Below are 124,481 nucleotides of genomic sequence, written 5' to 3'. Positions count from 1 at the left end.
TAACAACTAAGTCCCTGCGGAAAGTTTGATCAAGTATAAACAGCACAAAATAATTGTTCCACATTTATTTCTAAATAACCGGGATAGCTCCCTCTTGGTTACCTTTAATTCACTACTGGGCTGGGTACTCAAGCAGGTTCCTTAAGACTTCACTCCTCAATAATATATACACACATACATACATATATAACATATATATGCATACTTACATACAAACATATAACATATATATGCATACTTGCATACAAACATATATATGTATGTATATATATTTGTATATATGTGTGTGTATGTTTGTATCTGTATATATAGATACACACATAAACACTTATGTTCATGCATGCTATTCCCCCCAATAAAATATTAGTTGTTTGAGGGAAAGAATGCTTTAATTTTTTTCCAGGGTTAATTGTTCCTTTGTTGTTGTGTTTGTCTTTTGTTCTCAAAGATGACCATGACATCAAGATGATGCCATGACTTCCTGTTGACTTTGATTTGAGTGAGAAAGAGCTGTACAAGGTCACCAACCTCACTTTCTTCTCCAGAGTCATCTGGGTCTAGTGGGCTGATATTCATCAGGATGGCTGGAGATGGCCTAGGATGCAACGGGAGTCCCTTCCTCTTTCAAGCTAAGGTCTTATAGCATTCTCACTTTATGTTTCCAAGGAAGGAAGGAGTTCTGTCTTCCAAGCAAACAATGGTGGCAATAGGGTCGTACAATCTGTGTTCCCTGCATGGGTTGTTAAGGGTAGTCTTGGCTGGTCAGAACAACATTAGCCCACTGAGGTTACAGCACATTGCCCATGATCCTCGTTGGTGCCAGGTCTTCCTTCCTTCCCTCTGGCCTTCTCTTTGTGGCACCAAGGAAGTCCCGAGAGCCTCCCTCAGGCTGCCACCCTGGAAGGGGCTTTCCACCCCACCTGCTGATTGCCCTTGACCAACAGAAGCTAATTTCCAAAATTAGTGAGCAAGTGGCTTCTTTGGTTCATTTTTTAGTGTCTTCAATAATATGTTTAGATTGGTGGAGAAGTAGGTGCCTTTGCAGGGGAGGGACGAGGCCACATTGATAAAGCAAGTCCCCAAAGTGATCAAGGAGGCCTCGGGCCTGGGTGATCCACATACTGTATTTGTTAGGCCAAAAGAAAGCTCTCTCTGGGCAGAAGTCTGGGTGGGAGGCGGGAGAAGTAGATGAGACTCCTCACATCCACCAGCAGGGGGATGACAAGCAGAATGGCACCCTCTGTCGTCTTCCCCAGGTATCGCAGGAAGAAGCTGGGGAGGTAGGCCTGGGGGCCAGGTGGAAGAAGAAATTCCCCCAGGTGGAAGAGGAAGTTCATGGCCTGGTTCATGGACTTATTGACTGGGTAGACAAAGCCCCCCTCACTGTTGCTGAGCCTCATCATCATTTTCGTTGTAAGGGAGATATTACTTCTTTCCGTGAATAGAGTCATGACCCCACGTGACTCCAAGTGCCTTTAATGATTCCCGAGTAAAAGATGGCAAGGGTCAAGACATGGTCCTCAAATGTTCCCAGGCTTGCCTTCTGGCCTCCAGGTGTGCTGGGTCTTGGAGCAGAAAGGCAGAGTGGGGTCAAGCTTCAGCAGCACCTCTGGGGTCAGCCCAGCCCAGAGCAGTGCCCAGAGGCTGGACTGGACACGGTGTAGGGGACAAAGGAGACGAGCAGGGTGTGCCAGCACCGGGTGCGCAGTGGGTCAGAGCAGGCTTCCCAGCAGCACAGGAGGGGTGGGGCACAGGCATTGGGTCTTGGGGGTGCCTCTGCTGCAGCTTCTCCAGGTGCACCGAGGCTGCCCACCTCTGGGAGTAGGGTAGCCTTGTGCTTAGGCCAAGGGTGGCTACAGGCACCTGGGGATGGAGCATGCAGTAGTGGGAGCCAGAACTGCTGCCGTCTGCAGTGGAAAACTTGTGAACGTGCGGAGGGGATAGCCTGGGATTCTTCTGGTTTACATCCCCCCTGTCTGAATGCTTCAATTTTTGTCTCCTCCCCATCATTTAACAAATTTAACTTGAAAAATTAAACAAAAACAAAGAAGGAAAAATGAATCTGTGACTGCACCAACACCTTCTCTACAACTGAATTTGAGTGTTAGAACTGTATAGAGCATTTGTATGTGAATAGACTTGGCTCCAATCACAGCTGAAATGTGTGAGAAGTGACATTTAAACCTATGGCTAGGGCGAACTCTCTATTCATTACACCCTGGTTCTTCATCTTGAAATGTCAGATAATTTTGGAGGGGAGCACTAGAAGCTGAGATTGAGGACATATGGCCTTACGTAAGATGTGGAAAAATGATTCAAACTTATCTAATACCAAAAAGAAGGGAAAAAAGAAAAAGATAAAGGAAATATTTATTTTCATTCATTTATATTCCTTACTTAGAAATGCCAACCAAATGTTCTAATATGCTTATACTAATGTAATACCAGATAATCTCTTCAGATTAACTACTGATATTTGTCAATACCATAAAAGGCTTCTGTAAAATAGCCTTATTTACATTTCTCTACATGCTATTCCAGTAACTTTAAATATCCTGGCTGCCAATGACCTGTTCATTGTTGTTCTAGACTCAGAGGTCTTTTCTCCTATAAATAGTCTCACATTTTGGCAGAGCCAAGATGGCAGACCAAAGACAGGGACTTGCCCCAACTCTTCCCCAAACCCCTCTGAAAACCTTTAAATAATGCCCTAAAACAAATTCTGGAGAGGTAGATCCCACAGAAGGATGGAGTGACACAATTATCTAGCCCAGAAAAAACATAGAGGGTTGGCCTTTCATTCCAGTAACAAGTAGTATTAAACTTTAAAAGTTAATAAAACTATTCTTAGTAATTCCATTTTCTACTTTTCTATAGACCCCCTCAGGGAAAATAAAAACTTATTTTAATGTACTCAAATGTTTATGATGGATGCATTGCTTTTCATGTTTTTGAAATTCTGTAACAAATTAGCTGTTCAAGAGACTATAATCGTGAGCCTGCAGCTGTCATTTGGTGCAACTTTGAAGAAACTACACAAAGACTATTAGCAGGGCCAGCTTTCTCATGAAATAGTAATTTCTCTTGAAAATATCTCTACTACTTTCTCCTTTGGACTCATTTTTTTTCTTGACTCTACAATTAGTTATTAACTCTGAGACAGCTCTAGAGACATTGAACTTTAGGACCATGTGGACTGTTCCTGCTCTCTGGGCAGATCCCTCAAAGGATGTAATTAGAGAAGAAATTTTTAAGAACACAGTATTAGAATGACTCAGACATGAGTTTCGGTTTTTATTGAATATAGATAAAATCCTCCTTTGTCCACAAAATGCTCATGGACTTATATGAAATCAACTTTACAATCTACGGAAGTGCAATTGTTTGGAAAAATACTGATGTGAGGGTATTGGACGAAAAATTGGAAATAATAAGATCCATATAGACCTTTTAAATTGAAATGAATTACCATGGACTTTTCTGTCTCCGTGGTGATACCAAAGTAAATGGTACTCAGTAGCATTTTCATTGACCTTAGCTTCTGTCTTTCAACACAAGGAAAATATATCAGAATCAAGGACTCGGAGCAATTCACTTTATGGAGAGGTAATTTATTTATAAAAGTAATTCACATTTCTGATTCTATCCCAAACTGTGTTGTGCCTTAAGATTATCATTGCTAACCTAAGTTGAATGAGTGGTTTTTTTTCACCTGTTTCAGTGAGAAATGAAAAAGAGTCTTTATTATCAAAATAAAGAATTAAATCACTTAAAAAATCCCTGGAGATCATCTTCTCATATGACCAATTTTTATTCTTTTCATGAAATTAATCATGAAATTGAATGATTCAGCTGATTATTTTGAGATGTAAAATACATGGGATATATTATACCATTATCCATTTTGAATTAATATCTCTACAGAGGCTAGAAAAATATGAAGTTCAAGCTTAGGAAAATGTTCAGAAAATGGCATATGCTATTAATTTCCAGAGAATATTTTAGTGATCCAATTTTGACTATTAAGAAGACAAAAAGTTCAGACAAAGTCAAAAGCAGGAAAAAATGCATGGTATCTTTTATTTCTTCCCTCCTCGTAGATATATCTAATGAACATGAGGTGATGATGATAATATAACAATGATAATTATTTATGACATTTACATTGTACTTGATGTTTTTTAGTTCTATAACAGGTCCCTTTATTTTAAAAAGAAATTATGCATTTATTTAGTATACTTTCAATCTTATAATATGATAAACATATTTGGAAAAGTTTAAATAGTAGTTTAAAATGACATCTTTTGATGGATTATTTCCACTATAATAAGGGTATTATAGAGAAAAATATCCTTATTTTTACAATGGGACAAACCCCAATTGATTGAATAAAACAAGTGATGGAGTGTCATTTGGATAGCCCTCAGATTACTTAAAGAAAGTACTTAAGTATGTAAAAAGTACAAATCTTGTCATATAAGTGATGAGGGGACCTTGAATCAGTCTCACATTTCTGTGCCTTAGCTTCTTTTCACCACAATCACTACCATTTTACTTGTTATGTGAGAAAAAATATTGTTATTGAAGTGGGAGTGTCTTTGAAATTTTAGAACAACACTGACAGGTCAATTTAAAAAGTTTTGTTTCCAAAAATAAACTAAAATACTCATGCCATTAGAAATGGGGAAACTCATCGCCAGTACGTCACTCCAGAAGACAACAGCAAAAGTACCTTTGTATAATGAAATTATCATTAAATTAATTTTTGAAGGAACAAAAAGTAAAAACAACATAGGTGTCCATTTATTGAGGAATACTCAAATATGACAGAACATGTTTGTATTATCAGAACATTTGAATACCTGGAACTTAGAGAAATAATAGATTTTTAATGAATCAAAGCATAGTCAAATAGCTAGAAAACAGGAAACAATCTCCACAAAATAAACAATAACATAAATAGAAAGGACAATTGAAATGTAATGCAATTATTGTGTTCAAACTCGTCACAGGAAATACTTGAGAAACAATGCCTTATTCCTTTTGTTACAAAGAAGTGAAGCTATGAGTAAGGTTCATTTCATGTACTTTCAGATGTACAGGGACATACTGAAAAACGAAAGTGATGTAAAAAGGGCATCAATAAAATGCTTATTTTCTATAATTACATTTATAGGTAAAAATTTCACTGCTGAAACCACGAAAGAAAAGCCAAATTTTATGGACAATATTAAAATTTGCAGACAATATCCATCATTTCTTTTTTACCCTCTGCCCTAGAAAAGCTCTGTGAAGCAGGGAGTGCTATGTTATGACCAGTTTTCTGGTGAGGAAACTGATGCCCATAAATGTTAAGTGGATTATCTGTAAGAAAGGGCACACATGAGAACTGAACGCAAGGCTCCCCTAACTACAAGTCTGATGCTATATCTGATAAACAGCTACTCTCACTTTCCTCTTCCCCCTAAAAAGCATGGTAAATAGCAACAATGTCACTGAGTTTGTCCTCCTGGGCCTTACCCAGAATCTTGAGGTACAAAAAATACTATTTACTGTATTCTTAATTATCTACACATCAACTATGGTGGGCAACATCCTGACTATCATAACTGTCATTGGAAGTAAGAGCTTGAGGTCCCCTATGTACTTCTTTCTTACCTTCTTATCTTTCATGGATGCTATCTATTCCACTATCCTTGTCCCTAAAATGACCCTAGACATACTCTATGAAAAGGTAACCATTTCTTTCCAAGCTTGCATGGTGCAGCTCTTCTTGGCACACCTATTTGGTGGAGCTGAAGTTTTCCTCCTCATTTTTATGGCCTATGATCGCTATGTAGCCATCTGCAAACCTTTGTATTACTTAGTTATTATGAGATGGCGTATATGTGTTCTGCTGTTGTTGGTATCCTCGATTGGAGGTTTCATGCATTCAATAGTTCAGGTGCTTTTCATTTTTATTCTCCCATTCTGTGGACCCAATGTTATTGATCACTTTGCTTGTGACATGTACCCTTTACTGGAACTTTCCTGTATCTACCTATATAATTGGCATCTCAGTGGTTGCCAATGGGGGAGCCATATGCACAGTTGTCTTTGTACTCTTGCTTGTCTCCTATGGGGTCATTCTACACTCTTTGAAAGCCCAAAGTTCAGAAGGTCGACAAAAAGCCCTCTCTACTTGCATCTCCCACATTACAGTTGTTGTCTTCTTCTTTGTCCCTTGTATTTTCATGTAGGATAGGCCTGTCTGTACCTTCCCCATTGATAAATCTCTAACTGTCTTTTATACTGTCATCACTCCTATGCTGAACCCTTTGATCTACACTCTGAGAAACACAGAAATGAAAAATGCCATGAGGAAGATTTGCAACAGAAAAATGATGTCCAGCTGTAAGGTAATGGATTTCCTGACCAAGCAATGAGGTTTCGCCAGGGAAATGATAGAAGACTGTTACATTCCTAGAATGTAATGGTTTTTGAGGCTGAGAAAGCAGAACATGAATAAATCAAGAAAAAATGTAAACTTTCTGCCATTAGTATTAAAAGTCACATTTTTGTTGTCATTGGAACTATTTCTGTAAGATCATGGTGGTTCGATTCTATCCAGATAGTGAGATTGATGTATATTTTTTCTCTTTGTTTTCTTTTTTCCTGTAATGTGACATGTAGAAATGTTTTACACAGTTTCATATGTATAATAAACTTTATGTTCCTTGTCTTCTCAATGGCTGGGGGAGAGTATATATGCATGAAGGGAGATAATTTGCAACTAAAAATAAAATTTTTGAAAGCATCATGGTTCAACAGGGTGAACCATTCTTTTTGACATTTTAAGAGCAATAAATTCTTCTAACAAAGGTGCAGAGATCATCCTAAGAAAAATATTGTTCAAATATGTTTAAAGATGGCAATTGATATGTCATATGATGTGTTTGTAGTGTTGGGTGGATATTCCAGACAAAGGGGGAAAAGTAATTAATTCATCTCTTAATTTGAAGTTATTATTGGTCCAAGTTTCTAATATAAATCTCTGCTGCTAGGTTTTGTGTGACTGTAATTGTGGCTCCATCATATTTAAACTGTTTTAATCTTAACACTTTTAGTATTTTATCGTTGAACTGGGGATTTCTGATTTTGACTATGATATTCCTATTAGTTTTCCTCGTAGGATCTCTTTTAAGTGGTGACCAATGTATATTTTTTCCTTTCTACTCTTCTCCAACCCCCCTTACTCTAATGCTTCATGACTCTTTTCTTTAATTATTTCTAGTGTTACTGTATCAAGGTTCTTTTTCTGATCATAAAATTCAGTCTGATTATTTTTATATTTTTTCTTCTTGATCAATTCTGCAAATCTGTTATTTTCCTTATAAAATGTTTTACCTTCTCTTATATTTTTTCATTATTCATATTTTGTTTAACTATTTCTTGATCTCTTAAAATTTTTTTTGGCTTCACTTTGACCAAATCTGCTTTTAAAAGTGTCATTTTCTTCCTTAAGATTCTGGATCTCCTTTTCTAATAGATTGACTTTCCTTTCATAACCTTGTTGGTTTTTTTTTTATTCTTAATTTTTAAATTTTTCCTTCCATCTCTGTCATTTGGCTTTTAAACTCTTTTAAAAAATCTTTTAAAGCTCTTTTTCTTCGGGTGACCATTTGACATTACTCTTTGGAGGTTTCTTTCAGCATCTTCCTTTCAAGATGTTCCCCAGTCATCTCCATTCCCATAATATGGTTGGATTCTCTCTCCTTTCCCTGTACATTTTTTTTGTGGTAATAGCTTAATTTTTGTAATCACCTCCAGCCCTAGAGTATGGGGAATGATGCCTCTAGTCCCAAATCTTCAGTTCTCCCCTCCTGCCTGGAAACAAAGCCAAAACTCCAATCTCCTGTAAGTGCCCACAGTCAGAGGCTTTCTGTCCCACAACTTCTCTATTCACTGGGGATGTGCTGCTTCCATCTAGCCCCGCAGCTCTTTCCAGCACAGCTGGATCTGGCCTTATTTATCAGCAGAGCTTCCCTCAGTCTCCCAGGGCTCAAATGCCCAACTCCCATCACATTCTGGAGTAAAAGTTCCTGTGGCTGGGGCCAATGCAGCCTCAAAAACCATATAACCCCAGGACATGCCACTTGTTTAAGTCTCTTGCCTTTTTTTCTTAAAAGAGAACTTGGCCTGGAGGTGTTTCCTGTTCGCAGGGACCAAACTTTGTCCTGGGATTTTTCTTCTGATCTTCTCAAATTGTCCCAGGAAGACCTTGATTTTGCCCCTGTTCTTATTTATCTCTGTCCATATTTTCTTCGCCCTAAGGTACTATTTTAACTCAGTTGTGGGGAGAAAATCTTGAGAACTTGGAATTTCTGACCTCCTCTTCCATCTTCCTAGAATCCTCTCTCTGAATGAGTTGTTTCATTTTATTTTTCTTAATTTTTGCAATGAAAATTCATCAAAATCATCAAGGTCATTATAATCTTCATCATCTTATCCACAAAGTGGAAGAAAAAAAGTATCTTTCTCATATGTCTTCACTTGATCCAAGTTATCTCTTAAAGTAATATTTTCAGCTTCTTGTAAGGAAAAAAGTTCAAAAGGTGAGGGAAAGGGGAAGTTGTGGATTGGATAATAAATGTAACCTTACAGGAGTTAAGTTTGGCATGCGCTGATTCCTGGCCAGAATCTTTTAGATTTGGCTCATTTTTTCTGCTACAGGGCAAGATAGGTGGATTAATGAATAGAGCACTGGTCCTAGCATCAAGAAGACTCATCCTTATAAGTACAGCCTCAGACACTTACTAGCTATGTGATCCTGTGCAAGTCACTTAACCCTGTCTGCCTTAGTTCCTCATCTTTAAAATGAGAAAGAAATGGCAAATAACTCTAATATCTTTACTAAGAAAACCCCAGAATGGGGTCACAGAGAGTTGGCCACAACTGAAATGAGTAAAAAAATGCTTAAATATCTATGGGGCTAGTTGAAATATTTGAAATCATTCATAGTATGGTGGAAAGAATGCTGACTTCTGAATTAGAAGATTTGGGTTCAGATTCTACACATAATAGTCAATATATGATTTTTGTGAAGTGAATTCAAGTTCACGAGTTTTAATTCCTTTCTCTTTAATTTTACGGCTTTGGACAATATGGTTTTCCTAGTCTAGTTCTTTCTTGCTCCCCCAATTCTGCGAGATTTTTTCCCCTGTACGTTTTATACAGGCATGATCTAACACAAATCTATACACATAAGCTCTTGTTCTGTTTTCTGGGTATTCAAGTACAAATGCCCACATAACTTAGAAATATTCAAGCAGAAACTCTAAGAGAGTGGTAGGGAACCTGTGGCCTGGAGGTTACATGTGGCCCTCTAGGTCTTCAAGTGCGACCCAAATCATTTAAAAGTCACATTTGAGAACCTAGAAGGCTTACTGTAGCCTTCAGGATGCAGGTTCCTCACCACTGCTCTAAGATGTGGTGCCAAAAAGGGATTCCCAGACATGTCGAGTTCCCACAGTAAAGCTGTCATTTGAGACTACATCTAGGCCTTGTGTGAAGTGTCTTTATGATAAATGAGGAGAAATTTCAGGTAACAAAGCAATATTGAGATCATTTACCTTGAATAGGCAAGGTTTTGTCAGGCTTTGGCTGGTGTTCAATGCAACAATATGTCAGAGGTAGAAATGCAAATACATTTCTATACCATCTATATCTATCTATATCATAACATTATATATATATATATATATGTATACATATGTATATATATGGATGATAAAGACAAATAGACAGAGATGATAGAAATAGAAATTTAACTCATGTTGAAACAAGCCAAATCTTAATACATACACATATTCACACACATATGTGTATATGAATGTTGTTGATCATTCATTTTCTTGCGTGTGTGTGTGTGGGTGTATGTGTGTGTGTGCCTGAATATGTTTGCCGTTTTAAAACTATTTCTTTGGTATTTTTAAGCGTGTCAAAGCCTGGCCTCTTCTTACCTTTCCCATCTATTTACAGCTAACTTGCCTTCAGTTTCTCCTTGATTTATCTATAATGTACTCCTTCCTATTTCTCACATACCAGGCTCCATATCTCTCATCTCTAGACCTGATCACTGACTCTCCCCCGTCCTGATATTCTCTCCCACTAGACTTCTTTTTTCAGGATTCCTTAGTTTATTTCAAGAGTGAACTTAAGGACATCTACTTAGGGAGACTTTTTCTGATATAAGCCCCTTCTCATCCCCATTCTTTTAACTTCTTCCCTTCAAAGGTCACCGTGTATTTGACTTATATATGTCATATATATCCCTATTTGTGAGTGAATACACACATCCACACATGCACATCCACACGTATATAAATGTATTTGAATGGAAACTTTGCTGTGATGTTGGAATTTTTTATTTGGATAAAGATTTGCAATAATTGGATAAATTTAAGACAGATACAGACTTTAATCTCACACTGCATTAAGTTGATTTAAAACAGGAATAAATAATAATACTTTCTCTCACAAATTTGTGATGGGAAATGGTACATAAATTTCACAAGGTCTCTGAGAGGTGGAAATTCTCATGAATGATCAATGCAACTTAATCACTAGTTATGATATATAAGATTTACTTTTTAGCAGCTAATGACAAACACCATATTAAGTTTCATTTTTAACAATATATATGCACATATTCATATGTATATACACACATGTGTGTATGTGTGTTTGTGTATGTACACTAGCTTTTTGTAGGGTAAGGATCTCTCAATACATGATTTTCTCCTACCACTGGCACACAGCCTTAAAGAAACTATACTGACTGACTGACTAGTGCTGTCAAACAGTTTATTTGAAAATCTTGTAGGTAAAAGAATAGTAGCATAAGTGGAGGATGAATTTAAATTAGTAAACAACCTTAATATTGTAATGAAAGGCAATATAAGGTTTATTTCTGTACAACATATTTTGATACTCCCTGATGGTTCTAAGATGACTTCTGACACTAATGCCAAGATACCATGTTTTTCAAAAAATCCTCTATTTGTGCTACAGATTTTTAAAAATATACTATTATATTTATTGTAATGCTTAAACACAATAAGACGAAGTTTTAAAGTCAGTCTTTCCTGGAGCACTTTGATTTCTTTTTTGCCTCTTTCATTTTGTACTTTGAAGTAAACTTTTTCACAAATTTTATTTATTTTTTGTTTTCAACTGACACTTCCACAAGATTTTGAGTTAGAAATTTTCTCCCCGTCTTTTTCCTCCACCCACCCCAAGACAGCATGCATTTTGATTGCCAGTCTGCCCTCCTTTCTATCACAACCCTCCCCTCTCTCATCCTTATCCCTTCTACTTTCTTGTGGGGCAAGATAGATTTCTGTACCCCATTTCCTGTATATCATATTTCCCATTTGTTTTTAAAACTTTTGAGTTCCCACTACTCTCCCTTCCTCCCTCCTTACTCATCCCCACTGAGAAGGCAAGCAATTCAAGAGGTTGCATATATGTAGTTATGCAAAACCCTTCCATAACAGTCATATTGTGAAAGACTAACTATATTTCCCTCCATCGTATCCTGCCCCCCACTTATTCTGTTCTTTCTTTTGAACCTATCTCTCCTCAAAAGTGTTTACTTCTAATTAACCCTCCTGCCGTTTGCCTCCCTTCTCTCCCCCGCACCCCCTGATTATCTGCTTCTCCCCTACTTTCCTGTAGTTTAAGATAGATTTTCATACCAAATTGAGTGTGCATGTTATTGCATTCTTAAGCCAAATACGATGAAAGTGAGGCTCACTCTTTCCCTCTCACCTACTCCCTCTTCACATCCACTGAAAATCTTTTTCTTCCTTCTTTTATGTGAGATACATTGCCCCATTCTATTTCTTCCTTCCTCCTCCCAGTATATTCCTCTCTCACCCCTTAATTTTATTTTTTAGATATCATCCATATCTATTCAACTTACCTTGTTCCTTCTGTCTGTATGTAATAGCTCCACCTACCCTAATACTGAGAAAAGTCTCAAGAGTTGCAAATATGGAGAATAGCTAAAAAAACAAAATTTACTATTAAGTGGAATATACTAGGAGTAAGAGAAAGGGAGAGGTAGAATGTAGCAAATCATCTCACATAAAAGAGGCAAGAAAGAGCTTTCACAATGAATGGGAAGAGGAGGGAGAAGAAAGGAGATGAGTGCACCTTACTCTCAAGGAATTTGACTTAAGGAGGGAAAAACACACACTCAGTTGAATATGGAAATCTATTTTACCCTGGAGGAAAGCAGTGGAGAAGGGGATAGGAGAGAGAAGTTAATAGAAGGGACAGCAAATTGGGGAAAGGGGTAATCAGAAGCAATTATTATTGTGGTAAGAAAGGTCAAGGGAAGGAATGGAATAAATGGAGGATAGAGTAGGACAGTGGAAATGTGGTTAGTCTTACACAACATAAATATTATGGAAAGGCTGTGCATGGCTACACATGTATGACCTATTTTGAATTGCTTGCTTTCCCAATGAGGATGGGTGGGGAGGGAGGAAGGGAGAGAATATGGAACTCACATCTTTAGTTAGGTTTGTACTTCCTTTTCCATTTGTCCAATTTTCCTTTTAAATTTTTCTGTGATTGCTTTTTTTCATATTTTTAATATCATTAGCCAGTTTTCCTTCTATTCCCAATTTGGCTTTTAAAATCCTTCCTGAGCTCTTCCAGCAATGCTCTTTGGTCTTGAGACCAGTTCATAATTCCTTCTGAAGTTTCAGATGGAGTACAGTCTCAATGCTGACCTCTTTGGTATTCATGTTTTGGTCCTTGTCCCCATACAAAGATTCTATTGTCTTTTCTGTTTTGCTTCTTACAGTGATGAAACTTTTCCTTGTTTTTAAAGCATATCTCTGCTTCTGAGGCATCAGAGTCTCTGCCCCACAGTTCTTGTGCTTAGAACTTGAGGCTTTGTGTGTTGTGGCCTCTGATTCTTTCAACTAGAAGCTAAAATGCCGCAGCTTTCTTGGTGCTGAACTGGCTAGTGTTGGGAAGCAGAGGCCAGGTGAAGTCTTTCTTGGTTTCCCCAGAGTTGCTCTGGAGTCAGCTGTGTTAAATGTGGGGGACAGGTGGTCTGGCCACGGGAGGTCTCCTGTGCTGAACTATAGCATAGGTAAGGTATAGCATAGGTTGGTGATCTGATCTGCTCTAATGTCTTCCCGACTCCCCTGGGGTGCTGAGGCATGCCTGGGGCCCTGGTGTTGGCAGTTGTGGTTTCCACCCATCTGGGGCTCAGGATCTCCTCCCGGGTTGCAGAGGTGGAGCTATCTGGGACAACTCTGGTCCTGCACTAGTCCTCTTCAGGCACAGAAAGAGGGAACCTCCTTAGTGATTTTCCTAGCCTCAAGGGCTAAGAGACTATTTACTCTTTTGGCTGACCACACTTTTCTAGGATTTTTCCTAGGGAAATATTCTCTGGACTCTTCAAGGTTCACAAGGGGAGGGAGATAACAATTATCAATTGTTCCACCATCTTGGCTCTCAAAACTGCATGTAGGTGGCTTACAGACATTTAATCTGCTGGCTGATAGTCTCAGGAGTGGCTGCTGCAATTACCTGGGGTTTTGCGCTTCTCTCTCCCTCGGTTCCACTGAACTCCAGTCCTGTGCTGATATGTTTAAGAATCTGTAGTACGTCTGCAGATTCAAATAGCATGGGGCTTCCTGCTCTGCCTTACCACAGAATTGACTGCGCTGGTACAGCCTGTATATTCTGTGCTCCTCCAGCCCTGGGCAACAGATCTTCCCCATGGACCTTCCAGTATGTTCTGGGCTGAAAATCTGCCACTCAAAAATCTGTTCAGATTATCTTTTTAGAGGTATCTGAAGGAGTTTATCTTAGAGGTTAGATGACTCGTTGCACTCACTCTGCTATTTTGGCTCCATCCTGTCAAAGTTTTAATAATGTATGTTACAAATTATTTTAGCATTCAATTGGGAAAAAATGTACAGGCAATGGGATATAGAAATCAATTTTGCCCTACAGGAAAATAGAGGGGAGGAGGATGGAAGAAGTGGGGGGTGGGGGGTAATAGAAGGGAGGACATGCCAGAGGAAGGGGTGCAGGAGGTGCATGCTGTCTTGAGGTGGAGGGTGGGGAGAGATGAGAAGAAAATTTTGAATTCAAATATTTTGTGGAAGTGAATGTGGAGAAGAAAAAACTAAATTTTATATTAAAAAAAGTTACAAATATGTTCTTTCCATGTAGGAATGTAAACTGTTCAACTTTAGTGAGTTCTGTATGTTTTCTCTTTCCTGTTTACCTTTTCATGCTTCTCTTCATTCTTGTGTTTGAAAGTCAAATTTTCTTTTCAGCTCTGCTCTTTTCATCAATAATGCTTGAAAGTCCTCTGTTTCACTGAAAGACAATTTTTCCCCTGAAGTATTATACTCAGTTTTGCTGGGTAGGTAATGCTTGGTTTTAATCCTACCTCCTTTGCCCTCTGAAATACCATATTCCAAGCAGTGCAATCCCTTAATGTAAAAGCTTCTAGATCTCGTGCTATCCTAATTTTATTTCCACAATACTCAAGCGGTTTCTTTCTGACTGCTTGTAATATTTTCTCCTTGACTTGTGGATTCTGGAATTTGACTGCAATATTCCTAGGAGTTTCACTTTGGGTATCTCTTTCAGGAGGCACTCATTGGATTCTTTCAATATCTGCTTTACCATCTAATTCTACAGTATCAGGGCAGCTTACTTCAATAATATCTAGAGAGATAATTTCTAAGTTCTCTTTTTGATCATAGCTTTCAGGTAGTCCCACAATTTATAAATTGTCTCTCCTGGACTTATTTTCTTGGTCAGTTGTTTTTCAAATAAAATGTTTCACATTGTCTGCTATTTTTCATTCTTTTGGTTTTGTTTTATGATTTCTTGATTTTTCATAAAGTCATTAGCTTCCATATGCTCCATTCTATTTTCCTCAGGGAGCTTTTGGACCTCATTCTATCAAGCCATTTCTGTTTTTTAGGGCATTGTTCTCCTCGTTGACATTTTGGATCTCTTTTGCCATTTGGGTTAGTCTGTTCTTTAAAGTGTTATTTTCTTCAGCACTTTTGGGGTCTCCTTTAACAAGCAGTTGACTCATTTTTCATTATTTTTTTGCATCACTCTCATTTCTCTTTCCACTTTTTGCTTTACTTCAATTAATTGATTTTCAAAATTCTTTTTGAGCTCTTCCATGGCCTCAGATCAATTCATATTTTTCTTGGAAGCTTTGGATGGAGGAACTTTGACTTTGTTGAGTTCTGTTTGCATACATTGGTCTTTCTTGTCACCACAGTAAGATTCTACAGTCTGATTCTTTTTCTGGTTTTTGCTCATTTCCCCATCTATTTACTTGACTTTCGCACTCTTTGTCAAGTAGTTCTCTGCTTCCAGTGAGGTTGAGGGTGTACAGTCACCTGCTTCCCCCCAAAATCTCCCGGCTGAGAGTTCCAGAAACAGTCGCTGCTGCTGCCCTCACTGCTACTGCCATGGGATGCTCCCCCAGGGCTCCTTCATTATCCCTTCAATGTCATGGGGCTGGGGCCCGACCACTCTACTCTCTCACACAGGTCCCATAGGTTTTTTCCACTAACTTAACAATTTGTCCTCATTGCTTTGAGGTTATCAAGTCTAGAAACTTCCACAGGTGCCTGAGATTCAGTCCCCCCAAAGACTGCTCAAGTCCCATCTGTGCTGGAATAGTCCACACTGGACTGTGGTCTGCTCCTAATGCAGCATGATAGATAGTTCCCAGCAATCTTCCATGCTGTCTTGGGCTAGAGATTTGCTTCACTCCATCATTCTGTGGATCCTCCAGCTCCAGAATTTGTTTAAAGTCATTTTTTACAGGTATTTAACAGGTATGGGGGAAAGCGCTAGCAAGTCCATGCTGTTATTCTGCCATCTTGGCTAGGTCCCTGGTCCTTCATTTTCAAAGAGAACTGATGTCTTCTTGGAGTGTTTTCTTGAGTAGCGTGTGAACTAGACTTTAGTGAGGAATTGCACAAAGTTATCAACCTCACTCTCCCTTCCTGAGTCATCAAAATCCAGTGCCAAGATAAAAGTCAGGCTGACTGGTGATGGACAAGGATACAAAGGCTCACTTTGGCATCTTCAATGTCTCACCAAGCTCTTAACATTCTACATTGCCAGCTTCAGCTGCCTTCATTGCTGTTGGAACAAATTGCTCTTATTCACCCACTCCCCTGGGAAAAGTCTTCATATCCTTAGAGTACATAGCCCCCTAACTTCACGACATGTTTGAAACTTATCAGTTCCCTTCAAACCAATATAATCCCTGTATTGAGATGATTTACCAAGGTGTGGGCGCTGCCCATAATATAGCTTCTTGAAACTACAAATGGGAGTTGGGTGACAGATGGACACCAAAGGTGCAGGAGAAACTCTGAAAAGAACTTGGCAAGCATTCATGTCAGAGATGCTAGTTCTTTTTGAACACCCCATATATACATGTATAAATATATGTGTATATATGCATTTGCAAACATACATATGTATAAACACATATGTGCACGTTATGCTTGTGTGTGAATACATGGACATAAGGATATATACAAAGATATATATATATATATATATATGTATATATATATATGTGTATATATATATACATCTTATGCATATACACATTTTCATATATAACATCTAGAGAGAGAGAAGAGATTTATATATAGATATAGATATAGATATATATAGATATATATATAGATATATATAGATATATACACATATATACATGAACATATATTAGAATCTGTAATTCATAGATATAAGTCATTGTGATGAACCAAGCCAAAATCTCTCTCTCTCCCTCCCGCTGTCTCTCACTCACTCATGCACACACACATGCACATGGATGTGCACATACACTCTTATAATCAACTAGGTGGGTCAGCAGAGAAAGGGCTAGAGATTCGTATCAAGTAAACCTGAGTTAAAATCCATCCTCAAACATTTACTAGCATTTTGGCTACGGGCTAGACTCTGCCTTAATTCATTGGAGTAGAAAATTAACAAACCATTCCAGTATCTTTACCAAGAAAACTCCATGAATACTATGGTCCGTGGGGTCAAGGAACATCAAATACGACTGAATGATTGAACAATACATACAAACATACACCCATAAATAATACACATATACATATGTGTGTATGTAAAATTGAAGGTTAGTTTTAATTCTGTTTTGCTAAAAACAAGCTAGATTTAGTATTCCTTTTCCAGGTTTCTTCTCCTTGTAAACTTCACTCACCACCCATATTCCAGAGAACCTAGCCTACAAGGTCAAGTTTTTCTCTTCAAATTACCCTCCACTTTTGTGACCCCACTTTCCATTGCGCATTCTTCAGAGATATTTAATTGACTTAGAAAAATCAGATCGCATCCATTTAAATCATTGTAGCAATTCCCATTGACTGATGATTAATCTCATCATTTGAGAATCTTTGTCTAGTGACTCAAATCACAGTTTGGCCATGGTTATGCCGATTCAGAGAGTTTCAAATGATGTGATCTTAATTCTCTCAATGTCATCCATATACAATTGGAAGATGACACATCTATGTTGTTTGAAATTTTGCTCTGATAATTGTTATAAAAGGTACTTTCAGTCTTCATTGACCGTTTTGGTCATCCAGAGAGACTATTGAACAAATTTGCTGTTAGTCTTAATAAATTGTGTTTAGAATTTTGCACCTCATTTTACCCTAATTTCTATTGTAACAGCTTACATAGACATACACATATGTTAAACATTTCTTCACTAATAACTTTAACTTAGAATTATCTTTCCCAAATTTCAGGGTTATATACTTCGCTCCCTCAAAAGTTTGGCACTTTATGCCATGAAAAAGATTGATCAGCTCAGTTTCCTTTTCAACGGAAATCTGTGAAGACATTTAGATAGAGAGCATTAGTTTCTTCATATTGTACAGATGTTGACTTCAAGGCAAGTGATCCATGAATCGGAATCCAACAATCAATCTGATCCCAGCATCCATGCATACTGAAAGTGATATTCAACCTGCCTTCCTGACTTCGCAAAGTTTAAACAATTGAAGATTATGCTCAATCCTTTTAGAATATATTAAGAAAATGATGAAACTAAATGCCTATCAAAAAGGCAAGTGTGCTTTTGTCAGTTCAATTTAGCAGACCATAGTGTCATGTCTTTTCATCCTTTGATCTGCCTTGACAGGACAGATAATATCAAAAATATTTTTTTCTTTCCTGTCATTATTAGATACTAAAGGAGAGAATTAAAGAATTAAAAATAACCTCCTGAATCATTTCCAGTTGTACACTTCATTCTTGGTAAAAAATTTCCTTATCTCAACAATTTTGCCCCAATCCAATCCTTGACTCCTGTTAAAACCATGACTTTGACACTAGTTAGCAGTTCATCTCTTAACATTATTCTGAGAAGGAAGCTATCTAAAGATTATAGGACAACCCTCACTTTAGGCATAGGTGAACTACTAATGTGAGACACTACTGTACCATAATACACCTCCACCTCTACCACTGCATTACATTAGTTCCACTCAACACACAATCTGAAAGCAAAAACTAGCCTAGTCATGTTGGATCTCCAAGGTGCTTAAGTCGTTATACAAAAGCTAACCACTGATTTAATTCAAGAGTACATTTCAGTTCAGTTCAATTTATTTCAATTCTATGAACATTTAACAAATTCTTTCAAGAGATAATGTTGGTCTTGGTTTCAATTATATAAAAGCAAACCAAACAAACACCAAGTAAATTATTCTTGACCTTGAAAATTCTATATTTCTTTGGAGAAAATTAAATGTAGACACATATATATCTGTATATTTACATATACACAAACATGTGTATTTGTGCATATATGTAAATATATGTGTATATGTTGCGTGTGTGTCCATAGATAGGCAGATAGTGTAATATATGGGCAGGAGAACATTAACACCATGGAGCCATTCTGATAGACTTTGTGTGGGAATAAGCACTTAATCTTAGTCTTTCAAGAACCATCATAAGAATTCCTCAAGGCAGAGACAAAAGGAAAAGTATTAACGATAGTGGGCAGCTAGGTGGGGAAGGAGCGAGAATGTTGGGCCTGGAGTCAGGAAGACTCATTTTTGTGAGTCTGAATCTGACCTCAGAAACTTACTAACTGTGTGATCCTAGTCAAGTCATATAACTCTGTTTGACTCACCTGCTTTATGTGTAAAGTGAGCTGCAGAAGGAAATGGCAAACCACTTAAATATCTTTGCCAAGAAAATGCTAAATAGGGTCAGGGAGAGTTGGACAGCACTGAAATAAATGAATAACAACAACATTAATGACAGTGGGAAGGCTGTTCAAAGTTAAGGAGCAGGAGAGAGAGTCTAGTGCATAAGAAAAAGCAAGTAGTGCAGCAAAGATGGAATATAGTATCAGTCAGTCAATAAACATTCATGAAATACCTAGATTTTTACCAAGCACGGTATTAACACTGGGAATATAAAAACAATGCAAAATATTCTTCTCAAGGAGCTCACATCCTAATACGTGAGACAATATGCAAACAACCTTTCTGATCAAGGCATGTATAGGACAGAGGGGAGTAATCAATGAAAGAAAGATGTCAAAATTAAAGGGGGTTCATTACAAGCTTCTTCTAGGAAGGAATTTTAGTTGAGATTTGAAGGAAACCAAGATACAGAGATGAAGAAGAAAAACAAATTCCAGGAATTAGGGTCGGCAGGTGAAAATATATGAAGTAGGAACACATAATGTTTTATATGAGAAACGGCAAGGAAGTGAGTGTCACTGGATCATAGAATATGTGTATTCGGGGAAGGGAGAAATATAAGGTATATAAATCTTAGAAAGTTGAAGGAGGAGCAGGATTTTAAGAACTTTGAACACCAAGCTTAGTATTTATATTAAATTCTACAAGTTAGGAATCCACCGAAGTTTATTGAGCAAGCGTAGGGGTGACTTGGTCAGACCTGTACTATAGGAATATCAATTTCACAGGTGACTGAAGGTAGACTGTACTTAGGAGACATTTGTGGCAAGGATGCCAACCAGTAAACTATTGTAATAGTTCAGGCATGAAGGGTGAGGGCCTCTGATATAGATATAAATATCATTCAATCAAAGTAAAATCAACAAAACTTCATAAGCGGTTGGATATAAGGGGTGAGAGAGGAAGGATTCCATTATAATACATGCGTTACGAGTTTAAGTGACTGGGAGGATGATTCCGACTTCTCAATACTAGTAGAAGAGTTCAGAAGAAAGAAGAGTTTAGGTGGAAAGATGAGTTTACTTTTGCATCAATGTCAAATGTTACTTCAATCTGAGGAACATTTCTGGGTGCTGGAGGGATTCCTGTGAGCTCAAATTTGCCAGGCAGTTTATTATGCTTTGTCATTGCCCTCTCACCTTTGTAAACCTGAATAAGCATAGCAGGTTGGTTGTTTGAATAGGTGGCAAAGGTCTGTGTCTGCTTGGTGGGGATGGTGGCATTACGCTTGATTAGAACAGTCAAAACTCCACCATGAGTTTCAATTCCAAGAGAAAGAGGGGTGACATCCAGTAGCAACAAGTCCTGCACATTCTCAGATTTATCTCCAGACAAAATGGCAGCCTGGACAGCTGCACCATAACCAACAGCCTCATCAGAATTGATACTCGTGTTGAGCTACTTGCCACTGAAGAAATCTGGCAGAAGCTTCTGGATTTTGGGAATTCGAGTGGAACTACTCACTAGGACGATGTCATCAGTCTGTGATTTGTCTATCTTGGCAACTCTTAAGGCCTTTTCCACAGGGTCCAGTGTGCCACGGAAGAGATCAGCATTCAGCTCTTCGAAACGGGCTCGAGTGATTCATGTATAGAAGTCGATACCTTCATAGAGGGAGTCAATCTCAATACTGGCCTGGGTACTAGAAGAGAGGGTGCGTTTTGCACGTTCACAAGCGGCGAACAGCCCTCTTGTTCTCACTGATGTCCTTCTTGTGCTTTCGCTTGAACTTGGAAATGAAATGGCTGGCCATTCGGTTGTCAAAGTCCTCTCCAACCAAGTGGGTGTCCCCAGCTGTGTACTTGACCTCAAAGACGCCATCTTCAATGGTAAGAATGGAGACATCAAAAATACCACCTCCAAGATCAAAGATCAACATATTTCTCTGCACAAAACTTTTTGTCCAAGCCATAAGTAATAGTAGCAGCAGTTGACTCACTGATGATTTGGAGCACATTGAGACCAGAGATGGTTCCAGAGTCTTCAGTGGCCTGACGTTGGGAATTGTTGAAATAGGCTGGTACTGTGACTATGGCATTTGTGACAGTCTTCCCAAGGTAAGCTTCAGCAATTTCTTTCATCTTGATCAAGACTATAGAAGATACTTTTTCTGCATATAAACTTTTGGTCTCCCCTTTGTACTCCACTTTGACCTTAGGCCTGCTTGCGTCATTCACCATCATAAAAGGCCAGTACTTCATGTCTGACTGTACAACTGCATCATCAAATCTGCGACCAGTCAGACGTTTGACATCAAAAACTGTATTAGTGGGGTTCATTGCAACTTGATTCTTTGCAGCATCACCGATTAAAAGTTCTGTGTCAGTGAAGGTAACGTAACTAGGGGTGGTCCTGTTTCCTTGGTCATTAGCGTTGATCTCCACTTTCCCATGTTGGAAGACTCCCACACAGGAGTAAGTGATGCCAAGATCAATGCCAACTGTGGGTACCTTCGAAATGGTGGCTGGGGAGTCAGGGTTCGTAGCTGACCGCTGTAGAGAAAGAAGGGCTGCTGCTGTGCTAAGTAGACCTGATGAGTTTACTTTTGGATAAGTTATCTTTCAGCTAATGATTTTTTAGATAAAGGATTTACATGCAAGAGAAGTTCATATTTTACCCTAAGGGTAAAGAGAGTCACTGAAACTTCCTTAAGAGCAAGGCATAAAATCTATTCCTTATGAATATTAGTGTTTGAAGGAGGATGAAACAATTTTGCTACAACTTTGGCAAAATTCCTAAGAGCAATTATGCATTCTGTGAGGTTCTCTGTGGTCATTGCATCACCAACTCCTTGTACTGCCTAAAGAGCACGTTAAATATATCTGCATTTAGAGGAGAAAGGTATGAAAGAGACACTGGGAGAGTTTACAAAAAGAATTATACATAAAGGAAGTATATCTCCCTCAATAATTTCAGAACTTTCTCCTTTTCTTAACTCTGATTCTGCCTACAGAGAAAGAAGAGAAAGGAGAGCTAAAGCCCTAGGACTAAAACAATATCTCCAACCTGAGCATTGATGTTCTGAAGAAAGGATTTGGGAATGCTGAATTCAGGAGATTTAAAATCCAGGAAATTACGACCCACTGTTAAGTTCAAGATACCAATTACATTTATTTTTCCTGCTTTAAAAACACATCCTGTATCCTCTAGTATCAAATCATGTGGATCCTCTAGCTTGATAGGATTTTTTATTTGATTGTTTTGTAAGTTATCCACTTTATCAGTGGTCCCAGAAAAGGACAAGTCTTGACAGAGGATAATTTGGAGTAACTGGATAAGAAGACAATTAAATCTCAGACATGAGGTAGCGTCTTGTTTTCTCTTAAAGCTAAGAAATTCTTTTTGGGGTTATAGATACAATCTGAATAAATATTTCCGTAAATCTACAGGATGTTAATTGTTGAAGTAAATAGAGCATTAAATCTGGTGTCATGAAGAGCTGAGTTCAAATCTAGACTCATTCACTGCCTAGCTGTGTGGCCCTGGGACAGTAAGATAACCACTATTTGCCTCAGTTTCTCCATCTGTACAATAGAGATAATGTTAGCACCCAACTTCAAGGGTTGTTGTCAGAATCAGAGGAGATAATATCCTTAAATTACTTCTAAACCTTAAAACTATATGTAAATGCTACCTAGTGATGATGATGATGTATTTTTGTTATTTTGAACAAACAGAGTCTAAAATAGATTTTTTCACATCTGCATTTGAATCTAGCCCTCTCTTTAAAGATAATTCACCATCATTGAATTGGTTTTGATCTTTTCTGAAGTTTCAATTTCTACCCTGCATCAATAAAAGAATAACCAATCTCAGGATTGTTTCTTTTGGTTAAAGTCACTTGTGACTACTGGCAGCCAGTTTGTTCGTTGTTTCTGGGAATTTCCCCACTCCACCCCTCTGCCCAAAACAGCATTTTGCTATATATGTAGTTTAAACACATTGAGCAGAATTCTTTGACTCCTCTGTTGACATCTTCTATATACAAATGTATGTTTGTTAAAAATGTCTCCTTATCGTATTCCGTTTGAAAGGCCTATATGCACTACTTTATCTACTCAATCTTTCTCTTCTTCATGCATCAGCATTGGGATAAAGTCAAGCTTTGTCAAAAGTATGAATAGTCTAGCACAATTTTACATTATAAGGGTCTGAAATGCTTAGGAAAGCATTACTGAGTAGTAAAGGCTGATTTTAAGGAAATTTTCATCAGGAAGTTGGTCACCAGATGAGGAAATAATTTAGACAATAACTTATAGGTATTTCTACTAAACTATGAAAAACTTGCAGACTTTCTAGACTAGGAAATATCTAAATACACAATAAAATAAAAGGACATTTGAGACATAAATGCACATATATTTGGGGACCACAAACACATCGGGAGCATTTGAAACTGATTTTGCTTTACTGGAATTAACATTGGTTTAAGAAATAGATTAAAAAAATTTATGCCCAATCATCACTTCCCTTGGGAAGATATTTTTTTAAATACTCACATTGGTATGAGAAGGCACCAAATTCTTGTTGATTTTAATTTTTTCCTTTTATTCCTTTTCTAGGAGCTCCTTTATGATGATGTTTTTCTTCTTCTTTTTCTGAAGTGATTAAATATTTATTTTTTTATCTTTTTAATTTTAAATTAATTTATTTAACTTTTAATATTCATTTTCACAAAATTTTGGGTTCTTCATCCCTCCCTCCCCACCCATTCCCTTTGGGAAGGCAAGCAATTCAATATAGGCCATAGCTGTGTAGTTTTGAAAATGACTTCCATAATAGTCATGTTGTGTAAGACTAACTATATTTCCCTCCATCCTATCCTGCCCCCCATTTCATCTATCTCTCTTTTGATCCTGACCCTCCCCAAGAGTGTTGACTTCACATTGCTCCCTCCTCCCATTGCCCTTCCTTCCATAATCCCCCTACCCTGCTTATCACCTTTCCCCCCCTTTTCTGTACTGTAAGATATGTTTTCATATCAAAATGAGAGTGTATTTTATTCCTTCTTTGAGCCAAGTGTGATGAGAGTAAATTTCATGTTTTTCTCTCACCTCCCCTCTTTTTCCCTCCACTAAAAAGTCTTTTGTCTGCCTCTTATATGAGAGATAATTTGCCCCATTCCATTTCTCCCTTTCTCCTCTCTGTATATTTCTCTCTCACCACTTAATTTCATTTTTAAAGATGTGCCTATTCCTATTCAATTCACTCTGTGCTCTCTGTCTCTCTGTGTGTGTGTGCACGCGTGCGCATATGTGTGTGTATGTAATCCCACCAACTACCCAGATACTGAAAAGTTTCAAGAGTTACAAACATTCTCTTTCCATGTAGGAATGTGAACAGTTCAACTGTAGGAAGTCCTTCTCTTTCTGGTTTGCCTTTTAATGCTTCTCTTCATTCCTTTGTTTGAAAGTCAAATTTTCTTTCCAGCTCTGGTCTTTTCATCAAGAATTCTTGAAAGTCCTCTATTTCATTGAAAGACCACTTTTTCCCCTGAAGTATTATACTCAGTTTTGCTGGGTAGGTGATTCTTGGTTTTAGTCTTAGTTCCTTTGACTTCTGGAATATGACATTCCACGCCCTTTGATCCCTTAATGTAGAAGCTGCTAGATCTTGTGTTATCCTGATTGTATTTCCACAATACTTGAATTGTTTCTTTCTAGCTGCTTGCAATATTTTCTCCTTGATCTGGGAACTCTGGAATTTGGCCACAATGTTCCTAAGAGTTTCTCTTTTTGGATCTCTTTCAGTCGGTGTTCGGTGGATTCCTTGAATACTTATTTTGCCCTCTGGTTCTAGAATCTCAGGGCAGTTTTCCTGAATAATTTCATGAAAGATGATGTCTAGGCTCTTTTTTTGATCATGGCTTTCAGGTAGTCCCATAATTTTTAAATTGTCTCTCCTGGATCTATTTTCCAGGTCAGTTGTTTTTCCAATGAGATATTTCACATTATCTTCCATTTGTTCATTCTTTTGGTTTTGTTCTGTGATTTCTTGGTTTCTCATAAAGTCATTAGCCTCCATCTGTTCCATTCTAATTTTGAAAGAACTATTTTCTTCATTGAGCTTTTTAACCTCCTTTTCCATTCGGCTAATTCTGCTTTTGAAAGCATTCTTCTCCTCACTGGCTTTTTGAACCTCTTTTGCCAATTGAGATAGCCTATTTTTCAAGGTGATACTTTCTTCAGCATTTTTTTGGGTCTCCTTTAGCAAGCTGTTGACCTGCTTCTCATGCTTTTCTTTCATCTCTCTCATTTCTCTTCCCAGTTTTTCCTCCACCTCTCTAACTTGATTTTCAAAATCCTTTTTGAGCTCTTCCATGGCCTGAACCCATGGAATATTTATTCTGGATGTTTGGGATACAGAAGCCTTGACTTCTGTGTCTTTCCCTGATGGTAAGCATTGTTCTTCCTCATCAGAAAGGAAGGGAGGAGATACCTGTTCACCAAGATAGTAGCCTTCTATGGTCTTATTTTTTTCCCTTTTCTGGGCATTTTCCCAGCCAGTGACTTAACTTCTGAGTTCCCTCTCCACCCCAACCTAGCCTCCAGATCTGCCCAGCCAGCACTTGGAGTCTAAGATTCAAATACTGCTTCCTAGGCTCAGGGCTTTTGGCGGGGGCAGGGCTGCTATTCAGTGTGAGATTAAGTTCAGGGGTTCGGGTGGGGGCAAGACTGCCACACGGGGCTCAGTTCCCTCAGGCGGTTTATGTGGATACCTTCAAGAATGGATCCGAGCTCCTGCCTGCTTTGGGAGCCCCTGTGTGTTGCTGCCCCCACTGCTGCCTCCTGAGGGGGCCTGAGTTATGGGGACACCCCACTCCCCTCTCGACCAGCCAAAGAGACCCTCTCACCAACCTACAGCACCTTTGGGTGCAGTGACCTGCGCGGGTGCTGGAGATTCTGTCTCTGAAGCCTGCTCCAATCTGCTCCTCTCGGTGTTGCGAGGCCAAGGCAGGGCTGGGCTCTGCTCTGGGTCCAGCACGTGATGGACCATTCGCGTTCGTTTTTCAGGGCTCTCTGGAACAGAAATCTCCTCCACTCCTTTGTTCTGTGGCTTCTGCTGCTCCAGAATTTGTTGGGAGTTCTTCTTTACAGGTATATTTTGGGCTGTGGGTTTCGGAGCTAGTATATGTGTCTTTCTACTCTGCCATCTTGGCTCCTCCCCCATGTTTTTCTTATAATTTTGATTGTATGCGTTTCTTTGTGCAAGAGGAGATGATAATATATCATTCTGCGAAATGTGTTGACCTTGATATTGCGTATATAAATTTAAAACTGGGAAATATAACAAACAGAAATATATGCTGCATAATCATAGTAACTAAGCTTATCTCCAAAGAAAAGATAAGAACAAGTATCTATCCCATTTCTTTGCAAAGGGTGAGGAACATGGTATGAGGACTCATTTTATTAGATAATTATTTTTATTGTTTTCACCCTTGTTTTTTTATTGCAATGTATGAGTCACTGGGTGGACTGGAAGAAAGATAACATTAAAAAGGAAATTAATACAAATTCAAAATACGTCAGTGATTTTTTTAAAAAAAATGAGTAGAAAAATAAGATGCATATAATTGTCTTTTAAATGAATTATGAGAGATTGAAATGGTATGCTGGATTTTAGGGCAGGTGACTTGGTTACAAATTTTGAGGTCTTATCAACACCAGTGTGACTTGTGAATAGTCATGCTGTTTATTGAACTCTCAATTTTCTCCTTTGCACACTGAGGGGATAAGGCTCAGTGATGACACAGTGTCCCTCCACTTCAGCACTTATGTTCCTTTGAGTTCAAAGTTCATTTGATTGATGAGTATTTTCTTCAGTTAGCCAATCAGAATGGTAAATTTTGATGTAATTTATTCCCTGGAATGAAAGTCAAGGAATTTGCATAATTTAAGTCATAAAAGTAAAGGTGTATAATGAACTGAAATTGAAACTTTGATCTACAAGTAATATTCTTCCACTGCCCACTTATCCAGCAAAGGAAGTCTGAGAGCAACTTTTTTTTCTTGTATATGCTTTCTATTTGAAAAAAACAATATGCCTAGAAACAAAGACAGGAAGCCAGAAAAAGAGACTATATAATCGCCATTTGAAATGTGATGCTTCCTGAGGAAACAGATTTCCATTCACTGGAGATCATTAAATGAACAAAAAATTTAAATGACCCTGTTTAATAAGGGTATAGGAGGGAGTCTTTTGCGGTATAGATTTTACTTAATGAGAACTTGATTTGATTAAATTCTATGATTTGGATTCTGTCTTACCTGTGGATGGAATTCAAAATCTGTCTAAATATATATATATTTCTTCTCAGGTGGACCCATTTTCGTCCTTGTCATCATTGCTAAAAATGTAAAGATAGATGGTGAAAACAATGTGATTGAATTCATTCTTCTGGGTCTCACATAGGATCCAGAAACACAAAAAAATTTGTCGTGATATTTTTACTCATTTATTTCTTTTTTCATCTCTCTCTCTCTCTCTCTCTCTCTCTCTCTCTCTCTCTCTCTCTCTCTCTATTTATTTATTCTACTGCTTTTTCCTGTATTTAAACTAGGACAACATACAACATATTGCACTCCCTATCAGTGGGTTAAGTAGTATACATAAAGTGACTGGTTGCATCTTCACGTTTCCACATGGAATGTCTTTCTCGAGAAAGGAGGAATGAAAAAGGGTGCATAAAAGACAGGACTAAATAGCCAAGAGATTTTATATGTGAGGGGAATTCCCCAAAGACCTACCAAGTTCACTTACGCTTTTATAGTGCTTTAAGATTTACAAAATGTTTTCTTCATAACTTGCACAATAACAATAGCTACTATTTATATAATACTTACGGTGTGCCAAGGACAGTACTAAATGTCCTGTGATTATCATCTTATTTAATTGTTCCAGCATCCCTGGGAGGTAGGTGTTATTATTATCCTCATTTTCTAGATAAAGAAACTGAAACAAACAATGTTAAGTGTCTTGCCCAGGGTCACAGAACTAATAATTGTCTGAGGCTGGATGTGAACTTGTGAATATGAGTCTTCCAGATTCGAAGCTTAGTGCCTTATCCACTTTGGCATCAAGTTGTGCCTAATGTGACGTGATAGAAAGATCGCTGTATTTAGAATCAAAAGACTGAGGCTCAAATTTGTCACTACTTGGGTGACCTTGGTCTAGTCAGGAAACCTCTTTAGGCCTCAGTTTCCTCATTTGGAAAAGGAGGATTAGTTTAGATAATTCTGAGGCCTCTCTTGGTTATAAACCTAAGATTCGATGATCATTACTTTTAAATTATTTATTTAACTTTAACATTCATTTTCACAAAATTTTGGTTTCCAAATTTTCTCCCCATTTGTCCCCTCCCCCCACCCCAAAACACCGAGCATTCTAATTGCCCCTATCACCAATCTGCCCTCTCTTCTATCATCCCTCCCTTCCCTTGTCCCCATCTTCTCTTTTGTCTTGTAGGGCCAGATAACTTTCTATACCCCATTACCTGTATTTCTTATTTCCTAGTAACAAGAACAGTACTCTAGAGTTGTTCCTAAAACTTCGACTTCCAACTTCTCTTCATCCCTCCCTCCCCACCCATTCCCTTTGGGAAGGCAAGCAATTCAATATAGGCCATATCTGTGTAGTTTTGCAAATGACTTCCATAATAGTCATGTTGTGTAAGACTAACTATATTTCCCTCCATCCTATCCTGTCCCCAATTACTTCTATTCTCTTTTGATCCTGTCCCTCTCCATGAGTGTCGACCTCAAATTGCTCCCTCCTCCCCATACCGTCCCTTCCATCATCCCCCCCACCCTGCTTATCCCCTTATCCCCCACTTTCCTGTATTGTAAGATAGGTTTTCATACCAAAATGAGTGTGCATTTTATTCCTTCCCTTAGTAGAACGTGATGACAGTAAACTTCATGTTTTTCTCTCACCTCTCCTCTTTATCCCTCCTCTAATACGTCTTTTGCTTGCCTCTTTTATGAGAGAAAATTTGCCCCATTCCATTTCTCCCTTTCTCCTCCCGTTATATTTCTCTCTCACTGCTTGATTTCATTTTTTAAGTTATGATCCCATCCTCTTCAATTCACTCTGTGCACTCTGTCTCTATGTGTGTGTGCGTGTGCATGTGCGTGTGTGTATGTGTGTAATCCCACCCAGTACCCAGATACTGAATAGTTTCAAGCGTTACAAATATTGTCTTTCCATGTAGGAATGTAAACAGCTCAACTTTTATAAGTCCCTTATGGCTTCTCTTTGCTGTTTACCTTTTCATGCTTCTCTTCATTCTTGTGTTTGAAAGTCAAATTTTCTTTTCAGCTCTGGTCTTTTCATCAAGAATTCTTGATAGTCCTCTATTTCATTGAAAGACCATTTTTCCCCCTGAAGTATTATACTCAGTTTTGCTGGGTAGATGATTCTTGGTTTTAGTCCTAGTTCCTTTGACTTCTGGAATATGACATTCCACCCCCTTCGATCCCTTAATGTAGAAGCTGCTAGATCTTGTGTTATCCTAATTGTGTTTCCACAAAACTTGAATTGCTTTTTTCTAGCTGCTTGCAATATTTTCTCCTTGACCAGTGAACTCTGGAATTTGGCCACAATGTTCCTAAGAGTTTCTCTTTTTGGATCTCTTTCAGTTGGTGTTCTGCGGATTCCTTGAATATTTATTTTGCCTTCTGGTTCTAGAATCTCAGGGCAGTTTTCCTGGATAATTTCATGAAAGATGATGTCTAGGCTCTTTTTTTGATCATGGCTTTCAGGTAGTCCCATAATTTTTAAATTGTCTCTCCTGGATCTATTTTCCAGGTCAGTTGTTTTTCCAGTGACATATTTCACATTATCTTCCATTTGTTCATTCTTTTGGTTTTGTTTTGTGATTTCTTGGTTTCTCATAAAGTCATTAGCCTCCATCTGTTCCATTCTAATTTTGAAAGAACTATTTTCTTCAATGAGCTTTTGAACTTCCTTTTCCATTTGGCTCATTCTGCTTTTGAAAGCATTCTTCTCCTCATTGCCTTTTGAACCTCTTTTGCCAATTGAGTTAGCCTATTTTTCAGGGTATTATTTTCTTCAGCATTTTTTTGGGTCTCCTTTAGCAAGGTGTTTACTTGTTTTGCATGCTTCGCTTGCATGTCTCTCATTGCTCTTCCCAGTTTTTCCTCCACCTCTCTAACTTGATTTTCAAAATCCTTTTTGAGCACTTCCATGGCCTGAGCCCATGGAATATTTATTTTGAATGTGTGGGATACAGAAGCCTTGAGTTCTGTGTCTTTCCCTGATGGTAAGGATTGTTATTCCTCATCAGAAAGGAAGGGAGGAAATACCTGTTCACCAAGAAAGTAGCCTTCTATAGTCTTATTTTTTTCCCTTTTCTGGGCATTTTCCCAGCCAGTGACTTGACTTCTGAATATTTTCTTCACACCCATTTGGCCTCCAGATCCTGCCAGCCAGCGCTTGGGGTCTGAGATTCAAATGCTGCTTCCCAGCCTCAGGGCTTTGGAAGGGGAGGGGCTGCTATTCATTGTGAGATCACGTTTGGTTGCTCAGGTGGGGACAGGGCTGCCACACGGGTCTCAGTTCCCTCAGGGGGTTTATGCAGAGAAGTTCAACAATGTATCTGGGCTCTGCCTGCTTAGGGAGCCCCAGTCTATTCACGCCTGTTCTCCTGCCTCCCGAGGGGGCCTGAGTTATGGGGGCACCCCCCTCCCCTCTAGACCCACCAAAGAGACCATCTCAACAATGCTTGTCACCTGTGGGTGGAGGGAGCCGCACGGCCACTGTAAATTCCGTCCCTGAAGCCTGCTCGGATCCGCTCCTCTCTGTGTCACACAGCTGAGGCAGGGCTGTGCTCAGTTCCTGGTCCGCAGCATGAAGGACCTTTTGCGAGAGGTTTTCAGGCTCTCTGGAACAGAAATCTCTTCCGCTCCCTTGTTCTGTGGCTTCTGCTGCTTCAGAATTTGTTGACAGTTCTTTCTTACAGATAGATGTTTTATGGGCTGTGCATTCGGAGCTAGCGTATGTGGGTCTTTCTACTCCGCCATCTTGGCTCTGCCCCCTTAATTCCATTTTTTTAAGATATGATCCCATCCTATTCAATTCACCCTGTGCTTTCTGTCTCAGTGTGCATGTGTATGTGTGTGTGTATGTTTGTGTGTGTGTTTAATCCCACCAACTACCCAGATACTGAAAAGTTTCAAGAGTTGCCAATATTGACTTTCCACGTGGGAATGTAGACAGTTCAACTTTAGTAACGTCCCTTATGACTTCTCTTTGTTGTTTACCTTTTCATGCTTCTTTTCATTCTTGTGTCTGAAAGTAAAGTTTTCTTTTCAGCTCTGGTCTTTTCGTCGAGAATGGTTGAAAGTCCTTGATTTCGTTGAAAGACCATTTTTCCCCCTGAAGTATTATACTCAGTTTTGCTGGGTAGGTGATTCTTGGTTTTAGTCCTACTTCCTTTTATTTCTGCAATATCCTATTCCACTCCCTTCTATCCCTTAATGTAGAAGCTGCTAGATCTTGTGTTATCCTGATTGTATTTCCACAATACTTAAATTGTTTCAGCTAGAGCTGCTTACAATATTTTCTCCTTGACCAGGGAACTCTTGAATTTGGCCACAAGCTCATTACCTCTCATCATATTTTTTTCTATGTCTACTTCTCCCTTGTTCTAATGCTTCAGGAAAATTTTCTTTAATTATTCCTTGTAGTATTGTACCAAGATTATTTTTTTATCACAGTTTTGAAGTAGTCTGATTATTCGTATGCTTTCTCTTTTTGATCTGTTCTCTAGATCAGTTGTTTTTTCCTATAAGATGCTTTACTTTAGTTTTTATTTTTTTCATTCTTCACATTTTCTTTAATTAATTCTTGATCTCTTAAACTTTGCTGGCTTTTTTTTTGCTTAATTCAAGGCATCATTTTCTCCCTTAAGATTCTGGGTCTCCTTTTCTAATTAGTAGATTCTCTTTCCATGATCATCTTGTTTCTCTTGGGTTATTTTTATCTTTTAAAAGTTTTCTTTCTTCTCACTCAATTAATTTTTAAGTCTTTTTTACATTCTCCTAAGAATTATGTTTGGGCAGGTGAACATTTAATGTTACTGTTTGGAGCAGATGAGAGTTTCATTCCTTCAGTATTCTCCTTTGAAGATGAACCTCAGTCTTCTCTATTCTCATAATGACTTTCTATAGTTGGATTCTTTCTCTTTTGTCTTTGCATTATTTTTTTGTAGTAATAGTTTAATTTTTGCAATCAACTCTAACCCTAGGGTTTGGTGCTTCTTGTCCCAGATCTTCAGTTCTCCCCTCTAGTCTGGAGCCAAAAGTCCACTTCCAGTATCCATCTCAGAGCCAGGGGCATTCTACCACACTACTTTCACATTCACCTGGTGGTGTGCTCCTTCCTTCTCACCTCCCACCACTCTTCACAGCATAGCTGGTTTGGGCATTCCTTATCAGCAGAGGTTTCCTCAGTTTTCTCTGATTCAGATATCCAGTTCCCTTCAGTATTCCAGGTCTAAAAGTTTTGTTGACTGTGGCCAAGATGGCCTCCCAACCCAGGTATCCCCAGGGCTTTCCACTAGTTGTTAACTTGTTCACACAGACCCTACCCTGGAACTTAACCTACTGTAAAGGAGCCCTGGGCTCCTTAGGAAAATATCTCTTCATTTTGTGGTTGGGGCATTTTTTTCATGATAAATGACCCTGTTGATTCCATGGAGAAAAGAAATGTAATCCATAACTGATATTGCTTAAAGATGTTTTAGAGAATTGATTATGGATAGGAGAGCTTGTACAGGAATATATTTCCTTACTAAGCAAATGAAATAATTTCTCCATTGATATTAACGTGTCATTGTTCCAAGTTTTAAGTGCATATTAACTGAAGTCAGTAGGAATATGTGGTTATATTTTTATCTAGAATATTGTGAGAGGCATCATCGTGTTATGAGTAGAAAAACTTGCCTCAGAATGAGGAAGATATGGCTTCAAGTGCTTTCTTTGATCCATAAACTCTGTGTGACATTGAGTCACTAAATTTTGAGTTACACAGGTAATTCTCTAATATTATAGAGTAGGATATTTACCAGTCCCTTGGGTAAAAAGATTTGTTAAGTAGCAGTTTCGATAGTACTGAAATCTCTGGTGTAATATGCTACTCCCAAAAATTTCAATAAAAAAACAAACATAATCAAAAACTACAAAAAGGTGGTGAACCTCAAGGCGAGTTAGTATAACACAAACACTAGATTCATGCATATTTTGCTTTGCATAATGGATGTATTTATACAAACAACACATGCATTAGGATACAGCACAGGGAACACTGGCTTCCAATGTTCAGGTCCTACGTTTAAATCACGTGAGTGATGCTCCCCACAATCCTGGCAAACATTTCCATCTTTTATTCACTTTTGCCAATTTGATCGTTGAAATGACTCTTCAGTTACGAATTTGAATTTTATAGTGATCTAGAGTGTACCTGTTTCTTTCAATCTGGTACTATTTGGATGAAATCCCTCTGAAAGTTCTACTAGGCAGTCATTTTATGACCATTTGACTATTGGGATAAGTAATGAAATGTTCTAATGGCTTTTCCAGCAATTTTCATTGTGAAGCTATAATTTAATTATACAGATTAAATACCACTTTACCTTTGAATTCAAAGCAATAAAATATGAATATAACATTACCAACATGGATAGCTATCCATTACCATCTGTTAGGCATCCCTTGGAAAGATACATAATGAGGAAACTGCTGCCTTAAAAGAGGGAACACATAGGTCATGGAAAGACAAAAGTGTATCAGGGAAATTTAAAGGATATTTAGCCACATTCAGAACTGCAGCAAGGCCTGCACTAAACACCCCAAACAATATTCATATAACCACCAAGGACCAGATTTAATAGGGACCAGCAAAGACAGAAACACTTGGAGGGATTGCATCTTCATGACTATCCAGTTGGAGGAACCCATATGTGATAGAAATGCTTGACCAGTTGCTTTTATGTTCATCCTTCGTTTTAGAAAAAGACCAAACATCAGAGAAATGATGACATGACTTGCACTTGACTTTGTTTTGAGTGAAGAAGGGCTGCGCAAGGTCACCAGCCTCACTTTCTCCTCCTGAGCCATCTGGGTCCAGTGATCAGATATTCATAAGAATGACAGGAGATGGCCCAGGATTCAATGGGAGACTTGTCTTTTTTAGGCTAGGACTTTTGACATAATTCATGGGAGGTAAAGCTCAATGAGTGAATAGGCCTCTTTAAGAAGTATTCAGAGAATAGCCCTTTTAATAAGCAAAAGAAAAAAAACATAACTAAATCAAGCGGGAGGGAAGGAGAAACTGTTACTATTGATAATGACTCTAAGGCAGCCACTAAATGGAGTTTGGGAAAGGATCTATTATTGTCCAACCTATTACAGAATAACATAAGACTCAAGGAAGAGAAAGATCTATGCAGTTGAAAAAGAAAAAAAACAGAGCCAAAACCAAAAGAAAAAAACTTACGAACTGTAAGGTACAGAACCTGAAGGAATAAACCTCAACCTTGACACGAGTAATATGAAATTAATATACTGTGAGAGTGTGACGGAGGAAGATTGAATCTTTAGTAAATCCAAACCATGTAGGGAAGAATTAAAGTTCAAAAGGTCTTTAGTAAGTCCTTATAGAAAGTGGGTGACAGATTCATTACATTTGGGTACAATTATTTTCCATATATTAGTTATATAAAAAAACTTCATAAATGAAGTGATTTTTAAGGTTAATGGTCTTTTGAGCTTGAGTCCTTCTACTAGGAACATTGAAGGTCTTTACAGGAAATAAAATGGGTTTTATCTTGCATTTCCCAGTGTAATGAACTAGAAACTTCCATGGGGAAACTTCACCCAAATTTTACCCAGGTCCTAGTGTCTGGAAGGTTTGTAACAGCAAGTAAGAATTTTTGCTGTTTTGTCTGGACTGAGTTTTAGCCACCTAAGTACCTTTGATTGAGTGTTGCCTTTGATTGAATCAAAAGACTTTGAATGAAGTACCTTTGATTTAATCAAGAGTCTTTCTTTGGACTCTCCCTCCAAGCAATATAACACACACAGGCGCACACACACATGCACACACATTTGTGTGCGTGTGTTATATTGCTTGGAGGGAGAGGATAGAGTAGAGAGAGAAGCAGAGCTGAGAGAGTAGAAAGAGAAACAGAGTTGAGAGAGAAGTGAGCATAAGTAGGCTAGGGGAACTTGCTAGTAGGGAAGCTTAACAGAAAGAATATTTGTGATGTCAGGATCCCTGTCAGTTGATCTGTACTGATATCTCAAACAGAAGTCCTGTCTGTTTGTCTATGTTAACTTCCGAGAAAAAGCTCTGTCATTTAGTCTTTATGATTGAATTGGGATGATGGCACTGTTAATGTGTATAAACATGATTATTGCCTTGTTAAGCTTTGTTTTTCTAGAAACAGAAGGTGGAGACAAGAGCCCCAGGACCTGCTGTGAGGCAAAAGCAGGAAGAGTTTAACATGAAACACTCCTGGTAAACTGACATAAGGAGCAGGAGCAGAGAGCTGCCTGCTTGTGAACCCAGGCAAGAGCTGAGAGTGGTTGACCCACTGAGGAGGACACTTGGGATTTGGAAGTCAGCCTCCAGTCAAGATGAGAGAGGACTTTACTTGGACACCGTGAAATGATTTTTAACATTTTATTTTTTCTTATTATTATTAAATTAATTTATTTGTTTTCATTGTTCTACAATCACTTCCACATATGTTATATTTTTCCCCTCCCTCCCTCTGTTTGCCCCTCCCTCCGCATTCATTCCCTGAGAAGGCATGCAATCTTCTAAAGGTTCTACACATACATTCCCTATTAAATACATTTTCACATTAGTCATGTTGCATAGAAGAATTAAAATGAATGAGATAAACCATAAAACAAAGCAAAACGTAATACAAAAGAAAATATCTGCGTCATTCTATGATCCAGTTTCATAGTTCTTTCTCTGATGTGGAAGGTGTTTTGCTTCAAGAGTTCATAGGGAATTTCTTAAATCCTTGCATAGCAATGAAGTACGAAGCCCACCAGAAAAATTCCTTGCACAATGTGGTTGTTACTGTGTACAAAATTCTCCTGGTTCTGCACATCACACCTATCAGATTGGCTAACATGACACAGCAGAAAGATAATAAATGCTGCAGAAGATGTGGGAGAGTAGGAACACTAGTTAATTGTCAATGGAGCTGTGAGCTGATCCGACCATTCTGGAGAGGAACTTGGAACCATGGCCAAAGAGTTTCAAAATGTGGATACACGTGGGTGGAGCCAAGATGGCAGAGTAGAAAGATGCATATACTCTAGTGCTTCCCCCACATCCCACAAAATACCTGTAAAAAATGACTCTCAATAAATTTTAGAGCAGCAGAAGCTACAGAATAAAAGAGTGAAAGAGGTTTTCAAACAAAAGTAACCTGGAAGGTCAGTAGGAAAAGTCTATCTCACAGGATGCTGAACAGAGCAGAGCCCAGCCCTGGCCATGCAGCACTGGGAGGAACAGGACCTGAACAGACTTCCAGGGCAGAGTTCCCAGTAGGGAGGGTCCCAGATACCTCAACCCACAAGTCACAAAGAAAGCTCCAAAGGTCAGTGAGGGAGGACTTTTCCGGCTAGAAGGGAGTTGAACAGGATTCCCCCAGCACTAGTCCCAGGCAGCAGCAGTGGGTGGCTGGCAGTTTCGTGTAAGCAACCTGGGCCCATTGTCCAGGCAGCTCAGCTTAAAGGTTCTGGTGGAATCGAGCAGCTGTTCTGAACCTCAACCCTCAGTGGAGGCCCTGTTCCCATCCAAAACCCCTGGGGGAGTTGAGCAGTTTATGTGAATCTCAGCTTTGAGCACGGTACTGTGGAGAAGAGGAGCACTACGATCCTCCTCTTGACAAAAGATTCAGAAGTCAAGGAACTGCCTGGAAAAATGATCAAAAAAGGAAAAAAAATAAGACCAAAGAAGATTACTTTCTTGGTGAAGAAGTGTCTCCTTCAATTTTTTTGGATGAGGAAGAACAAGGCATACTGCCAGAGGAAGTCAAGGACTCTGATTCAAATGTCTCCAAAATGATATGAACTCGCTTAGGCCACAGAAGAACTTGAAAATCGTGTCAGCTGCATGCTAAAGGAGAATCAAAAAAATGCTGAGGAAAATAACACCTTTAAAAAGAAGGTAACAATTGTAAAAAGAGGTCCAAAAAGCCAATGAGGAGAAGGAGGTTTTACAAGCAGAATTACCCAAATGGAAAAGGAGGTTCAAAAGCTCACTGAACAAAATACTTCTTTAAAAGAGAGAATCGAGTTCACCAAAGCTAATGACTATGAGATAAACCAAGAAGTTACAAAACAAAATCAAAAGACTGAAAAAATAGAAGACAATGTGAAATATCTCAGTGGAAAAACAACTCACATGGAAAATAGATCCGGGAGAGACAACTTAAAGATTATGTGACTACTCGAAAGCCATGATTAAAAAAAAGAGCCCAGACATTACCTTTCATGAAATTATCAAGGAAAACTCTCTTGATATTCTAAAAGCAGAGGGTAAAATAAATATTGAAAGAATCCACCTTTCACCTCCTGAAAGAGACCCAAAAAGCGAAACTCCTAGGAATATTGTAGCAAAATTTCAGAGTTCCCAGGTCAAGGAGAAAATATTGCAAGCAGTAAGAAATAAACAATTCAAGTATTGTGGGAACACAATCAGGATAACACAGAATCTGGCAACTTCTACATTAAGGGATCAAAGGGCTTGGAACAGGATATTCCAGAAGTCAAAGGAACTGGGATAAAAACGAAGAATCACCTATTCAGCAAAACGGAGTATAATGCTTCAAGGGAATAAATGGTCATTCAATAATATAGAGGACTTTCAAGCATTCTTGATGAAAAGACCAAAACTGAAGGGAAAATTTGACAAGAATCAAGAGAAGTATGAAAACATAAATAGGAAAGAGAAATCATAAAGGATTTTCTAAAGCGCTACTGTTTATATTCCTATATAGAAAGGTAATATTTGTGACTCTAGACTTTTCTCAGTATTTGGATAGGTGGATGGATTATACACACACACACACACACACACACACACGCACACACAGAGAGTGCAGGTTGTGTTGAATCAGAAGAGTTGATATACACAAAACAGTAAAATAAAAATTAAGGGGTGAGAGAGGATAATACTGGGAGGAGAAAGTGAGAAATGGAATGGAGCAGGCTATAACTCATAAAAGAGATAAGAAAATCTTTATCAACGAAGTAGAAAAGGGAAAAGGTGAGAGGGGAAACGTGAAGCTTACTCTCTTCACATTTGGTTTAAGGAGGGAATAGCATGCTAACTAAATTTGGTATGAAAATCTATCTTACACTACAGGAAAACAGGGGAGGAGAGGACAAGTGAGGCAACGGGAATGATAGAAAGGAAGGCAAATGGGAGAAGGGAGTAACTAGAAGTAAACACTTTTGGGAAGGGGCAAGGTCAAATGAGAATAGAAAAGGTGGGACAGGGTACAATAGAGGGCAATATAGTTAGTATTACACAACTCGAATAGTATGGAAATATTTTGCAAAACGACACATATACCTTGTATTGAATTGCCTGCCTTCTCAGTGGGGATGGGTAGAGAGGGAGGGAGGAAGAGAAGTTGGAATTCAAAGTATTAGAAATGAATGTTGAGAATTATTATTGCATATAACTGGGAAATAAGAAGCACAGGTAATAGGGTATAGAAATTTATCTTGTCCTACCAGAAAATAAAAAAAAAATATGGGAATAAGGGAAGGGTGGTGTGTGATAGAAGGGAGGTTACGTTAAGGGAAGGGGTAATTAGAATGCAAGGTATTATGGGTGGGAGGAGGGGAGAGATGGGGAGAAAAATTGGAAATGAAAATGTTGTGAAAATGAATGTCAAAATCTAAAAATAAATAAATTAAAAAACAAAAATAAAAAAAAAAGAATAAAATGTGGACACCCTTTGACTCAGCAATATCTCTGCTAGGACTGTATCCCCAAGAGATCATAAAAATGTTAAAGGGTTCCACATGCACAAAAATATTTATAGCAGCTCTCTTTGTGGTGGTCAAAAACTGAAAATCAAGGGGATAACCATCAACTGGGGCATGACTAAATAAATTGTGGTGTATAAATGCAATGCAATACTCTTGTGAGTTAAGAAATGATGGGCAGGGGGAGGGAGCCAAGATGGTGGAGTAGAAAGACACACATATGCTAGCACTTACCCCACAGCACATAAAATACCTGTAAAGAAGAACTCTCAACAAATTCTAGAGCAGCAGAATCCACAGAACAATGGAGTGAAAGAGATTTCTATCCCAGAGAGACCTGAAAGACCGATGGGAAAGGTCTGTCACAAACCAGACCCGGAGCAGAGCCCAGCCCAGCATTGGCCACTCAGCACTGATGAGAAGCAGATCCAAACAGGCTTCAGGGACAGAATCTACAACAGCAGGGCAGATCCGTCAACCCACAGGTGACAATGGTCAGTGAGAGGGACTTTTCAGTTGGCTGAGAAGGGATCAGGGTGTCCCCATAACTCAGACCTCCTCAGGAGGCAGCAGTAGAGGCAGCAGTAGATGGGGCTCCCATAGCAGGGTAAAATTTGGCATTGGTGGAAAAGTTAAGGTTTTAATGGTAAATTTGATTTTATGATTACTATTTAGTCAAGAACTATAACATGTATAGAAAGGCACGAAAGTCACTTCAGACTTGCCTCAAAAGATGTTCCTTAGCCAAAGTGAAATTACAATCATATTTGAAACCTGATTACTTGAACTTGCCACTTTTAGATGCTATGGGACTATTAAGGGACTGTTCTTCTGAGTCTAACTCCAGGTATGGATAGCAAGAAAGGAGATCTGAGCCTCCAATCCATGATGCCAGTAAGCTGGTGAGATGCTGGTATGAACTGCAAAAGATGATCTCATGGAAAGGGCGGGAGAAGGGCTGTTCAGCCTGGGCTGAGATAGGATTCTCCTGAGTCAATTTCCCCACTGACACCTGGCAGACTTTAAGCCTGACTGAATGCAAGTGGACAATTTAATCCTGGCTGGAAATGACATGAAGCTGGGGACATACTGTGTCCCTGGAATGTTCCGACTCTTGGTGGCAATTTCCTATACTCAAAATGTTTATAAGCTTAATACCAGATCTATTCAACTATAGATTGTTGGTAGGGGAACATCCGAGGTTAAGTACAAAATTAAGCTATTAGGCATAGGACTTTAGATCAACAACAATAAGTTAGGGTCCTTAAATTATTGGTACTACTGTGGAGACAATTAGGTCAAGAGCTTGTGAAGTTAGCAACATAAATATTATATGTGTCTCAATTGGTTAATATTTTAAAAAAATTCTTTTGTGGTCCATATTGTAAATGCTTTAAAAAGAAGTATCACCTGATCAAAAGTTTGAATTGTTTATCTCTTATAAACTGTGTTAAAAATGAAAATAAAATTAAAAAACAATGCAATAGATATCAAAAAGAATATATTTAAAAATTAAAAAAAAGAAATTATGGACAGAGAGATTTCAGAGAAGCCTGAAAAGACTTACATGAATGTATGTGGAGTTAAAGGAGAAAAACCTGTAGAACTTTGTACACAGCAACCACCACAGTGTGTGAGGAATTTTTCTAGTAGAATTAGTACTTCATTGCAATTCAAGTTAGTTTACCCTTTTTCTTTTTGATATTGACAGTTTTATTGTCCTCTTTCTTTTTTTAAATCAAATTGACGGGGGAGGAGCCAAGATGGTGAAGTAGAAAGGCACATATGCTAGCTCCGAACCCACAGCCCATAAAATATCTGTAAAGAACTCCCAACAAATTCTGGAGCAGCAAAAGCCACAGAACAACGGAGCAGATGAGATTTCTGTTCCAGACAGCCACGAATACCTGACGGAAAAGGTCCATAGCACACAGGACCCAGAGCAGAGCCCAGCCCTGCCTTGGCTGCGTGGCACCGAGAGAAGCGGATCCGAGCAGACTTCAAGGACCAAATCTCCAGTGGCCGCGCGGGTCCCTCCACCCACAGGTCAGTGAGAGAGTCTTTTTGGCTTGCTGAGAAGGGAGCGGGGTGTCTCCATAACTCAGGCCCCCTCGGGAGGCAGCAGAGGAGGCAGCAGAGGAGGCAGCAGCGGAGGCAGCCACGGACAAGGGCCCCCCAAGCAGGCAGGAGCTCGGATCCATTGTTGAAGTTCTCCCCATAAACCCCCTGAGGGAACTGAGCCCCATGTGGTGGCCCTGCCCCCACCCGAACAGCTGAACTTGATTTCACACTGAATAGCAGCTCCACCCCCTCCAAAAACCCTGAGGCTGGCAGCAGCGTTTGAATCTCAGACCCCAAGCTCTGCCTGGGTGGATCTGGAGGCAAGGTGGGTGTGGAAAGAAAACTCAGAGGTCAATTCATTGGCTGGGAAAATGCCCAGAAAAGGGAAAAAAATAAGACCATAGAAGGTTACTTTCTTGGTGAACAGATATTTCCTCCCTTCCTTTCTGATGAGGAAGAACAATGCTTACCATCAGGGAAAGGCACAGAAGTCAAAGCTTCTGTATCCCACACATCCAAAATAAATATACCATGGGACTACCTGAAAACCATGATCAAAAGAAGAGCCTAGACATCATCCTTCATGAAATTATCAAGGAAAACTGCCTTGATATTCTAGAACCAGAGGGCAAAGTAAGCATTCAAGGAATCCGCCAATCACCACCTGAAAGAGATCCAAAAAGAGAAACTCCTAGGAACATTGTGAACAAATTCCAGAGTTCCCTGGTCAAGGAGAAAATATTGCAAGCAGCTAGAAAGAAACAATTCAAGTATTGTAGAAATAAAATCAGGATAACACAAGATCTAGCAGCTTCTACATCAAGGGATCGAAGGGTGTGGAATAGGATATTCTAGAAGTCAAAGGAACTAAGACTAAAACCAAGAATCATCTACACAGCAAAACTGAGTATAATACTTCAGGGGAAAAAATGGTCTTTCAATGAAATCAAGGACTTTCAAGCATTCTTGATGAAAAGACCAGAGCTGAAAAGAAAATTTGGCTTTCAAACACAGGAATGAAGAGAAGCATTAAAAGGTGAACAGCAAAGAGAAGTCATAAGGGACTTACTAAGGTTGAACTGTTTACATTCCTACATGGAAAGACAATATTTGTAATTCTTGAAACTTTTCAGTATCTGGGTAGTGGGTGGGATTACACACACACACACACACGCACACACAGACAGACAGAGAGCACAGAGTGAAGTGAAGTGGATGGGATCATATCTTTAAAAAAATGAAATCAAGCTGTGAGAGAGAAATATAATGGGAGGAGAAAGGGAGAAATGGAATGGGGCAAATTATCTCTCATAAAAGAGGCAAGCAAAAGACTTTTTAGTGGAGGGAGAAAGAAGGGAAGTAAGAGAAAAACAAGAAGTTTACTCTCATCACATTCCACTAAAGGAAGGAATAAAATGCACACTCATTTTGGTATGAAAACCTATCTTACAATACAGGAAAGTGAGGGAGAAGGGGATAAGCACGGGGAGGGATAATGGAAGGGAGGGTAATGGGAGGAGGGAGTAATTTGAAGTCAACACTCTTGGGGAGGGACAGGATCAAAAGGGAGAATAGAAGCAATTGTGGGGCAGGATAGGATGGAGGGAAATGTAGTCTTACACAGCACTACTATTATGAAAGTCGGTTGCAAAACTACACAGATATGGCCTATATTGAATTGCTTGCCCTCCAAAGGGAATGGGTGGGGAAGGAGGGATGAAGAGCAGCTGGAACTCAAAGGTTTAGGAACAACTCTAGAATACTGTTCTTGCTACTGGGAAATAAGAAATACAGGTAATGGGGTATAGAAAGTTATCTGGCCCTACAAAACAAAAAAGAAGATGCGGACAAGGGAAGGGAGGGATGATAGAAGAGAGGGCAGATTGGTGATAGGGGCCATTAGAATGCTCGGTGTTTTGGAGTGGGGAGAGGGGACAAATGGGGAGAAAATTTGGAACCCAAAATTTTGTGAAAATGAATGTTAAAAGTTAAATAAATTAATTTTTAAACTGTCAAATTTACGAAAGATTTAAAAATTTTATTGCTTTTTTTCGTTAAACCAACTCTTAGTTTCATTTATTAGGCCAAAAATTTTCTTAGTCCCAAATTTATTAATCTCTCCTTTGTTGTACCATATTTCTAATTTTGCATTTTCTTGAGTATTTTCAATTTATTCCCTCCGCATGCCCAGTTCGTTTATCTCATCTTTCTCTCTTTTATTCATGTAGGCATTCAAAGATATAAAAAATTCCCTAAGAACTGATTTTGCAGAATCCCATAAGATTTGATAGGTTGTCTCATTATTATCATTCCCTTCGATGAAGTGGTTGATTGTTTCTATGATTTGTTGTTTGACCCACTCATTCTTTAAGATTAGATTACTTAGTTTCCAATTAACTTTTTGGTTTATTTATCCATGGTCTTTTATTACATATAACTTTTATTGCATTATGATCTGAGAAGGATGCATTTCATTTCTCTGCCTTTCTGCACTGGATTGTGAGGTTTTTGTTGCCTAGCACATGGTCGATTTTTGTATGTATGCCATGTGCTGCTGAAAAAAATGTATATTCGTTTCTATACCCATTCAATTTTCTCCAGAGATCTATCATATCTACTTTATCCAGAGTTTTATTTAACTCCTTAATTTATTTCTTGTTCATTTTGAAGTTAGATTTATCAAGTTCAGGGAGGAGGTATTGCGGTTTCATACTAGTTTAGTTTTGCTGTCTCTTTATTGCTGAAGCTGCCTCAACTTCTCCTCTAAATTTGGGATGCTATGCCACATGGAACATATATGGCAAGTAATGAAACGGCTTTTTTGTCTATGGCGCCTTTTAGCATGTTATAGTTTTCTTCCTTATCTCCTTTGATTAGATATATTTTTGCTTTTGCTTTTTCTGAGATTAGGACTGCTACCTGTGCTTTTTTATGTCAGCTGAATCACAGCGTATTCTGCTCCAACCTTTTATTCTTACCCTGTGTGTATGCCGCTGTTTCAAATGTGTTTATTGTAAACAACGTATTTTTGGATTATGGTTTTTAATCCATTCTGCTATCTGTCTCAGTTTTATGGGAGAGTTTATCCCATTCCTATTCACCATTATGGTTACTATCTGTCTTTCCCTCCATCCCATTTCCCCTATATATGCTTTTAGTTCTCCCTTCTCTCTTCCCCTCCACAATAGAGTTTTAATTTGTGACCACCACCTCCCTCTGTCTTTCCTCCATTCTTTCGGCTCCCCTCCCTTTTACTCCCCTTTTCCCTTACTACTTCTTCCCTCCCTTTTAGTCTCCCCTGTCTTTTCTTCCCCCCTTCCCTCCTACTGCCTAGAGAGCAAGTCAGATTTCTATACTTAACTGAGTTTTTTGTTCCCTCCTTGAAACAAATCAGATGAGAATAAATTTCAAAACATGGTCATTCCCCTCTCCTGTTTCCCTCTACTGTAATATATTCTTGTGCCTCTTCCTGTGATATAATTTACCTTTTTATTCCTCCTCCTTTTCACATGTCTCTTCAAAATCTTTTCACATCCTTAAATCACATTTTTACCATCACATCATTTTCCTTATTACCACTCCCTCTGTCTATGTATATCTCATTTATATATCATAATAAATATACAATTCTCAAGATTAACAAATATCTTCTTCTCTTATGGCGATGTAAACCGCCATATTGAATGGCAACTTATTATTTCCCTGTTTACCTTTTTATGCCTCTCTTGAGACTTGTTTTTGAACATCAAATTTTCTGTTGAGCTCTGGCCTTTTCATCAGCAAGGTCTGGAAATCCCTTATTTCATTGAATGCTCATCTTGCCTGAAGTGTTATGATCAACTTTCCGGGGTAATCCATCCTTGCAATTCCAGCTCCTTTGCCTTATGGAATACCATATTCTAATCCCTTTGCTATTGTAATGTAGAAGTTTCCAGGTCCTGTGCGATTCTGACTGCATGTAGCTCCTCTATATTTGGTTGTTTTCTTTCTGACTGCCTATAGTATTTTCTCCTTCAGTTGATAGTTCTGGAACTTGGCAACAATATTCCTTGGTGTTTTTCGTTTGGTATCCCTTTCATGGGATGAATGGTGAACTCTTTTGATGACTATTTTTACCTCTGGAGCTAGAACTTCTGGGAAGTTTTCCTTGATGATTTCTTGGAATATATTGTCCAGGCTCTTGTTTTTTCATCCTGGCCTTCTGGTAGACCAACAACTCTTAGATTTTCCTCTCCCGGATCCACCTTAGCGATTTTCCTAGGCTCATGGGTTAAGAGACTTGTTTACCCCTTCAGATGATCCTACTGTTCCAGAATTTTGCCTGGGGAAAGATTCTCTGGGCTCTTCAAGGTCAACAAGTGGAGCAAGATAGCACTTAACAATCACTCTGTCATCTGGCTCCCAGAAGTTCAAGGAGATGATTTACAGACATTTAATTTGAGGGCTGATAGTGTCAGGAGCAGCTGCTGCAATTATCTGGAGTTCTGTGCTTTTCTCTCTGTCAATTCCACTGGACTGGCATCCTGAGGAGATATGTTTGAGAATCTGCAGAGCATTTACAGACTCGGATCTCATGGCTCCTCCATGACCAACATTGTGCATTCATTAAGGAGATTGTTCTTGTAATGACCTAGGGGTGGACGTTGTTGTATTTTCTGTTACCCTTTAGGAATACATTGTGCTATGGAAGACCCTTGTCTGGGACCCCCTGACTTTGGGGTTGCAATGATATATGCTACGTATCATATGACATTGTGAGTGTTATGAGATAAATCAACAAAAAAATAAATAGAATCCATTAGATGTATTTTACTTAAGGATGATGCTATGAATGTTACGCTTTTCTTTATTGAACAATGTTTATTTCATTTCTGAATAGAAAGTTCATCATACAATGTAATTAGACCCTTAAAATTATCCACAACACCCCTGAGTTATGCTTCTGTGAATGTAATATTACAAAGTCATTTTGTCATTAGGGACAGATTCTAGTATTTTTTCTCAAGGGATGGCCCTTTTTATTTTATGTTTTAGTTTTCAACATTCATTTTCACAAGATTTTGAGTTCCAAATTTTCTCCCCATCTTTCCCCTCCCGCACTCCAAGACACTGTGCATTCTGATTACCTGTTCCCCCAATCTTCTCTTCCTTCTGTCACACCCCTCCTTTCCCTTATTCTCATTTCTCTCTTTTCTTGTAGTTCAAGATATATTTCTATACCCTATTACCTTTATTTTTTATTTCCCAATTGCATGTAAAAATTTTAACATCGATTTAAAACTTTGAGTTCCAACTTCCTCCCTGCCCACCCATCCTCACTGAGAAGGCAAGCAATTCAATATAGGCTATACATGGGTAGTTATGAAAAAGACTCCCATGAAAGTCATAGTGTGAAAGACTAACTATATTTCCTTCCATCATATCTTGCCCCCCGCAGTTATTCTCTTCCCTCTTTACACCTTGTCCTTCTCCAAAAGTGTTTACTTCTAATTATCCCCTCCTCTCATTTGACCTTCCTTCTATAATTCCCCTGTTACCCCACTAATGTGCTTCTCTCCTACTTTCCGGTAGTGTAAGATAGATTTTCAAACCCCATTGAGTGTGCGTGTTATTCCCTCCTTAAGCCAAATGTGATGAGTGTAAGCTTCACTTTTTCCCTCTCACCTCCCTCCTTTCCTCTCCATTGAGAAAGCTATTTCTTGCCTCTTTTATGAGAGAGAATTTGCTCCATCCCATTTCTCCCTTTCTCCTCCTAATATATCCCTCTCTCATTCCTTAATTTTATTTTCTTAGATATCATACCTTCCTATTCAACTCCCCCTGTGCCATCTGTCTACATGTATATATTCCCTCCAACTATACAAATACTGGGAAAAGTCTCAAGAGTTACAAATATTTTCTTTCTAAGTAGGAATATAAAGAGTTCGACTTTAGTAAGCCCCTTATGATTTCTCTTTCCTGTTTCCTTTTTCATGCTTCTCTTGATCTTACTATGAAAGTCAAATTTTATATTTAGCTCAGGTCTTTTCATCAAGAATGCTTGAAAATCTTCAAAATCATTGAGTGACCATTTTTTCCTCTGAAGAATTATACTCAGATTTTCTGGGTATGTGATTCTTAGTTTTAATCCTAACTCCTTTGACTTCTAGAATATCATATTCCAAGCCCTTTAATCCCTTAATGTAGAAGATGATAGATGCTGCATTATCCCGATTGTATTTCCACAATACTCGAAGTGGTTACTTCTGGGTGCTTGCAATATTTTCTCCTTGACTTGGGAACTCTGGAATTTGGCTACAATATTCCTAGGTGTTTTACTTTTCGGATTTCTTTCAAGAGGTGACCAGGGGATTCTTTCAATATTTATTTACCCTCTGTTTCTAGACTATCAGGGCAGTTTTCCTTGATAATTTCATGAAAGATGATGTCTAGGCTCTATTTTTGATCATGCGTTTCATGTAGTCCCATAATGTTTAGTTTTTTCTCTCATGGATATGTTTTCCAGGTCTGTTGTTTTTCCAATGAGATATTTCACATTGTCTGCTATTTTTTCATGCCTTTGCTTCTGTTTAATAATTTCTTGATTTATCATAAAGGCGCTACCTTCCATTTGCTCTATTCTAATCTTTAGGGAATTATTTTTTTCAATGAGCTTTTGGATCTCCTTTTCCATCTGGCCAATTCTCCTTTTTAAGGCATTCTTCTCCTCCTTGGCTTTTTGGATCTCTTTTTCCATTTGAGTTAGTCTGTTTTTTAAAGTGTTATTTTTTTCAGCATTTTTGGGGTCTCCTTTAGATTGCAGTTGACTTGTTTTTATGATTTTCTTGCATCACTCTCATTTCTCTTCCCAGGATTTGCTGTACTTCTCTTACATGATTTTTCAAAATGCCTTTTGAAATCTTCCATGGACTGAGACCAATTCAAAATTTTCTTGGAGGCTTTTTATGAAGGAGATTTAACTTTATTTTCTTATTTTTGTATACTTTGGTCTTCCTTGTCACCAAAGTAAGAATCTATAGTCTGATTCTCTTTCACTTTTTTTGCTCATTTCCCAAGCCATTTATTTGAGTTTTGAGCTCTTTGTAGAGGTAGTTCTCTACTTCTAGTGCAGATGGGAGGTGTACTGCCAGTCGCTCTATTTCCCCCACAATCTTGGGGCCCAGAACTCCAGAAATAGTCCCTGTCTTTGACCCTGTTACTACTGTGGCTGCTATAGGCTCCTCTGCCCCTCACCCCTCTGCTGCCTTGGGTCTGGGATCAGATCACTCCACTCTTCTGCACTGATCCCACAGGCTTTTCCCACTGAGCTTGCAATTTATCTTCAGTGTTTTGGGGTCCTTAAGTCTGGAAACCACCACAGGAGGGAGAGATTAAGTCTCCCTAAGGCATGGCAGGTCCTGTCTATGCTGAGCTGAGCTTTGCTAGCAATGTGCGTCTACAGACACTTTTCACTAGTCTTCCAGGATGCCTTGGGTGGGAGATTTGCTTCACCCCATCATTCTGTGGGTTCTGCACCTTCAGAATTTGTTTAGAGTCATTTTTTACAGATATTTGGCAGGGCTTTGGGGCAGCACTCTAGAAAGTGCATGATGTCACTTTGCCATCTTGGCCGCATATTGCATGAATATTTTTAATCAAAATAACTCTTAACACAAGAAAAAGCAAATATTATTGCTATTATGGCTGTGTAAGTGGGGAAACTTAGACCCAAGAGAGTTGATTGACTACAGGATATATAGCTAATTCATGATAAAGCCAGAACTATAATTGAAGTTTCCCATTTCTTTGCCCAATGCTCTTTCCTCTCAAGTGTAGTTATTGTCTATCACGAATATAATTCAAATCTCTTTCTACAATTGATTCAGGATAGCATAAAATTATTAACCATGAAGCCACATTAGTGTTTCCTAAAATATTTTACCAACAAAATGCAAACCAGATGGGTAACTGCCTGCAAACCTGAAAGGGTGATGATTTTTTTAAAAATCCCTAGATTTAAAAAATTGCTATAAATATGTTTTAATTAATTTTTATTTATTTTCAATGTTCTACAATCACTACCATAATTAACTTAGATTGTCGTTTCTCCCTCCTTTCCCTCCAACCCCTCCCTTACCCCAAGACAGCATATACTTTTGAGTAGGTTCTACACATGCATTCCTATTAATATATATTTTCACTACAGTCATGCTGTGTTGAAGAACTGAAATGAGTGGGAGAAATCATCTAACAAACCCTAATGCAATACATAAATATACCAAAAAAAAATTGATCTGCTACATTCTGCGATTGAATTCCATAGTTCTTTCTCTGGATGTGGAAAGTATTTTGCCTTAGAAGACCACTGGGAATTTTTTTCTAAATCCTTGCGTTGCAATGAAGCTCCAAGTCTACAAGAAAAACTCTCACACATTGTGGTCCTTGCTGTGCACAAAGTTCTCTTGGTTCTGCTCCTTTCGCTCAGCATCAGGTCATATAAATATTTCCAGGCCTGTTTGAAGTCTTCCACTTCATCATTTCTTATAGTAAAATAGTATTCCATTGCATTCATGTACCACAATGTATTCAGCGATTTCCCAATTGATGGACATCCCTTTGATTTCCAGTTTTTGGCCACCACAAAGAGTGCTGCTAAAAATATTTTTGTACACGTGGGACCCTTTCCAATTTTTATGATTTCTTGGAAATACAGTTCTAGAAGCGCCATTGCTGGGTCAAAGGGTATGCACATTTTTGTAGCCCTTTGGGCATAGTTCCAAATTTTTTTCAAGAATGATTGGACCATCTCACAGCTCCACCAACAGCATATTCATGTTCCAACTCTACCACATCTTCTCCACCATTCATCATCTTTCTATTCTGTCATGATTTCCAATCTGATAGGTGTGATGTGGTACCTCAGAGTTGTTTTGATTTTCATCTCTCCAATTAAAAGTGATTTGGAGCATTTTTTCATATGACTATAGATATTTTTAATTTCTTCTTCTGAAGAAAGCCTGTTCATATCCTTTGACCATTTATCAACTGGGGAATCACTTGGATTTTTGTACATTTGGCTCAGTTCTCTATGTACACTAGAAAAGAGGCCTTTGTCACCAACATTAGCTATAAAAATTATTTCCCAGTTTTGTACATCCCTCCGAATTTTGCTTTCATTGCGTTTGGTTGTGCAAAAACTTTCCAGCTTAATGTAATCAAAATTATCCATCTTGTACTTCATAATGCTTTCTAACTCTTTTTTAGTCAAAGATTCTTCCCTTCGCCATAAATATGATAAATACACTATTCCTTGCTCCATCAATTTGTCCACCCTATCAATCTTTATACCTAGATAGTGTAGTCATTTGGATTTTATTCTTGTGTACGGTGTCAGACATTGGTTTATACCTACTTTCTGCCACACTGTTATCCAGTTTTCCCAGCAATTTTTGTCGAACAGTGAGTTCTTATTCCAGAAGCTAAGGTCCTTGGGTTTATCAAACAGTAGATTGCTATATTCATTGTCTACTGTGTCTTGAGTACCTAGCCTATTCCACTTTGTCTACCCTTCTGTTTCTTAGCCAGTACCAAGTGGTTTTGTTATTTGCCGTTTTGTAATAAAATTTGAGTTCTCATAGAGCTGGGCCACCTTCCCTAGCATTCCTTTTCATTAGTCCTTTTGATATTCTGGACCTTTTGCTCTTCCAGATGAATTTTGATACTATTTTTTTCAGTTCTAGAAAGTAATTATGTGATAGTTTAATTGATATGACACTAAATAAATTAATTAATTTAGGTAGAATTGTCGTTTTTATTATATTGCCTTGGCCTACCCATGAGCAACTGTTGTTTTTCTACTTACTTAGATCTGACTTTATTTCTGTGAAAAGTGTCTTGTAGTTGTGTTCATATAGTTCCTGTGTTTGTTTTGGCAGATAAACTCCCGAATATTTTATAGTGTCTACCCTAGCTTTAAATAAGATTTCTGTTTCTGTATCTTGCTGGTGGGCTTTCTAACTAATATATAGAAATGCAGAAGATTTGTGCGGCTTTATTTTGTAACCTGGAACTTTGCCAACGGTTTTTATTATTTCAAGTAGTTTTTTAATTGAATCTCTGGGATTGCCTAAGTACATCATCATATCATCTGCAAAGAGTGATAACTTAGTTTCTTCTTCGCCTCTTCTAATTTCTTCAATTTCTTTATCTTGTCTAATTGCTGTAGCTAATATTTCTAGTACTATATTGAATAATAGTGCTGACAAGGGACATCATTCTTTCATCCCTGATCTTAGTGGAAATACATCTAGCTTATCACCATTGCACATAATGCTTACAGAAGGTTTTAGGTAGATACTGCTTATTATTTTATGGGAAGTTCCCTTTATTGCTATGTTCTCCAGTGTTTCTAATAGGAATGGGTGCTGTATTTTGTCAAAAGCTTTTTCTGCATCTATTGAGACAATCATGTGGTTTCTGTTAGTTTTATTGTTGATATGGTTGATAACGCTAATAGTTTTCCTAATATTGAACGAGCTCTGCCTTCCTGTTATGAATCCTACTTGATCATGTTATATTATTCTCATGACAAGTTGCTGTATTCGTTTTGTTAAAATCACATATAAAATTTTTTGCGTCTATATTCATTAGAGAAATTCGTCTATAATTTTCTTTCTCTGTGTTTTCTCTTCCTGGTTTAGGTATCAAAACTATATTTGTACTATAAAAGCAATTTGGGAGGACTCCTGAAATTTTCAAAAATAGTCTATATAGTATTGGAATTAACTGTTCTTTAAATGTTTAATAGAATTCACTTGTAAATCCATCTGTCCCTGGAGATTTTTTCCAAGAGATTTTCTGGATGACTTGTTCAATTTCTTTTTCTGAGATGATTTTGTTTAAGTATTCAACTTCCCATAAGATTTGGTAGGTTGTCTCATTATTGTCATTCTCTTGAATTAATTTGTTGAGTGTTTCTATCATTTGTTGTTTAACCCACCTCTTCTTTTGTGGTGGACACCTGGCGTCCCCACGAGGGTGGGTGAAAGGGGTGAAGAAGAAAGACATGGGCAGGTGGAAGAAGATAGGGCCACTGCATTCATTGATCTGAAGGTCAGGGTTTTTAAAGACAGAAACTGCAAGTCTGCATGACAATCTACTGGTCTCAAGTCCTAGTAATTTGGCCAGTCTTACTGTCTCAAAGAATGTCAGCCTAGACGGCATCTATTTTACATAGCCCTTGTATTCTGTTGTTATCTTGTTTATCTCACTGAGACAGCAACATTCAGGGGGGTCTGGAGAGTAATTCTGGATGATAATGAGCACAGTCTAAAAGGACAGGTTTTCCCGAAGTTCTAGCTTGAGCTTGCCACTGCACTCCATCCTAGCCCTCAACAATTCCCCCTTTCTTTTACTGTAAGCAGAGACTAGGTACTTGGGTTTGAAGATCTTTCCCATGAGAGAGAAGGCACCTATAAATAGGTGGTCCGATACAAAGAAACAAAAAGATAGAGGTAATATAGACATGAGCCAATGAAACAAGGATGCAAAGGGATTTGTATTAGCAAAATAATCCCGTCACACTTGCAGTTTCATTAGGGTCAAGATTTTCCTTGGATGCCCGATCTATATGATTAGCAATCTGATTAAAATCTTCAGTATCCAAAGCAAGACTTCTATTCCCCATATCTCATTCAAATGATTTCTAATCTCAGTCCAATTATATAGAGAACTATTATAATAGACAGGAGTAACACAAATAGAAATGAACCTGTAATTATACCTCATGGACAATCTTTTTTTTAAAAAAAATTATTTTTAAATGTTTAACAATCACTGCCATAAAATTTAGATTTTATCCCCCCCACACCTACCCCCCCACTATCCCCCTCCCTCCCCACGACTACATACAGTTCTGTATAGGTTCTACATATACTTTCCTATTGAGTACATTTTCACTATAGTCATGCTATGTAGTCGGACTAAAATAAATAGAAGAAATCATATAACAAATCAAAACATGATACACAAAAACATACACATACACAAACATGATCTGCTACATTCTGCGAATGACTTCCATATTTCTTTCTCTGAGTGTGGAAGGCATTTTGCCTTAGAGAACCACCTTTGGGATTTTATTTTATTTTTTTTAAGAAGTTCTTGCATTATTACAAAATTCCAAGTCTACGAGAAAAAACTCTCGCACACTGTGGTCGTTGCTGTGCACAAAGTTCTCCTGGTTCTGCTCCTTTCACTCAGCATCAGGTCATATAAGTCCTTCCAGGCCTCTCTGAAGTCTTCTTGTTCATCATTTCTTATGGCACAATAGTACTCCATTACATTCATATACCATAATTTATTCAGCCATTCCCAATTGATGGACATCCCCTTGACTTCCAGTTTTTGGCAACTACATAGAGTGCTGCTATAAATATTTTTGTACATATGGGACACTTTCCCATTTTTATGATCTCTTGGGGATACAGTCCTAGTAGCGATATTGCTGGGTCAAAGGGTATGCACATTTTTGTAGCCCTTTGGGCATAGTTCCAAATTGCTCTCCAGAATGGTTGGATGCGCTCGCAGCTCCACCAACAATGAATGAGTGTTCCAACTCTCCCACGTCCTCTCCAGCATTTATCATTTTCTTGTTCTGTCATGTTTGCCAATCTTATAGGTGTGATGTGGTACCTCAGAGTTGTTTTGATTTGCATCTCTCTAATCAACAGTGATTTAGAGCATTTTTTCATATGATTATAGATATCTTTAATTTCTTCTTCCGAAAATTGCCTGTTCATATCCTTTGACCATTTATCAATTGGGGAATGACTTGAACGATTATACATTTGGGTCAGTTCTCTATATATTCTAGAAATGAGGCCTTTATCCCCGAGCTTAGCTGTAAAAATTCTTTCCCAATTTACTACATCCCTCTGGATTGTGGTTGCATTGGGTTTGGTTGTGCAAAAACTTCTCAGTTTAATGTAATCAAAATTATCCATTTTGCATTTCATAGTGCTTTCTATCTCTTCTTTAGTAAAGAATTCTTCCCGTCTCCATAAATCTGATAAATACACTATTCCTTGCTTCTCCAGTTTATTCATGGTATCAATCTTTATACCTAAATCATGTACCCATTTGGACTTTATTCTTGTGTGCGGTGTCAGGTATGGGTCTATGCCTAATTTCCGCCACACTGTTATCCAGTTTTCCAAGCAATTTTTGTCAAACAATGAGTTCTTATCCCAGAAGCTGGGGTCCTTGGGTTTATCAAACAGAAGGTTGCTATATTCCTTGCCTACTGCGTCTTGAGTGCCAAGTCTATTCCACTTGTCTACCTCTCTGTTTCTTAGCCAATACCAAGTGGTTTTGATAATTGCTGCTTTATAGTAGAGTTTGAGGTCTGGTAGCACTAGGCCACCTTCCCAAGCATTACTTTTCATTAGTCCCTTTGATATTCTGTACCTTTTGTTTTTCCAAATGAATTTTGATATTATTTTATCCAGCTCCAGAAAATAATTGTCTGATAGTTTAATTGGCATGACACTAAATAAGTAAACTAATTTAGGTAGAATTGTCATTTTTATTGTATTAGCACGGCCTACCCATGAGCAACTAATGTTTTTCCAATTACTTAAATCTGACTTTATTTGAGCAAAAAGTGTCTTGTAATTGTGTTCATGTAATCCCTGGGTTTGTTTTGGCAGGTAAACTCCTAAGTATTTTATACTGTCTACCCTAGCTTTAAATGGGATTTCTCTTTCTATCTCTTGCTGTTGGACTTTGTTGCTAATATATAGGAACGCAGAAGATTTGTGTGGGTTTATTTTGTAACCTGCAACTTTGCTAAAAGTGTTTATTATTTCAAGTAATTTTTTACTTGAATCTCTGGGATTCTCTAAGTAAATCATCATATCATCTGCAAAGAGTGATAACTTAGTTTCTTCTTTAGCTATTCTTATTCCTTCAATATCTTTATCTTGTCTAATTGCTACAGCTAACATTTCTAGTATCATGTTGAATAATAGTGGTGATAATGGACATCCTTGTTTCACCCCTGATCTTCTTGGGAATGCATCCAGCTTATCCCCATTGCATATAATGCTTGCTGAAGGTTTTAGATAGATATTGCTTATTATTTTACGGAAAGTTCCCTTTATTCCTACGTTCTCCAGTGTTTTTAGTAGGAATGGGTGGTGTATTTTGTCAAAAGCTTTTTCTGCATCTATTGAGATAATCATGTGGTTTTTGTTAGCTTTATTGCTGATGTGATCGATAATGCTAATAGTTTTCCTAATATTGAACCAGCCCTGCATTCCTGGTATGAATCTTACCTGATCATAATGTATTAATCTCATGATAAGATGCTGTATTCGTTTTGCTAGAATCTTATTTAAAATTTTTGCATCTATATTCATTAGGGAAATTGGTCTATAATTTTCTTTCTCTGTTTTGTCTCTTCCTGGTTTGGGTATCAAAACCATATTTGTATCCTAGAAAGAATTTGGGAAGACTCCTTCTTCCCCAGTTTTCAAGAATAGTCTATATAGTATTGGAATTAACTGTTCTATAAATGTTTCATAGAATTCACTTGTGAATCCATCTGGCCCTGGAGATTTTTTCCTAGGGAGTTCATTGATGGCTTGTTCAATTTCTTTTTCTGAGATGGGCCTGTTTAGGTATTCAACTTCCTCTTCTGTTAATCTGGGCAATTTGTATTTTTTAAAATATTCATCCATCTCGTTTAGATTATCGAATTTGTGGGCATAAAATTGGGCAAATTAGTTTCTAATTATTGTTTTAATTTCCTCCTCATTGGAGGTGAGTTCACCCCTTTCATTTTTAATATTAGTAATTTGGGTTTCTTCTTTCTTTTTTTAAATCAGATTGACCAAAGGTATATCAATTTTATTAGTTTTTTCATAAAACCACCTATTGGTTTTATTTATTAATTCAATAGTTTTCTTAATTTCAATTTTATTAATTTCTCCTTTGGTTTTCAGTATTTCTAATTTGGTATTTAATTGGGGATTTTAAATTTGTTCTTTTTTTAGCTTTTTCAACTGCAAGCTCAAGTCATTGATCTCCTCTTTCTCTATTTTATTTATGTAAGCATTCAAAGATATAATACGTCCCCTAATAACTGCTTTTACAGTATCCCATAAAATTTGGTATGTTGTCTCACTATTGTCATTCTCTTGAATGAAATTGTTGATTGTTTCTATGATTTCTTCTTTAACCCAACCCTTCTTTAGGATTAGATTATTTAGTTTCCAATTCATTTTTGGTTTATCTTTCCATGGCCTTTTATTACATGTAATTTTTAATGCATTATGATCTGAGAAGGATGCATTGATTATCTCTTCCTTTCTGCACTGGATTGTGAGATTTTTATATCCTAGTACATGGTCAATTTTTGTAAATGTTCCATGTACTGCTGAGAAAAAGGTATATTCCTTTCTATTCCTACTCAATTTTCTCCAAAGATCTATCATATCTACCTTATCCAGAGATTTATTTACCTCCTTAACCTCTTTCTTGTTTATTTCGAGGTTAGATTTATCAAGTTCAGAGAGGGGGAGGCTGAGGTCCCCCACTAGAATAGTTTTGCTGTCAATTTCTTCCTTCAACTCCCCCAACCTCTCCTCTAAGAATCTGGATGCTATCCAACTTGGAGCATACATGTTTAGTAAAGATATTGCTTCATTGTCTATGGTGCCTTTTAGCAGGATATAGTTTCCATCCTTATCCCTTTTGATTAGATCTATTTCTGCTTTTGCTTTGTCTGAGATTAGGATTGCTACTCCTGCCTTTCTTACATCATCTGAAGCACAATATATTCTCCTCCGTCCTTTGACCTTTATCCTATGTGTATCCCCCCCCCCCTTTCAAATGTGTTTCTTGTAAGCAGCATATTGTTGGATTATGGCTTTTAATCCATTCTGCTATCCGTTTCCGTTTTATAGGAGAATTCATTCCATTCACATTCACAGTTATGATTACAATCTGTGTATTTCCCTCCATCCTCTTTCCCACCATTCTCCCGTCTCCCTTCCCCTCCTCAATAGTATTCACTTTTCACCCGCTCCTCCTGCAACCTTCCCCTCCTTCTTTTAGCCCCCCTCCCTTTTACTCCCCTTTACTCTTATTGCTTCTTCCCTCCCTTTTAGCCTTCTTCCCCTTTCTTCCCCCTTCCCCTCCTACTACCTATAGAGCTAGTTAGAATTATCTACTTAAGATTATTGTTCCCTCCTTTAGAGAAATCAGATGAGAGTCCCTCTCAAACAATGCTCATCTCCCTCCCCTCCTTCCCTCTACTATAGTTTTGTACTTCTTCCTGTGATGTAATTTGCCATTTTCTGCTTCCTCCTTTTCACACCTCCTATTACAATCCCTTCTCATACTTAAATCATATTTTTGACATGACATCATTTACTTTATATCCGTTCTCTCTATGTATATCCCTTTTATCATAATAGGGGCACAGTTCTCAAGATTAACAGGTATCATCTTCCCTTATAGGGAGGTAAACAGTTTGCCCTAATTGAGTAACAAGTTTTTGTTTTTGTTTTTTCCCCCCTGTTTACCTTTTTATGATTCTCTTGAGATCTGCATTTGAAGGTCAAATTGTCTATTGAGTTCTGGCGTTTTGGTCAGGAAGCTCTGGAAATCCCTTATTTCGTTGAATGACTTTCTCCTTGCCTGAAATGTTATGCTGAACTTTGCTGAGTAGTTGATCCTTGCTTGAAGTCCCAACTCCTTTGCCTTACGGAATATTGGGTTTCAATTCTTTCGATCTTTTAATGTAGAAGCTGCAAAGTCCTGTGTGATCCTGACTGTATGTCCTTGATATATGAATTGCTTCTTTCTGGCTGCTTGTAGTATTTTCTCCTTCACTTGATAGCTCTGGAATTTGGCCACGATATTTCTTGGGGTTTTCCGTTTGGGATCCCTTTCGGGAGGGGAACGGTGGATTCTTTCGATGACTATTTTGCCCTCTGAGTCTAGTACTTCTGGGCAGTTTTCCTTGATGATTTCCTGGAAGATATTGTCCAGACTCTTTTCTTCATCATGGGTTTCTGGCAGGCCAATAATTCTTAGATTTTTCTCTCCTGAATCTATTTTCCAGGTCAGTTGTTTTTCCAATTAAATATTTTACATTTTCTTCTGTCTTTTCATTCTTTAGATTTGTTTGACTGATTCTTACTGCCTCATTGAGTCATTAGTTTCTACTTGCCCAATTCTAATCTTCATCGTATTGTTTTCTTCAGTTAACTTTTGCATCTCCTTTTCCATCTGACCAATTTTTCCCTTTAAGGAACTATTTTCTCCATTTAATTTTTGTACTTCCTTTTCCATTCGACCAATTTTCCCAGTTAGGTTTTGTGTTTCCTTTTCCATGTGATCAATTTTCCCAATTAGGTTTTGGGTTTCCTTTTCCATTTGATTAACTCTTCCTTTTAGGGAATTATTTTCTCCAGTCAGCTTTTGAACTTCCTTTTCCATTTGTTCAATTTTCCTTTTCAAAGTGATGTTCTCATCAGTGAATTTTTTTTTTATAATTTTAAAATCATTGGCCAGGTTTTCTTCTATTTCCTTCTTCAGCTGTTCCAGGAAAGCTACTTGTGCTTGTGAGAGGTTCATAGTCCCTTCTGAAGTTTCAGATGGAAGTACAGTCTCAGCTCTGACCTCTTTGGTATTTGTGTTTTGGTCTTTATCCCCATAGAAAGATTCTATGTTTTTTTCTCCCTTCTGCTTTTTCCTATTCATGATGTTGGCTGAGTGTTGTAGCTTCTGGTTCTTTCAGTCAGAAGGTGTAGAACTTTGTCTTGAGCTTTTGTGTGAAAAAGCTAAAAGCAGGTTTTTGTTTTTTGTTTCCCAGATCAACCCTCGGGTTAGCTTGTTAAGTGTGGAAGGGGTGGTCTGGTCACAGGAGATCTCCTCAGCTGTACTGAGGCAAAGGCAAGCTCTGGGGATGGTGATCCCAGCTTCCCTATTGTCTTCCCTTTTTCCCTGGAGGGCTGAGGCACGCCTAGATGCTAATGCGTGTTCCCACCCCTCCTGGGCCTCCTCTCCCGGAGCTGAGGCTTGCCTGGGTCTCAGTGCGAATTTTCTCTGCCCTGGGTCCTCTGTCCTTCCAGATCGCTTCCGCCACAGTAGGAAGAATCCCCCTTTGCTATTTTCCTAGCCTCTGGTGTTATGAGACTACTTGCCCCCTTCTGCTGTTCCTGCTGATCCAGGATTTTTCTGGGGAAATATTTTATGGTTCTTTCACGGTCATCAGGAGGGAGGAGAGAGCATTTACTGGTCACTCCGCCATCCTGGCTCCCGGAAGTTCAAGTAGGTGACTTACCGAAGTTTAGTCTTCAGTCTGAAGGTTTCAAGGGCTGCTGCGCTGATACCTGGCGCTCAGCGGCTCTCACCGGCTCGGTTTGGCTGGTCTCCTGGTCCGCTGGTTCCGCCCGCCACTTTCGGGGTTCTCAGGTACCTTCCGCCCCGCTGCGCTGACCATGCTGCGCTGTGCGCTGGGGGTTCACCCCCGTGGAACAGATCCTTCCCGTGGACCTTTCAGTCTAACCTGATCTCCGAATCCGTCAAAGTCTGTCACCCACTGGATTCCGCACCTTCAAAGTTTGGTCAGATTCTCCTTTCAGAGGTATCCAGAGGAATTTGTCCAGGAGCTTAGGTGAGTCATTGCTTTCACTCCGCTATCTTGGCTCCGCCCCCCGACAATCTTCTTTCAATGACATCAACTTCGTTTCCCACCACCACGACAGTTTCCCTTAAAGCATCCATTAAGTAGTATGTACAGATAAACCAGCTGATACAGAGAAAGCCAACACTGCCACAAAGCTTACAATGACTAAAATAATGCAACTTATACATCCTTTCTGACTTACTTTCATCACTAACTGATTAAAAGTTCGATCAGATACAGACATATGCCAGTTTTTACTTTTGATAAGCATTAAGGCAAACCCAGGGCACAGAATTACAGAAATAATACTAGTATTAGCTATACGAGAACCAATGCATTCAGTAATAGTACAATTAAAGCATGTCATCTTCCGTGTCCCTTTTTCTGACGTATTTATAGTAACATTTTCCTTCGGGAGACATCCATTCATGAATAATCCACCCCCCCCCCCCACAATTCAACCAATTCCTGGAAGTTAGGGGATAACTAACTCTGCCTTATGATGTTTGTATCATTGTTCACAGATCGATAAGGAGATTGAAATCTCACAAATGGAGGGAAATGATTATGTTCAGTATCCCAACTAGCCATCTTGTAGCATGGTAGTTAATTGCTCCTTCTTATGGGCCCCTGTGTTGACTCATTACCTTTCATCCCTAACGTAAGTATATTCCAATGTGATCCCCAGCTCTGTGGTATTATTTGTGCAGTGCTATTAATGATGGAAAGCTGTAAATAAGGTGGATGTTCAGAGGCATTAACACTCTTTGCAAAGCAAATAGAATTCATATGGGCTAATCATGTAAAATTATATTTAACTGATGGCAAAGATGCATTTTTTCTATCTATATCAATTTGTTTCCCAAAAACCTTTGACCAATTTCCTACCATAATTACCTTCTCTGTCTCCTCTCCCCATGTCACCACCCTAACCCAAGGCGGATTACTTACAAAAGTCCATCTGTCTCCCTCTCATTCAATTTCTTCTGCTCCAGTGGTCAGCTGGAGGGTGCCTAGAAGCAGAATGTGTGTCTTCATTGTCTTATGAGTCCGGTGACAAGTTCGTCATGTTCCTGGCTTCTTTTCTTTTCTCTTCTCCTCGATCTGTATCTTCTCCAATGTGTGGCAGAGGTCGGATGTTTCTTTCTGGTGTTCAGATCATTTCTTCACCATTTCCAGTGGAAATACAGGCATACCCTCGCCCCCACATTAACACAGGGCCTGTCTTTGGGTCGTTCCATTTCACCTTCACTTCTTTCCAATCAGTGAGGTGTGTTTTGCTTTTTTTAAACTGTTTTTGAGCAGGCATAAGCCTCTCTCTACCTGGTGTCAGGAAATTTATGGCATACAGTACCATGTCAACTCTTCTCCTTATTGTTTTGTCTTCTTCTCGCCCTTTATTTTATTTTTGGAGGAGAGTTTTTATGCCGCTATGGTAACGTTCTACAATGGCCTGACCAGTAGGATTATATGGGATGCCAGTTCTATGCAGTATTGTGCATGACAGACAGAACTTAGTAAACACTTGACTAGTATAAGCTGGACCGTTATCTGTTTTTATAATTTCTGGAATATCTAGAGTTGCAAAACACCTAAACAGAATATCAATAGCAAATTCTGTTCATTCCCCAGTCAGTGGGGTGGCAATAGTATAATCTGAATATGTGTCTATAGTCACGTCAAGGTATTTATTCCTTCCAAATTCTGGGACGTGGGATGTAAGGGAATTGCCAACCCTCAGCTCTCTTGGACGGCGTACACCACTCACGGCTCAGGTAATCTGAGGGGAGATTGGTAAGGCATGAACAAGATGGCCCTGGGAGGAAGGGTTCCACCCCTGTTCACCACCAGATGCTTCCTGAAACGTGCCTGGAAAGCAATAGCAAAACTTGCTTAAACTAGTTTAATCTTGCTTGTGCTGCTTACGTAACTAAGGCGTACATGATACTATATAAGTGCCTGAGCTAGTTTGAATAAATGGAGTTGCCTTACATCTTTGCCTCCTGCCTCATCCGTTACTCACAGCGAGCTCCTTCAGGGTCGACAGGCCCTGCTGGTCAGATAAACCTGTTGGCTCGGGGTGAACGGCCCCGATAAATCCCGTTCAGTGGGAGACGTTCATTTGCTATATTTCAAGAGGATTGCATCCTCGAGGATTGATGGATGTATTTGATGGAGCTGGCAAAAATGGAATGCAATGTGGACAAGACTTTACTTTGCTTCTGGCTTGCTCTCTAGTAATGTGAAATTGCCTATGAAACTTGGAAGCTGACTGATGAAATTGGTTGTGGGAATGCTGTGCTTCTAAAACTGTCAGTGTGAGCAAGCTGTCTGTTTGTCTATTTCCCTCTAAAATAGGCCCTGGGAGCTGTGTATGAAATGGGAATCAAGACCTTTTGGGGTAAGGGATGAAGATCTTGGCCTCTGAAATTGCTTCCTGCTGAGATTGGATGTGGAGCTGTCCCTGACTATATGGGTCCTGTTGAAGGGATACATAGCCTGAGCAGTTACCTGGAAGTTGATGGCTTGCACTTTGGAAAACACAAACCTGGCATGGAGGTTAGACAAAGACCAAACAGGCATAAAGGAGTATAAATAAAAAACAATTTCTCTGACATAACAGACAAAGGAAGGCTAAGCTAGGCCAAGGGCAATGAATAGGAAAGGCCAGATTAAGTGGGAAGATTCAGGAAGACCTGGCTATAAATTTGAGTATGAAAGGCCAGGTGGGAGAGATTCAAGGGGAGTTAAGGGAGGTTGACAGAGTCTGATCCCCATCATTCAGACTGCTTCACTTTTCTTTATATTTCTGCCATAGACAAGATAACTCATAAGTTATTACTCTTCACTAGCGTAACTGTATTGTCTTAAAGAAAAGAGATTTCAAACTTGAACCTCACAACTGAATAGATGTACATCGTTGCTTCACAGGCTAGTTTCTCCTTCTCTGATTATATACACTCTGGAAAAAAACTTGAGAAATTATGTTGTTAATAAGTTCAAACACTAATTTTAACTTTTTTTAGGTCACGAAATGACTACAAATTCATATTAAACAGCAAGATCTTTTCTGCTTTGTAGATCATTACATATTAATTTATCAATACATTGTCTTGAAAATGAAAATTTGGTAGGCGTGGCAAGATAGATTGTTTTAAAATAATTCTTCTAAAAGTGTTTTCTTTTGTTTTAACAGTTTAAAATTTGTTCTGATGTTAACAGAGTCACTAAACTTTTACAAAGAAAATTAGTTGAAAATCTTTAAAATGATAATTCTCTTTTTACTTGGAAACAAAAATAAAACTTTTTCAAACTAAAATCCACTAAAGCTTAGTTGTTATATAAATGTCCTTAAGTAATACGAATTTCCAAAGTATTGGAACAAGCCAAATTCTTAATTACCACAATTTCTAGATATCACAAAACGCTTTAGTCAAAAAGGTGCAATATAATCTCACAACAGACTGATTGCAGAAAACCACTACTGCTTATAAAATCCTTTTAATCAATGGGGACATCTTAGGTGAGCCTTAAGTAGTTCACTTTAATTGCTGAACATGTTCTAATTTCAGATAAAAATAACATTAGATTTCCCAGTAAGATTACAGAAAGCGGCTCGCATGTTTTCTTGTTCACTTGCTATTGATCATAGAAATTTGCTATAGAAAAGGAAAGCAGGGACATGTGACATAGCAAACATGACAGGTAAAACATGCTTTACTCTGTTTGAATTCAGATAAGAGTAAAATTCCCCAATCATGCAGTATCTGTTTCATACTCAGACTCAGGAATAGTTAGGTGGGAATTATTCCTTTTTTTAAAAGAACACAGTGGGGAAACTGACCATGGGGATCCCATCCTAGATTGAGGCTAAAATTGTCCCCTCAGTGTTTCCTTTCCAGATATAAACTTTCTCCGTTAACAATCCAGGATCACATTCCCTTTGAGTAACTTGTGACGTTTCTCTCAGATACGGATTTAATGCAAACAACTATATCCAAATTAAATCTCAAAAAAAAATAATTATGGTCCCAAATGTCTTTCACCTTTAACAACAAAATTCATTAATCATACCTCAGAATCAGATACAGTCATTTGTGTTCTCATGGAGTTGCAGTAAGCAAAAAAGATTTACCAGGACTCATATACATAAGGGAATTCCTTTTAAGATCTTTTCTTTTCATATTTAAAACTACTCTTGATGTAAAAGCCAAATGTTAAAAATCCTCTCCATTTCTTACAACTTCTGAGCAAGTCCTATTCATTGTTTATAATCTGCGTAAACCAATCAAGTTTCTTTCTTAGGGTTGATGATTCTGCCCACAGGGATGGTTTACAGGGCAATTTACAAAATTAGCAATTTTACAAAATAAAAGGAATTGGAATCACCCCCAAGCATACAGGAGGACTGTTCTGAATGGGCAGAACTAATCTAAATAAAATGTTCATTCAGTTCCTTTTTTTCTACACCCAGTAAACAATTTTAGGTTTAGCATTAAAACAGTTACTCGAAATAACTTAAATTAACAATTTTAGCCAAATTGTTTTAGCTGAAACTTCATTTTATTTGTGCGTGCGTGTGTGTGTGTATGTGGATATCATCTCTTCTGATATAACACACCCTGTACTTTCTATCCATCTATGTGTATGTGTGTGTGTATGTACAATCTCTCCAAATACTGAGAAAAGATTCAAGAGTTAAAAATATTTTCTTTCCATGTAGTAATGTAAACAGTTCAGCTTTAGAGAGTCTTTTATGATTTGTCTTTTCTGTTTACCTTTTCATGCTTCTCTTGATTCTTGTCTTGGTAAGTCAAATTTTTAAATATAGATCTGGTCTTTTCTTCAACATGAAATCTTGCAAGTCATTTATATCACTGAATGACCATTTTTTTCCCTTGAGGTATTATAGTCAGATTTGCTGGGTAGGTGATTCTTGGTTTCAATCCCAATTCCTTTAACTTCTGAAATATCAAACTCCAAGCCCTTCGATCGCTTAATGTTGAAGCTCCCAGATCTTGTGTCATCCTGATTGTATTTCCACAGTACTCAAATTGTCTCTTTCTGTCTGCTTGCAATATTTTCTCCTTGATCTGGGAACTCTGAATTTGGCCACAGTATTCCTAGGAGTTTCTCTGTTGGGATTTCTTTCAGGAGGTGAACAATGAATTCTTTCAATATCCATTTTGCCCTCTGATTCTATAACATCAGGGCAGTTTCCTTGATAATTTCATGGAAGATAATGTCCAGGCTCTTTTTTTGATCATGGCTTTCAGGTAGTCCAATAATTTTTAAAATATTTCTCCTGCATCTATTTTCTAGGTCAGTTGTTTTTCCATTGAGTTATTTCACATTATCTTCTATTTTTGGTTTTGTTTACTAACTTCTTGGTTTAAGTCACAGTCATTCGTTTCCCTGGACTCAATTCTCTCTTTCAACGAATTATTTTGCTCAGTGAGCTTTTGAACCTTCTCTTCCATTTGGCTATTTCTTCTTTTTAAAACCTCCTTCTCCTCCTTGGCTTTTTGGACTTCTTTTTCCAATTGAGTTAGCCTCTTTTTAAAGCTGCTGTTTTCCTCAGCATTTTTTTGGTTCTCCTTTAGTAAGCTACTAACTCATTTGTCAAGCTCTTCTATTGCCTGAGCTCAGTTTAAGTTCCCTTTCGAGGCCCTGGAGGCAGGGGCCTTGACTTCCTCTGACAGTTTGCTTTGTTCTTCCTCATCTGAAATGATAGGGGGAGACACCTGTTCCCCAAGAAAGTAACCTTCTATGGTCTTATTTTTTTCCCTTTTCTGGGCATTTTCCCAGCCAGTTACTTGACTTCCGAGTTTTCTCTCCACAACCACCTGGCTTCCAGTTCTGCCCAGCCAGTGCTTGGGGGCTGAGATTCAAATGCTGCTCCCAAGCCTCAAGGGCTTTTGGCAAGGGTGGGGCTGCCATTCAGTGTCAGATTAAGATCAGCTGCTCAGGTGGGGGCAGGGCCACCACACGGGGCTTAGTTCCCTCCGGACATTTATGAGGAGACCTTCAGCAATTAATGGGGGCTACTGCCTGCTTTGGGAGACCCTGTCTGCTGCTGCCTCCAGAGGGGGCTTGAGTTATGGTGACACCCCGCTCCCCTCTTGGCAAGCTGAAAAGACCTTCTCACTGACCTTTGGCGCATGTAGGTCGAGGGACCTACCGCTGCCACTGGAGATTCCCTTCCTGAAGCCTGATTGGATCTGCTCCTCTCAGTTCCGCGTGGTCAAAGCAGGGCTGAGCTCAGCTCTGGGTCTGGTGCGCGACAGACCTTTCTCGTCAGTTTTTCAGGTCTCTCTGGAACAGAAATCTCCTCCATCCCGTTGTTCTGTGGCTTCTGGTGCTCTAGAATTTGTTGAGAGTTCTTCTTTGCAGGTGTTTTATGAGCTGTGCGGTAAAAGCTAAGCGTCTGTGTATCTTTCTACTCTGGCATCTTGGCTTCGCCTCCCTGAAACTTCTTTGATAGGCAAAGGTGGAAATACCTGGTTTTTTAAATGACAATTGCAAGAAGCAAAACATTATAAGACAAGGTTAGCAGGAATGGTAAAACTTAAAATAACATACCTGGTTTTGCACAATTTTTAAAAATTGATTTGTCTAACACCATTTCTGGATTACAGTGGTTGCTTAATCTTTACAATACAAGACAATTTTACTACAATTTAGAAGCACAGTAGTAACACAAATAGTGAACCTTAGGTGCCATTAATTACATTTCCAAACCATCACATATAAAAATTATTAATAGAAGACTTGTCTTTCTAAATACAGGGGATGCTTGGCTTGGGATCCCATAGTGCTGTGGTCCAACCCCTACTCTTCAGGAGGGCTAATTAAATTCCCTACTATTCTTTAGCATTCTCTTCCCTTGATCTAATCTGGGATGACAAGAGTTATCTTTAGCTGTCCTAACTATTCACTGCAGACCTAGCTGGATGATTAGTTAGGACCACAGGGTAAAAAAAACCTTAATGTTTCTAACCTTTACTCAAATAAATTTTACTTCTATGTTCACTCCTTAAGAACTTATTTGAAAGAGAGGCCTTTTGAATCTTTCAGTGGGAGTGAGGGAGACTTCTGGAAAATTATCCAGTGGCACCAAATCCTTTCCTTTCTACTGGAGAGTCCAAAAGCTTTATCTCTGAGGTTTTTTCAGATCTATGCATTTTTCTCAATTTGCCTTAGTGTCAAGTAATATAGCAAATTCTGACCTGTCTTAACATCCAATTAGGAGTTACATGTTTCACTTAAAATATGACCAGAATAACTACTTTTGGTTATTTTCCATTATACAAAAACCTTTCTCTTTTAGGTGAGGCATGAGATAAATAAAATGCTAGTCAGTCTGCCTCTCAGATATGAGGGGAAAAGTTTCCCTGATTTCTTCTTGTCTTTCCACCTTCACAATCTGGCCAGGATTAGAAGGCAGAAGGAGTGAGAGAATTTTACCAACAATTTCCAAAACTTTTATGCTTTCCTTAAACTAAATAATATAAGATTAGTGTCTCTCTTTCTTTCTCTCATTATTCTCCCTGATGCTGCAGCCATCAGAGAGAAGGGACAAGGGGAAGGGAAAGAGAAAATGTGGGAAAGAGATTAACACACAAACACACTCACACAGAACATATAGAAGCAGAATATATATATATATATATATATATATACACATATGTATGTATAAATAGATGGATAGATAGAGAGACAGATATGTGTGTATACAGACAATAAAAAGAATTCAAAAAACTGAGAAAAGATCAAAAACTGAGAAAAGATTGTCAGAAATTCTCTGCATAAATTAGACCTTTGACTTGATTTCTTTTACGTTGTTCCAAACATCCTTTATAAAATTCAAATTTCCAAGTTAAAATAATCTCCTTCAAGAGTGTTTTTATCTAAATTTCACCAATTATTGGGGCATAGGGCTGCCTGAGAAATGTTGTCTAGAAGAGACTGAATGTAAGAATTACTTGGTCCATAATTGACTGCCTCTTGTTTTAATTCCTTAAAAATTTAGAATCCAGAGGGGTGAATTCTCTTGCAACTCCTCTTGGGTTATTGGGATCTAGGATTTCTGTCACTGGCAATAGTTGCCCCATTTAAAAAAGTATATCTTTTCCTCTTTTCCTGGCCTCTTGGAAAGTTTTTTTTTCTAAAAGTGATAGCTGACTTTTAAGCGGCCGAAGATAGGCAGAAGATGAACCTTGGAGAAAGGACCTGCTGGTCTTCTCCTTTCTGGAGGAGTATAGGATGGTACCTCTGTGGGAGCCGGGGGTTCCAGGGGTGCTGAGGCTTCCTTTGGCCAGGAGTCTACCTCTTCTCCCCCTTCCTCCATCTCAGCGTCCACCGCTACCTGAGTGTCTCTGTTCTTAAAAAATATCAGTCTCATTGTTAACCTTACTTTTGCTGTTTACCTGTCAGCTCTGATTTCTTATGAACAGAATCAGGTTTTTGGTTCTGAAACACAATGAATTCTTCCCCTAAGTCTGCAATGATGCAGAAATCTTCGTTGTGCCTGCATGAACCCTCAGAGGAAGTGAAATGTCCCCGAAAAGACTCTTGAGGCTTCCCCTTACTTTAGTTGCTTTGGCACAACAAGGAGCTCCTTCAAAGGAGGCCACTATCACCAAAGGATGAATCGCATTTCTAAGTCAGGTCCCTGTTTGAGACGTCATATGTGGTGGATGGCCAGCGTCCCCACGTGGCTCAGTGAAAGTGATGAAGAGGAAAGACATGGGCAGGCAAGGGAAGATAAAGCAACTTCATTCATTGATCTGAGGGTCAGGGTTTTTAAGGACTGAAACTGCAAGTCTACGTGGCAATCTACTCGTCTCCGTCTTACTAATTTGGCCAGTCTTATTGTCTTAAAGAATGTTAGCGTAGAGGGCAGCTATTTTACATATCCCTTGTATTCTATAGTTCTCTTGTTTATCTCACTGAGACAGCAACATCCGGGGGGAGGGGGGCTAGAAAGCAATTCTGGATGATGATGAGCACAGCCTCAAAGAACAGGTTTTCTTGAAGTGCTATGCTGAACTTGCCACTGCACTCCATCCTGGTCCTCAACATTCTTTAGGATTAGATTATTTAGCTTCCAATTAATTTTCAGTTTATCTTTCCATGGCGTTTCATTACACATAATTTGAATTGCATTATGATCTGAGAAGGATGCATTGACTTTCTCTGCTTTTCTGCACTGAATTGTGAGATTTTTTTGTCTTAAAACATGGTCAATTTTTGTATATGTGCCATGTACCACTGAGAAAAATGCATATTCCTTTCTATTTCCATTCAATTTTCTCAAGAGATCTATCATATCTACCTTATCCACAGTTTTATTTACCTCCTTAACCTCTTTCTTGTTTATTTTGAGGTTAGATTTATCAAGTACAGAGAGGGGGAGTTTGAGGTCCCCCACTAGTATAATTTTGTTGTCTGTTTCATCCTTCAACTCCTCCAAACTCTCCTCTAAGAATCTGGATTCTATATCACTTGGAGCATACATGTTTAGTAATGATATTGCTTCATTGTCTATTATGCCTTCCTGCAGGATACAGTTTTCTGCCTTATCTCCTTTGATTAGATCTATTTCTACTTTGCTTTGTCTGAGATTTGGATCGCTACCCCTGCTTTTCTTGCATCAGCTGAGGCACAATATATTCTACTACAAACTTTTATCTTTACCCTGTGTGTTTCCCCCATTTCAAATGTGTTTCTATTAGACAACATATTGTTAGATTATGGCTTTTAATCCATTCTGCTATCCATCTCTGTTTTATGGGAGAGTTCATTCTACTCACATTCACAGTTATGATTACCATTTGTGTCTTTAACTTCATTCTCTTTCCCATCATTTGTTCTTTTACTTCTCCCGTCTCCATGTCCCTCCTCAATCGAGTTTTTTTTTTACTTTTCACCACCTGCTCCTGCAGTATTACCTTCCTTCTTTCCACCCTCCTCCCTTTTACACCCCTTTACCCTTACTACTTCTTCCCTTCCTTTTAGGTTCCCCTCCCTTTTCTTCCCCTTTACCCTCCTACTGCCTATGGAGCTAGTTCGATTTATATACATAAGTAAGGTTGTTGTTCCCTCCTTGAACCAAATCAGATGAGAGTACCTCTCAAACAATGCTCATCTCTCTCCCCTCTTTCCCTCTACTATAGTTTTGTACTTCTTCCTGTGATGTAATTTACCATTTTCTACTTCCTTCTTTTCGCATCTCCTCTTACAATACCTTGCATACTTAAATCATATTTTTATCATCACATCACTTACTTTATACCTGTTTCTTCTACGTATATCCCTTTTATTCAGAGGTGTCTCCATTACCAAAAAAAAAAAAAACAAAAACATTTCTCTCTCTGTCTCTTTCTCGCACACACACACACACACACACACACACACACACACACACACATACACATACACACATCATGGCTATCGACCCACAAACGTGTTCAGGGGTGTCCCTAATACTAAAATAACCCAACCCCTATCCTTCCTTCCTTCCTCCTTCCCTCTCTCTTTCCCTTCCTTTGCTTTTTCATTTATTTATTTATCTATTTATTCATTCATTCATTCATTCATTCATTTATTTACTTATTTACTTATTTATTTATTTGACATTCATTTTAACAAAATTTTGGGTTCGAAATTTTCTCCCCTTTTATCGCCTCCCCCCCCAAACACCAAGCATTCTAATTGCCCCTATGACCAATCTGTTCTCTCTTCTATCATCCGTCTCTGCCCTTGTCTCCATCTTCTCTTTTGTCCTGTAGGGCCAGATAGCTTTCTATACCCCTTTACCTGTATTTTTTATTTCCTAGTGGCAAGAACAATACTCGACAGTTGTTCCTAACACTTTGAGTTCCAACTTCTTTATCTCCCTCCCTCCCCACCCCTTCCCTTTGGAAGGCAAGCAATTCATTATAGGCCAAATCTGTGTGGTTTTGCAAATGACTTCCATAATAGTTGTGTTGTATAAGACTAACTATATTTCCCTCCATCCTATCCTGTTCCCCATTACTTCTATTCTCTTTTGATCCTGTCCCTCTCCATGAGTGTCGACCTCAAATTGCTCCCTCCTCCCGATGCCCTCCCTTCCATCATCCCCCCCCATCCTGCTTATCCCCTTCCCCCCCCCGCTTTCCTGTATTGTAAGATAGGTTTTCATACTAAAATGAGTGTGCATTTTATTCCTTCCTTTAGTGGAATGTGATGAGAGTAAACTTCATGTTTTTCTCTCACCTCCCCTCTTTATCCCTCCACTAATAAGTCTTTTGGTTGCCTCTTTTATGAGAGATAATTTGCCCCATTCCATTTCTCCCTTTTTCCTCCCAATATATTTCTCTCTCACTGCTTGATTTCATTTTTTTAAGATATGATCCCATCCTCTTCAATTCACTCTGTGCACTCTGTCTCTATGTGTGTGTGTGCGTGTGTGCATGTGTGTGTGTGTAATCCCACCCAGTACCCAGATACTGAAAAATTTCAAGAGTTGCAAATATTGTCTTTCCATGAAGAAATGTAAACAGTTCAACTTTAGTAAGTCCCTTATTATTTCTCTTTGCTGTTTACCTTTTCATGCTTCTCTTCATTCTTGTGTTTGAAAGTCAAATTTTGTTTTCAGCTCTGGTCTTTTCATCAAGAATGCTTGAAAGTCCTCTATTTCACTGAAAGACCAATTTTTCCCCTGAAGTACTATACTCAGTTTTGCTGGGTAGGTGATTCTTGGTTTTAGTCCTAGTTCCTTTGACTTCTGGAATATCCTATTCCATGCCCTTCGATCCCTTAATGTAGAGGCTGCTAGATATTGTGTTATCCTGATTGTATTTCCACAATACTTGAATTGTTTCTTTCTAGCTGCTTGCAATATTTTCTTCTTGACCTGGGAACTCTGGAATTTGGCCACAATGTTCCTAGGAGTTTCTCTTTTTGGATCTCTTTCAGGTGGTGTTCTGTGAATTCCTTGAATATTTATTTTGTCCTCTGGTTCTAGAATCTCAGGGCAGTTTTCCTTGATAATTTCATGAAAGATGATGTCTAGGCTCTTTTTTGATTATGGCTTTCAGGTAGTCACATAATTTTTAAATTGTCTCTCCTGGATCTATTTTCCAGGTCAGTTGTTTTTCCAATGAGATATTTCACATTATCTTCCATTTGTTCATTCTTTTGGTTTTGTTTTGTGATTTCTTTGTTTCTCGTAAAGTCATTAGCCTCGATCTGTTCCATTCTAATTTTGAAAGAACTATTTTCTTCAGTGAGCTTTTGAATCTCCTTTTCCATTCGGCTAATTCTGCTTTTGAAAGCATTCTTCTCCTCATTGGCTTTTTGAACCTCTTTTGCCAACTGACTTAGCCTATTTTTCAAGGTGTTATTTTCTTCAGCATTTTTTGGGGTCTCCTTTAGCAGGGTGCTGACCTACTTTTCATGCTTTGAGTGCATATCTCTCATTTCTCTTTCCAGCTTTTCCTCCACCTCTCTAACTTGATTTTTATAATTCTTTTTGAGCTCTTCCATGGCCTGAGCCCATTGAGTGGGCTGGGATACAGAGGCCTTGACTTCTGTGTCTTTGCCTGATGGTAAGCATTGTTCTTCCTCATCAGAAAGGAAGGGAGGAAATGCCTGTTCACCAAGAAATTAACCTTCTATAGTCTTATTTCTTTTCCCTTTTCTGGGCATTTGCCCAGCCAGTGACTTGACCTCTGAATATTCTCCTCACACCCACCTCGCCTCCTGAACCTCCCAGCCAGTGCTTAGGGTCTGAGATTCAAATGCTGCTTCCCAGCCTCAGGGCTTTGGGCGGGGGCAGGGCTGCTATTCAGTGTGAGATTAAGTTCAGGTGCTCAGGTCAGGGCAGGGCCACCTCTCGGGCTCAGTTCCCTGAGGGGGTTTATGCAGAGACCTTCAACAATGGATCAGGGCTCCTGCCTGCTTGGGGAGCCCTGGTCTGCTGCTGCCTCAGCTGCTGCCTCCCGAGGGGCCCTGAGTTATCAGGGCACCCCACTCCCCTATCAACCAGCCAAAAAGACCCTCTCACCGACCCCCATCACCTGTGGGTGGAGGGACCCGCGCGGTTGCTGGAGATCCCGTCCCTGAAGCCCGCTCAGATCTGCTCCTCTGCATGCCTTGGCCGTGGCAGGGCTGGGCTGAGCTCCACATCCGCAGCGCGACGGACCTTTTGCGAGAGGTTTGCAGGTCCCTCTGGAACAGAAATCTCCTTTGCTCCACTGTTCTGTGGCCTCTACTGCTCCAGAATTCGCCGTGAGTTCCTTTTTACAGATATTCTATGGGTTGTGAGTTCAGAGCTATGTGTATGTGTGTCTTTCTACTCCGCCATCTTGGCTCCGCCCTCCGTATATCCCTTTTATATTTCATAATAGATGTACAGTTCTCCAGATTATCAAGTATCATCTTCCCTTATCGGGAGATAAACAGTTGGTCCGAATAGAGTAACAAGTTTTACATTTCCTCTGTCTATCTTTTTATGCCTCTCTTGAGCCCTGAATTTGAAGATCGAATTTTCTATTGAGTTGTAGCTTTTTTGTCAGGAAGGTCTGGAAATCCCTAATTTCGTTGAATGTCCATCTTATTGCCTGAAAAGTTATGCTGAATTTTACTGGCTAAGTGACCCATGTTTGTAGTCCCAGCTCCATTGCCTTATGGAATATCAGATCCGCATTCCTTTGATCTTTTAATGTAGAAGCTGCAAGGTCCTGTGTGATCTTGACTGTTGCTCCTTGATATTTGGTTTCTTACTGGTTGCCTTTAGTATTTTCTCCTTCACTTGATAGTTTTGGAATTTGACAACTATATTAGTTGGTGTTTTTAGTTTGACATCCCTTTGGGGAGGTGAATGATACATGCTTTCAATGGCTATTTTGCCCTCTGGATCTAGGACTTCTGGGCAATTTTCCCTGATGATTTTTTGGAAGATTTTGTCCAGAGTCTTCTTTTCTTTATGGTTTTCTAGCAGACCAATAATTCTTAAATTTTCACTTCTGTATCCATTTTCCAGGCCAGTTATGTTTCCAATTAGATGTTTTCATTTTTTTCATCTCTTCATTCTTTATATTTTGTTTGACTGATTCTTGATGTCTCATAGAGTCGTTATCTTCTACTCGCCCAATTCTAATTTTCATCAGATTGTATTCTTCAGTTAACTTTACATCTCCTTTTCCATCTCTCCAATTTATTTCTTTTTAAAAATTATATTATCCAATTAGTTTTTGAACTTCATTTTCCATTTCTCCAATTTTCCCAGTTAGGTTTCCTGCTCCCTTTTTCATTTTTTCAATTTTTCCTTTTAAAGACCTGTTCTCTTCATTGAATTCTTTTTCGTACTTTTGAAATCATTGGCCGGTTTTTCTTTTATTTCCTTTTTCAACTCTTACAAGCGTGCTCTTTGCACTTGTGACTAGTTCGTAGTACCTTCTGAATTTTCAGATGGGAGTACAGTCTCAATATTGACGTCTTTGGTATTCATGTTTTGGTCTTTGTTCCCGTCAAATATTCTATGGTCTTTCCCTTCCTGCTTTGCTTTTTACTCATGATAATGACGATTTGTGTATTGTGGCCTCTGGTTCTTTCAGCTAGAAGCTAAAGAACCTGGTACTGAGCTGGCTGGTGTGAGAAAGCAGAGGCCCAGTGAAGCCTTTTTGTGTTTCCCCAAACTAGTCATAGAGCTAGATTGTTAAGTGTGAGGGAGGAGTCTTCTGGCCACAGGGCATCTCCTAAACTGAGCTAAAGCAAAGGCAAGTTCAGGGATTTGTTATTCTGGCTGCCCCAGTGTCTTCCAGTTTCCCCTGGGGTGCTGAGGCACACCTGGGTTTCTGGTGTTGGTGGTTGCTTGGCTCCACCCACCTGAAGCTCTGGATCTCCTCTTGGTTCACTGAGGTGGGGTTTTCTGGGACAGCTCTCGTCCTTTGCCACAGTCAGGGGAATACTCCTTAGCACTTTTCTTAGCCTCAGGTGCTACAAGACTGTTTGCCCCTTCTGCTGATCCTACTGTCCCACGACTTTTCTGGGGAAATATTTTACGGTTCTTTCAAGGTCAAGAATGGGAGGGGGAGAGAGTATTTACCAATCACTCTGCCTTTTTGGCTCCCAGAAGTAGATTCAAGTAGATTACTTACAGACATTTCAACTGTAGGCTAATAGTCTCAGTTGCGACTAGTGCAGATACCTGAGGCTACAGAGCTCTCACTCTCTTGGTTCCCCTGGACTCCTGTCCTGGGGTGTTTTGCTTGAAATTCCACTGTACTGCAGCTGCCTCAGAGCGCCCTGGCACTTTCTTGCTCCACCCCTCAGAGGCAGGGACCTGCTGTTCTGTGCCCTGTATGCTCTTCCACCCCCTTGGAACAGATCCTTCCCATCGACCTTCCAGTCTCTCCTGGTCTGTGAATCTGCGACCTTCTGCCTGCTATTGGATTCTGCACCACCAAAATTTGGTCATATTCTCTTGTGAGAGGTATCTGAAGGAGTTTGTCTATAACCTTAGGTGAGTAGTTGCTCTCACTGTGGCATCTTGGCACTGCCCTCTCCATTCTAATTTTTAAAGAAATTTTTCTTTAGTGGGCTTTTGAACTTCCTTTTTAATTTGGCTATTTCTGCCTTTTAAAACATTCTTCTCCACTTTGGCTCTTTGGACCTCTTTTGCCCATTGAGTTAGCCTATTTTTAAAGGTGTTATTTTCTTCAGCATTTTTTGGGATCTCCTTTATCAAGCCGTTGACTTGCATTTCATGATTTTTTTTGCATCACTCTCATTTCTCTTCCCAATTTTTCCTCCACCTCTCTTGATTTTCAAAATCCTTTCTGATTTCTTTCATGACCTGAGACCATTGCTTATTTATTTCGGTGTTTTTGAATGCAGAAGCCTTGAGTTTAAGTCTTTTTCTGATGGTAAGCATTGTTCTTCCTCATCCACAAGAATGGAGGAAAATACCTGTTCCCCAAGAAAGTAACCTTCTATTGTCTTATATTTTCCCCTTTTTGGGCATTTTCCCAGGCAGTTATTTGACTTTTGAGGCCTTTGTGAAGAGGAGGGGATGATCTGGGGACTTGTAAGTTCCCAGTTCTTCCAAGGTGGCACAATCAAGGGAGAGTAGTTTACTCCTCTCCTGGCCCATGCTCTCATCTGGGAGATACCACAAGCTTTTCTGCCCAGGATGTTTGAAACTGTCTTTGGCGTTTTTGGATTGAGCAACTTGGGAACCAGAGCTCAGGCCTGCTTGTGGCCAAGGCTGGTTTTCACTCTGCTCCAAGACTGGTGCAATAGGGATCTTCTGCCCAGAATCTGCGAGTGGGACTCCCTCTCCACAACCACTTCCAGCTCCACCAAGCCAGGGGGCTCCTCCTTATCCTGGGATGGCCAATTAGGGCTGAGATCCAGATCAGCTGCTTGATTTCCTCAGGATCTTTAGGTGGAGAGCTCCTAACATGCAATCTGTGCCACAACTACCTCTACTGCCCTGGGCCACAGGGGCAGCACCTTGTTCCCTTTTCCCCACTGGTGAAAGTGCTTTCTCACAGACCTTTGAACCTGTCTTTATCATTTGTGGGTTGAATAATCTGGGAACTATAGCTGCTGGCAAGGATTCCTTACCTAAGGCCTGCTCTCCTCCCAGGGTCAAGGCTCTGCTGTGCTCCACTCTGAGTCCACTGCAATTCCTGTCCGCCTTCCAGGGTGTCTTGGGCTGGAAATCTCTTTCACTCTGTCGTTTTGTGGCTTCTGTTGTACTAGAATTTGTTTATTGTCACTTTTTACTGGTATTTTTGGGCTATAGGGGAGGGAGGTAGAGTAAGTACATGTTTCTACCTAGTTCTATTATTTTTTAAGTCCGGTTCTAACTTATTGCTAATCTGAAGTTCAGGTTCAAAATCTCTTTTTTATCATTTTTATATCTCTCTGTTTCTGTATATACATATATATCCATATCTATTCTTTGATTAGTTCATCTGTGATATGAAATAATGGTCTCTGCTTTCTCGGTGTTCAATTCCATTATGTGTATGTGCATGTATATACACATACATTTATTCATATTGTATGTGTGTATATATGTGTGTATTATATCAGTCCCTCTGTGTGGGTTCCATGAATGTATTTACTTGTTTTATTTGCACATCTTCCTTCTGATTCATTTTGACTTCATAATTTACTAAAACTTCCAGATTTTCCCTTATTAACAGCTGTCTAGCTACGTTTAGTCCAACCCACACTAATCACACTCTTGTCAAGCTATATCCTTGTCATATTGCTATGTGTGTGATCTTGCTTTCTGCCCTATTCCTAGATCATTTCTCCTGCTAGATCTGAGATCACAAATCATAATAAAACTAACTTTGCTGGCAATGTCATTACAATCTTTTGCCCTATGACTTTAGTGACCATCTTTGTCACACCCTAGACCAAATCCTCTCTGCCTGGCCATGGCTTTCCCCATTACATTGTCTTCCTCAATTAGAACATAAGCTCTTTGAGGACATGGAATATGTTGCTATTTATGTTTATACTTCTAGTATTCATTTTTGGCTTCTGAAATATAATAAATATATATCAAATGATTTCTCACTCATTCATTATTCATCCATTTTATTCAGCGGAAATTTTTAGACCAAATATATTAAACCCTCTTTATTCCACCAAAGTTGTCCAACTGATTCTCTTTAAGTGGCATTACATCTCTCATCTCCATGCTATAATATAAACTTTACTCAATGCCTAGACTAATAGCCCACCTAAGATTACTCTCTTAGAGTTCACAGTTACATTGAACACCAAATTTACTATATTATATTGAATTCTAGAAGTAATAGGAACCTATTTAAGTTTACTGATCAATGGTAAGGATGAATTGGGTAGACCTCTACTGGAGGAACATTAATTTGACAGGTGAGAAAGAGATGGACTGTAGCCAGGAGACTTTTGTGGCAAGAACATCAACCAGTAAACTATGGTAATAGTCTAGGCATGAGAGCATGAGGTCCTCTGACATAGATATAGATATCATGTAATCAAAGTAAAATCCACAAATCTTCATAAAAGGTGGTATATAGAAGGTGAGAGAGTGAAGAATCAATTATAATACATACATTATGAATCCGAGTGACAGGGAGGATGATTTCTACTTAATACTAGTAAGAGAGTTTAGAAGAAAGAAGAGTTTAGAGTGGAAAAATAAGTCTACTTTTGGATACTATATCTATTGCCTGAAAAAAGGATTTCTAGTTTGAGGGTGTGTGAAGAAGAAAAATTATCTGTCAGGTTGGATAGTCAAATTATGAAAGAGTTTACATGTCACAGAATATTATATTTTGCCCTAAGGTAAAAAGAGTCTGAAACTTCTTCCTCAGAGGCAAAAATGATATATATTCTTTTTGAATATCATTTTTTTGCAAATGCATAAAACAATTTTGCTACAACTTTGGCAAACTTCCCAAAAAGAGCAATTATAGTCCCCGCCATGACAGGGCCTAGCAGGGAGCTCTGGGGTAGTATGAGGCAGCGACTTGCACTGCGGAATGTTGAGAAAAAGAGCCCAGGATGGAAAAACAGAAGAACAGGGGGAGTAAGAGATGCAGAACCATAGGTATCTTCAGCCCTTGCTGCTGAGACTATCAACCCATAGATTAAATGCCTGTAAGTCATCTACTTAACTTCCAGGAGCCAAAATGGAGGAGTGATCGGAAATTACTCTTTTGTCCTCCCCTTGTTGACCTTGAAAGAACCATAAAATATTTCCCCAGAAAAATCCTGAATCAGTGGGATAAGGAGAAGGGGCTAACAGTCTCATAGCATGTGAGGGTAGGTCGCTAAGGGGGGTTCCTCTTCCTGTGGCGGAAGGGGGGCAGTGCAGAGCCAGAGCTGCCCCACATATCCCAACCTCAGTGAACCAGGAGGAGATCTGGAGTCCCAGGAGTGTGAAGCCTAGCAACCACCATCCCCAGGACCCCAGGCATGGCTCAGTACCCCAGGGGAAAGGGGAAGACACTAGGGCAGCCAGGATCACCAACCTCTGAGCTTGCCTTTGCTCTAGCTCAGCTGAGGAGACATTGCTTGACCAGACCACCCCTCCTCCACACTTAATGAGCTAGCTTCAGGACAAATCCAGGGAAAAACAAAAGGACTTCACTTGGTCTCGGCCTTCTCACACCAGCCCGCTCAACATCAAGTTCTTTAGCTTCTAGCTGAAACAATGAGAGGTCACAACACATAAAGCCTCATCATCATGAGTAAGAAGCAAAGCAGGAAGGAAAAGACCATAGAATCTTTCTGTGGGGACAAGGAACAAATCACAAATACCAGAGATGTCAGCATTGAGACTGTACTCCCATCTGAAATTTCAGACATGACTTCAAACTGGTCGCATGCACAAGGAGTACTCCTGGAAGAGAGGAAGAAGGATGTTGAAAGCCAAATCAGAGAAATAGAAGAAAAACTGGTCATTGATTTTAAAACTATGGGAAAAGAATTCACTGAAGAGAAAAACTGCTTTAAAAGGAAAATTGGACAAATGGACAAGGAAGTACAAAAACTAACTGGAAAAAATAATTCCTTATAAGCAATAATTGGACAGATTGAAAAAGAAATGCAAAAGTAAATGAAGAAAACAATTTGATAAAAATTAGAATTGGGCAAGTAGAATCTAATGACTCTATGAGACACCAAGAATCAGTCAAACAAAATCTAAAAAATGAAATGATAGAAGAAAATGTAAAATATCTAATTGGAAAAACAGCTGACCTGGAAAACAGATTTAGTAGAGAAAATATAGTAATTATTGGCCTAAAAGAAAACCATGATGAAAAAAAAGCCCACACAATATCTTCTAAGCAATCATCAAGGAAAACTGCCCAGAAATCGTAGATCCAGAGGGCGAAATAGTCATCGAAGGAATTCACCATTCACCTATCAAAAGGGGTCTCAAACTAAAAACATCAAGGAATATCATTGCCAACTTCTAGAAATATGAAGTAAAAGAGAAAATAATACCAGCAGCCAGAAAGAAACCATTCAAATATCGAGGACCTACAGTTGGGACCACAAAGGACCTTGCAGCTTTTACATTAAAAGGTCAAAGGAATTGGAATATGATATTCCATAAGACAAAGGAGCTGGGCCTACAACCAAGGATCAATTACTCAGCAAAGTTCAGCATAACATTTCAGACAAGGAGATGAACATTCAATGAAATAAGGGATTTACAGAACTTCTTAATAAACAAGCTTTAACTCACTAGAAAATTCGATCTTCAAATGAAGGTCTCAAGAGAGACTTAAAAAGGTAAACAGGGGAAAAGAAAAACTTGTTACTCAATATGGGCAAACTGTTTACTTCCCTATAAGGGAAGATGATACTTGTTAAACTTGAGAATTGTATATTTATTATGGATGCATGAAAGGGAAACACATAAAGGGAGCGAGTATAAAGCAAATGATGTGATGATAAAAATGTGACTGAAAGGTACAAAAGGAATGTACCAGGAGATGTGAAAAGGGGGAAGCAGAAAATGGTAAATTACATCACAGGAAGAGTCACAAAATTATATTAGAGTAGAGGGAAAGAGGGAGGGAGAGGATCATTGCTTTGGTTCAAGCAGGGAACAAATCTAACTAGCAGGGTATAAATCTAACTAGCTCTATAGACAGTGGGAGGGGAGCAGGGAAAGAAAGTGGAGTGGAGGCTAAAAGGGAGGGAAGAAGTAGTAAGGGTAAAAGGGATAAAAAGGGAGCGGGCTGAAAGAAGGAAGGGAAGACTGCAGGAGGTGGTGGTCAAAAATTAAAACTTTATTGTGCAGAATAAGGGAGAAGGGAAAACTAAAAGTACAAAAGATGGGAAAGAAGATGGAGGGAAACACACAGATAGTAATCAAAACTGTGAATGTGAGTGGGATGAACTCTCCCATAAAAGGGAGATGGATAGCAGAACAGATTAAAAACATAATACAACAACATGTTCTTTACAAGAAAAGTATGTGAAATGGCCAAATACACAGAGTGTAAAGGTAAAAGGCTGGAGCAGAATATATTGGGCTTCATCTGATGCAAAAAGAGCAGGGGAAGCAATGCTAATCTCAGAAAAAACAAAAGCAGAAATAGATCTAATTAAAAGAGATAAGGAAAGAAACTATATCCTGCTAACAAGCACCATAGACAAGGAAGCTATATCAGTACTAAATATATACTCACCAAGTGGTATATCATTCAAATGCTTAGAGAAGAAGTTAAAGCAGTTACAAGAAGAAATAGAAAGGAAAACTATACTAGTGGGGGACCTCATCCTCCCACTCTCTATACTTGATAAGTCGAAGCTCAAAATAAACAACAAAGAAGTAAAGGAGGTGAATAAAATTCTGGATAGTGCAGTTATGATAGACCTCTGGAGACAATTGAATGGGGGTAGACAGGAATGCACTTTTTTTCCCAGTGGTACATGGCACATTTATAAATATTGACCATGTATTAGGGCATAAAAACCTCAAAATCCAGTGCAGAAAGGCAGAGGCTGTCAGTGCATTCTTCTGAGATCATAATGCAATAAAATTTATATGTAAAGGCCATGAAAAGATAGACCAAAAATTAATTGGAAACTAAATAATCTAATCCTAAGGAATGAGTGGGTTAAACAACAAATCATAGAAACAATCAGCAACTTCATTCAAGAGAATGACAATAATGAGACAAGCTCTTAAATCTTATGGGATACTGCAAAAGCATTTCTTAGGGGAAGCTTTATATCCTTGAATGTCTACATTAATAAAATAGAGAAAGAGAAGATCAATGAATTGGACAAGTAGCTTAAAAAACTAGAAAAAATCAAATTGAGAATCCCTAAGTAAATACCAAATTAGAAATACTGAATACAAAAGGAGGGTTTAATAAATTGAAAATAAGAAAACTATTGAACTAATAAGTAAAACTAAGAGTTGGTTTTTTGAAAAAAAAAACAATGAAGTTGATAAACCTTTGGTCAATTTGAATAAATACAGAAAGAAGAAAACCAAATTACCAAATGAAAAGGTTGAACTCAGCTCCAAAAAGAAGGAAAATAAAATAACAATTAGAAATTTCTTTGCCCAGCTGTATGCGCATAAATTGCACAATCTAAATGAGATGGATTATTATTTCAAAAAATATAAATTTCCCAGATTAACAGAAGTGGAAGCTGAATATTAAATAACCTCATTTGAGAAAAAGAAATTGAACAAGCCATAAATGAACTTCCTAGAGAAAAATCTCCAAGCCTGGAAGGATTTACAAGTGAATTCTATCAAACATTTAAAGACAAGTTAATTCCAATACTCCATAGAGTATTTGGGAAAATTGCCAAGAAGGAGTCTTCCCAAATTGTTTTTATGATGCAAATATAGTTATGATACTTAAACCAGGAAAAGCCAAAACAGAGAAAGAAAATTATAGACCAATTTCTCTAACGAGTATGTATACAAAAATTTTAAATAAGACTTTTGCAAAAAGAATAAAGCAACATATCATGGGAATAATACATTGTGATCAAGTAGGATTTATACCAGGAATGCAACTCAGTATTACGAAGACTATTAGCATTATTGATCATATCAACAACAAAACTAGTAGAAACTACATGATTGTCTCAACAGATGCAGAAAAAGCTTTTGACAAAATACAACACTCATTCCTATTGAAAACACTGAAGTGCCTAGGAATAAATGGAACTTTCCTTAAAATAATAGACAACATCTACCTAAACTCTTCAGCAAGCATCATATGCAATGGGGATAAGATAGATGCATTTTCAGTAAGATCAGGGGTGAAACAAGGATGTCCATTATCACCACTATTACTCAATATGTTACCAGAAATGTTAGCTGTAGCAATGAGAAGAAAAAGAAATTGAAGGAATTAGAATTGGCAAAGAAGAAACTAAGTTATCACTCTTTGCAGATGATATGATGATATCCTTAGAGATTCCCAGAGATTCCAGTAAAAAACAGTACTTGAAATAACAAACAACTTTAGCAAAGTTGCAGGTTACAAAATAAACCCACACAAATCTTCTGCATTTATATATGTATAAATAAATACACATATGTATATAAACAGATATATACATATATGTATATATACACGTGTGTGTATATATATATGTATATACATGTGTGTGTGTGTGTGTGTGTGTGTGTGTGTGTATCTTAAGAAAGCTCAATAGGAAGAGATAGAAAGAGAAATCCTATTTGAAGTCTGGGTAGACACTATAAAATATTTGGGAGTCTACTTGCCAAAACATATTCAGGAACCATGTGAACGCAATTTCAAAACACTTTTTGCACAAATAGAGTAAGTGGAAAAGCATCAGCTGCTCGTGGATAGGTAGAGTTAATATAAAAAATGATAATTCTACCTAAATTAATTTACTTATTCATTCCCATACCAATCAAATTATCAGATAATTATTTTCTAAAGCTAGAAAATATATTACCCAAATTAATACAGAAGAGCAAAAGGTCCAGAATATCAAGAGAACTGATGAAAAGAAATGATAGGGAAGGTGGCCTAGCTCTACCAGATCTCAAATTGTATTATAACGTAGCAGTTACCACACCCACTTGTTACTGGCTAAGAAACATAAGGGTAGACCAGTGGAATACGTTAGGTACTCAAGATCCAGTAGTTAATGAATATGGCACTCTAATGTTTGATAAATCCAGGGACCCCAGCTCCTGGGATAAGAACTCACTGTTTGAAAAAAAAATTCTGGGAAAACTGGATAACGGTGTGGCAGAAGCTAAGCACAGACCAATGCCTGACACTGTACGCAAAAATAAAGTCCAAATGGGTACATGATTTAGGTATAATGATTGATACTATAAACAAATTAATGGGGAAAGAAAGAGTTTATTTTTCAGAATTATGAAGAAGGAAAAAATTTTTTGCTAAGAAAGAGATAGAAAGCATTATAAAGTGTAAAATGGATAATTTTGATTACATTAAGCTGAAAAGTTTTTTTCAGAAATAGGCCCAGTGCAACCAAGATTAGGAGAAAAATATAAAACTGGGAAAGAATTTTTGCAACTAGTGCCTGTGATAAGGGCCTCATTTCTAAAATACAAAGAGAACTGAGTCAAATGTACAAGAATACAAGTCATTCCTCAATTGATAAATGGTCAAAAGATATGAACAGGCAGTTTTCAAAGGAAGTAATTAAAGCTATCTATAGTCATATGAAAAAAATGGTCTGTCACTATTGATTAGAGTGATGCAAATCATAACAACTCTGAGGTACCACATCACACCTATCAGGTTGGCTAACCTGACATGAAGAGCATAAATGCTGGACAGGATGTGGTAGAGTTGGAACACATTCATTGCTGGTGGAGCTGTGAGCTGATCCAACCACTCTGGAGAGCAATTTGAAGCTATGTCCAAAGAGCTACAAATATGTGCATATCCAGTAATGCTGTTTTTAGGACTGTATCCTCAAGAGATCATAAAAATGGGAAAGGGTCCCACATGTACAAAAATATTTATAGGAGAACTCTTTGTGGTGGCCAAAAACTGGAAATCAAGAGGATGCCCATCAAGTGGGGAATGACTGAATACACTATGGTATGTGAATGTAATGGAACACTATTGTGTTATAAGAAATGTTGAATAGGAAGACTTCAGAGAGGCCTGGAAAGACTTATATGAACTGATGCAGAGTGAAAGGAGAAGAACCAGGAGAACTTTGTTCACAGCAACATCCGCAGTGTTCAAGGATTTTTTCTGGTAGACTTAGAACTTCAGTACAATGCGAGGGCTTAAAAAATTCCCAAATATCACTTTAGGCAAAATGTCTTCCTCATCCAGAGAAAGAAATACGGAATTTGGTTGCAGAATTAGCAGACAATTTTCTTTTGTATTATGTTTTAGTTTGTTTTATGAATTCTCTCATTCATTTTAATTCTTCTGTGGAAGATGACTAAGGCGAAAATGTGTTTAATAGGAATACATGTTTAGAACCTATATAAAATTGTATACTGTCTCAGGAAGGGAGGACAGAGGTAGAGGGGAAGGAGCGGGAGGGAGGGGAAAATCTAAGTTATATGAAAGTCATTGTAGAACACTGAAAACAAATAAAATAATAATTAAAAAAGAGCAATTATGCATTTTCTGAGGTCCTCTATGGTCATTGTATGAACAATTCCTTCTACTACCCAAAGAGCACGTTAAATATATCTGCATGTGCAGGACGAATATGCAAAAGGGTGGCTGGGTGGTTTCACATAAAGTTTGTAGCAGATGTTTCTCTGTTTCTTAACTCTGATCCGGCCTACGGAGGAAGAAAGAGGAGAAAGGAGAGCAAAAGCCCCAGGAGCAAAATAATATATCCAAACTGAGTACTAATGTTCTGAGGAAAAGATTTGAAAATGTATTCAGGAGATTTTAAATCCAGAAAAGTATAACCCTTTAACTATGTTAAATTCAAGGTACCAATTACTCTGACTTTTCCTGCTTTAAAGTACAACCTGTATTCTCTAGTATCAAATCATGTGGATCCTCTAGTTTGGTAGTTTTTTTTTTTCAGTCAACCTTTTTATCTAATTATTTATTACATGTGGTGGCAGAGAAGTTCAAACCTTAAGACAAGGATAACTGGGGTGATTGGAAAAGAAGACAATCTCAGACCTAAGTTGTTTCTTGTTTTCCCTTATTTTTTTCTTTTGTATTGAAGCTAATAATTTTTTTGAAGTTATAGACACCATCTGCATGAATGGTTCTGTCAGTCTACAGGATGATAATGGATATATTGGATAAAAGATTAGATTGGTATCATGAAGAGCTGAGTTCAAATATACATTCAGTTACTTTCTAACTACATGGCCCTGGGTCATTACCTTAACTACTATATGCCACATATTTTTCCATTTATAAAACTGGGAAAATATTAGCACCTAACCCCCAGGATTATTGTCAGAATCAAAGGAGATAATTTGCCTGTAGTACTTGTAAACCTATATGTAAATGCTAAGTAGTGATGATGGTGATGTAGTTTTTGTTCTTGTTTTCAGCAAGAAGAGTAATTAACACAGGCTTTTTCACATTTGTATTTGAATCTAACTTTCTTATCAAATTCAGTTCAATGGAACTGAATTGATTTTGATCTTTTCCTGAAGTTGCAATTTCTAGTCTGAATTAATAAAAGATTAATCAGTCTCAGGGTTGTTTCATTTGGATAAAGCCAATTGTGACTAGTTAGAACCAGTATGTAATTTTCAAGTCAACTGACTGTTTCCGGGACTTTTCCAGTTCCAATCATCTACTGGACCTAGTGTTTAACTAGATATGTTGTCGAATATATTGAACAGAATTCTTCCTTGAATTGTTTGTTGACAGCTGCTTTCTACAATGATGTTTACTGTGAATATCTTCTTATCCATTTCTATATGAAAAATCTATATTCACAACTTTTTCCACTCAACCTTCCTCTTCTTCACACATTGATATTGATGGATAATCAGTCTTCTTAAACCTTTGTCAAAAAGTTAAACAGTCTAGCATAATTTTACATCATAATTGCTAAAAATGCTTAGCAACACATTGCTGAGTAATAAAGGTTGTTTTTCAGGAAATTTTCATCAGAAAGTTGGTCACTGTGTAAGGAAACATTTTAGTCAATAACTTACAGATATTTCTACTATACTGTGAAAAAAATTGTCAGCTTTCCAGGCTAGGGAATACCCAGATAAACACAATGAAATTATAGGCGATTTGAAGTTTTGATGCAACTTAATTTGGAGACCATAGCACGTTAGGGAGAGTTTAAATTGATTTTGCTTGATTAGAATTAACATTGGTTCATAAATAATATTTTAAAAATTGCCCAATCATCAGTTACTTGGGAAGATAAATTTATTTTTACTGTTTGTGGTGCGGTGAGAAGGCACACATTTCTCTTGGATTATAAGTGTTTTTATTATTAGTCATTGGATCATAGCTCCTTTATGATTATTTTGTTCTCGTATGTTTGATTATATTTATTTCTGTGTGTGAGAGGGAGAGACAGATCCAGATGGAGAGAGAGAGAAGAGAAAGAGACAAAGAGAGAGAGAGAGAGAGAGAAACAGAGAGAGAGATGATTATGATGATGATGATGATGATGATATACGTTGCTTTGAAATTTGTTGGCCTTGATATTGGATATATAAATTGAATATTTGGAAATATAAAAAGACAAAAAAATATGTGCTGTATAATTATAGCCACTGAGTTTGTCTACAAAGATAAAATTGATCTTTGTTACTTCTTTGCAAAGGATAACTATGGGTGAGGAACATTTAATACACTCTTACACTCAGTATATTGAAGAGTTCTTTTTTTATTGTTTTCATTCATTCTTTCATTTTTTGTTCTTGCAAAGTATGACTCACTGGGTAGATAGGAAATATACACACACACACATATTCTAAAATGAAAGTCATATAAATTAAAATATATCAGTGATTTTTAAGAAGAGTTGAAAAATAAAATGGATTTGTAGTTGGTATTTAAATGAACTGTGAGAGACAGAAATGGTACATTGCAATATCTGCTGGATTTGAAGTCAGCACAAATTTTCACTTCGTATCTGTATCTCTGTGGCCTTTGAAGTCATGCCATTTCTTGAATTCTCAGTTTCCTATTCTGTAAGTTGAAGGAATTGGACTCGATGGTATAGTGCCCTTACAATTTAAAATTTATGTTCCTTTGAGTTCAAAGTTCATTTGGTTGCTGACTGTATATTTCAGTTATCAGATAAAAATAGCAAATGTTGATATGATTTATTTCCTTGACTGAAAGTAAACAAATTTACATAACTTGTTATAAAACTAACGGACAGTACTGAGCTGAAATTGGAGCTTTGAAAACTTATAAGCTACAAGTAATATTCTTCCACTGATCACTTATCTACAGATGGAATTCCAAGAGCAATTATTTTCTTCCTTACATATGTTTCTCTTTGAAAAAAAAATGAGCTGTCTTCTAGAAACAAAGATAGACAGGCAAAGAAATGATATAATCCCCATTTGGAATGTGATGCTTCATGAAGAAACAGATTCCCATTCATAAAAGATTATTAAACAACAACAAAAATTAAATGACCCTGTTTAGGACTAGTGTAGAAGGGAGTCTTTTTGAGGTATAGTTTTCACTTAATAGCTACTTAATGATATTTTGATTTGATTAAATTCTGTGATTGTGATTCTATCTCATGTGGCTATGGAAACACATATGTATCTAGTTAAAATTATTTTTCTCTTTTCAGGTGAATCAAATTTCATCTATGTGACCCTCACCAAAAATTGTGAACATGAATGGTACAAACAATGTAACTCAGTTCATTGTTTTGGGTCTCACACAGAATCCAGAGATGTAGAAAATATTTTTGTGGTATTTTTACTCATTTACTCATTGACTTTTGTAGGAAATATGCTGATCGTCATAACCATTGCAACCAGACAGACCCTAAGCCACCCTATGTACATCTTTCTTTCCTATTTGTCCATCTTAGATTGTTATTATTCCTCTTCAGTGGGCCCAAAATGATAGTTGATTCACTCTCTGAGAGGAAAATAATATCTTTCAATGCATGTATGACCCAGGATTTTGCAGAACATTTCTTTGCTGTGTCTGAGGGCATCATACTAATGGCGATGGCCTATGACAGGTATGTGCCCATCTGTAAGTCCCTGCATTACTTGATGATCGTGAGTGGATCCATATGTATTCTTTTGGTGAGAATGGCCTGGAATAGAGGCTTTGTAATGCCATAATATGGATTCTATTCATCATCTGGCTACCTTTCTATGATTCCAATATCATTGATCATTTTCCTTGTGAATTTTTTCCTTTGTTGAAACTCTCTTGTGCTGATATCCATCCCTTTGGCCTTTTTATTGCTGCCAATAGTGGAATAATATGTGTACTCACTTTTTTCATGTTTCTCACATCCAATATCATTATACTGAACTCCCTGAAAGCACACAGCTCAGAAAGGCAGCACAAAGGTCTCTCGACATGTGTGTCCCACATTGTAGTACTCATTTTGTTCGTTGTGCCATGTATGTTTGTGTATCTACGACCTAGGACAACCTTCCCCATTGATAAGGCCATAACTGTGTTTTATACAATGATAACTCCTATGTTAAAACCATTAATCTACAAACTAAGGAATGAGGAAGTAAAAAATGATATTTGAAAATTATGGAGTCAAAGAATGTTTTAGGATAAGAAATAAATATTATGCTGAGAAGTTGATATTAACATGAATGACAATCATATAAAATATTGCTTAAATTTTATTTCTAACAGATAAAGTAGATGTAAAACTTTTTAGTTTTTAAATGATAGGCACATTGTCCTGTTTTAGATATAGTAATATCGCATTTTATTAACACCACAAAGATTGAGGTGAAATGTGGGAGATATGAGTTGAATAATTTTATATTTAGGTGTGTTATGAACCAGATCATCTCTAGTCATCCTGAGGAATATCATCTCAGTGTATTCAGATGACTCTGGAGGAGAAGTGAGGCTGGTAACCTGCACAGCCCTCCTTCACTCAAAACAAAGTCAAGCGCAAGTCATATCATCATTTCTCTGATGACATGGTTTTTTTTTTGGCAACGAAGGATGAACACAAGGTTTAGATGCTTCAGAATGATGATGTGCAACTAAAACAAGTGAATCCATTCGTACAAGCCACAAAGAGGGTCTTATATAACACATACATGTATGTATACATATACCCATACATATAGGCATGTATTTATAATACACATATGCGTATATTTATGTGTTCATAAAGATGCATCTATATGTATACACATACATATATCTATGTATGTGTATATATAGATATATTCATCTGTGTGTCTCTATTTAATCTGTATCTATATACAGAAGTTGAGCAAATGGAAAGCAGAGACCATTACCCCAGTGACGTATCATATATTACCAGGGGATCTAACTTGGTAATACATTGGTCTCTTTGGCTTGCTTCTATTCTGTGCCAAAAAACAGAAGTGAGAAGTTGTTCAGGGTTTTTATTCCCTAGAGGTGACTTACTTCTGACTGGCCTGACAGCACATTATTGGGAACTCCCTTAGAGATCCCTATTGGTTTACATTTTAATGAGGAGGTGCACCAAGATTTCACTGCTATTCCTCCATTAATGGAAAGAGAGAGGACTGCCCTTCAGATCTGCCTGTGAGTGAATTCCTACAGTACGCCTACAACTTGAGAATGGCTTTCAGATGTGGTTGATCCACCCCCTCTCTGGCATTTAAGAAAGATAATGTTAGATTGTTTGTGAACATTAGGCTTATTTCTGACCACTGTATTTTACGAAGGGTGTTGAAAAACTATATCACACGTAAAGGAAAAAGAAATGGATGGTGAAATAATCAGAAACAGACCTTATCAGGGAACAGCAGAAAATAAGTTCTTGAAAAAACATGGCTTTCTCTTCCTTATTTTATTTAAATTGTCTATTGCCTAGTACATAGTATATTCCATATGGATTATGGGAGGAATTGCATTTAGTTGATTGAAACAATTTTAGAGGTAAAAATTTAAGGAACATTGTCTTTGTGATAAAATATTTAAGGGTCATTCATTAGGACACGCCTTATTTTTCTTAGTTAATGGAATAGACCTTTGAATAAATGGTCATTTTCTGATAAAGATTAAAGGAAAAAATTAATAAGACATTTGTACCTATAGATATGGGTTGCCTAGGATGACAGGAATCAGAGGTTGTGATGGGACTGGCAGTCTTCAGGCAGACACTTTTTTGTTTGGAGATATTGTAGAGAGAACATTCTCTTCAGCTAAAGTGTAAAATTACCAACCTCAGCGCCCTCTGCCACCTCTCCAATTCTGTAATTCTTACATATTTCATTTAACCCTTAAAACCATTTTATGAAGTGGATATTGCAAGGATTAGTAATCTAAAGACAGAAAAGGAAGGACTAATGGAGGTGAAATGGTTTGATCAAGGTGATCAACAATTGGGTGATCTCAGAGTAGTAACGTAATGACGTTTTGTCCATTCAAAGGAGGTTGAAATTGACGTACCCTGAGATATAGCTCTCCCATGAGTTATTTGGATGCTTTTTTGATTCTTCTCTGCTCTGTATGGCTGTCTCTGAAGTGGGCATATTGTACACTATATATTATCTTTAACAGAGGCAATCCTAATATCTTACTCCAATCTATAATACTCTGAGCTAATCAAAACATCCTCCAAAAAAAGAACCCTCCATACTCAATGAAGTGTGAATCATGAGAACAGTGTTGCTTGGAGAATTGAATTTCCTTTATTCTTGATGTTATTATTTGCTGTTCTTTTTGCCCTATTGGTTGAAACAGAGGTTATTTCCCCCCATAATATTCATAGGGACCTGTAGGTGTCAATGTATATCCAGGGTTGAACTTGACATAAGCAAGATATGTTTGAATCCTGACACAGCCACTTATTAAATGTATGACCCTGGTAAAGTCACCTAAACTTGTAGCTACAATTTTCTCATCTGTTGCATAGGGATAATAATTGTACCCACTTGTTGTGAGGAATAAATGAAACAGCACATGGAACAGCTTTGCACTTCTTTAAACACTATGACAATTACTAATTTTTTGAATGATTGTATAGTCATTATTATTGTTTTCTGGAATGATTGTATAGGAACTGGGTCCATTTGACTCACAGTGAAGGCATAAACTTTATTTTGATCTTCCTAAAGGAGATCCTGGATGAGTGCAAAGGTACTACGGTACTATGGTACCTAGAGTAACATATAGAGTATGGAAAACCTCATAAATTGATGACGAAGGAGAAAGTTTGAAACTTCCTCATATGTCTCATTAGACCTATCCTGAAAGGACACAAATAAAGGTTTTTTTTTTACTTTTCTGAGAGTTAAGATGTGGAAAGTCGGAGGGACTTTGATGGGAATTTGAAGCACTATGTAAACAAAATAATTCCTAGGTTAATGACCTGTCTCATTTTTCAAAAGTATCTAAATTGATTTTAATAGACTAAAGCAGAAAATTGGGAATGTATATCCATATCAAAGGAATGAATGAAGTCTATTGCCCTGTAGCAATTGCTCAGGATTAGAATTAAACTGTGAGGTGCTTTGAAACATAAAATAAATTTACTATTTGTGTCTACTATTATTACTTCCGCAGACCTATCCTTTATTTCTACAATATTCATTGTCACAAGAACCACTTTAAAAAAAATAGCAAAGTTTTATGTTTCTTTTGAAAAAGTAAATAAAAGTGGTCAAGGGATTAGAAGAATTTTATAGTCTTTCGTGATCTTTACATTTTAGGAACTTTCAAAAGGAGGATTGCTGGTGGAGGTGGAGCCCAGTGCATCACAGAAAATGAGAGACAGAAGGTACCACAGAGAATTGGGACAATTGACAGAGTGCTGTGCCTGAAACCAAGAAGACCAGAGATCTTCAAACATGATCTCAGACTCTTACTAACCTTGACCAGGTTTAAATAGAATTACTCTGCTTCTTTCATATAAATTTTTCTCTATAAAAATTGTGGTCGAAATCCACATCTTAGTTCAGGATTTTTTTGTGTGTGAAACTTTAATCTATGTTTAAATACAATAAAACAATTTTTCATACATAGAATTTCTCCTGAAAAACAGTATGGCAGAAACTAGGCATAGACCAACATCTTACAGTTACAAAGAAAAGATCAAAATGGGTACATGATTTAGACATAAATGGTGAAACTATAAGTAAATTAGGAGAGCAAGGAAAAGCTTACCTATCTATTGAGAAGGGAAGAAATTATGAGCAAAGAAGAAAAATAGAGAACATTATGAAATGCAAAATGGACAATGTTGGTTATAGTATATTAAAAAGTTTTTGCACAAAATCAATGCAACCAAGATTAGAAGAGAAATAGAAAGCTGACAAGCAGTTTTTACAGCCAGAGTCTCTGATAAAAACTTTATTTCTAAAATATTTAGAGAAATGAGTCAAATCTATAAAAATACAAATCATTTGCAAATTAATACATGATCAAAGAATATGAACAGGCAGTTTTCAGAGGTAGAAATTAAAATTATCTATAATCATGTGGAAAATTGTTTTAAATCTTTATTATATGTATCTATAATCATGTGAAAAATTGTTTTAAATCTTTATTGAAATACAAATCAAAAGAACTCTGAGATATCACATCACACCTATCAGATTGGTTTAACAACACAGGAAAATGATGTGTTGTAGAAGATGTGGGAAAAATGGAATACTAATGCATTGTAGTTGGAATTTTGAACTGATCCAACTATTCTGGAGAACAATTTGGAATTACGCCCAAAGGACTATAAAACTGTGCATAGCTGTTGATCCAGTAAAAGCACTAGTATGTCTGTATCAAAAAGACACCATAAAAAGGGGGGAGAAAGGACTCACATGTAGAAAAATACTTATGGTAGCTCTTTTGGTGGTGGCAAACAGTTAGAAATTGAAGGTATGCCCATCAGTTGGGGAATGACTGAACGAGTTATGGTTTATGAACGTAACGGAATGCCGTTGTACCAAAAGAAATGGTGAGCCAATGGACTTTGGAAAAATCTGCATGATCTGATGCTGAATGAAGTGAGCAGAACAATGAGAACAACATACACTATAACAGCAACAATGTGCAATGACAGACATCGTTAGACAGCTCTTTTCAGGAATGGAAAGATTTAAGAAAATTCCAAAAGACTAAGGATGATAAATACTATCCACATCCAGAGAAAGAACTGTGTTTTCTGAATGCTGATCAAAGCATACTATTTTTTCTTTCTTTTGTTATTGTTTGTTTTCTGTATCATAGTTTTTCCCTTTTCTTCTGATTCTTCTTTTGCAACATGACTAAAGTGAAAATATTTTTAACGTGTTTACACATGTATAGCCTATATCAGATTGCATGCCATATTAGGGAGCCAGTAGTTTAGGGAGCAGGAAAAACTTAGAATTCAAAATCTTATTAAAGCAAATGTTGAGAACTAAAAATAAAGAAACAAACTATTACAAATCTAGAATTTCTGTAATATTATTATTTACCAACAGTTACTTATCTCATAAAGTCAGTGGGAATTCTGTTGTTTCTGTATGTCATCCACCCAAATATTTAGAGATAGTAAGCATTCCTTTTCTAAGTCTTCTTTCAGACTAAACATCTCTAATTTTTTTACCATTAGTTATCTTAATAATGTTCCCAAAAATATGGACGAGACCAAGGTGAACATATTTACAGATGTGATCTGATCAAGATAGAATTCACTAGGATTATATATTCCCTTCTTAGCTGAACATTACCCTTGTCAATATAACCTAAATTCTCAATGAAACAGAAGAAATATGTATATCCCAAGCAATGGAGTACTCAAGAAAATTGATATTGATTCCACGCTGTCTAGAACCAGATCATGTACTGCCATATGTCTCAGTGGTTAGCTGAATATCTTATCCTATGAAGGTAGTTAGGAATTATGTGTATACAAGGTTGACATATATACATACACATATGAATTATGCATATACATGTGTATGTGTGTATATATGTATGTATATAGTGTTATTATAATGTTGAATTCCTGGTAAATAGATAGCCTTCTTATGTCGGAAACATGTCTTTAGTTCTCCAGAAACTAGGACTTTAGCTGCATCCCACTCCCTGTCCCAGGGACATTATCTTGACCCTGGAATTATAATTAGCTCTGGAACATCTCTGTAGATATTAGATATACTTGAAGGTCTGTGTGGAAAGTCCCTTTTCCCTGGAACCAACTTAATAAGGGATGTGTAATTTAAATGGCTTGATGACAAGAATAAATTTACCCCTCAACGTATGATAATGGTTGGGCCTTTTGAAAAATTCTACACTTTAATGGAATGCTTTCTACCATTCAAGGGCAAACAACTTTTCAAAAGACTGAGATGTGGAGCAGAATTTTAGAAATTAGAAACTTACCAAGATACATATAGGCCTTTTATAACTCTTTGTGGCTTAACATAATCTTCCCTGCTTCAGGTGGCTTAAACTGTATGATTGAGGTAGGTTCCTGAAGTATTCTGTTCACTAACCAGTTACTTCTACTTTAAAGTGAGTTTAGTACCAAGGATAAGATATTAATATTCATGATTAAAACAAAACCAAACAGTTTATCTCTCAAAGCAGAGGAACATATTTCAGGTAATACATTTATCAATAATATATGTATAAAATAATTCACTGCTCAGATAATAGCACGTCAAATTTTTTTGGAAATAATTTTGTGTGTTTTGTTCCATTTTTTTCCTGATTAAAGTTTAAATGCAACCTGAGTAAGTCAGAACTGGGAAAGGCTACATATTGGCACTCAATTAACCATCATTCTTAGGCCATGATTTTTTTCCCATTTTTATTCTGAGAATTTTGTTATTCTATCAAGCAAAATAATAAAATACTTGTTTTAATTTGAAAAATAGAAATGAAAATACGACTCATGGTCCATAATATTTTTAATACAATGAAATAATCCCTTTTTCATAGGATGAATTAAGTATGCTTATGGGAAAACCAGAAACTTATGAAGTAGTATGTTGTTCGGTCATTTTGATTGTCTGACTCTTTGCAATCCTATTTGGGGCTGTTCTGGGAAGGATACTAGAGTGGTTTGTGATTTCTTTCTCTAACTCATTTTACAGATGAAAAACTGTGTCAAACAGTGTTAAGTGAGTTGCCAAGGGTCACAGAGGTAATAAGTATCTGAGGCCAGAACTGAGCTCATGAAGATCCATAAGTCTTCCTGATTCCAAAACCAGTACTGTATCCACTGAACTACCTCACTGCCCTGTGAGATATTGCATATCATATATAATATACTAATATGCAAACAAATTTTATTATCTTCTAATAGTGAATATCTATTGGATAGTACACTGAACATAGTGCTTTATTTTGTATATTTTAATAGATTGAATGAATAAAATTATTCCTGCTCCTCCTAATATCATGCAAAGAAGAAAGAAAATTCAAATAGGAGTCAACGTTCATTAAAGAAATGCCTTATTCGGTTGATGGTAAGATATTATTAGAGGTACATAACTCATTTACCAAAAGAGTACAGTTCAGTACGAGAAAAAGAAAGAAATACACAAAGGTCTTAGTTCACATACGTTTTTGCAGAAAATGAAGACTGCCTAAGAGCTAGACAAGAACTGTACGACGTGTATTTTAAATGAAAAAGTCAGAGAGTTGGTTAGTTGATAAACTTATGGTTCCTTAGCGCTCATCATTTTTTTTCTATTCTACTTTCCCCCCTTGTTGTATTGCTTCAGGATAATTTTCTGTAATTATTTTCTCTATTATTCTACCAATATTTTTTTTCTACCATAACTTTCAGGTAGTCAGATAATACTTATGTTTTCTCTTCTTAATCTGTTCTCCAGATCAGTTGTTTTTCTTATAAGATGTTTCACTTTCACTTCTTTTTTCATTCTTTGTATCTTGTTTAATTTTTTTCTTTATCTCATACCTTTGCTGACTTTGTCTTGCCCAATTCTAACTTTCTTTTTTATTGTAAACTCAGAACTAGTTTTAAACTCTAATCAGTACAATGACCACTCACAATTCCAAAGGATATAAGGTAAATCTTATTATCCACCTCCAGATAGAGAACTGATAGAGGCAGATTTCAGACTGAAGCATCATTTTTTCCCTCTTCTTTTCTTTCTTCCTCTCACCCTTGCTGTAACAGCAAGCAAAGTCGGTTGTTTTTAATTTTTTGCTGTTTTTTTCTGGATTGAGTTTTAGCCATTTAAATACCTTTGATCGAATCTTATCTTTGAATCAATCAAAAATATTTGACTGGAATATGTAGATATAGATATAGATAGATAGGTAGATAGATAAATAAATAGATAGATAGACAGACAGACTGACAGACAGACAGACAGACAGACAGACAGACAGATAGATAGATAGATAGATAGATAGATAGATAGATAGATAGATAGATAGATAGATAGATAGATAGCACTGCAGATCTGAGAGAAATAGAGAAGTGGACATGAGCTGGCTAGGGGAACTTGCTTGTAGAGAGGCCTAACAGAAACAATGTTTGTGATGTTAGTCATCTGTCTGTTGATCTGTGTTAATTTCCAAGACAGAAGCCCTGTCTGTTGGTTTTTATGAGTGAATTGAGGTGATAGTGCTAGTAATGTGTACAAATATTGTTACAGAACTGTTAAATTTTGTTTTCCTATAAATGGAAGCTGTGACAGGAGCCCCTGGAGTCTGCTGTCAGGCAGAATCAGGAAGTGTTTCAAGTGGAACAGTCCCTGTGAGCTGAGACAAAGAGCAGGAGCAGAGAGCTGCCTGCCTGTGAACCCAGGCAAGAGCTTGGATTGGTCATCACATGGAGGAGGAGATGTGGGGTTTGGAAGCCATGTTCATGTCAAGAAGAGAGAGGACTTTACTTGGACACTGGTGGTGAGGTATTTTTGGCTACCCCTTAAAGATGCGTCATACTAGGGAAGACCTTAGCCTGGGATCCCCTGTCTTGACAGATGCAATGATACATACTATGCACCATATGACGTACTGAGTGTGATGAGATACATACACACATACATACATACATAGATATATATACATATATTAGAAAACATGTTTTGCTTAAAGATGTTGCTATGAGTATCATGCTTTATTTTACTGAGCAATGTTTAGTTTACTGTTGAATAAATAGAAAGTTCTTTATACTGTGTGATTAGAACCTTAAAATCATTAACAGTAGCAGTCCTGTCTTTCTTTCTCTATTTTTCCTTCCTTCCTTCTTTCTTTCCTTTCTTAGTTTCTTTCTTTCTACCTTTCTTTCTTCTTTTCTTTTTTTCCTTTTCTTTCTCCATGTAAGGGGGAGAAAATATGGAACTGAAAATAAAAACAAAATTTAAGAAAACAAAAGGATTACCTGTTCAAAATTATTTGACCATTTTTCTTTTGGGGAAGGTTTTTACTATATTTTATATAAATTTCATGTATATCTTATATATCAAAAGTATTTCAGGGAAATTTGTTACTAAGATTCTACCCAGTTAAATTTTCCTCCTAATTCTAACTGCATTGATCTTGTTTGTTCAAATCCTTCTCAGTTTTAATTCAAACTAACTGTTTTTTCTTCTGTGATCCTCTATCACTTTCCTTTTCCAAAAACTTTTCCTTCATCCATGGGTGTGAAAAGTTTAACTTTCCCTGTTCCTCCAATTTATTTTTGACATGAACTTTGATATCTAGGTCATAAATACTTTTGAAATTTATTGTAGTGCATGGTGTGAGATATTTGTCTAAGTCTAATTTTTGAGAGCTATTTTCCAGTTTCCCCAGCAGTTTTTGTACTGTAGTTGGTACCATTGGGCTTATTGAAAACTATACTACTGCATTCATTTTTTTTCTAGATCTTGTCCATTTAATCACACTCCTATCCCTTCTCTTGTCTCTTCTAGTTGAGCATTATTTTAATTAATTAATTTTTAGTTTTCGACGTTCACTTCTACAAGTTTTGAGTTCCAAATTTTCGACCCATTTGTCCCCTACCCTTACCACAACACTGTGCATTCTGATTGCCCCTTGATCCAATCTGACTTTCCTTCTATCACACTCCACCCCTCCTCTTTTCCCTTTCCCCTCTATTTTCTTTACAGCAATACAGATTTCTATACTCAACTGCCTGTATGTCACTTCCCAGTTGCATGTAAAAACAATTTTTAACATTCATTTTAAAAATTTTGAATTTCAATTTCTCTCCCTTCCTCCCTCCCCATTGTTTTGTGATTTTTAGGGGTTTGGATTCGTTCCTGTAAATAACACTCCCATACTGCTTTAAAAATGAAGATAGTTGGGGGCGGAGCCAAGATGGCGAAGTAGAAAGATGCACATACACATAGCTCCGAATCCACAAACCACAGAATGGCAGAGGGGACTAACCCAGGGCGAATTCTGCACCCAGAGACCACGGAATATTGGAGCGAGGGAGATTTCTGTTCTGGAGAGACCTGCAAGCCTCTCGCGGGGGGGTCCTTCGTGCCGGGGACTGGGCGCCGGGGCGGGAAGAGGAGAGCAGCCCTGCCACGGCAGCGACACCGTGGGAAAGAGATCCGAGAGGGCTGCGGGACGGAGTCTCCAGCGGCCACGCGGGTCCCCCCACCCACAGAGGGACCTGCAAACCTCTCGCAAAAGGTCCGTCGCGCTGCAGACAAGGTGCCCAGCCTGGACCTGCGGCGGCGACGGCGGCCGCGGCTCCAAGAGACACAGTTCTGAGAGGGATCCGGAGGCGGGATCTTCAGCAGCTGCACGGGCCCCCCACCAACAGGTGACTGACGGGGGTAGGTGAGAGAGTCTCTTTGGGGGGTTGAGAGGGGAGTGAGGTGCCCTCATGGCTCGGGCCCCCCTGGGAGGTGGGGGCTGAGAGGCGGCTGCGGACGGGGGCTCCCCAAACGGGCGGGAGCCTGGATCCATTGTGGAAGGTCTGTGCATAAACCTCCTGAGGGAACTGAGCCAGAGAGGCGGCCCTGCCCCTGACCTCAGCACCTGAACTTAATTCTCACACTGAATAGCAGCCCTGCCCCCGCCAAAAATCCTAAGGCGGGAAGCAGCATTTGAATCTCAGTCCCCAAACGCTGGCTGGGAGGACCAGGAGGCGAGGTGGGTGTGTGGAGAACATTCAGAGGTCAGGCCACTAGGTGGAGACAATGCCAAGAAAAGGGAAAAGAAATAAAACTATTGAAGGGTACTTTATTGGAGGAAAAAAACTTCCTCCCTTCCTTTCTGATGGGGAGGAACAATGCTTGCCATCAGGCAAAGACACAGAAATCGAGGATTCTGTGTCCCAGCCCACCCAATGGGCTCGGGCCATGGAAGAGCTCAAGAGGAATTTTGAAAATCAAGTTAGAGAGATGGAGGAAAGACTGGGAAGGGAAATGAGAGGGATAAGGGAGAAGCATGAAAAACAGATCAGCTCCCTGCTAAAGGAGAACCAAAAAAATCTTGAAGAAATTGGCACCTTGAGAACTAGCCTAACTCAGCTGGCAAGGGAGGTGCAAGGGACCAATGAGGAGAAGAATGCTTTCAAAAGCAGAATTAACCAAATGGAAAAGGAGATTCAAAAGCTTACTGAAGAAAATAGATCTCTCAAATCTGGAATGGTACAGATGGAAGCTTTGGACTTTTCGAGAAAGACAGATATCTCAGAACATACTGCGCAGATTCGAAAAATGGAAGATAATGTGAAATATCTTATTGGAAAAACAACTGACCTGGAAAATAGAATCAGGAGAGACAATGTGAAAATTCTGGGACTACCTGAAAACCATGATCAAAAGAAGAGCCTAGACATCATCCTCCACGAAATTATCAAGGAAAACTGCCCTGAGATTCTAGAACCAGAAGGCAAAATAAATATTCAAGGAATCCGCAGAACACCGCATGAAAGAGATCCAAAAAGAGAAACTCCTAGGAGCATTGTGGCCAAATTCCAGAATTCCCAGGTGAAGGAGAAAATATTGCAAGCAGCTAGAAAGAAACAATTCAAGTATTGTGGAAATACAATCAGGATAGTACAAGATCTGGCACCTTCTACATTGAGGGATAGAAGGGAATGGAATAGGATATTCCAGAAGTCAAAGGAACTAGGACTGAAGCCAAGAATCACCTACCCAGCAAAACTGAGTATAATACTTCAGGAGAAAAAATGGTCTTTCAGTGAAATAGAAGACTTTCAAATTTTCCTGATGAAAAGACCAGAGCTGGAAAGAAAATTTGACTTTCTAACACAAGAATGAAGAGAACCATGAAAAGGCTAACAGCAAAGAGAAATCATAAGGGACTTTCGAAAGTTGAACTGTTTACATTTCTACATGGAAAGACAATATTTATAACTCTTGAAACATTTCAGTATCTGAGCACTGGGTGGGAGTACACACACACACACACATGCACACACGCACACATACATAGAGACAGAGTGCACAGAGTGAATTGAAGAGGATGGGATCATATACTAAAAAAAAAATGAAATCAAGCAGTGAGAGAGAAATATTGGGAGGAGAAAGGGAGAAGTTATATGGGGCAAATTATCTCTCATAAAAGAGGCAAGCAAAAGACTTATTAGTGGTGGGATAAAGAGGGGAGGCAAGAGAAAAACATGAGATCTACTCTCATCACATTCCACTAAAGGAAAGAATATAATGCACACCCATTCTGATAGGAAAACCTATCTCATAATACAGAGGAGTGGGGGACAGGGGCACAAGCAGATGGGGGGGAGGATAGAGGGGAGGGCATGGGGAGGAGAATGCAATACGAGGTCGACACTCATGGGGAGGGAAAGGACCATAAGAAAATAGAAGTAATGGTGGACAGGACAGGATGGAGGGAAATATAGTTAGTCTTATACAACACAACTAGTATGGAAATCATTTGCAAAACTAAACAGATATGGCCTATATTGAACTGCCTGTCTTCCAAGGGGAAGGGGTAGAGAGGGAGGGAGCTAAAGAAGTTGGAACTCAAAGTGTTAGGACCAAATGTAATGTTCTTACCACTGGGTAACAAGAAATACTGGTTAAGGGGTCAAGAAAGCTATCCGGCCCTACAGGACAAAAGAGAAGACGGAGACAAGGGCAAGGAGGGAGGATAGAGGAGAGAGCAGATAGGTTACGGGGCAATTAGAAAACTTAGGTCTGGGGGGGGGGGAGGGGGAAAAAAGGGGAGAAAATTTGTAACCCAAAATTGTGTGAAAATAAATGTTAAAAGTTTAATAAAAAAAAAAGAAATAGATTTTAAAGAGAGAAAACAAAAAAAAATGAAGATAGTTTAATTATAGACTGTCTATAATTGCATCCAATACAACAGATAATACACAATAAGCACAGAGTAATAAGTATAATAATAATCAGTATAGCAGAAAAAGAAAAAGAAATCATCACCAATTCGAGGAGCACCAACACCTGAATTACATCAGCTGGGGAATCCAGGGATACAGCGCTCAGGGTACGAATTGGGAGCAAAGAGGTCCCAGGCAGAGCGTCCTCTCCATGGGTGAGATTCCGAGGACTTACACTTTGGGGGGGGGGGGACTTTATAGGGACCTAGACAAAGAAGGTTTTTTGTCAACGGCTCCTCACACTGTTCCAAGCTGGTCAGGCACATGACCATGGGAATACAGGTTTTCTCTATCAAGGAGATATCATACGGGGGCCACAAGATATAAATTAATTAATCATATACTGGGAGGACTAGCCAGATCCTCCAAGTATTATCTATGTGTTCCAGGAGTGGCTAGTTCCCAAAACATTAAGGCATGGCCAATTCGCGCATGTTATGTTCCTTGAGAGGTCACCAAAAGGACAGAGTGAACTTACTTTATTCAAGGGATATGAAATATTCCTTCACCCATCCACCTGCATGGTGAAGGTAAGCAATTCAATATGGGTTATACATGTGTAGTCATGCAATACACTTCCATAAGAGTCATGTTGTGAAAGACTAACTATATTTCCCTCCATCCTATCCTGGCCCCCAGTTCTTCTACTCTCTCTTCTGACCCTGTTCCTCCTCAAAAGATTTTTCTCCTACTTACCTGCTCCTCCCATTTGCCCTCCCTTCTATTATCCCCTCCACCCCCTGATTACCTGTTTTGGCCCTACTTTCCTGTAGGGTAAGATACTCAATAGAATGTCCATGTTATTCCCTCCTAAAGCCAAATCTGATGAGAGTAAGGTTCACTCTTTCTTACTCAGCTCCTCTCTCTTCGCCTCCATTGTAAAAGCTTTTTCTTGCCTCGTTTATGTAAGAGATAATTTATCCCTTTCTATTTCTCCCTTTCTCCTTCTCCCACTATATTCTGCTCTTATCCCTTAATTTTATTTTTTTAGATATGATCCCTTAAGATTCAACTCGTTCTGTGTCCTCTGTCTGTCTGTCTGTCTGTCTGTCTATCTATCATCTATCTATCTATTTATCTATCCATCTATCCATCTATCGACAGATATATACGTATCTATATTTTTTGCATAAAGTCATTAGCTTCCATATGCTCCATTATATTATTTACCACAGCAGCTGTGGCTGCCATGGGTTTCTCTGCTCCCTCTGCCACCCTGGGGCTCAGGCTGGACCATGCTACTCTCTTCCGTACATTCTATAGATATTTTTTCCACTGATCTTCTTATCCTCATTTTTTTGTGGTCAAGAAACCTGGAAACCACCACATCTGCTAATGGTTCAGTCCTCTGAGGTCTGCTCAGGCGCCGTCTATGGTAGCACAGCCCAAACTGGACTGATCTCTGTTCCCAGTCTGACATGATAAACACTTCCCATTGACCTTCAAGGTTGTCTTTAGTTGGAGATTTGCTTCACGCTGTCATTATTTGGGTTCTGCAGCTCCAGAATTTATTTATAGTCGTTTTGTACAGGGGGTGGGAGGTTTGGGGAAGAGCTCAAGCACGTCCCTGCTTTTACTCTGCCATTTTCCTCAATTCTAACTTTCAAGGTGTCATTTACTCAATTAGGATTCTGCATCTCCTTTTTAAATTAGTTGATTTTATTTACATCATATTTTTGTTTTTCTTGGATTATTCTTTTCCTTTGTTCGTTTTTTTTCCTCCAACTGCCTCATTTGATTTTTTAAAATCTTTTTTTTTAGTTCTTGTATGAATTCTTTTTGGACAGGTGACCATTTAATATTACTCCTTGGGGAAGAAGAGGGCTTCATTGCTTCAATATCCTTCTCTGAAGACGAACCCAATTCTTCTCTATTCTCATAACAATTTTCTATTGTTGGGTTCTTTCTCTTTTGCATTTGTATTGTTTGGTAGTAATAGCTTAATTTTTGTAATCACCACTCACACCTGGGATATGGTGGGTGATGCCTCTTGCCCCAGATCTTCAATTCTTTCCTTGAGTCTGAACCCTAAACTAAATTTCCAGCCTCCAGACTCACAGCCAAGGGCATTCTGCCCCACTGCTTCTGCACTCACTGGTGGTGAACTCTTTCCTTCTCACCCTGCCTAGCACAGTGCTAGGTATTGCCAGGTATTCCTTATTATTAGATGTTCCCTCAATTTTCCCCATCTCAGACACCAAATTCCCCTCTTTATCCCATGGATAAAATTTCTGTTGACTAGGGCTCAGGTGGGCTCCCAAGCCAGCTATCCCCAGGGCTTGCCACAAGTTGTTAACTTGTTAACACAGACCTTAGCATGGGCCCTAGGTTACTCCTTAGAAAAATAAGTACTAATTTTGTGTTTGAGGCGTCTTTTTCTTGAGAAATGGTTCTGTTGATACCGTGGAGAAGAAAAATGCAATTCATAACTGATACTGATCAAAGACATTGTTGAGAATTGATTATGGATGGAAGATCTTGTGTGGGAATGTATTTCCTTTCGGAGCAAATGAAATAATTTCTTTACTGACTTGAACATGTCATTGTTCCAAGTTTTAAGTAGGTATTTACTGGAGTTAGTAGGAATATGTGGTTATATTTTTGTTTAGAATGTTGTGAGAAGCACCATGGTATTATGAGAAGAAAAACTTGTATCATAATGAGGAAGGTATGGGCTCAAGTGACTTCTTTGACTGATAAATTTGGTGTGATATTGAGTTACTAAATTTTGAGTTACTCAGATAATTCTCTAATAGTATAGAGTAGGATATTTGCCAATCCCTTGGGTAATAAAGATTTCTTTTGTAGTAGTTTCCATAGTACTAAACTCTTAGGTGTAATATGCTACTCTCAACAATTTTAACAAAAAGAAAAATATAATCAAAAACTACAAAAAGTTGGTGAACATCAGGGCCAATGAGTATAATAACAAACACTAGATGCATTTATAGTTTGCTTTGTATAGTAGATATATTTATACAAATAGCGCATGCATTATGATACGGTAGAGGGCACACTGGATAGCAAGAATCAGGTCTTAAGTTTAAATCATGTCAGTGATGTTTACTCCCTTTGAGACCTTTGGAAAGCCATATAACAATTTCCTCAGTCGTAAAGAGGGACTTAAATTAGATGACTAACGAGTTCTCCTGAAATTTTGATTATGAACCTATAATTGAATTATATAGATTAAATAATAATTTATCTTTGAGTTAAAAACAACAAAATATGAACGTACCATGACCGATCTGGATAGCTGCTCTCCATCATTTGTTAGTTATCCCTTGGAGAGATACACAATGGGTAAAAAGCTTCCATAAAAGAGGGAATGTACGGGTTGTACAAAGACAGACAGAAGGGTATGAGTTTTAAGGGCTGTTGAACCACATTCAGAACTGCAACAAGACCTGCACAAAAGAACCCAAACAATATTTAAAACCACCATGGGACAGCTCTAATAGGTACCAGTATAGACAGAATCACTTGCAGGGAATGCATCCTCATGATTACCCAGTAAAGAGGAACACATACATGATAGAAGTTCTTGAACATTTACAGAATAACATAATACTGAAGGAAGAGAAAAATAAATGTGATTGGACAAAAACAAACAAGAAAAAAAGAAAAATAAAGAACTGTAAGTTACAGTATAATGACATGAAGGCATAAAACTTGACCTTGACAGTAGGACTGTAATGAGTCTGAAGGAGGAGAACTGAGTCTTTGGTAATGTTAAAACATGGAGAGAAGAAGTATAATTCGAAAGTACTTTTGTAAGTCCCTATAGAAAGTGAGTGAGAGTTTCATTACATTTGAGCACAAATATGCTTCGTATTTCAGTTGCATAAATTTTAAAAAAAATGCATTGAGATTTAAGATTAATGATCTTTTTAACCTGAATAATTCCACTGGGAATATTGAGGGCCTTTTATGGAAAGTAAAATGAGCTTTATGTTGCAGTTCTCAGGGTAATGATCCAGAGAACTCTGTGGGGAACCTCAGCCAAAAACTCACCCAAGTTCTAATGTCTGGAGGGCCATTTTGTCATTAGGGTCAAATTCTAGTATGTTTTCTATAGTTTACGTTGATATTTTAATCAATAGAATAATCAATTTAATAGAAAAAATATAAATATTACTACTCTTACTATGGTTCTATAAGTGGGCAAGCTTAGGTCCAAGGCAGTTAATTGGCCAACAAGATATACAGCTAATTCATGACAGAGCAAGAACTAAAATCAAAATCTCTTGTTTCTTTGCCCTATGCTCTTTCCACTCAAGTGAAGTGCTTACCTTACATGAATATGATTAGAAATTTTTTCTACGGTTTAGTCAGGGCAGGATAAAATGGATAACCTTAAAGCCACATGAATATTTTCTAAAATAATTTACCAAAATAATGTAAACTGGTCCCACATCATTCTCATAATAAATATAGGTAATTACCTGGAAACGTGATAGGGTGGTGAACTTTTTAGAAATATCTACATTAAAAAATAGTTATAAACTTGTCATTGTACGTGAAACAAAAGGACTGTGGGAAAATAATGATTAAAAGAATTGGGGCTTGCCTCTTGAGGGAATCTCATCATTTGATAACAGAATCAATCTTGGACAAATGATTGCGATTGAGAAAGAGAACAGAAAGACTTTGAGGACCTTCTAGAAATATATTCCTTAGCAATTCAATGCAATAGATATTCTGTTTGGAAGATAACCAATTAAAATTACTGAATACAAAATATGTACAAAAAAGCAAAGAGATACAAAGATATTTCTAGAGAGAAATACGTTCAAAAACTGGAGGAGTAGAGATCTGACAAGAGGCAGAGAACGAAGTATTTAACTTATGATTAGAAGGAAGCTAGGTATTTCAGGGAAGAAAACATGAGAAGGGAAGTAGTCCCACTATGACTTCTTGGTCAAGGGTTTGAAGAATATTTATGGAAAGTCACTTACACGAAATAACTAGAATGCTTCTGTTTGTTTGTTTCTTTCACCAGAAGGACAAGTGACTTACGGATAATAATGCTTAGTAAATTTAATAAAGTATGTTGCAAATACAGTAAGGATGACTTCGAACATCAAATAAAATAATTGGATTTTGTTTCTGTTAATTTGTTGTGCTATATTTTTTCTATATTAGTAATATGGTGCCCCTGAAGATTTTTGTGAGAAGAATGGCATAGTCATCTGTCATTTAGGAATATCATCATGTAGCTATGTGAACATAAAGTGGAAAGTGAAGATACAAGAAGCATAAATTAATTAGAAGGTTACTCCCATAGTGTGAGAAAAGGATGAAGGTCTAGATTTGGTCACATGTAAAAATGAAAAGATAATGGAAAGGTAAGAGATATTGTGGAGTTAGATATAACAGTTTATTAACTAATTTGATAATCGTGGTGAGGAACAAGAAAGATTAAAAAAATAGAATCAAAATAGCTTTGGAATCAAAGCTATTAAACTTTGTATTGGAGGAATAGTGCTGCCCTGAACAAAACAGCAGTTTGAATAAGGGTAACTAAGAAAAAATGTGAATTCCATTTTTAGTATGTTGAGATTGTACAATTAGAATTCGGTAATGAAATATTGAAGTTGAAAAGTGATATTGAACTTATTTACACATACTTGGGAATAGCCATCTTAACATGATAATTAAACTCATGAGGACTGATGAAATCACCATGAGAGTTTTTAGAGAGAGGAGATAAGAAGATCTGAGACAGAGCATTTTTACAGTATGCATAGAGCAAACAAAAAGAGAACAATGTTCCAGGAAAGCAGAGGAAGAATGTGTGAAAAAAACAAAAAACGATAATTTCACAGACGTCAGGGCAGTAGAGTGGCTAAGTAGAAATCGTGGTAAACCGTACTAAAAGTTGAATAATAAATTAAAATCGATCATAGATAGAAGTTAAAATCTTTTGATAACTTTTAAGAGTTGGACTTTACTTGAGCGATAGCACCGATAACTTTATTTTATACAAGAGTGGAAGGAGTAGATGGTTCAAAGGGTGAGGGACCTATACCAACAGGCTTTCTTAGGAGTTTAGCTATGCAAAGTAAGAGAGCTATTATAGGCAAATAATTTCAGTGATTGAAGACTTCAAGTGTCTTTTTTGTCAAGAATAAGAGTTTTGAACATATATATCAGTGGAGGGAAGTAAATAAGTGTAAGGATAAATCAAAGATAAGAAGGAATGAAGGAATGATTAAGGCAGCAAGTTTTTGGAAGAAATTGAAGAGGGTATAATCAAGAGAATAGGTAGAAGATTTAGCTGTGGAAAAGAGAAGTAATACCTCTTGGTTAGGCATTGAAGAAAAGGAGGATAATTTGGGTGGGGATGAGGAAGAGAGTTTAATGTTTTACGTATGGGAGAAAAGGAATGGTTGCATCCTGTCAGATCATGGGGATTTGAAAAATTAGGTTCTTATCTTTTCTTTTGGGGAAGGTGTGGTGACATGATAAATTTAATCATTTTTATTTTTCTTATCTAATAATGATTTTCTTTTTCGAGGATACATTTATGTCCAGTAATTTATGATATGTGCGTAGTGGTAGTGGAATCTTCTTGCACAGCATACCTGAAGATATACTTTCAACTTTATCATTATTTGAGAGTGCTGGTAGGTAAAGGGTAAAAGGAATGAGCTCATGGTTGGTTCCTATATTCACATAAATACAATTTCCTGGGAATATTTTTAATGAATACAGCAGCATACCTATTCATTATTTTTTATTTAACTAAGTTCTATATCTTTTCATTTAAAAATCTCTGAAGTTTACACTGGCAGTATGTGCATCCACATAATTTGGGAACCTACTCTCAGGTTTCCTGTCTTTCTCACAATTGGTAAGGAATTTGTGGGGCAAGAATATAGCTATTTGCCAGTTTGACACTGAAGTCTTCTTTAATCAGTCTCTCTTTCTTTATGTGATTTTCTCCAAGGAGAAAGAGATGGGACAGATTCTGATGTGTCTCCTGTGCTTAGGTGTATTTTTTCTGGAAAGTCTATTAAAACATTCCTATTAAAATAATGAGTTTCAAGATAAAATCAAGGCATTCCATAAAGGATGGGAAAATCTGGAATAAACTATGCAAGCTTCTTCAGCACAATAAATATTTTAAAAGTTATTTTCTGTCTTTGTTTGATTATATTTACCAATAGGTTACCAAAAGTGCTTTGTCAGAGTTTTTGTATTAGTAGATGAGAGGTGTTCGCTCTGTCTAGTTCCACTCTCTCTGTATTCTTTCAACTATAGATTAGTACCAAGGGGGAAATCTACAATTGACTTCCATCCATTTCAGACAAAAAACTGTTAAAACAGGGAGAGAGTTTATGTGACCATTGTAGACAACAATAGTTGGATGATGGATTAAAATGAAAGATGTTAAAGCATTAAATACAAATGATATTTTTTGTGGCTATTGTTTGAAACTTCGTTTTTCAAAGGGCACAGGTCTTTCTAACTTCTTTGAATGAGGAAATCTCACTGAGAAGGTGGCATGATGATGCTTCAGAGTCTTTTGGGGTATTAGTACGTAAATATTATCAAAATGATCAAACATAGGGTTCTGTCAAGCTCAGTCTTCCCATCAAGTACAGGCAAACTTGGAAGGAATGTGACCTTCCACAGCTCTGTGAAGGGAAGAGAAGTGTTGTAGTAGGAAAAACTGTATTTAGAGTCAGAAGTCTTAGGGTTAATTCCTGGCCCTGCCACTTCTTTAGCTGTGTTTGCTAAAAATTCCTTACGATTTCATCCCACTAAAAAGTGCAGAATGAGAGGGATTGTATAAAATATCTCACTCAATGAATAAATTGATATTTAGAGAAATTAAAATCTTTGTCTGTATAGCTACAAAGGACAGCTAGGTGGTACAGGAGATGGAATGCCAGGCTTAGAAACAAGAAAATCATATTTCTGAGTTCCTGTCTGGCCTCAGACACTCACAAACTATGGTTAAGTTATTAAGCCTGTTTGTCTCAGTTTCCTCTTCTATAAAATGGGTTGGAGAAGGAAACGACAGACTACCCTGATAATTTTGCCTAGAAAAAAAAAATGGAATCATGAACAACCAGACAAATCTTAAATGTCTGAACAAGATCAAAGAACATTCAAGACATTAAAAAGAAAACAGGATCTGAGTTCAAAACCATTACTTTTCTTTTATTACACACAGGATCACAGAATTTGCCACTTATGAGGTATCACCAAAGGGCATCTAGTATAGCCTACATACAAACTACACCAACAGGGTTTTCCATTATAATACACTAAGCAAATGATTATCCAGAGGACCACGATTCTACCTTTGATGTCTCACCACAGTTGAGTAATTTAATCTGTTTCAGACTTAGTTTTCTCAACTCTACAAAGGGAAAAAATATTATTTACATTATCTACTCATAGGGTCACCAAATGTCTATTGTGTGTTGCAAAATTTAAAGTACCATAAAGTGTGATATGTGATCCATAATGCTGTTGCCTAGAATTGATCCCTAAATTTCCTTAAAGTCTAAATATACAGTACTAATACTAGTAGATTATAATTTTTCACAATTACTCAGTTGTTTTGTTACATAGGCATGACTTATGAGGAAGTAGCACTAATTTTCACATACTTTAGGTTAATTTTATAGAAAGAGCTTTCTAAGTGAGAATTGGGAGTTTCTGTCTTGTGATTTCTAGCTATGTCTACACACAAGAACTAAAGTAATTGAATTTAATATTTTACAAGAAGCATTATTTATATAATTTTACCTGCAGTTATATTGTGTCACTCCCATAATACACCACATTGAACAATTAAATAGATAAATAATTAGGCCAGTGGAAAAAAAAAACTAGCAAATGAATAGATATTATATGAAATACATATAAATACATGCAAAAATACATATAAATGTATTATCCCTCAAAACAAATTGCGTCTTCTCCATGCCCGAAAATGCATGACTCTCTCTTTAGAACTTTAAGCTCACGACTTCTCTGGCATATAGCATGTTTCATCCTCATCCTCAGATTCACTTTTTGTTATTTCATTGTTCAGAATCCTAAAGTAATTTCTTATTTTCTTTTTTCTTTTATTTGAAAAGGCCTTTTATTTATATTATTAATATTTCCCAACAACGTAAAATTTTTAACATACTTTTTTCTTTTTCAACTAATTTGTTTATTTTTAGTTTTCAACATTCATTTCCACAAAATTTTGACTTCCAAATTTTTTCCCATCTCTCCCCTCCCCCCACCCCATAATACCTTGAATTCTGATTACCCCTTCCCTCAATATATCCACCCTTCTATCAAACCCCTCCCTTCCTTTTCCCGATCTTCTCTCTTTTCCAGTAGGACAAGATAGATTTTAATATCCCATTACTTCTATTTCTTATTTCCTACTTGTATGCAAAAATAATTCTCAATATTCTTTCCTACAACTTTGAGTTCCAACTTCTCTCCCTTCTTCCCTCCCCATCTATCCCCACTGAGAAGGCAAGCAATTCAATATAGGCTTCATATGTGTAACTTTGGAAAAGACTTCCATAATAGTCATGTTGTGTAAAACTAACTATATTTCCCTCCATCCTATCCCGCCCCCCATTTATTTTATTTTCCCTTTTTACCTTCTCCATCACCAAAAGTGTTTGCTTCTAATTACTCCCTTCTCCCATTTGCCCTCCTTTCTATTATCCCCCCACCCCACTTGTCCCCTTCTCCCCTACTTTCCTGTATTGGAAGAGATTTTCATACTAAATTAGGTGATAATGTTATTCCCTTCTTAAGCCAAATGTGAAGAGAATAAGCTTCACTTTTCTCTCTCACCTCCTCACTTTACTTCTCCATTAAAAAAGCTTTCTCTTGCCTCTTTACGAGAGGTAATTTGCCCCATTCCATTTCTCCCTTCCTGCTGCCAACATATTCCTCTGTCACCCCTTACTTTCATTTCTTTCGATATCACCCCTTCTTATTCAACTCGCTCTGTGCTCTCCGTATATATATGTGTATATGTACACACATATATACATATATACACACATATACATATATATATACATATATATGTGTGTGCGTATTATATACACCTATGCATGTGTGTGTGTGTGTGTGTATAATCCCTTCAACTACCCAAATACCGACAAAAGTCTCAAGCGTTACAAATATTATCTTTCCATGTAAGAGGGTAAACAGTTCAACTTTAGAAAATCCCTTACGATTTCTCTTTCCTGTTCACCTTTTAATGCTTCTCTTGAGTCTTCTGTTTGAAAGTCAAATTTTCATTCAGTTCTGGTCTTTTCATCAAGAATCCTTGAAAGTCCTCTATTTCATTGAATGACCAATTTTTCCCCGGAAGCATTGCACTCAGTTTTGCTGTGTAGGTAATTCTTGGTTTTAGTCCTAGTTCTTTGACTTCTAGAATATCATATTCCTAGCCCTTCAATCCCTTAATGTAGAAATTGCTAGAGCTTGTGCTATCCTGATTGTACTTCCACAATACTCCAATTGTTTCTTGCTAGCTGCTTGCCATATTTTCTCCTTGACGTGGGAACTCTGAAATTTTCTACAATATTCCTAGGAGTTTCTCTTTTGCGATATCTTTCAGGAGATGATCGGTGGATTCTTTCAGTACTTACAATGTCCTCTGGTTCTAGAATCTCAGGGCACTTTTCCTTGATAATTTCATGAAAGATGATGTCTAGGCTCTTTTGTTGATCATGGCTTTCCGGTAGTGCCATAATTTTTAAATTGTCTCTCCTGGATCTATTTTCCAGGTCAGTTGTTTTTCCAATGAGATATTTCATATTATTTTCTATTTTTTCCTTCTTTTGGTTTTGTTTTGTAATTTCTTGGTTTCTCATAAAATCGTTAGTTTCCATCAGCTCCACTTTAATTTTTAAAGAGCTATTTTGTTCAGTGAGCTTTTGAACCTCCTTTTCCATTTGGACAATTCTGCTTTTTAAAGTATTCTTCTCCTCATTGGATTTTTGGACCTCTTTTGCCCAATTTTCTTTGAAACTATCCATGACATAATTTGTTATGGGACTATAATATCATATTAAATGAGTACACCATAAATTGTTAGCCTTCCTGAATAGCAGGGCACCACTTCGGTCTCATTTTTTAATGACAAAAATGGCTACTGCAAATGCTTTGTATTGTTGATTGCTTTTTATCTTTCTTTGATCTATTTGAAATATCAGTCTAATAGTAGTATAGTTGTGTACAAGGAGATTTGTAAAGTTTAGTAACCTTCAGGTATAATTTAGAATTTATTTCCATCATGGCTGAACTATCAATTTACTTTTTTATAGCAAAAGCTTGCTCCTGAAGCAACTTATTTCCATTTATTGGCAACTAATTGCTCTATCCCAAATTTTAATGATGATTATTTGATATGGTAGAATTGACAGAAGCATAAGGGCCATACTTCATAATAAGGAATAAGGAATAAGTTCCTTCATATGCATGTGTATTATTGTTTCATCTCAGAAAAAGTTGTTGACCAGACTGGGACATAAGTAAACTTGTAGACAGTCTTTTAATTCCTTTATTTAAAAGATCCCCAGGCTATACATTGAAATCAAAAATACTTATGAAATAAATATAATTTGCTTAGAAGTGAGAGTACCACATATACATCTGCTGTAAAATACCTCACTTCTACTCTTATGCCCATTTCATCAAAATAAAGATCTTTATAAGATGATTTATAAATCTCATTTTTAGAAAATGGATCTTATTTTCTTATTGATTCTATTATAAAATAGGATGTATTATTACTAGAAGTCAGGAGCTATTTCTTAAAGTGAATTATATGTTTCCATTTAATAAAAATTGTACCTCCCAAGGACAGCTAGATAGTACAGTGGACAGAATACCAACTCTGGAATCAGGAGGACTTGTGTACAAATCAGACCTCAGGTACCTGAAATTTATTAGCTGTGTGACCCTGGAAAAGTAACTTAAACCTAATTGCCTCTCAAAATACATACACACACACATATCTGTATGTGTGCTTGTATGTGGGTGTGTATACACATGCAGAAAGTCACACCCCACTCCCTTGTCATGTCATAGTATAGCTGTTGGAAATTCACAAGACAATCCAGTTCCTATCTCCAACCTTTCGCATAGCCAGTTGCTAGTGCCTTTTTGTGTAAAATTAGCCTGAATGTGTTATTTAAATATTTTGTGTATACTTTTAATATGCTTTATCTTATGGAATGCAATCTTTTCAAGGGCAGATAATATTTTAAACAACTTTGTGTCTCCAATATTTAGCATGAAGTTGATTGATAGATGCTTACTGTAGGATTAGCTTTAATTTATTTGTGTGAAATAGACGCTATAATCTATATTTTCTTGATTTCTTCGTAGGTATATTGTGAAAAAAGAATCTGTCAGTATAATCAGAATTCCTGAAATCATCAGAAGGTGCTTACATTTAGAAGCATCTACATATCCTTAAGATAACTGGAATTTACAACTGAATTCAACATGTGTGTAAAGGTCACATGGCAAATAGACATGTGACTGAATTTGTTCTACTGGGTCTCATGAGGAATCCTGAGATGCAGAAAGTCATATTTGCTATATTTTTAGCCACTTATATTGTCACTGTCATGAGTAATATGCTCGTTGTTACCACGATTGCCTCCAGTCAGACTCTGGTCTCTCCACTGTACTTCTTTCTAGCATTCTTGTCTCTGATAGATGCTTCTTATCCATCATCAGTGGTCCCCAAAATGATTGTGGATTCACTCCTTGAGAAGAAAACCATCTCTTTCAATGCATGCATGACTCAGCTTTTTCTAGAGCATTTTCTTGGGACTTGTGAGATTATCCTCCTCATAGTAATGGCCTTTGACAGGCATGTGGCCATCTGCACACCTCTGCACTACATGACAATAATGTATCACCGCCTTTGCTGTTGCCTCGTTGGATTGGCTTGGACAGTGGGTTTCTTGCATTCATTAGTACAAATTTTCACCATAGTCTGGCTTCCTTTCTGTGGGCCCAATGTTATAGATCACTTTATGTGTGACATTATTCCCTTGATTCAACTTGCCTGCACAGACACCTTCCTCACTGGTCTGTTGGTCATTGCCAGTTCAGGGTTAATTTCAATGATTAGTTTTTTTTGTTTTGATGTTTTCCTACGTGATTATCCTGTGTTCCCTAAAAAATTACAGCTCTGCAGGGAGACGCAAGGCTCTGTCTACTTGTAGCTCCCACATCACTGTAGTGATCTTGTTCTTCGTCCCCTGTATTTTCATGTATCTTCAACCAGTAAGTACATTCTCCATCTATAAAACAGTAACTGTATTTTATACTCTTGTCACCCCCATGTCACACCTCCTTATCTATACAGTAAGAAATGGAGATGTAAAAAATGCCATGAGGAAATTATGGCTTAGAGAAGTAATGTCAGATTATAAATGATTCTTAATATCAAGAACTGTGCTAATTTTTATTAATATTCTTGGAGGGTTTCAGGTTTTCGTTAGAAAAACATGCAAATGTGTTTAAGAAAAACACGTAAATTTATCTAAGATCTGAGGCTTTACCCCATTATGACTGTACATGCTTTGTAAATTTTTACCATCATTTTATATGAGAAATTGAAGTTCTTGTTTTGTGATTGCAAATAGAAACAAATGAAGACATATGTACTGGGAAGATATGTGATGATGATGGTCATGTACTTTGACAACATTGCACTATGTAAATACACATTCTCATTATTTAAATCAAGTATCTATTCAGTTGTATTTGCTTGTGGAATAAATCATGAATTTTACTTGATAATAAGCACCGTGAAGGCAGTAACAATCTTTTTTTGCCTTGCAATATACTTTGCAAATATCAGTCACACACACATACACATACAAGTTTATTTTATATGTATTTTGGAATATATTGGGTAAGCTTCTGCATACTTGGGGCTATAGAAAATTTTATTTCTGTTCACCTGTCCCAGAACTCAATAATGATGTGGATGTCAAAGTGCCAAGTATAACTCCAAGGTAATGTAAATAATCTGGGAGGATACAACATTGTTAGGTGTCAACTTAGAGTTCATAAAACATTTTCTATTATAACTCTATTTGTCAGTCTGGTGATTTTTGTGGTCCCCTTCTCTGAGTTTTATTTAATACATACAAGATCATATCCCCCTAGAAACCTATTCACAAACTTCATTACGATGGCCTATGAGTCCTAGATTAAGGACACTGCTGGACTTCTTCTTTGAGAATTCAGACTCATTCCTCTGAATATTCTCTTTAGGGCTGCAGTTTCAGGGCCCGAGGGGAAAGGGTCTCTCCTCACAAGTAGCCTGGGCGCAGAGAACCCTCCTTCAAACTCCCTGCCTGGACTCCACCAGCAGGAGCACCCCAACAGAGAGAGTGTCATCTCTGGAATGAGTCGAGCCTGTGAGAAGAGGAGGGCCAGTAGCGGAGGCCACAAAGGTCTGGGAGAGAATAAATCCCATCACCTTCTCAAATTAGAGCTCAACATTGATGACGTTGTCACTGGACCCTAAAGGAAAATGACTGCTGCCCAGGTAGAAAATGAACTGTTCCCTGAGGTATCCATGATGCCAGTTTCAAAATAACAAGTATCCTGAGTCATTACAAGTCCCCCCTAACATCAGGAAACTAAATAGACTCTTCCAATCTAGGGCAGGAATCTTGACCCCAATCTGGGCTGGCATCCGTGGATCAGTCCTACGTATCCTGGAACAGACTTTGACCAGGGCCTTCTCCCTTGGTTATCTCTTTCCAAAAACCTGCTGTCCCCAGGATGGCTGATGGTAAGCATGGGGCCCTACAGGGCAAGACCTCCTGCCCATCCAGAATGTGAAGTCTCCCCTGATGTTCCCAAGATGTCACTTTCAAAGTACATAATGCTAGATTGTGCCTCACCTTACAGTTGGTGTTCAGATATGGAAGCTTGCCTCCTTTATTTGGCAGCTTTCACAGACCAACTCCTTAAATCTCCTGTGAACCCTCTGAAAATGGAAGATGGAATAAAGTATTCCTCAGCAAAAAAAGAGAATTGACTGTGAATTATTCTTTCTGACACCCTAAAAGATATTTTTAATCCATTTCTCTTAAATTGTGTATCTAAGTGTGTTTGTGTGAATGCATACATAACAACACACCTGCGTAAGCTTGTGTAAGTAGACTTACATCTTTGGAAACAGCTGAAAGCCTCATGGAATAAAGTGTGATGTTAGAATGAAGGGATTCACTTTTATTCACTATAGTGAGGTGTGATTCTTTACAGAAAGATCATATAATGTGACAACATTAACCAACATATTGCTCTTACTTGTAAAGATCTCTCTCTTTTTCAGTGGAGCTTGTGAGTACAAATAATGGGGCTAGAGGAACAATAGAATCCCAATGAAATCATTTTCAGTACAATTCCAAAAGCAGTGAGGGCAACAGGAAAGTTATAAGTTGTACTATCTCCAGAAACTTTTCATCCTTTTGTCCATATTTTTATATTGGGAAAACAATTCAATTTTAATTTGGCATCATGTGTATTTGAGGTGTAAATATCTATCAAAAGTTTAATGATATTTTTAATTTTAGTGATTTTATTGATAAAATTTATATCAGAGTGATTGTGTTCAACAATTCACGTGATCTCATACCATTAAACACTTACTCCAAGAATAGTGAGATTTTAATTTGTACTCTGTGTATTTGTCAGGTTCTGTTGCATATTTCTGGCCACCAAAACAGTTCTAAAAGGGTATTTCATAGGTGTTAATTTTAATTTTTCATATTAATTTTATTTATTTTCAGTGTTCCACAATCACTACCATACAACTTACATTTTTTCTCCTCCCTCCCCCTATATTCCTCTTCCCTCTCGGAGACAGCATACAGTTTTATATAGGTTCTACACATACCTTCCTATTAAATACATTTTCACCATAGTCGTGTTGTACAGAAGAATTAAAATGAATGGGAGAAATCATATAACAAACCAAAACATGATACAAAAGAAAATGATCTACTGTATTCTTCAATTGAATTCCATAATTCTCTCTGTGCAAGAGAAAGACATTTTGCCCTAAAAGACTACTGGGAGATTTTTAAAGTCCATGCATTGCAATAAAGTTCCCAGTCTACTAGGAAAAAAAAATAAACTCTTGCACACTGTGGCCGTTGCTGTGCACAGAATAATCCTGGCTCTGCACCTTTAGCTCAGCATCATATATTATGTCTTTCCAGGCCTCTCTGAAGGTTTCCTGTTCATCATTGCTTATAGCTCAATAATATTCCATTACGTTCATACACCATAATTTATTCAGCCATTCCTCGATTGATGGGCATGCCCTTGATTTCCAATTTTTGGCCACGACAAAGAGTGCTACTATAAGTATTTTTGTGCATGTGGGGCCTTTTCCCATTTGGGAGAATCTCTTGGGGATACAGTCCCAGCAGTGATATTTCAAGGTCAAAGGGTGTGCATAACTTCTAGCCGTTTGGGCATCTTTCCAAACTGCCCTCCAAAAGAGTTGGATCACCTCACAGCTCCAGCAACAATGAATTAATGTTCCAACTCTTCCACACTCTCTCTAACATTTATCATCTTCCTGTTCTGTAACGTTAGCCATTTTGATAGGTATGATGTTTATAGGTGTTGATAGGTGCTACCTCAGAGCTGTTTTGTTTTGCATCTCTCTAATCAATAGTGATTTAGAGCATATTTTCATATGACTAGAGATACCTTTAATTTCTTCCTCTGAAAACTGCCTGTTAATATTCTTTGACCATTGGGGAATGACTTGCATTTTTGAACATTTGACTCATTTCTCTATATATTCTAGAAATGAGACCTTTATCACAGACACTAGCTGTAAAAATTCTTTCCCACTTTTCTCCATCCCTCTGAATCTTGGTTGCTTTGGGTTTGGTTGTGCAAAATCTTTTCAGTTTAATGTAATCAAAATTAACCATCTTGCCTTTCATAAAGCGTTCTATTTCTTCTTTAGTCAAAAATTCTTCCCTTCTCCATAAATCTGATACACTATTCCATGCTCCATCAATTTTTCCATAGTATGGATCTTTATACCTAAGTTATGTACCCTTTTGGATTTTATTATTTTTTACGGTGTCAGGCATTGGTCTATGCCTAGTTTCCACCACACTGTTATCCAGTTTTGCAAGCAATTTTTGTTAAATAATGAGTTCTTATCCCAGAAATTGGGGTCCTTTGCTTTATCAAACAGTAGATTGCCATACTCATTGACTACAATGTCTTGAGTACCTAGCGTGTTCCACTTGTCTACCCTTCTGTTTCTTAGACAATACCAAGAGGTTTTGATAATTGCTGCTTTATGAAACAATTTGAGATCCGGTAGGGCTAGGCCACCATCCCTACCATTTCTTTCATTAGTCCCCTTGATACTCTGGACCTATTGTTCTTCCAGATGAATTTTGATATTATTCTTTCCAGCTCTAGAAAATAATTATCTGATAGTTTGATTGGAATGGCACTAAATAAGTAAATTAATTTAGGTAGAATTGCCATTTTTATTATATTGGCTTGGCCTACCCAAGAGCAACTGATGTTTTTCTACTTACTTAGATCTGAATTTATTTGTGAGAAAAATGTCTTGTAATTGTGTTCGTATAGTCCCTGGGTTTGTTTTGGCAGGTAAATTGCTAAATATTTTATTGTGTCTACCCTAGGTTTAAGTGGTATTTCTCTTTCTATCTCTTGATTTTGGGCTTTGTTACTAACATATAGAAATGAAGAAGATCTGTGGGAGTCTATTTTGCAACCTGCAATTTTGCCAGAGTTGTTTATTGTTTCAAGTAGTTTTTTACTTGAATCTCTGGGGTTCTCTAAGAATATCATCATATTATCTGAGAAGAGTGACAACTTAGTTTCTTCCTTGTGTACTCTAATTCCTTCAATTTCTTTATCTTCTCTAATTGCTATAGCTAACATTTCTAGTTCCATATTGAGTAATAGTAGTGACAATGGACATCCTTGTTTCACCCCTGGTTCTTTTGGAAATGCATCTAGCTTATCTCCATTGCATATGATGCCTAGCGAAGGTTTTACATAGATACTGCTTATTATTTTATGGAACATTCCCTTTATTCCTATACTCTTCAGTGTTTTTAATAGGAATGAGTGTTGTATTTTGAAAAAAGCTTTTTCTGAGTTTAGTGAGATAATCTTGTGGTTTCTGTTAGTTTATTTATTGATATGATCAAGAATGCTAATAATTTTCTTAATTTGGAAGCAGCCCTGCATCGCTGGTATGAATCCTACCTGATCATAATGTATTGTGCTTGTTTTAAACTGCTGTATTTTTTTTTGCTAAAATCCTTTTTAAATCAATTTTTGCATTTACATTCATCAGAGAAATTGGTCTGTTTTTTCTTCCAGGTTTAGATATCAAAATCATATTTGTATCATAAAAAGAATTGGGCACTATTCCTTCTTCCACAATTTTCCCAAATAGTGTATGTAATGTTGGAAATAACAGTTCTTTAACTGTTTGATAGAACTCACTTTTAAATCCATCCGGCCCTGGAGACTTTTTCCTAGGGAGTTTATTGATGGCTTCTTCAATTTCTTCTTCTGAGATGGGGCTGTTTAAATATTCAACTTCCTCTTCTGTTAATCTAGGCAATTTACATTTTTTCAAAACACTCATTCATCTCATTTAGATTGTCGAATTTGTGGGCATAAAGTTGGGAAAAGTAATTTGTATTTATCCTTTTCATTTCCTCCTCATTGGAGGTGATTTCACCCTTTTCACTTTTGATATTGACAATTTGGTTTTCCTCTTTCTTCTTTTAATGAAATTAATCAAAGGTTTATCAATTTTGTTAGGTTTTTCATAAAAGCAACTACTAGTTTTATCTATTAGTTCAGTAGTTTTCTAAATTTCAATTTCGTTTATCTCTCCTTTGGTTTTCAGCATTTGAAATTTGGTATTTACTTGGGGATTTTCAATTTGTCTTTTTCTAGCTATTTCACCAGCATGATCAAGTCATTGATGTCCTCTTTCTGTATTTTATTCATGTAGGCATTCAAAGATATAAAACTTCCCCTAAGAACTGCTTTTGCAGTATCCCATAAGATTTGATAGGTTGTCTCATTATTGTCAATCTCTTGAATGAAGTTGTTGATTATTTCTATAATCGGTTGTTTAACCCACTCTTTCTTTAAGATTAGATTACTTAGTTTCCAATTAATTTTTGGTTCATCTTTCCATTGCTTTTATTACATATAATTTTGATTGCATTATGATCTGAGAAAGATGCGTTGACTATCTCCGCCTTTCTTCACTGGATACTGAGGTTTTTATGCCCTAGTACACGGACAATTTTTTTATATGTGCTATGTACTGCTGAGAAAAATGTGCATTCCTTTCTATCCCCATTCAGTATTCTACAGAGATCTATCATATCTACCTTATCTAGAGTTTTCTTCACTTCCTTAACTTCTTTCTTCTTTATTTTATCGTTATATTTACCATGTTCAGAGAGGGGGAGGTTGAGGTCCCCTACTGTTATAGTTGCACCGTCTCTTTCTTCTTGAAACTCCCTTAACTTCTCCTCTAAGCATTTGGATGCTGTACCACTTGGAGAATACATGTTTAGTAATGACGTTGTTTCATTTTCTATGGTGCCTTTTAGCAGGATATAGTTTCCTTGCTTATCTCTTTTGATTAAATCTGTTTCTGCTTTTGCTTTGTCTGGGATTAGGATTGCTACCCCTGCTTTTCTTACATCACCTTTAGAACAGCATATTCTGCTCCAACCTTTTACCTTTAGCCTGTGTGCATCACCCTGTTTCAAATGTGTTTCTTGTAAACAATATATTGTTGGATTTTGGCTATTAATCCATTTTGCTCTCCATCTCCATTATATGGGAGAGTTCATTTCATTCACATTCAAAGTTATCATTACAATCTCTGTCTTTCCCTCCATCCTCTTTTCCCTTGTTCGTGCTTTTAGTTCTCCCGTCTCCCTTCCCCTCCTCAATAGAGGTTTCACTTTTGACCACCAACTCTGGTAGTCTTCCCATCCTTCTTTTAGCCCCCTTCCCTTTTACTCCACTTTATCCTTACTACTTCTTCCTTCCCTTTTAGCTTCTACTCCCCTTTCCTCCCCCTTCCCCTCCCATAGCCTATAGTGCTACTTAGATTTATATACTTAAGTTTTTTTTTCGGGTGTAAGCTCAGTTTTCACATGGACAGTCTCGGGCAGGTAAAAGTGAGGACTTCTAAACCTCAGAGTTCTCACGAGGCCCCCCAGGGAACAGCTGGGGATTGAGGCGTGAAACACGGGCTATCTCGTGCATTTGCCCCTCTTCTCAGTGGGAAACTTGCTGGGGAGAGCATCCCACCCTTGAGATTGGCCCGTGGTCTGAGCACACCTCTTGTTAATTAGCTAGGGGCTGCGAGCACGCATTATATTCACGTGCAAACTATGCAGCAGGAGAGCTTAAGTAGGGACAGGAAAGCCTGAAGGCTCTTCTGGATGCGGGGTCCCCTTTGGGGGTCCCTCTCCTTCTTCTTGCTGAGGGGCCCTTGGAGGGAAGAGGGTCCCTCCCCTCTTCCACTCCCATCCTCTTGCTGTATGATCCTTGCCCCTTGGGAGGAGGAGGATTCCTCTCTTCTGAGGAAGAATTCGCCCTGCATATGGATACATAACTAAGACCCTGAATAAAGCCTAACACTTGTTTGACTCTGGAAAGTCTCTTCTCTCAATACGTTTATCCGGTTGGCCACCGAAGACCTGCAAAAGGTAAGAAGGCTCGGGTAGCTCTCCGCCTCTAGGCCAAACAAAGTTTATTGTTCCCTCCTTGAACTAAGTCACGTGAGAGTACCTCTCAAACAATGCTCATCTCCCCCCCTTTCCCTCTACTGTAATATAATTTTTCACTTCTTCCTGTGATATAATTTATTATTTTCTGCTTCCTCCTTTTCACATCTCCTGTTAGAATTCCTTCACATGCTTGAAGCACATTTTTATCATCACATCATTTACTTTATACCTGTTTTCCCTATGTGAGTCCCTTTTATACTTCATAATAAATGTACAATTCTCAAGATTAACAAGTATCATCTTCCCTTATAGGGAGGTAAACAGCTTGCAAAAATTGAGTAACAAGTTTTTGTTTTCCCCTGTTTGTCTTTTTATGCCTCTGTTGAGTCCTGGGTTTGAAGATTGAATTTTCTGTTGAGTTCTGGCCTTGTTGTCAGGAAGGTCTGGAAACCACTTATTTTGTTGAGTGCCCACCTCCTTGCCTGAAAAGTTATGCTGAACTTTCCTGGGTAATTGATCCTTGTCTGTAGTCCCAGCTCCTTTGCCTTATGGAATATCATATCTCATCTCCTCTGATCTTTTAATGTAGAAGCTCCAAGGTCCTGTGTGATTCTGACTGTAGCCCCTCAATATCTGAATGTTTTCTTTCTAGCAGACTGTAGTATTTTCTCCTTCACTTGATAGTTCTGGAATTTGGCAACAATATTTCTTGGTGTTTGTAGTTTGGGATCCCTTTCTGGAGGTGAATGGTGGATTCCTTAGTTGATTATTTTGCCCTCTGGATCTAGCACTTCTGGGTGGTTTTCCTTGATGATTTTTTGGACGATATTGTCCAGACTCTTTTTTCATCCTGACTTTCTTGTAGACCAATAATTCTTAAATTTTCTCTCATGGATTTTTTTTTCCAGGTTGGGTGTTTTTCTAGTTAGATATTTTACTTTTTTTTCTTGTCTTTTCATTCTTTAGATTTGGTTTGATTCTTGATGCCTCATAGAGTCATTAGTTTCTACTTGCCCAATTCTAATTTTTATCTAGCTTGTTAAGTGTGGTGGAGTGGTGGTCTTGTCATGGCAGATCTCCTCAGCTGAGCTAGAGCAAAGGCAAGCTCAGGGCATGGTGATCCAGCTGCTCTATTATCTTCTCGTTTCCCCTGGATTGCTTAGGCACACCTGGGTCCTAGTGCCAGTTTCCACCCCCTGGGGTTCCTCTCCTTCTGGTTCACCTCTGCCACAGAAAGAGGAATATTCTTTAGTGATTTTCCTAGCCTCAGGTGCTGAGAGAATGTTTGCCCGTTTTGTTGATCCCACTGATCTAGAATTTTTCTTGGGGAAATATTTTACGGTTTGTTCAAGGTCAATAAGGAAAGGTGGAGAGAGCATTTACTCATCACTCCGCTATTTTGGCTCCCAGAAGCTCAAGTGCATGACCTACAGATGTTTAATCTGGGGGGCTGAAAGTCTCAGGAACAGCTGTGCCTGATACCTGGGGCTCAGCAGCAGTCACTCACTTGGCTTCCATTGGTCTCCCTCCCTGGGCTGTCACTCTGCCATTCGGCCGTGCTGCTGCTGTCTCAGGTCGTCCTGGGGGTTTCCTG

General features: G+C 37.8%; 4 pseudogenes; 3 read left to right on the top strand and 1 right to left on the bottom strand.

Moving 5' to 3' along the window:
* Positions 1-5,473: 5,473 nt before the first annotated feature.
* Positions 5,474-6,425, top strand: LOC140515424 (olfactory receptor 4A15-like; annotated as a pseudogene).
* Positions 6,426-20,306: 13,881 nt separating this feature from the next.
* LOC140515790 (heat shock cognate 71 kDa protein pseudogene) lies at positions 20,307-68,460 on the bottom strand (annotated as a pseudogene).
* A 19,976-nt stretch (positions 68,461-88,436) lies between these two features.
* On the top strand, positions 88,437-89,351 carry LOC140515786 (olfactory receptor 4C12-like; annotated as a pseudogene).
* Positions 89,352-114,586: 25,235 nt separating this feature from the next.
* Positions 114,587-115,514, top strand: LOC140515910 (olfactory receptor 4C3-like; annotated as a pseudogene).
* Positions 115,515-124,481: the final 8,967 nt, after the last annotated feature.

The sequence above is a fragment of the Notamacropus eugenii genome, chromosome X (genome assembly GCF_028372415.1).
Source record: "Notamacropus eugenii isolate mMacEug1 chromosome X, mMacEug1.pri_v2, whole genome shotgun sequence".
In the NCBI taxonomy this organism is placed as follows: Eukaryota; Metazoa; Chordata; class Mammalia; order Diprotodontia; family Macropodidae; genus Notamacropus; species Notamacropus eugenii.
This window is presented reverse-complemented; position numbering and strand designations above follow the sequence as displayed.